General features: G+C 49.6%; 1 long non-coding RNA gene across 1 annotated transcript; it reads right to left on the reverse strand.

Annotated features, from left to right (window-relative positions):
* Nucleotides 1-1,538: 1,538 nt before the first annotated feature.
* Nucleotides 1,539-115,976, reverse strand: LOC140428818 (uncharacterized). The gene is made up of 3 exons (XR_011948902.1): nucleotides 115,867-115,976; nucleotides 78,436-78,537; nucleotides 1,539-2,226 (listed from the first exon to the last, which is right to left on the reverse strand). It is a non-coding gene; the product is annotated as an uncharacterized lncRNA (long non-coding RNA).
* Nucleotides 115,977-144,179: the final 28,203 nt, after the last annotated feature.

The raw sequence follows: 144,179 nt of genomic DNA on the forward strand, positions 1-144,179 counted from the left end.
TTGTGGGACTGGAAGAATTGGCTAATCCCTGCTGATGATTGAAATGCATGAGGTCAGTTTGACTTCAAAATGGTTGATACTGTTTTCTAAAATCAAGCTAAATGGTTTGTAATCACTGGTGAGTGATAGCTCTTTTGTTATCTTATTGTCGTACAGTTCAACAATTAATTGGCAATATAAACACGTTTTCAAATCTCGAGATAAAAATAACGATCATTTTGAGAAAATATTTCTATTTGACAAACTTTTTTTTCCTCAAAAGCTCACAGGTCAACTGCATTTCGGGAATCTCCTGTTTTAATTTAACAGTCGTTGCTTGGTGTTAAGCGATTTTCGGAAGAAACTACAGGATGTATGTTTTGTGGTCCTATAAACCTGATGCTCTTTGAGGCATGGCATAATTAAATGTTTGAGTTGTATCACATTTTTTCCATAGATTTGTTTGGGATCTGTAGGATAATCTTTATTAGTGTCACAAGTAGGCTTAAATTAACACTGCAATGAAGTTACTGTGAAAATCCCCTAGTCGGCACACTATGGCGCCTGTTCGGGTACACTGAGGGAGAATTCCAAATGTCCAATTCACCTAACAAGCACGTCTTTCGTGACTTGTGGGAGGAAATGGAGCACCCGGAGGAAACCCACGCAGACACGGGGAGAACGTGCAGACTCCACACAGACAGTGACCCAAGCCGGGAATCGAACCCGGGTCCCTGGTGCTGTGAAGCAACAGTGCTAACCACTATGCTACCGTGCCGCCTGGATATATTTTATAACCGGTTGTTAATTCCATAGACCTGAATACATAAAATGTATCCCCACTGGCAAAATGCTGACTAGTCCTGAAAACAGAAAAAACACGATTTAATAATAGTGTGCATTAGTGATGCCTGTTCTGGACAAAGGACTGATTAAATTAATATGCTATCAGAACAGTATTTTCACTTCACTTACCAGTTAAAATTTGAAAATTCAATAACAATACTTCCAGCAGAAAAAGTATTGGGTAAAATTGAGGGATCCCAATCTTAACTGGTACCTGCAGTCTATTTTGCATAACATATTGGAATGTAGTGTTCAATGTTCAATGTTCTTTGAAGCATGGCATAATTAAATACATGGGTTGTATTACATTTTTTCCAACAAGTTTGCAAGTTGTTGGAATGTCGAACCCTTGTCCTGAGAGTTATTGAATAAACCACAAAATGATTTGGAAAAGGTTACTTCATATTTCCAATTTGTACAATGTGCAAGACTTACAACAGATCCACATCCTTCAAATGCTGCACCGATGCATGTTAAAATCAGATCACTATTCTAATAAGCCAGGCTATGTTTCATCTATCAACAGAAACTGAATATGAGAAAGCATAAAAGCACTGGATCAATATCGCAAGTAGCCTGTGAAAAGCAATATCATTGCCTGGAATGATAATTCCCTTCTCCGCAGTTAAATAATCAAGTTAATTAACCAACACATTTAATATGCGATCTAATTAACAGAACTCAAAACTTACATGTTTAATACAATAATAATAATCTTTATTAGTGTCACAAGTAGGCTTACATTAACACTGCAATGAATTTACTGTGAAAATCCCCTAGTTGCCACACTCCAGCGCCTGTTCGGGTACACAGAGGGAGAATTCAGAATGTCCAATTCACCTAACAAGCGCGTCTTTCGGGATTTGTGGGAGGAAACTGGGGCACCTGGAGGAAACCCACGCAGACACGGGGAGAACGTGCAGACTCCGCAAAGACAGTGACCTGAGCTGTGAATTGAAACCGGGACCCTGCCGCTGTAAAGCAACAATGCTAACCACTGTGTTACCAAAGATGAAGTGACTCCAAACTTCTTTAATACAGTTGAGGTCTTTGTGGGTCAGATACACTGCACAAGTTACATAAATGCAACGCAATTTTAATTTTTCCATTGATCCAAACTGTGTAAACGGGAATTCACGTGTTCAGCCAAATCAAGTTTAAGTAATTGTTTGAGAACTTATCTTGCACCCCTTCGGCTTTGCACAAGCACCAACTATACCAATTTTGCATTTGGGCAGCGGTTCATGTATATCACAGCCATGGTTGGAGATGCCCATATTGGCTGTAGATGCCTATGAGCACGCAAAATGTGTTGGCCAGTAGGTGATTTAGTGGTCATAGTGGAACTGGAGCCTGATGTCCTTGTGCCACTCCAATCTCAACGGGTACCTGCAGTCTGTTCTGCAAAATAAATTAGAATGTGAGGTTCCATGTTAACACAAAGGCCATTGTTAGAATGTTTTAGTGAAAAAACATATAAGCAACATCTGTGATCATATGAAAAATGATAGCTGAGCTCACATACCATATACCAAAGTGTAATTTACTTTCCAACGGGCTTGTACATTTGTGAGTTAATCACATCAGGTAGCTTTTTGTTGCATGCGATGGAACAGCACAGTGAATGTCTTCCAGATGTACACTGAGCATGCAGATCATGATGTCTCATTCAACATGCAACACTGACTTCATGCCAGCAATGCCATTTTGGAGCACAACACTCCAGCCAGCGTCATCTCTTTTTTTTAAATTTAGAGTACCCAATTCTTTTTTTCCACTTAAGGGGCAATTTTAGCGAGGCCAATTCACCTACCCTGCACATGTTTTGGGTTGTGTGGGTGAGACCCATGCATACACGGGGAGAATGTACAAATTCGACACAGATAGTGACCCAGGGCCAGGATCGAACCAGGGTTCTCGGCACCGTGAGGCAGTAGTGCTAACCACTGCATGACCGTGCTCCGGCACCATCTCTTAATCGTAAACAGTGGAATGTCCATTGAATAGCAGAAAGGTCCCCTCACCAATGTTATTTAAAGGGATCATCAACTACTGCAGTTTAATTGCTGATTGATTCCCACTGGCCATAGTTATGATTCTACTCATATGTGGTACTCTCTTGAGCTGTTTCAAGTTACACGGTCGACAGTGAGTGGTGAGGCAGGTGCTGAAAGATATTTTGCTACTTCAAAGCTTCTGCACAAACCAATTTCCCCCGGACATGGGTGCACCAATAGATATTCTTCTGGAATACTGCACAATTTGGAGGATGCTCAGAGACCACACCAGGCATTACAAGTTGATGGAGGCAGAGGATGTGGGAGAAAATGGCCCTCAGCAAGAAGTTGTATACAACCAGGACATTCCTGGAGCAATTCCCCAAGCTGAACCTTAATGAGGAACAATGTGTGCAACGTCTTCAGTCATGATGTTCACTGTCATTTATTGCAGCCACAATTGTAGCCACAGAGAAGGGATATTACCACATTGTCAAAGGCTAGGAAGGTGAATGTGCTATTTAACTTTTATGTGTTGAGAACCTCCAAGGCTGGAACTGGGGTTAGTTGCTGCCCACTGCTACATGAAGTCACTGAAGCTCTCTATTCAAAATTGCATTTCATTCTCTCTTGTTAGAGACAATCAGGCAGAGTGAGCACTCAAACTCATTGGGGGTGGTTGTGCCCCCGTGTCCACCGACAACACGAATGGCAATGCGGGTGCAAAATCCCATGCGAATCAGGAAATGAGATGCTTGCCAACAAGATCTAATTTCCTGATTTGGTTTCCCGCTCCTCGCCAGTGACGTAACAAGGTTCACACCCACAAAGGGCGAGAACCTCATTTTAATGCTTTTACATACATTTTAGTAAAATTAGCGAGCCCCCTCACCCTCATTGAATATTCAAACCTCGCCGATGTGCGATAGAGCCCCCAGGTGCGCAAAAGTAAGTATAACACCAGGGGGAGAGGAACATGCCACTAGCACTGTCCCGTGGCACAGGTTGGCACTGCCAGGCTGGCAGTGCACATCTGGCAGTGCCTTCCTGTCCGGGGACAGTGATGTGGTGGATCCTCAGTGGGGGCCCCATTGGGGGTGGAGTTCACATTATGTTTGTTGTTAATGCTGTGGTGGGCTGGAGGCGTTGAATTTATTGATGCTGAGGTGGGGGCACGGGAGCCCCCAATGCTTGTAGTGGGTGGTCAGGATCCCCCAACTCCATGGGGAGTATTTCTTTCTGTGCTGATCAGGGTGCCCTTGTGTCCTGATGCTTGTATCAGGCCCTGCCCCACCACAGTGATGGCATAAATCATGCTTACTGATCTTGTTTTCAAAGAGATTCAAGATCTGGACTAAAAACCCCAATTGGACAGCTGGAAAGCTACATATCGGTTTTCGGTCAGAGCCTTACACTCTGAAAAAATATGGGAAAGTGCGGCCCATAGTTTGCAGGCTTCTAGATGGTAGAGGGTGACATTGGTTCCTCGCATATCACTTTTCTGGCACACATGACAACTCTCCCCTCTACCACACTCTCCCTTTTTTCTGATATTTCATGATTCATAAATTGTAAATCGTGCAGGTGAATGCCTCCTTATAAATATTGACAGCATTTACATTGAACAGCATCCAACAGGCATCATTTTCATTCATTTATGTTCAAAAGTGATCAATTAGCCATCATGTTCTATCATCTATGTTCAAAGGTGACCATTTGACATCATCTGTACTCAAAAGCAATAATTTTGCTGCCAGTTGACATCCCAATTAGCGATTAAGTGACATTGTTAGCCATCAGTTGACATCAAATGAAATCACATAGCGCTCAAGCAAAATCATTTTTAAGCATTTAGCATCATTTAATTACCTTCAATTCACCCAGAAGCATTTAATGCCATTTAAAGAAATCAAAGCTTATTCGCTACTCGGAAAATATTTAAATTCTAGCAATCAGAACAAATTTGGCCAAATTGCAGATTTCAGTTGACATCAACAAAATTGTGCCATGGGTTTTTCTATAGCCCAGATGATGCACTATGTTATGTATGCATTATGTTGATTACACTCATGCAGAACAAATGAGGTACACAGCAATGTTTGAATTTTGGTACAAGTGTGATCACTAGAAGTTGCAATACGATTACAGCCCTCAATGACGTTGAATGTTTCAGCATTTCCCTCTCTTGGGAAAGGAAAATCAATGGCCACTAACAACGATGTAGGGCAGAATCTTAGCAGGATTTAGCAAAGTGTCAGATTCAGACTGAAAACTGGTGTCTAACTTTCCTGTTGCACAGATCAGTTTTCTCTCTAGCTCTTGAGCCTCTTTAGAGAAAAAAACAATGAGCGGGCGTGGTTTACGGCATCACTCTGGCGGGGTGGGGCCTGATAGAGTCAGCAGCCGGCTCCACCGAGATCGGGGCGCCATCTTTAAAAGCACCCCAATCAGCACTGAGACCTAACAGCCCCCACCAGGGAGGAATTGGGGTCTCTCTCCCTGAAACCCAACCCAACAATGATCACCGGCAACACCCACCCCCCCATCACCACCACCACCAAGGAGGTATCGCTGGCAATTCCCCCCCTAACTCAGTGCCTGCTCCTCCGTCCCACACATAAATGAACCCCGCATGGGGCTCCCACAAGGGGCCGCCCTTGGCACTGCTTCCAGCACAGGCTGGCTCTGCCAAGTTGACACAGTGTCAACCTGTCAGTGCCAACCTGGTAGTGCCAACTAGTGCCAGGGGCAGTGCTGCCATGCCCCTCTTGCCCCCCCCTTCCCCCTGCCTGGAGATATACTTATCTCTGCACCACAGAGAGATCCCTTGACTGATTCTCATTTGGCCAAATCTATTGTAAACCTTGTCAATGTGATGTCACATTGGCGAGGTATGAATGTTTAATGAGGGGGATAATTTGGCGGAGCAGGGGCTGCTAATAATTGTCAAATGCATTTAAATCTATTCAAATTAAGTTCACGCTTTTGTGACATCGCTGATGATTCTCTCCAGATGTTCTGCCCGTTCATAGATCCCATGCGTTGCTAGCGTGAGTTCAAAACCACCCCCATAGTAACAAAACTAAGCACCCTTCCACCTCCAGGGTGGATATACCATTAACCAATAGGACTGTTTTAACGGTGGCAATAAAAGTCAGGATTAAGGGGCTGGTTTAGCACACTGGGCTAAATCGCTGGCATTTAAAGCAGACCAAGGCAGGCCAGCAGCGCGGGTTCAATTTCTGTACCAGCCTCCCCGAACAGGCGCCGGAATGTGGCGACTAGGGCTTTTCAAAGTAACTTCATTTGAAGCCTACTTGTGACAATAAGCGATTTTCATTTTCATTTCATTTCACGTACATATTTACCCTTCTAGATCCTGCAATAGGCTAAAGTGGCTGTGGCCCAGTATGCTATCCATCACAGTGTCAAAGAACTTGTAAATGCTTTACTTTCTACTCTCTTTCATGAGGATAGTTCACAGCAATATGAGAGACATACTTGAATAGAAGACAATTCATCTCCCCCAGAGGATAGGCATATTAGACAACAAAAATGTCTCAGAAACCATATGACCACATCTCAGGAACCTGCATCTGGATGCATTCATCGCTTGCAATTCTTGAGCCAAAGCCACCAGCCTTTAATTTGCTTTGTGATGGGGAGATTCAGAGGCCATGTCCCTCAGAAGCCAGTACCTCAGTAGTCACATGTAGCCAGCATAGCCATTTCCTGTGCTGGGCCATCATCTTACCACGCCCCCCAAACATCTTTCTCAGTTTGCAATGGTTGTTGTGAGAGCTTTGGGCACGTGGGTGAGTAATGGCTTTTTGATTGTTTATACAGCCAGAGGTTGACGGGGTGACCAGTTGAAAGGGGAGGGAAGGAGACCGATGAACTGATAATTGGAATCCACAGGGCCGTGGGCTAGAAATGGTCAGGAGTGGTGATATGTCGCTCTCGCAACCCTAGAACGCAGCTCAAGCACTCATCGGCACTCATCTGAGTTAACCAAAAAAAGGGAGATAAGTCGGAAAAATGATCAGAACAGATGGAACCATTCCTTTTACATCGAGACATTGTTGTCCAGAGCTAGGACCGTTGGGTTGGACTTGAGCTTAGTTCAGTGAGCTGTGCTGAGGTGGAGAAGATAAAGACGGTGGGAATGGGAAGCATCCCAGATCCTGACAGTTGACAGCTCCACGTCTGCAGGATTGACCCAATCAGACATTTCAATTGCTGCCAGGGGAGAACATGAGATCAAGGCTGGGGGTGGCAGGACTGCAGCCTTTGGTGGAATGTGAGGCTGGTGGTGGGGGGCTCTGATTTTGGGCCTGGGGATGGGGGGGGGGGGAAATGAGTGGGAATGGGGCTGTGGAGTGGAAGGGTGGGAACTCTCCCATGTCCAGGCTAGGTGGTGAAATCCCAGTAGGGGAAGGAGTGGAGAAGCAGGAGAGGATGACTGAGTGACTGGCGCGTGAGAGTGAGGAAAAGTGTGAGTGAGGGCTGAGGGCATGAAAGGAGGGCATGAGTGAGTGGAAGGGATGGTGAGTGTAAGGGGGGGCTGAGGGGAAGGGAAGGTAGGGTATGAGTGAGTGAGTGGGGCTGAGAAGGAGGGAAGGTATGAGTGAATGAGCAGTGGCGGGGGGGGGGCAACGGAAGGTGTGATTTGGGGCTGAGTGGGGTGGGAAGGTAAATGTTTTTGATGACAAAGGTCGCTTTTGATGCCAAGTGACTGCTTTTGATCGTAATTAATGTCAGAATATGGCAATCGGCGCTTTTGACTGATGGAAAACTCATTCCAAATTACATCTTTTGATGTCAAATGATTACTAATTGTTTTTGAGCACATTTGAGTGCATTTGAACACAAAGTGATGTCAAAATTTTCCAGTTGGAGTTTTGGCAGCAGTAATGGCAAACAGAATCCCATAGCGAACGCAATTCTCGGCGCTCGCAGTGCTGAAACACAATGCTATCTATCGTGACTCTAGTTAGGTACGGGACCTCAGCGGGGAACATGTGGCCATGGCAGCACTTTGTCCCGTTTCCTGCAATGAAGAGCCCTGCTCGGGGGAACGCCTCATTCAGAGAGAGAGCGGGGCGCCATTTGTCTATGGCGACGCAATCTCTCGAACCCCTGACACGATCCACAACCCTCCCCAAAGCCCCAACTCATCTATAGGGGGCCCGCTGGCACCCGTCCCTTGCACACCATCTCAAATGCAGATGGCACTCCCGATCCATGTCAGTAATATAAATGCCAGCCTGGCACCCTGGCAGTGCCCCTGCCAGCTGGCAGTGCCACCTGGGCATGTTGGCAGTGCGGCACCCGTGTAGCACAGCCAGGGTACCAGGCTGGAACCAGCAGGGCCAGGGTGCCATGCTACCAGAGGGCAAGCACGTGGGGGCCTCCGATCATGGTAGTTCATGGTGGGGTCACAGTCTCCCACCTGGGTTATTCTCTCTTCCAATCGGGCAGGAGATACAAAAGTCTGAGAACATGCACTAACTGGTTCTAAAACAGCTTCTTCCCAGCTATTACCAAACTCCTGAATGACCCTCTTGTGGACTGAATAGATCTCTCCACACATCTTCTCTGCTGAGTATTACTCTCCGTATTCTTCTTGTCTGACCCGATGACTGTGTCCATGTGTTTCCATTGTGTATTTACTACATGTCCTATGTTTTTTCATGAATGGAATGATCAGTCTGGAATGTTCGCAGAACGATACTTTTCCCTATACCTTGGTACACATGACAATAAACCGAAATCCAACTCCAAATTGGGAACACCCTTCCTGCATCTACCCTGTCTAGTCCTGTTAGAATTTTATAGTTTTCAATGAGATCCTCCCTCATTCTTCTGAATTCCAGCGAATACAACCCTAACCGACTCAACCTCTCCTCATACATCAGTCCCACCATCCAAGAATCAGTTTGGTAAACCCTTGTGGCACTCCCTCCAGAGGAAGAACATCCTTCCTCAGATAACGGCAGCAAAACTGCATGCGATATTCCAGTTGTGGTCTCACCAAGGCCCTGTATAATTGCAGCAAGACATCCCTGCTCTTGTACTCGAATCCTCTCACGTTCAAGGCAAAATTATAATTTGCCTTCTTTACCTCCTGCTGCGCCTGCATATTTACCTTCAGTGACTGGTGTACAAGGACACCCAGATGCTAGACCGCTGTGCACTTTGCAAGCCCCTTTGTAGACTGTAATCCGCAGCCAGGATAGCAACAGTTAGGGCTTGACTGGCAGCAAGCTAATCTAGCCTGACTTCAGTCTAAGCATTCACTGCAGCATTCAGAAGTTGGTCGGAAGCTGCTCTTGCTACGTTGGGAGCTGCAACCAGATGCTGGTCAATCCAAAAGTGTGCTGCAGGGGGTAGTCACCAGCTGCACTATGCCCTGTGCCATGATGGTTCAAGACTCTGCAAAGCATGTTGACAGTGACCATTGTCTTTCTAGCACTTCAACTTCATCTTCACTCTTTGATTTCTCCTACACCAAGCACTGTGTTGTGTAGACCCATCAGTGTTCCTTGTAGGCTGCCTCACTAAACCCATGGTCTGAGTCCTCTGCAGTGGAACCCGTGTACATCCTCACCTCTGGCAATTTGAAACTTGTGCTATCTTTTCCCACTGACCTGGCTGAAGATCACTCATGTTTGGTGTTTCACCACATGAATTCTTTTCCCTCTAATCTATCATCTAAGATGCACACTGTGTCAGTGTCTCACCTGGCTGTTACAAGTCTGAAATCACGGAATGTCAATGACAAATCTTCATCATCACCATCCTATTGATGCTCCCCTACTCCTTGACCAGGTTGTGCCTCTCGACTATCTGAAAGGGAAAAGGCACAAGGAGGTACAGAAGGAGAGAAAGTGGTTCAAATTTACTCCATCTGCAACCTGTAAATCAGAAGGGTGTGGGATGAGGCAAGGGTGGGATATGAGATGTGTTAAGTTTGAAGTTGGATCCCACCCTATTGCTGGCCACTGCGTCAATAAAAGGTCTCCAAAAATGGCCAGCACTGTCCCCTACATGAGGGTTAGGACATGTAGTGTTCAAGCCCCACTCGGTTAGCTCCAGCTGCCTCCATTACATGCCACTTTATCTTCCGGGAGAGAGAGAGGTGTATTAGTGAGTGTTGAGCAACCCATTTGACTGGTGTGGCTATCATGGTCGAAGAACTGGTGGTGTGTGGGTATGATTAATAGATTGCACATAATGGGGTGGTGGTTAATTGAGTAATGTCAGACATTTTATGTACATATCCACCAACAAATTTAGGAGCTAATTTTATGCCTGGGCAACAAAGCATGCACTTTCAAATGGATACTTTGGATTTGATTATTTGTGTAATATTTCATTTGAATAATTATTTGAAGCAAAAAAATTGAAAAGGTGCACCATTATGTACTTCAAAAGTTTAAAAATCAACAAAACTGATTGTCTGCATCCAATACCTGGACTTAGTGATCTATATTTTCAATGATTTCTGATGAGCCTAAAATCAAGGCTAAGAAATTGGTTCACACAATGCCTGTTGTTAGGCACTACTTTGGCTGCTTAAGGCACACTTGTGTTTCTCGCCATTATATGTTGCTTCATGACATTTGATTGTCTTAATGCAGAGTAAATCCAATAATTTATTAAACAAAAGAAAATGGACAGGAATGGGGTCTCCAACTTAAAGAGAAAAAGGTCTTGAGAGCAGAGACTTTCAGAAAAAACTGAAGTCATCAGTAACTTCAGCCCTGAGAACTTTAGAGGTCAAAAAGCTACTGAAAACAATACAAGCAACATGGCACATTGGCACAGTGGTTAGCACTGTTGCTTCACAGCTCCAGGGTCCCAGGTTCGATTCCCGGCTTGGGTCACTGTGCGGAGTTTACACGTTCTCTCCGTGTCTGCGTGGGTTTCCTCTGGGTGCTCCGGTTTCCTCCCACAGTCCAAAGATGTGCAGGCTAGGCGGATTGGCCATGCTAAATTGCCCATAGTGTCCAAGAAAAGATTAGGTGGGGTTACTGGGTAACAGGGATATGGTGGAGGTGTGGACTTAAGTGGGGTGCTATTTCCACGGGCCACTGCAGACTAGATGGGCCAAATGGCCTCCTTCTGCAGCGTAAATTCTATGATTATTAAGGAAGTGTGAATATTGAATGGGCTTTAAAGGAATTTTGCTTCTATGGCCTATACATTACAACATGAATAACCTAGCAATTGCATCAATCACTTCCTAGAAATGACTGTTCTAATGTGTTTCTCAAAATAAATAAACAGTTTGACAGTTCTAAGTTTGACTTCTCAAAGAGCACCTTTGGAAAAAATAATTTGTTTCAATATTCAAATGTATTCACAAGCAAAATTGGAGATTCTCGGCTTTGTTAGTAGAAAAATCAAGTACAAAGACTAAGACATTGCATATTGGGGAATCCTTGAAATGCTGTAGCCCCAGATTGACAGAAGTTGAATAACCTTGTAAAAATATGTGGGATCCCGAGGGTCCTCAATGCCCCATTTGAAAGTCTACGCTCACATGAGGTAAGTCTTTCATTCAACTGATCTGGATTTGACTCCAAGTTGCAACGGAAAAAGGTCAGCAGTTGGAATGCAGTGCAATATAGTGCAAACTTAGTTCAGTTATTTGGCAATTGAAGGTAGGCTTAACAATGCAATTCTTTGTGATAAGCTGACTGAATCAATAGTTGCTGATTTGATATTGAAAATGTACATTTCTTTTTAAATTAGCAATTAAATATGGTTTAAAATGATAATTTGTGACATTGTAAACTATTTCTGCATTTTGCCAATAGAATCACAATGACGTATGTTAACGCCACAGAATTCCTTTCCCAATTAAGTGCCTAAAGTAACATGCTTTAATTATTGTTTCATTTCTATTAAAAAGGTTTTCTTATTTAACTATAATAACTTTGCATATTGTTGGAATTTAGCCAAAAGGTGACTTTTCCTTTAATAACTAACTTAATTATGAGAGCAAAACCAAGCTAATTAATTGATTGAACTGTGTATCATAAATGTGTTTATTTTTCTGTATCTTTTTGCCCTCCACAGTTCTACAGGCTAAAAATACTGATAGCTTCAGTTATTTAGGGAAGTCTTCTCTCAAGATGCCCTTGTTCTCTTCTCTAAGTTGGACACCATTTCTGTCCACTGCCCTCTCTTAGAAATTAGGTCAAGCTTTGTGAAGTGGGAACACAAAGCTCCAACTCTGCAAATGATAGCTATTACTCCCCTCTGCATCATGCACCATTTTTAATTTGAGAAGGTTAGCCAGCATTCTTCCAACCTTCTGCAAATTCCACTGTCACCAGTTGCTAAGGAAACACAGAGAGCACCCTTGCTGCAGCTTGCTCGGCAACTTGTTTTTCACGTCTCACCTTTGCTATCTACCTCCCCCTTATGGTACAGCTAAGACCTGAGACTTCCTTAAAGCAGCAATAGTTGAGTTGGTAAGAGCTGTGGTTTATGGTGTAAAGAATTAAACAATAATGCTATTTCTATTTATACTATCCACAGATTGGAATGATCAGTAATAAAAGTCATTCAGGGAAGTTCTACATCATTGGCAGCTTGAAAGATAAAGATGCAGGAATATCTTTGATTGTGCGTTACTCTGTCCTCCCCTAAAGCTTTTAAGGCTCCTAGTAGGGGTCCAATCCTTAAAGCCTAGCAATTAAGCAGCTGCAGAGAGCACACTAACATGCTTCAGAAATTAGGCATGTTATAATAATATCTTTTTTTGCACGCTGATGATTGTCTGGTTTTAAAATCGATCCCTGCATTGTCTCCTCTTAATAATAGTTGCTGAACATTAAGAGTTGTAGGGAGGACAAGAGTGTACAAAGTATGCTGATTAGTATACAAACAGGAAATTGGGAAGGAAGCAAATGCTGTCAACTTCATTTCCTCTTGCCAGAAACCACTGCCAAATAAAAATCCTGTGATTTCTTAGTAGGAAATCTAATTATCAGAGGATGTAGCTGCAGGCAAACCTCATACTACATTCATGGTCAAGCAGCAAGGAGCAACTGCTGTGTACTTACTGTTAATTAATTCTCTGGAATTTACTTTCATTGGTCCTTAATTTATATTCAAGTCACAAGAATGTGAAATGTTTAGATAGCTCTACACAGGTTAAAAATGTCAAAAATGAAAGTTATTTTCCAATTTTGTATTAATTAATCTGGTGGTGGACTTTGAAAAAATAGAACATACAGTGGAGAAGGAGGCCATTTGGCCCATCGAGTCCGCACCGATCCACTTAAGCCCTCACTTCCACCCTATCCCCGTAACCCAATAACCCCTCCAAACCTTTTTGGTCACTAAGGGCAATTTATCATGGCCAATCCACCTAACCTGCACGTCTTTGGACTGTGGGAGGAAACCGAGCACCCGGAGGAAACCCACGCAGACACTGGGTGAACGTGCAGACTCCGCACAGATAGTGACCCAGCGGGGAATTGAACCTGGGACCATGGCGCTGTGAAGCCACAGTGCTAGCCACTTGTGCTACCATGCTGCCCACATTACACTTTATAAATCAATGATTTAGATATGCTGTATTCCTTTACAAAATCATAAAATCAAATGACAAGGATATTTGGCATTTATAATAGTAGCTTGAACTTATATAATGCCTATAATGTAGTGAAACAGCTCATGGTGCTTCACTATTTTAACTCGTGCCTAGTCCCATCACGCGTACTCACAGACTTGCATTGGCTCCGGTCCACCACTATCTGAAATGTAACATTCTTTTTTTATATTTAGAGTATCCAATTCCAATTAAGGAAAATTTAACACGGCCAATTCACTTACCCTGCACATCTTTTTGGGTTGTGGGGTGAGGCCCACGCAGACACGGGGAGAATGTGCAAACTCCACATGGACAGTGACCCGGGGCCGGGATCGAACCCGGGTCCTCAGAGCCTGAAATGTAAAATTCTAATCCACGTGTTCAAATCCCTCTATGGCTTCACCCCTCCTTATCTCTGTCATCTTCTCCAGCCCTAAAACGCTCCAAGCTATATGTGTTCCTCTAATTCTGAGCTCTTGTGCATACCCAACCTCCTTCACCTTACCTTTGGGAGCCACACCTTCGGCTGCCTGGGGCTTAAGATCTGGGATTGCCTCCCAAAACCTCAGTAACTCTCTCTCCTCCTGTAACCTTTCTCCTCAACCAAGCTTTTTGTCATTCGTCCTAATGCCTCCTTCTTTGGCTTGGTGTTAATATTTATCTGATTATGATTCTAATTCTATAATTGTTATGGGCCAGGGTTTAGAGAACCCCAAAGTGTATCATGGAGTTCACCTGACCCACAAATTTTAATAGATTGTGGGGAGCACACGGCCCACTCTCCAGGTGTCGTAAGCAGAAATGGAAAAGTATTTTTTAAAGCAAAACAATGTTTATTCTATGAACTCAAGTTAACCTTTTTAAAAACATACAGTGAACATCTTCGCAACCATTAATTTAAATACAACCCCCAAAGAATACAACACTAAGTAATCCTTAAGGTGTCCTTTTAACATCCATAAGACTTTAAAAAAAACTTTAAACAGAAGCAGATCAGGTTAAAGTCACTACTGAGAGCAGTTATTAGTTTTAAATCACCAAAGGATCAATTTACAGTCTTTAGATTAGAGAGAGAGACTAATACCCCTTCTGGCTGTGACTGCAAACGAAACTAAAACACACCCTGCAGCAAACATCCTAAAACAAAAGTAAAATGCTGACAGATAGCCCTGCTCCACCCACTCTCTGACACCACTGCAGTAATAAACACCCATTTTTTAAAGGTACTCTCACTACAGATATTTATTTACACACCCATTTATAAACATCCATTTCTTAAAGGTACTCCTTCATGACATAATTATTAATGAATAATATTTATCTGTTTATGGTCCTGTTAAGCACAACATCAAATAGGCAAAGGGAAATAGCGTTTGTTTGTTTAGCTAGTAAGTTTGAGGGGGAGAGCTGATTGCTGGTGATATAAACTGAGGATAATCACTCCTCAGGTGGGGGACTTGAGAAAGTTAAGAAAGCAGGCCATCATAATAAATCTCAGCCAGTACTGGGATTGTTGACCTTGTCTTGGCATCACAAACCAGCTGTCCAACCGACTGCGTTAAACCGGCCCTGGTCAGCTAGTATAGTCTATTAGGATTACACTCAGATTCTGATTCTCCCAGTATCACAATCCTATATCCACGCATGTAAATAATGAAGTGCAGACAGGCAGTGATTGACACACAGGATGACCAGTAAGCACACAGCTCAGTGCAGCCAATCACCAGACAGGGCACCACCACTATAAAGCCAGAGGGCACTAGGTTTCCCGCTCTCTCTGGACCCAGCCACTGAGACAGTCAGAGTCCACGAGCTAGCACAGTGCAAACACCATGCGGTAGCTAGTGAGTCTGGTCAGGCTAGTACAAGGTCTCCAGTCAGTTCAGTATAGTGTCAACCCACAGTTAAATATGTATGTTAGTTCTATTGTTCAATAAAACCGTGTTGGATCTTCCAGTGTTAGAGATCTGTTTCTCGCATCGCTGCATCAAGTGCAGTCCACACCGAACCGACCTGCCTAACACACCATGGTACCACGGAGTGATACTGAAAATTGACGGACCTACCTCGAGTGAATCAGCATTGACCAGCAAGCAGCCATCCGGTGACATGGAAAACATCCAGCCTCCTCCGCAGCTCCGCATCTCCGGCAACCTCGGCGCAAATTGGACGCTCTTCAAACAAACGTTCCTCTGGTACATCGAGGCCTCCCACCTCGAAGCAACATAGGATGCCAGGAAGATCGCACTATTTCTCTCCACCGTGGGGGACCACACCATCCACATCTACAACTCCCTTACGTTCGCTGACGGCGAAGACAAAACAAAATTCAAAACAGTCCTGCTGAAGTTTGACAGCCATTGAGGTGAATAAGAGCTTTGAACGGTACTTTTTCCAGCAGAGGCTTCAAGGTAAGGATGAACCTTTTCAGTCCTTCGTCACCAATCTCCGCATTCTAACGCAGTCATGTAACTATGACTCGACGGCTGATCCCATGATCCGGGATCAGATTGTTTACAGGGTCCACTCCGACTCCCTTCGGCAGCAGCTCCTGAAAGTCAAACAGTTGACCCTCTCTATCGGTGTCGAGACGTGCGCTGTCCATGAGCATGCTAAGAATCGTTGCTCCCACATCAGGGCAGCAGAAACTGCAAAGCTGGCCTCCCATGAGACGGAACGGGTGCAGGCCATTGCACAAATGCAGGGCCTGAGCATCGAGGAGAGTGGCCGTTTTGCGCGCTTTTCCCGGGTCCCTGCGCATGCGCGCCACGACCGAGTGGACGACGAGCCTGACAACCTGACTGCGCAGGTGCGTACGTTGACCGACCACATTGCGCATGCGCGATGGCGCATGGAACGCGCTGGCGTCGGCGTCATGACGTGTCCGAATTGTGGCTCCACCCATTTAAAGCGACAATGTCCGGCAAAAGGACGCCGGTGTCTACAGTGTGGCAAGCTTGGCCACTACGCAGCCCTTTGCTGATCTGCTCCACCGCTCAGCAGCCAGCGATCCCAGCTGCGGCGCAGAAGTGTCCGCTCAATACAACAATGCATGCCAGATTACAATCCCGACAGCCCAACGGACCCTGATGCTGACTGCCTCAAGTCCCCATACCGGGTGGGCATCATAACTACACATGCGCTGCCTTCCACCATACCTACGCAACGCCTCTCGATCCTCAGTGTGGATCCCGACGACGAGTGGTCTGCTGTCCTCACAGTGAATAAGGCCCGCATCCGGTTCAAACTGGACACCGGCGCATTGGCGAACCTCATCTCGAAATCTGACCTCGACACCATCCGCGCCAAACCAAGCATTCTTCCACCGGCCTGGCAGCTCCTTGACTACAATGGCAACGCCATAGCTGCCAATGGCTCGTGTCAACTGGGGGTATCCAATAAGGCAATCAAGGCAACGCTGCGGTTTGAAATCCTGAACCTTGTTCAACGCGTCCACACCATGTAATCACCACCGGCGACGGCCTCGCCCGATGGAAACTTGCAAGCTGGCATAGATGACATCATCACGCAGTACCACAGCATATTCGACGGAATGGGCACGCTCCCATACCGATACAAAATCCTGCTCAAGCCGAACTCTGTAATTCATGCACCTCGCCGGGTGCCGGCGCCCCTCAAGGATCATCTGAAGAAGTAATTACAGGACCTCCAAGACCAAGGCATCATATCAAAGGTTACGAGCTCACAGACTGGGTCAGCTCCATGGGCTGCGTCAAGACGCCGTCAGGGGAGCTTCGCATTTGCATTGACCCTAAGGATCTAAACCGCAACATCATGAGGGAGCTTTACCCGATACCAAAATGAGAAGAGTTGACCAGTGAGATGGCTCATGCCAAATTCTTTGCTAAGCTCAATGCCTACAGGGGTTTTTGGCAAATACGACTGGACGCGTCCAGTCGCAAATTGTGCACGTTCAACACCCCGTTTGGTCGTTACTGCTACAACCGGGTGCCTTTTGACATCATATCTGCCTCCGAAGTATTTCATCGCATCTTGGAACAGATGATGGAGGGCATCAAGTGTACGTTGACGATGTAATTATCTGGTCCCCAACGCCCCAGGAACTCATCGCTCACCTCAAAAAGGTATTCCAAAGAATCCATGAACATGGTCTTCAGCTCAACAGGGCCAAGTGCTCATTTGGTCAATCGGAGATCAAGTTCCTAGGTGACCACATCTCGAAGCAGGGCGTACGGCCAGACGCCGACAAGGTCTCAGCGATCAAAGCCATGAAGACCCCGGAGGACAAAAAGGCGGTCCTCCGCTTTCTCGGAATGGTCAACTTCCTCGGGAAATTCATTCCCAATATGGCATCCCACACCACGGCCCTCCGCCACCTTGTCAAAAAGCCGACGGAATTCCAGTGGCTGCCCACGCATGAAGAGGAATGGCGCGAGCTGAAAGCAAAACTCACGACAGCCCCGGTCCGAGCGTTCTTCGACCCAACCAAGGAAACAAAGATATCAACTAATGCAAGCCAGGACGGCATTGGGGCGGTGCTCCTCCAGCGGGATGACTCCACGTCCTGGGCTCCAGTGGCGTATGCCTCCAGGGCCATGACGCCCACTGAGCAACGGTATGCCCAGATTGAGAAGGAGTGTCTGGGCCTCCTAACAGGGATAGTCAAGTTCCAGGACTATGTTTATGGCCTGCCGAAATTCACGGTAGAGACGGACCACAGGCCTCCAGTCCACATAATCCAGAAGGATTTAAAGGACATGACACCTCGGTTACAGTGTATTCTTCTAAAGCTACGCTGCTATGACATCGACCTGGTCTACACGCCAGGTAAAGAGCTGATCGTTGCAGATGCCCTGTCCAGGTCCATTACCACACCGCATGAACAAAGTGACTTCATCTGTCACACAGAAGCCCAAGTGCAGTTGTGTGCCTCGAACATTCCGGCCTCCAACGAACGAGTGGTCCAAATTTGTGAGGAGACAGCCAAGGATCCTCTGCTGCAGCGTGTGATGCAGCACCTCAGCAATGGCTGGCAGAAGGGACAATGTCCCCAGTTCTATAACGTAAAAGATGACCTGACGGTGGTGGAGGGAATTCTTCTGAAACTCGACAGAATCGTAATTCCTCAGAGTATGCACGCTATGGTGCTGGGCCAACTCCATGAGGGTCACCTTGGGGTCGAGAAATGCCAATGCAGATCTTGGGAGGCGGCCTATTGGCCGGGCATCAGCCAGGACATTGTCAACACAGTCCTCAATTTCCCTACCTGTCAGAAGTTTCAGCCAGCTCAACCCAAAGGAACGTTGCAGCAGCACGAGATTGTGACGTCTCCGTGGTCCAAAGTCGGTGTAGACCTTTTCCACGCCAAGGGGCATTACTATGTACTCCTGGTCGACTACTTCTCCAGTTACCCAGAAGTAGTGAAACTGTCCGACCTCACATCGAAGGCGGTATTCAAAGCCTGCAAAGAAACATTCGCCAGGCATGGGATCCCGTTCAAGGTAATGTGCGACAACGGTCCTTGCTTTTACAGCCAGGAATGGTCTGACTTCGCACAGTCCTACAACTTCCGTCACGTTACCTCCAGTCCCCACTACCCGCAGTCAAATGGGAAGGCCAAAAAAGGGGTCCACATTGTAAAGCGGCTGCTGTGCAAAGCTGCAGATTCAGGCTCCGATTGTAACCTGGCGATGCTGGCATACAGGGCGACCCCACTGTCCACTGGATTGTCCCCAGCCCAGATGCTCATGAATCACACTCTGAGGACCACAATTCCAGCCATCCACGTTCCCGACCTTGACCACCTCACGGTCCTACAGAAAATGCAGCAGTCACAGACCCAACAGAAAGCCACGTACAATGCCCATGCCACGGATCTGCCCGAGCTGGCCCCACTGATCATGTTCGTGTACAGTTGCCTGAGGGCGGCTGGTCAGCCACAGCTGTTGTGCTCAAACAAGTGGCCCCAAGATCATTCCTTGTCCACATGGCTGATGGCTCCCTGCTACGGCGCAACAGACGGGCACTGCGAAGAGTTCCACGGCCGCTACCTGACCGGCGTGCCCCGCCGCCTACGATGTCTCCTCCGGATGTACCCTACCACGAGGTCACCGATCTACCAGCAATCCTGCCAGTCCACACGCCCAGTGGTCCCGCCTCTCCAAGCGCTGGCGGCGATCAACAAGAATTTGTCGCCCACCACAAAGACTAAATCTATAGATTTTTGTGACTTCACCAATTGGACCTCTGTAAATATTGTTTTGTATCTGCACTATCGCAACCTTCCTATATATATACGTTCGTTTACACATCTTTCTGTATGTAGTCAGGTCATATGTATATATGTATTTATAAGCATCCACACCTTAGTATTTATTTTAGAAAAAAAAGGGGGGGAGATGTCATAATATCCACGCATGTATATAATGAGATGCAGACAGGCAGTGATTGACACACAGGGTGACCAGTAAGCACACAGCACAGTGCAGCCAATCACCAGACAGGGCACCACCACTATAAAGCCAGAGGGCACTAGGTGCAGTCCACACTGAACTGACCTGCCTAACACATCACCTCCTTCACCCCCCTACAGCCATTCCTCGGGCCCCTCACCCCCCTTTCATGACATGGCCTCCTCAGACCACGCCCCTTGTCCGTTCCAACCTGACCTGGGCAACTTGGCACTACCAGAGTGTCCAGGTTGAACTGCCAGGGTGCTAGGCTGGCAGTGCCAAGGTACCTAGGTGCCAGGCGGAGAGTTAGGGTACTACCCTGCCCTATCCCCAACCACATGGGTGGCTCTAATAGCCTGCGAGACCCCCAGAGGTACCATCACACCTGGTCCACGATTGTGGAAACCAGTGCTAACTAGCACCCAGTTGAGGCCTCACTGAGGTGGCTGGTGACTCCCGGGTGCCGGGTGAATGCTGTGTAGGCATATTTAAATGAACCATAAATATCATTATCTAGATCATACCCAGTCAGGGTGTGATCTAGATCACTTCAGGCATCGCAGGTCGGATGATTTACCTTTGGCTCTGCACCTGCCGCAAAGCCTGATGAGGGCCCACGACTCACCTATTGCACCTGACTCTGTGCTTGCCACAATATGGTGGCTGAATCACACCCATTAGCTCTGCTTCTCTCCACACAGATGCTGCCAGACCTGCTGAATTTTTCCAGCATTTTCTGTTTTTATCCCAGATTTCCTGCATCCGCAGTATTTTGCTTTTCGTCTTTTTGAGGCCTTTGCAAATGAAACTGGAGTAAAAAGACTGTTCTTCTGGGGGTGGATGTTCTTGAAAATGGTATGAACTGTGGCAGTGAGGAAATAGAAATAATTCAACGCTTTTAAAATGTCATAGTTGACGTTTGACATAGTTGACAGCAGAATTGGCAACCTTCTGGTTGCCGCACTACCAGAAGGACGTGGATGCTGTGAATAAACTCGGATTGTTATTTTTGGAAAGGTGGAGGCTGAGAGGAGACCTGATTGAGGTCTACAAAATTATACAAGGTACCCACAGGGTGAATAGCCAAAAGCTTTATCCCAGGGTGGAAGACTCAATTACAAGGGGGCACAGGTTCAAGGTGAGAAGGGGAAAGTTTAGAGGAGATGTGCGGGGAAAGCTTTTCACGTAGAGGGTGCTGGATGCCTGGAATGTGTTACCAGTGGAGGTGGTGGAGGTAGCACGATAGCAACGATTAAGATGTATCTTGATAGTCACATGAACGAGTGGGGAATGGAGGGGAACAGATCGTTTGGGCAATAAGTCTGTATTAATTTTGTCTGTATAAGGAATCTGAATCGGCGCAGGCTTGGTGGGTCGAAGGCTTGTTCCTGTGCTGTAATGTTCTTTGTTCTTTGTGTATGAGTGCACACAGATTGATTTTACGGACAATGGCCAGCATTTCCAGCATATGCTAATAATTGGATAAAAACTTCTCCTACATGTGGTATGTTGCACAAAAATAGAAAATGCCGAAAACTCTCAGCAGGTCTGACAGTATCTGTGGAGAGAGAACAGAGCTAACTTTTGAGTCTGGTGACTCTTCATCAAAGCACTGGTGGATTTGATTTGAGATTCAACACATTACAAACAATTTTACAGATAATTCCAAGGGACACTAATGTCACATTCCTCACTTTTTAAGGTAGGAATTGGTATTCTGCTATTCCACAAAACATCAAATTATGTCTATTACTCAAGGAGTATATTTTCATAAGCAGCAGAGGCATATATTTTGTGATTTAAAATTGACACTGCAAATCTTTTACAGCAAGAAATCATCTACAATGATCAATCTTGTAAAATTCTTTACCAGACTTTTAAAACGCTGGAGTATCGTATCTGAAATATTCAGTTTTAAATTAAAGATTTGGGACTGCGACACTGATTTGGAAACTAATAATAAAAGGGAAAACAAAAGCATCCCAAATTAGACAAGCTCTTGACTGCTCAATCTGCTGCCAACATCGCTGTGGATCCAGGTGCAGGGTATCACATAAGTTCCAGCAATCTGCCCGGCAACTAGCTACTGGTATGGCTGGCGTGCCACCTGAGTGAGTGTCAGTGCTTCCATGGAGCATAAATGCACTATCCTTTCTCAGGAAGACAGCATTTATCCTCCTACCCCTGTAATGTCACCAGTGCTCTTGCTGTTGCCTGTCAGCCGCCCATGTTGAGATGGTACAGTCCAAGACAGTGTCTTCCAGGCCCACACAGCTCAAGGTCATCATCCAAGGCTATCTTCAGTCTTCCCAGTGAAAATCTAGCCATACTGCAGGGTTAACGTTGCACAGGAACACCAGGCTGGGCAAAATGCACAAGGAGGACAGGGACCATGGAGCTGTACAAGGGGAATTCGTTGGCAGTTCTATACGATTATGGCATGATTTTGTTTATAAATTTGGTTTGAAATGTTTATTTTATGGCAGCTTTTAATTTTGCTTTGCAGCCAAGTGGATGGCCAGTGATAGAGAGAAGGTTACATATGAGCATACGAGCATTGGAATTAGGAGCAGGAGTAGGTCATTTGACCCCTCGAGCCTGCTCTGCCATTTAATAAGATCATGGCTGACTGTGGCCATGTGCTTGTTCTACCAGCTTCTTTCTGGCAAGAAAGAATGAAATGTAGCCAGATGTCAATGAGTATAGGGTGTATGTGACCTCTCTCATGCAACAGTAAACAACTGTGAGATGTTGCAAATACCTCCAGCTCCAGCCTGCAAGAAGCCCAAGCATAAAACTTCATCAGTGACACACCCATTGACAAGGCCATCCTTCCTCTGGCTAAGGTTGTAGTTTTGGCTGCAACAGGTTGCTGATTTCAGTGAAGATCTACTTATTGAAATTCAAATATTGAACACATTGTTCCTCGCTGAGGCTCAGACCAAAAGATTGCTCCTTGAACACCCTGGGAGGATATGGCGTAATGCTAAAAGCCTTTCTGCTCCTCCTCCCGCTTTCAGCAGTGTATCCTGCTCTGCATGTTCTCTGCTAATTTTCCAAGTCATGCTGCATTCGCAAGGGTATGGTTATTAATGCAACCAAATTTAAAGGCAACAGAAGCCCTAAAGTTAACAAAAATTCCTTGAGCAGCTGGCACACTACTTCCTGTATGCTTTTGGAACTTTAAACATATATAGGATGCACCAAGCACTGACAGAATTGAAGCAACAGCTGGAGTAACTCAATCAGCAGCTAATCTGAAAGTAGTTAATGATCTCTTTAAATAGTCCTGGTAGGGAATCCTTCTTGCTGCAGAACCCATGTGATAGATGAGGTGAAGAGAGAGCCCTAGCTGGAGCATTGAGCTCCAAAATGACAGTGCTGATGTTACTTAAGAGCCCAAGATGATTGGTGTCATAACGTGCCTGCTTCACATACTTCCAGCAACCATTCACAGTGCTCCAATACCCTCACCAATACAAAGCCCAGTGTGAATTGATCCAAAAGTATGCATATGCTCTTCAGACACCATTCTGAACATCAAGTAGCAATTTTGTTACTGATCTGAGTTTCAAGCCAAAAGTATAATGGTTTGTTATTTGGATAATACCTGTTTTACTCTACTGCTGAAAGGTAAAATCCCACTTTGTCTTTAATTAGCTGTTTTCTATTTCCTCTGCCTGGAGTCTCATTCTAAATTAATCCTTAGTTTTGTAAGTATGTTCCCATCCCAAGTAAAAATATAAGGAATTGTCAAATAAAGTGGTTGGAATTCTGGAGTAATTATTAACACGTTCCAGTAAACCGAGGACTGTAATTGTACACCATCCCTCCTGAATAGCAAGGATGGGTCAGCTGAGAAATTGTTTTCATATGGATACTATTGTATTTTGGGACCAGCACTTACTCCCGGGGCAGCACGAAGGCACAGTGGTTAGCACTGCTGCCTCACACCTCCAAGGACATAGGTTCGATCCCTGCCCCGGGTCACTGTCCGTGTAGAGTTTGCACATTCTCCCCGTGAGTCTCACCCCCAAAACCCAAAGATGAGTAGGGCAGGTGGATGGGCCATGCTAAATTGCCCCAAATTGGGGGGGGGAAAAGAAAATTTAAAAGGAAAGTTTATGAATTATCAAGGACAGAATACAATTAATTACTGTGCTAAACTATTAAACTGTTAACCAGCAGGCCTGAATTTGAATCTCAGTCCATAGGTAGGTGGTCCAAATAACCAATGCCTTGTGGAATTCATGAATCGATCAATCAAAATGTTTAAAACCTTTACCCTTCAAATAAAATTATTATTTCATGCCAACATATGGTCCTACACCAGCTTGTGTTCTAATTATTTTGTTTTGGAGATTTTTGTTTAATGTGCTAAAATCAGCTTTGGTTGTGATTCAGATTATGAAGGTCATCATCTGTCTGTATTTTTCATGGAAGTGTGACTGAAATTGCTGGATGCCATGCAAATGATTTACACAAAAGCGTAGCCACCTTTAAAGTACTTTTGGGAATGGTCTCTTCTGAATCCGAAGACATTGATGGCTGTTGTTGCAAATCAGAGAATCGAGGCATCAGAGAATTGTTGCTGCAAAGACAGAGACTAAAAGGCTCATCATGTCCGTGCTGACTCTCTGAGAGCGACACAGCAGTTCCCCCTCCCCAGCCTTTTTCCTATAGCTCTAAAAATTCTAGGCAAAATTCTTCACCTCACGCCGCCGGTAGTGGAGTTCCCAGTGAGGCGATGAATCGCGCATTACTGAAGAAAACGGGGCGCAGATCTAAAACCCCCCCTCGTGCGTCGAGAGCGACGTTCACACCCCGCGCTAGCGGACCGGGCACCATATTTTCCGGGCATGCATGATTCTCTGATCCTCTAAGCTGGGAATCATGGGGCAAGAATTATTACTGCTATTGACAAGTGTGGTCCTGACGAGGTGGACCTCACGATGGGAAAATAGGCAACTCTTTAAGGGAATTGCCCCCAAGGTCCACCTGAGGGCCACCATCCCCTCACAATACAAGACCTGCCCATCCCATCCCTCCCTACCAGACCACCCCCCCACCGCCCCTCTCCCACAAGACCCATTAAATAAAGGGACCCCCTCCTGGGACTCCCTAAATGAAGGGAAACCCCACAGAGACCCCCAAAATAAAGAGACCCCTATCTGGAAGCTAGGGAGCAGACCAGACAGAGGCAATGAAAACAATTACTGCTTTAACACTCACCTGTGCAATACACATGCTGGCTCAGACACAGGAAGCACCACGTGCCAATTTCTGGAAAGAGAAAACCAGTCGGCTGTTTTTAAGCCCCCTCAGGTCTTTGTTCTGGAAGCCAGTCATTCATTTCTCTTTGATATTGATTTTACTAGGCTGTGATTTACAGCTTCCACACATACACACACAGCTGTCAGCATTGCTCCATTCATCTCCCTTCACGGTTGAGTAACTCGGAAGTGCTCTAGCTGCAATGCTTATAAAGATTAAACTTTGATTGACAGCTCCTGGACCACTTCAAACAGAATTAAGTACTGTCAATTTCCAGCTGACCACTTCAAAATCACTCAAGCGTGAAGGGACGCAGAAGATCCGAAGCTGGGGGGGGGGGGGGTTGAATTACATTGCGGGGTGCGGTGGGTGGTGTGGCCAGCCACGGAACCAGGATGAACACCCGGCCTCACCCAACGAGGAGGATGCAGGGTAGGGACAGGCTCAGCCAGTCTTTGACGGCATGCCCGGTCTGGCAGGCCCTCAAATGATAGGTGTTGCCGGTACACATGAGTCCTCAGACGGTGTCCTCCTCCCACCACCTGCTTCTCGGCACTCCATCCTCAGCGGCTGGCTGCTGTTCCTCTGGAACTGGATCTGCCACTGCAAGGGCCTCCTCGAGCAGTTCCTGCTCGTACAGCCTCAGTGCATCCCCCAGGGCTACGGCGGCCATGGTGAAGGCCGCCATCCCTGGTTGGCTTCTGAAGTTCATTGTCTGTAGGGGGTGGAAGGCGTGGCGTTAGCGTGGTGCCTACTCCCATGCCCAACCAGGTCCAATGGGCTACACGGTGGTACCAGCCTGCACTGCAGCCCCTACTCCCTCAACCATCACCACATCAAACCCTGGCCGTTCCCCCTGGTACTCAACCCTCTGCGCCACACCCCTGGCCCCGGCGGTGCCCGGCGTTGCCCGGTGGTGCGGGGACCTCTGGCCCAGCATCCATCCCTGTCAGCAGGTTTACAGGTAACTGGCCCTACCCATGCCAACGGTACGCTCTGCAGTCTCCGTCCGGCAGCCTCCTGTTGGGGCTACTGTGGGTGTTCCCCTTGGGTGGGCAGCGTGCTGCCCTGGCAGTGGGTGGTGCCCAGTAGTGGGGTGGGGGTGGGGCGTGGAGTGGCGGGGGTGGTGGGGTGGGGGCATCCAAACGGCTGGTATCACTCTTTGCAACCATGGGCCATGGTGGCCGATCAGTGGTGTGTGTAGCAAGATGGCTGCCTTGCAATCCACGGCAGTGGAGTTCATGCCTGGACACCACCCTGGTCCCGGTTTGGGGGGGGGGCGGGTCACCCTGACCCCATGGCCTAGCCCCTGATCACCGCCTGCTAATCCTGCCCAGCCCTGGCGAATGCCCCACCCCTCTCCCCCCCCCAGCCAGCCCTGCCAGCACACGGTCACGCCCCTGGGAACATGTCCCACCTCCTCCTTCTCTGTCAGCAATCACGCCGCCTGTTTCTAGATTTTTGAAACCACAAGTGAAGTTCACCGTCGATAATTCCACCCCGCGGACGCAGAGCATCATGGAAGCTCCAGAGAATACCGAATCAGGCCCGTTAATGACATGCCAATGGCGCTGACTGTGCGTGCGAAATAGAATACTTTGGCTCCGCTGTTGAGGCACGGGAGTATGGCATTCTGTTGGGTGCCCAGTGCAGGCTACAATTCTCGCCTCACACGCGACTCTCCGCACAATCGCGTTTCGAGAGTTCACTCCTCATTCATCCTGTTCGAAAATGGATAATCAGGGAAGAAAAGGTCTCCTCGGGTTCTTTTGCCAAATACTTTAAATAGTGTTATCAGCCCTTCTGCTAGTAGGAACATCTTCTCCTGATTAACACTATCCAAATGTTCCATGATTTTGAATGCCTCTATTAAATGTTCCCTTAATCTTCTCTGCACTAAGGAGGACAACCCCAGCTTCTACAGTCTCTCCACCTAACCAATGTCCCTCATCCCTGGTCACATGTGTTGACCAAAACCCTTGCTCCAGTCAATTGATAGACACAACAAGACTCTATGTTTAAAGCTATTCAGGTCTTTATTCGGATAATGTAAAAGAAACGTCAATACTTATGACTGCTACAAGACTGAGTCTCTTACACTGTATCACACTTGTGAATCCTTTTATTCCTCTCTAAGTCCACCATTACGTGTTTACAAACATAAATTTTAACAGCTAATATTTATCTAATGGACCTGTAGAGACGCCACTACCCACTTACACTGGCTGGGCAAAGAGAGGGATCAGTCTTCGTCAAGCTCAGAGCTTGAGGTCTTCTTCCTTCTACGATGTTGGTCCTCAAGGTTACACTGATGATATCTCTGTCTCTTTTTCTTATGCTGACCTCATGCTTCCAGTCACGTGCTCACACAGCAGCACTAACCAATTACTTTCTTTTTAGGTCATGAATGTTCAAAGAAGGGATTCGGCTTCCTGCGGGGGAAGAGAGCGGTCGCAGATGGAGGTGCTTCTGGGGGGGAACAAAGTTGCGTCCCGCTCCTCGCCGAGAACTTGCAGGCAAGCGTGCAAATTCACCCGTTTGGGCCCCCCGCAACAAGAGAGTGGGGGCGAAGAAAAACCCAGACTCCAAAGCTCATTAGAGTGAGAGAACTGGGCGCTCGGGAGTGATCCCCCCCCCACCCCCCCCACATGCACGGCAGCAGAGCGCAGGGCGGGACGAGTGGCGGACCAGACCAAAGCGGGGACCGAGCCAGCAGGAACGACCGACGATACTCAGGGCTATCAACAGCCCATCAACCCAGGTATTCGCAGTTGCATTCAGGACTGTTTGCAGCCCATCTATTCAGGCACCCACAGTTAAATCGGCTATCCCCGGGAACAATTGCAACATATTAGCAATTGAATACCGGGCCAGACCTGTCGGCGCCTGCAGTGGCCGAAACAAAGACAGGTGAGCGACCACCCCCCGATCGAGGAATCGCCTCACCATTGGACACATCGACCCCAGAGATTGGGGACAGATCCAATCGCTTGGGACTCAGGGTCAAGGGCCGCCCCGGGAGGCGGGAAGCCCCTGGGCCCTATAAAAGTGAGGGTCCAAGCTCAGATCTCTCTCTCTCTCCTCTTCGCCTGCTCGAGACCTTCGCAAGAACAGCAACCGGCAGCAGTAAGTTTGAATCCAGCGATCGCTATCCGGTAGAGACACCTAGCCACCGACCTGAGCCTTTTGAATCCCGCGGGCCAGATCTGATTGGACAAGCCATTCGTTTCCCTGACCTGGTGGGCTCTTCCTAAGTTAAGTATTGGCCAGTAGTGATAGGTTTATTATATAGAAAGTAGTATTAGGGTATTAATATTGCTTGTTGTATATAATAAATGACCGTTGTTTTAATCCTTACTAAGCGGTGTGCTGTATTATTAATCATAACCTGATCTTGAACCACGTGGCGGTATCATAAAGATACCTGGCGACTCATGAGCAAAGGTGACGTAATCAGAGCAAATAGACTAAGGTTAAAAAGAGCAACATAATTGGCGACATCCTGACGGGACCCGACTTAGAAGTGGAAAACCACTTCGGGAGAACCCCAAAATTTTGAATTAGAATCCAATCGGAAACAAAAAAAAAACCACAAGTGTTCAAGCAGTTCTGGTTGATAATTCACAATTCGGAAATGTGTATTTGCATGCGTAACTAACAGGGTTATAAGGCAAAACTGATAGATTTTTTGTTGCGTCAAAACTATTGGCAGTTGGTATTTCGGAAATTAGCGCACGCCGTACCCGCATCTACCACACCACCTTAGCCCCCTGTTCCAAATTCGAACGTAACGAGCAGATAAGAGAGAGCCATGCAGGCAATGCAAGCAATGCAGCGCCTCATGAACCCCGAAGATTTTGCTGTCGCACCAGTCAGCAGCGTAGGAGTGGGACAGTGTCCCGTTTGGGAAGTGGAAATCCGCAAAATTCTGCAGGGCAAAGGATAGCCCATGTGGAAGGATTTCTGCAATAACGACGACTCAGGTCCTGGAAGTATAGGGCATATTTGGTGGGAGAACTTGAGTGAGATCCACAAAAAGAGTTTAGCAAAAGCGCGCAAGCCGATGGCAATTGTGTCCTGTCTGGCACAATTGCGAGGCACAGAGGAGGTCGTCAGGACGCTCCGCAAGGAAATAGAAGGCATACATCAGATGAGTAAAACCGATGTATGCGAAATTGAGAAAGAGAACCTGGAGTTAAAAGGGAAATTAGCAGCAAAGGACGAAGAGGTAGCTGACGCCAAACGGGGTCACCAATCTTGTCTGGTGCACTTGAGTAGTTTCCAGTCACAATATGAGCAGGCTTATCAGGACCTGCAGCGTGCAGTCCTGGTAAAGAAAGAAACAGAAAACCAGGTAGAGACGCTCCAGAAACAATGCAGTGATCTCAAGGCAGCCTTGAGAGCGCTCCACGCCACAACCACAGAACAAAGGCAGAGTACTTTGGACCATGTAAAGTGCCGAAAGCAGATTGTAGACTTGAAAGCACTGCTTTCTGTCCAAAAGGGATTTCAAGAAACCTTTGGGGAAAGTTTAGACCAGGAAGACGGCCCTGATTGGGAAGAATTGCAAGAGACAGCGCAGAGATATTTTCAGGGAGCATGTGCGCAGGGAAAACCCCAAAGGAGGAAAGCACCCCCACCCCCCACACAACAGATAATACAGGCTCCCATGAACCCTGTATCAACCCACCGCACCGCCACAGCAGACAAGGCGGAGGTCTTATATTCCACCCCCCTCACAGTGACCCAATTACGGGACGCATGTGCCAAAATCAGACCGTTCCTCCCCGCTTCAGACCCACACCATTTCTTTGCCGCCGTCAAACACCAGGCGACCATGTACGGCCTGGATGAGAAAGAGCAGGTAAAGCTCACGGTCCTCAGCTTAGACCCATCGGTCGCAGCAGCCCTTCCCGACCCACAGAATGTAGGAGGAGGCACCCTTGCAGAAATGCATACCGCGATCCTGGATGCGATCAGGTACAACCGGGCGATCCCGTAGACGGTCTGAATAAATGCAGACAGATAAAGTCTGAACACCCCACAGCGTTCGCAGGACGCTTGTGGATTCATTTTGAAGCCGTTTTCGGCAATGTAGATCGTGCCCATTTGTCCCCAGACAATATGGCCAAGTGGACCCGCACCCTTATCTCCCATGCCACGGAAGCAGGACAGAATGCCTGTAGCAATTATGACCCCTCGGAGGAGGCTCATAATGAAAAGTGGGTGGTCAAAAGATTGTCCCGCGTTTGGGAACAAGCGGTTCACGGCAAATCAGCAACTAGAACCCCCGAGGAAAACCAAGCCGCCGCAGACGTGCAGGCAGTAAGAACCACTCTCCACAACCCCGCCTGGGTAAACGAGGGAAAGAACAGCCCCCCAGCCAAACTGCAAGAGTGCTACAATTGCGGACAGTTGGGACATTTTGCTAAAGAATGCAATGGCCCTAAAAAACCACAGAGTGCCCAACCGACAGGCACTCTCAATAAGAAAAAGGCAGAGCCCATAGTGACCGAGAACTGAGTTGTCCACATGATGATTTAAAGGAGACACTTGGTGAAAAGTGTTGTCCTTTCTGATGGAACCTGCAGAATGTTTTATGTTGTCTGTCTGTTTGTTAAATGTTGTTCGTTGTCTGTCTGTTTGTTAAATGTTGTTCGTCCTACAGGATAATTTTCTCACCGCCCCACACCCATTCACCTGAACCTTTTAATTTTACCCGCTGACACCCACCGCGGCCACATGCCCATTCTGCCGAAACCTCTGAGGACTTGCCTCAGAGGCCCACCGAGACCAGACACTTGTTCAGCGGTACCAACTTGTCCACAGATACGTGGTCACCAGACCAGACGCCCGATCGTAGCTACTCTTCTGATTTGATGATAGAATCAGAACAGTAACCCCACCATGATGACTACATTTTTGTCCGTTCTTTGGTCGCTCAGGCAGTGGAGAAACGGTGTGAGACCTGCCCTGCCTGGGGACCCCCCCGTTGGTCAAAACCGCTCGGGTAGGGAAGATACGGTATTGGTAGCCGTCCTACCTGGGGACTCCACCCAAATCTTACCCGTCACGGCCCATACGCACCTCATTCGACCTTTTCTTTCAAAAACAGTTTTATTTTATTTAGGCAACCTTTGGGTTGCTGCCACATGCTATTTACATCCTGGAACATTTGGATGATAAACCTAGCACTGGTCCACCATTGGGAAGTGTGCCGTGTCCAAACATTTGTTTTGGAAAAAAAATGGGGGGAGAGTCACATACTGTGACCAATTATAAGGGTTTAATTGGCCCCAAGAAGGACAGACACACTAACACACCAGATATTAAACCGAAGTATTTACACACACTACGCTTGTCTTACAGAACTCCAGAAGCTCCAAGTCCGGAGAAAACCAGTGAACACAGGAAAAGGAAGGAAAGAAGACAGCCATGAGGACTCCTTTCATCGTGCTCAACACTCTTTTGATGAACTTTTGGTTGCGTGGGAACGCGGACCCCATCACTCCAAACCCCTTTACTGTTAACACTTCACGGCCCAGGAGTACCGAGGGCCCAGTCACCAACCACGCTGCATTATCCTGGTGTGCCAAGTTCATAACTTGATACTCCCTGTCGTACATCATTGAGGCACTGTTGGCATTGGCTATACTCAGTTGTGCAGTACAGACCATGCGCCTCCGCAAGTGGAAAAGGAGAGCGTACCGCGCTCGAACCCCGGTCTATCGGATCCGATCCCCGATATTCGGCTATGACCAGACCCCCGCGACATATGAATAATAAAACATGCACTGGCGGTTTTTCCTGTAAATAAAAAGAGAATGTATGGAAATGTATGATCCTGAGCTTGACTGCCAAGCCAGGAAAGAATATATTAAATGTTGTGATTGTTATTGTATGTTTAGAGAGATAAGATTGTAAAATAAAAGGGGGGGGAAAAAACTTTTGCCGGAATGCCCGCCAGTTTTCACAGAGATCGCGTGGCACTGGAGCTGCTGCGGAACCCGGATCTCAAACATCTTGCCTGGGTATCGTTGCTGGTTGTCACTGTACGCGAGGTATGGAAACAGTTCACTGCTGGTACCATGATTTGTTATGTTGTAGGTGTAACATAAGCGGCTTCCTTGTGGTGCACTTGACAAAGGAAGGTTCAGACGTGGAGATAACTTCAACACGTTTATTAAACAATTTACACTTCTATTACTCGGGTTCGACACTACTGCTAATCCTACTATAGCTACCCAGACTGACTAACCAGCTGCTGCAATCCACGTGGTGGGTGTAATTGAATCAACCCTGTGTCTGTTCTCACTGACTGTCTCCACTGGAAAGTGGCGGATCATGTGTGTGGTGTCCTTTATATACGGGTTGGTGTAATGCCCCCCTGTGGTCGTGTCACCTTCTTGTGTATCGTGAATGTCTATTGGTCATGTCCTATCTACTTGATCTATTGGTTGAGTGTGTGTGTGCCTACATGTATTTACATTGATGCAAATCACCACAGAGTCCAGACGATCAAAATGAACGTAATGCCCAGGTACCTCTTCCTACTTAGATCCATTCTGATCTACATCCCCAAGGCCTTTTTCACAGCACTGGACAAACTAATCATGGCGTTCGTATGGCGGGGGGGAAGAATGCTAGGATCCCAAAGAAGTCCTACAAAAAACAAAACCCAGGGGGGGCTAGCCCTCCCAAACCTACAATTCTACCTCTGGGCGGCGACGGCTGAGCGAATAAGGGGATGGATCAAGGAGCCAGAAGCCGAGTGGGTGTGCGTGGAAGAGGCCTCTTGCATGGGGACCTCCCTCCAGGCCCTCGCCATGTCAGCACTCCCATCCTCACCCAAAAAACACTCCAGCAGCCTGGTGGTGATAGCCACCCTCCAGTCCTGGAACCAACTATGGCAGCAATTTGGCCTGACCAAAATGTCAGACAAAGCCCCCATCTGCAACAACCATAGGTTCACACCAGCGCTGACTGATGCCACCTTTAAAAAGTGGGGACAGGACGGAGAGACACTGACAGTCAGGGACCTATACACGGATGGCAGGATCGCAATACTGGACAAACTGACAGAGAAATTCCAGCTAGCCAGGGGGAACGAGCTAAGGTATCTACAACTCAAAAACTTTGTACGAAAGGAGACAAGGACGTACTCACAACCGCCATGACAGACATTACTGAAAGAGTTACTGGTCGCAAGCATACTAGATAAAGGAAACTGTAGCAACATGTATGACCGCTGGTAGAGAGGACCGACACCGTACTGGACGCAACAAGAAGGAAATTGGAGAAGGACCTGGGGATCGAGATAGGGTGGGGACTCTGGAGCGAAGCACTGCATAGGGTCAACTCCACCTCCACGTGCGCAAGGCTCAGCCTGATGCATCTAAAAGTGGCACATAGAGACAACTTAACAAGAACCCACATGAGTAGGTTCTTCCCGGAGGTGGAGGATAGATGTGAACGCTGCCAACCACGCCCACATGTTCTGGTCTTGCCCCAGACGTGCAGCATACTGGACTGCCTTCTTCGAGGCAATGTCCAAAGTGGTGGGGATGAGGTTGGAGCCATGCCCGAAAGTGGCGATCTTCGGAGTTTTGGACCAGCCAGATCTATTCCTGGGGAGGAGGGCAGATGCCCTTGCCTTTGCCTCCCTGATCGCCCGTCATAGAATCCTGTTCGGCTGGCGGTCAGCAGCACCACCCAAAACTGCAGACTGGCTGTCCGACCTCTCCAAATGGAGAAAATCAAATTCGCCATCCGAGGGTCAGACGACGACTTCCACAGAACGTGGGAGCCATTCACCCAATTGTTCCGAGACCTGTTTGTGGCCAACGAACAAGCAGAAGAATAGCCAAGAATCAGGGGAAAGTAGCCATAGCATGAGAGGGAGAGATAGACCGGGAGACGGGGTGGGGGGACAGCTAAACCTAAGAGGAAAGAAAGGCGATCCACAGGAGGGGGGGAGGGGGCAGGAGCGGGGGTGAGGGGGGAGAGGGAAGTGACAGGGAACAAGAGAGGAGAACCAGGGAGGTGGGGGGAGGCAGGGAAATGATAGCCGGAAGGAGGGCACGGGATACAATAACAAACTTGGCATCTCCAGGAACAGAGAACAATGAGAATACAGGCAAAAGACGGGAGGAACGGCTGAAGCGGAGGTGAGCGCAAGACGATAACGGCAGCGAGATCCGTCCTGGAGAAGCAAGTGACAACACCAACACCAAACCCATTCGAGTATTGCCCACTGTAATTGTTTCTCCGGCACCCAAATGTATATTTACCTCCCCAGGCTCCACCCCCCCTCCCTCCCCCCCACAAACAGTCGCCTACTTATGTGTTGTAAATAATTTTGCCAGTTGTACAGAGTTGCTGCTGTTGAGCTGGTGCACAATACCCTACCAGTTATTCTATTTTATTTTTTATTTTATTTTTTATTATTACTTTTTATTTTGGTATGTTTGGGGGTGCCCTTCTCTTCTACATATGTATACATATATATATTTCTTTTTCTGTGTACAGAACGGTAAATATACTTTGTTCAAAACCCCCCAAAAAAAACATTTATTAAAAAAAAAATGAATGTTCAAAGAATCGTGACTCACTCAGGGGTCATATTTCTTCTCCGGAGAACAACACACAGGGACCTGTGTTCAAATTAGTTTCATAGAACATAGAATTGACAGTGCAAAAGGAGGCCATTCGGCCCATCGATTCTTCACCGGCCCTTGTAAGGAGAACGCCACTTAAGCCCCACCCTATCCCCGTAACCAGTAACCCCACCGAAACTTTTTGGACATTAAGGGCCATTTAGCATGGCCAATCCACCCAACCTGCACATCTTTGGACTATGGGAGGAAACCGGAGCACCTGGAGGAAACCCACGCAGACACGGGAAGAATGTTCAGACTACGTACAGACAGTGACCCAAGCCGGGAATTGAACTTGGGACCCTGGAGCTGTGAAGCAACCGTGCTAACCACTGTGCTACTGTTTCATGGTCAGCCCTTCCCTTGAAGGACATTGTCCAGTATCCTGCTGATTCTTTACAGCCAGTCATAAAGTCAAAGACATTTGTTTTAAATCACATAGGTCACTTGCAGATTGTGTAAATCACATACTCACAGCCTAATGTCATTTGTTCTGCTGACCATATTCTCAAAGTGAAAATCTCTCATTTAGCCACATTTCCTATCAGGCCATAGGAATGTCCTTTCTTTGCTTGGCCATTTAGCATTAGCATACTAAACCTTGCATGGACACAGACCCATGTAATTAGGTTGTCATCGGGAAAGAGGCCCAAGCCGATATCTACAGTGCCAGTTTCCACATCTTGATGAAACTTTTTTCTGGACACAGACACCAACAAAAACAGCAAGTGCTAGAAAGCGAGTCAGAAGCAGCTGCTGCTGTGAAAAGCATAGGAAAGACTGTTATGTGTTAGGCTCCAAGCAGGACACTGATGAGAACTGGTCCTCTGTTCAAAGAAGGAAGCCTACTATGAAGCCAGGAGGGGTTTGGCATTTAATCTTCAATATATCCGCTGTGAGTGTAGTGTAATGTACAAATGGTTCATTAAAGTATTTTGGTAGTAGGGAAGTAACTTTCTTTCAGTTTGGTGTACTTGTTGTCTGTTAAGTCTGTGTTGATTTTAGTTTGTTTCTTACAGTAAAAGTCTAAAAATATTAAATCTTGTCCTGCAATTCTTTCCATCGGTCAATAAGAAATTCATCTCCTTTTAAAAGTTATCAGTCTAGTTAGGGAACATAACAATTTTTACTGGCTATTGCATCCAGACTGCTGGGTGCATGCAAGTAAAATATAATTTGAATATTTAATAATATTTGTTTGGCAACTGAACAATTACAGAAGTTGAATTAGTTAAAAGAGCAAATTCATAAGTCTTCCACTGTTGACCTAATGTTAGACACGATAATGATTTTAGCAAATGGGATTAAAATATCTTGCTTAATTATAAACAGAAAAAGATGTAATTTCTGCTACTTTTGGCATTTTACGTTTTACAGCAGTAAGGTGTCTACTTGGAGTGTCATGTTCAATATGATCTAATATTTAATGCAGCGACTCCAAGTTCCAGACTGAAACAGTTCATTATTTCCCCTGGGCAATAGTCAACTTGTTTAATTCATAATTGTAATTCTGTGCTGTGTCTCAACACTGCCAAAACAACCCACTCAAGAGGTTTAAATTAAAGAGTTGATTGTTATGACTTGGTGTTCAACTGATTAAAATTATATCATGACATATGTTAGGCATATTTACAGGTGCAACAAGAAAGCCAGTCCCCAGGTAACTAATTCTGTCAGTGCCATGGACTCAGAGCAACGATGAGAAAGTGAAAAGCTACTGTCACAATAAAATAAAGTTAATAACCTCAATGTCCTATGAAAGATGTACAGTACATATTACGAGGTTCCAGATGTTGAGGCAGGCGTTTGGATAAAGAAATTGCTTCCCCTGTCATGGCTATATACCTATGATGAAACAAAACTAGATGGCAATTTTTTTGATGGGGCGAGAAATCTGTCTAAAATTTCACTCATCTCATATTTATGTTAAGCGGATTGTTAAAAATTGAATTTCCTCGCAACATTTGCAAATGAATATGTAAAGTATTGCGATTTTATTTTTCAAAATTGCTAAATATAGCTCAAGCAGTACAATTCTTCATTTTTAATACTTCATCTCCTGGGCGAGTTAGAACAATGAACGAACAAGACAGAACACTTCAGATTTGCCACAAATGAAAATGACCCTTTTACCAATGTAACAAATCACTCTTCCTTTCCAGGAAGGCTTTGTGAAATATTTATCAGCTGTGCAGCATGATTTCATTTTGTAAAGGTCAGTAGGAATGTGGACATAGACTGACTACAAAAGAGGCATTCATAGGTTCCTTTATACTGTTATTAATAAAAAAAGACTTTGAGGTAGAAATTGTACCTTGTAATGCTTCATAATGGTTGTAAAATGGGGTCCAGTTCTGGGGACAACCAATATGAACCTTAAAGAGGCCTCAAAGACATCTGACCCAACATAGGGTCAGATATGTTTCCAGTCATCCCTGGCGGCTGCCTAAAAAAGGCATTTTGTTCCTCATTTACATACATAGGGGGCTTAAAACCTACCGGTCAGTTAACCAAAATGGATCTAACCTGCGCAATTCAGGAATTTTGCACCTGGCTTGTGCTAAATTAGCTTATCTCAACTGGGTATCTACAATGGTCCTTGACAATCTAAGGAAGAGGAAAGATCAGTCTGCTCTGAATCATTACCCAGTGACTCCTGTTTGAAACTGCATAGATCTGGTCATGGTGCAGTTAAGCGATAAAACCTGTGGATGAAACTGTGACATTTGTTTGTTGATAGACTTTTCAAGTACCATGAAGATGCAAATCTCAGTTCCTAGGCAGCCTAAAAGTATATATCCAGCCCAAAAGACTCAAAAGCCCAAACAGCCAATGATTCATGGTATGGGTTAAGCGGACAATGCATTTGTGCTCATTTGTAGTTTCAGATAACCGGTTAATGCTAATGTACAACACAATTAGCACCTGCAAGAAACTTGCGCGTTTTAATTTATTTCCAGATCGATCACCCATTTTGGTCTTATGGGCTAGCACTGGAGCCCATCGAAGAGTCACAAGGACTCGAAATGTGGCCAGGATTCTCCAGTCGTTGCGATTCACTTTCCGCCGGCAGTGCACCCCCGCCCACTGGTTTCCCAGGAGCATGGGGTGGTTACAATGGAAAATCCCATTGACAAGTGGTGGGAAGATAGAATTCCACCACCAGTGAACGGTGCTTGGCCGAGAAATGCCCGGCAGGGAACCAGAGAATCCCGCCCATTAACTCTGTTTCTTTCTCGACAGATGCTATCAGACCTGCTGAGTTTATCTAGCATTTTCTGTTTGTAGTTATCAGATTTTCACAGCTGGTGGGTGAGGGATCCCTATGACTGCCCAACCTCAGAGAATCAGCAGCCTATTTTAAGGTAATAAATTATGAGAATGGGTAAGCTTTCATTTTAACTTCAGCTATAACGAAATGGTTTGATGCAAAATGTATATACTTCCCTACTTTACTAAAATATAATTGTTCAGTGAATATTCTGTGTGGTCCCAGAGTTACTTTAACATGTATGTGTGCCCAAGTTAGCTTTATTTAATCATAATAATGGTATTAGTGTCACAAGTAGGCTTACATTAACACTGCAATGAAGTTGTGTGAAAATCCCCTAGTCACCAGACTCCGGTGCCTGTTCGGGTACACTGAGGGAGAATTCAGAATGTCTAATTCACCTAACAAACTCGTCTTTTGAGACTTGTGGGAGGAAACCGGAGCTCCCAGAAGAAACCCACGCAGTCACGGAGAGAACGTGCAGACAGTGACCCAAGCCAGGAATTGAACCAGGGTCCCCTGCGCTGTGGAGCAACTGTGCTAACCGCTGTGCTAGCGTGCCGCCCTTATGCTTTCATGGGTAGATATGTCAATTGTTTAGTTTCTAAATCTGGTGTTAGAAGTGTGGTAAAATATGGGTAATTGTTAACAATGCAAAGTTGCATTTTAACAGAAATGTAAGTCTGGAATTTACGTTTGTAATGAAATAGTCAGTGCTTACTGTCATTACTTTTGTTAAGTCCATGAACGTGTTATTACATCCCAAATCCATTCCCATCTTTCCCAGAACACCTTGTTTGAATCCTCCAATCAGGTTTTCACCCTACCAAAGTATTGGGGTGGCATGGTGTTCCTTCTTGCCCCCACCCCCCCACCCCACCCCCCCCACCAAGCCAGGCACTCCCTCCCTGCTGGGAGGTGTGCTGCGGTCCCCTTTACTGTCTGTCTTCCTGTGCTAGGTACCCCTGCTAGTGCAGTGGCCTCCCTCCTGGGGCTGATTTTACCCTTGACTTATGCCTGCTGACTGTCCACTCCCTCTGCCTGTACCTCAACCTCGCCTGCACTCCCCTGTCCTCGTCCCTCCCTGCGACCCGGTCCTTTGGATCAGAGCGAAGCACCACAGTCCTGCACAAAATTACCAAGTATCCAATAAGTCTCTTCTCTTTCGCTTTCCTTCTCTGTTCCGCCTTCATCGCTGCCTCGCCTGCCCCTTGTCCAGGCCGTTTGACCACACAGATTTGGTCGCCTCCGCCAGGATGTTAAGGTAATGCTCTTTTTTCTGGGACGTGACCTTGAGCCTGGCTGGGAACAGCATTCCGAAACATACCCCTTTCTTGTACAGGGCCGGTTTTGCCTGATTAAATTTGGCCCTGCGTTTTGTCAAGTCGGCCCCAATGTCCTGATATACCCGGATTTTGTGTCCTTCCCAAGTGTGGTGATATGCCTATGGGCTATATCATAGTTGGACGGTGTGCAACCTCCAACCAACAGATGGCAAAACAGACACACCATGCAGTCTCTTGACCAAGGTCATGTGGCCTATGACTTGGATATAAAGGGAGACACATCTGCCATCCAAAGAAGAAGATTGAGAGGATGATAAGATGTACATGTGAATGGTCAGTGCTAGGTGCAAGTTCCAGGGGAGTAGTTAGCAGACTCCATGATAATGTACTCTGTATCAGATTGCTATCTTACCACAAGAGGCTCAATAAAAAATTCTGGTTTGGACAAGTCGAAGTGTTTGGTGAGTTCCTTCGTGAAGTACAAAGGACCAAACGCAACATGGTACCACGAGTGCTGAAGATAGCGACGGCAGTGACAGCATTAGGCATTCGGCTTGAAGACCGGTCTGGTGAACTGCAACCTGAGGCAACCCAATGCATAAGAAAACGCTGAGTTGGATGGAGAACTGGCGGCTGTTCAAACAACAGTTGTGGCCATGGGCCTCTAGGCCCAGCCTGATGAAAGGCGAATCGTGTTGCTGCTAACAGCGGCAGGTCCACAAGTCCTCGAACTGCACAACTTTTTTGTGATCAATAATGAGGAGGATCACAAAAGCTTCAGTGAAGTAATGAAACACTTCGATAAGCATTGTTCGCCGAAGAAGAATGAAACGTTTGAGTGCTATATGTTCCGTCTGCATACCCAGAGACCTGGCGAATCATTTGACAGTTTTGTCACAGACCTGAGGCTGAAGGCCTAGTCATGCAACTTCAGTGAACTGAAATCTTCCCTCATCCATGACCAAATTGTCTTTGGTTTACTTGATGATAAGCTTGGAACAATATTATTGCGGGAAGAAGATTTGGTGCTGAAAAGGCAGTGACAATTTGCCAGGCGACCAAAATTCCTGCACAAAGAATAGGCACACTCTGCTCAAAGCATTTTGGCACCAACATGGAAGAAGAAGCCAGCGGCATTAGCGCTGTGACGTACATCGTGAAGAAACGTGGTCTCAATGTGGGCGGCCACTCAGAAGAAATCCGAGTGAAGGACGACAAACCAGACAAGGGGACAGAACTGCCGGTGAGCATTCTGCAATTCTCCGGTGGTCTGCAAGCAATGACGAGGTGGTCACAGGGGACGCCCGGACAGCACTGGACTCTGTGGCGAGCGGGAGTTTGGAGATGGCGCATGTAGAAATTGAGCTGCTGATAAAACCGAAAATCAGCTATTGATTGAGCCAGGTAAGCAAGAAGTCATCACAATCTTGAAAAAACTGGCCTCAGAGGTGTGTGGTGACCCATCACAAGTCTTTGAAATGACTCCGGTAACTTACACCCAAGCAATCGACAAGGCCATTGACGAATGGGAGGACATGGATGAAGATGCTGATTACAGCGATGTGGAGATTACAATAGTAGGCAACTCTGACTCTGCGGACGACCGAATGACTACCTCATTATGCAGCTCCACAGACCACTTGCACATTTGCAAGTTTGATCAAGAAGACCCAGTGCTTGGATCAGCTCAGTCAGAAACTATAATCATCTGCAGTGATGGCGAGCAAGTCACTGGTGCTCCAGCACGCCAAGAAGAAGTGAAACCACCTCCTTCAGCCGACACTAGAAACCGAGGCGATCCAGCATGTCGATGAGGCTCCAGAAGTGGGCGTGGTCATTCCACCCAGAGATGACGCGATGCCTAAACCTCTGCAAACAGCTCAACGCAGAACGACAGCCAGTGCCATGCCAGAGGCTGCTATAAAGAAAATAACCAAAACCAAGAGACACACCAAAATACATCACCGTGTCCAAAATATTAAAGGAAAAAAGAGGAGAAGACTGGACGAACTACCTCATCCCACCAACCAACCAGCAATGAAAGCAGTCGTATGTAGCAAGCAACAGCATGCAAGAAAATGGAAGAGAAAGTGACTGTTAACACAAGAATGGCAGTCCTGGACACAGGCTTTTCAAAGACACAGGGCAAAGCATAAGAGAAGCAACACACCGGCAAGCAAACCTGTCTGATGAGGTGGACAACAACTCGAAAGAATTAGATCTGCACAAAGGAAAAGGATACTTGTCCGGCATAGTATGTAAATGGACACTTTAATAAAACTTGCTCACTGTGCCAGCTACATATAATGAATGTATAAAGTGTAATGTTTAGTGTTACCGTAACAAAAAATGATCTCAATGTTTTGTGAGGAAGAGGGATGCGTTAATATGCTTATGGGTTATATCATACTTGGATTGTGTGTGACCTCCAACCAGCAGATGGTGGTACAAGCACACCATGAGGTTCATCGACCAAGGTCATGTGACCTGTGACTTGAATATAAAGGGAGACACATCAGGCTTTTGCAGAAGAAGATTGAGAGGGTGATAAGACCTAAATGTGAATGATCAGTGCTCGGTGCAAGTTCGAGAGGAGTAGTTAGCAGACTCCATGATAACGTATTCTGCATCAGATTGCAATCTTACCACAGGAGACTCAATAAAAGATTCACGTTTGGACAAGTCAAAGAGTTCCTTCGTGAAGTACAAAGGACCAAGCACAACACCAGGTACTCATCTTGGTCTGTCTCGCCCACCTCAGGATACTCTCACGATCCTGGTATCTGTGTAGCTTCACAATGACCACCCTCAGTTGCTCCCCTGCCTTGGGTTTTGGCCTGAGCGACCTGTGCACTCTGACAATCTCTGGGGGGTTGGGGAAGCTGTCTCTCCTGACTACCTTGCCCAGCATTTGGGTGACATAGCCCATCGGGTCCCTACCCCCAAATCCTTCTGGCAGGCCCACGATTCGAATGTTCTAGCATCGGGATTTGTTTTCTTGGTCCTTGACTTTCCCTTTTGAATTCCCTTAGGCCACCACTAACCTTTTAAATTCTGCCTCCAGGGCGAAGATCCTGTCGCTCTGGTCTGTCAAGGTTTTCTCTAACTTGTGGATTGTTTTTTCCTGTGCTTCAATCTTCTTCCCCAATCTGTCGATCATTTTTTGCTTTGTGACCATCGCCCCTGTCACCGCCACCTTGACTATCACCAGGATTTCGACCTTTATCGCCTCTTTCATTGCGGTCAGTTCCTTCATAAGGAATGTCTTCCATCCATCTCCAGGTGTTGGGGGGGACGCTGATGCTCGCTTCGTTGGCCTCCCTCTCCTTTGGATGGCCGGGACCCTGTCAGGCAATTTTCAGGCAAAATTCACCTAAAAGTGCCGTTTTGGTTCTGGTCTGGAGGAGATGTCCACTGAGCACATCACCGTAACCGCAAGTCCCAGGTTCTCATTTTTAAGAAGGAGTACTAATCGGCAGCAGCGTGACCGCTTGCTGGGATGCAACTGCATCACAGGAGGCTGTTGGATGTGGGGTAGCTCCCGATAATTGTATGGAAATACGGCTTAGGTAGTGATAATTGGTTTCTCGCCATGCTATGGCGGGATTCCAATCTCGCCTATGGGAATGGGCCAGTTGCATCACGAATGGTTTAGCGCCCGGCTCGGTTCTCATTTTTGTCCTCTCTCGCTATTCACCGGCCTCGTCGCATTCTTGTTCGAGTGCAATGAGGCCACTGAATCGGGCCCTTCCTTCCCTCATCTTAAATCATGAATATATATTGAGGAAAGCGGGGGTCTGAGCACTTGTGGCAATAAAGATGGTGGAACTGTCAGCATTTACCCTCATTACTTTAGTGAAGTAACGCCTGAAGTCGCACATACACAGAAATCCAGGAGTTGCTGTCTCTGATTCTACACTTCTCCAACTTGTATTCACTAGAGAATCAATTGAATTGACGAGAACGTCCACTCTAAATGCAGTTAGTCGCACTGTAAAATCTCTTGAACAAGTTTCAGCTTATTGGCTAAGGTGTAATGGGTTTTTAATAATGTACTAACTTCATAATTACCATTTAAAAATGGAAAAGGGTGACTTGCATTTATATGCCTACGGCCTTTCACAACTACCAAACATCCTAAAGTGCCTGATTGTCAATGAAGTGCCATCACTGTTGTAATCTATGAAACGCAGCACCTAATTTGCGCACAGCAAGACCCCGCAAAGTGTAATGCGATTAAGACCAGATAATATTTTTTCTGATTTTGATTGAGGGATAAATATTAGCCTGGACATTACGGATATTTCTGATCCTCTTAGAACATAGAACTGTACAGCACAGTACAGGCCCTTCGGCCCACGATGTTGTGCCGAACTAGTCTGAAACTAAGATCAAATCTTCTTTGAAATAGTTCCATGGGATCATTTACATGCAGCTTAGAAAGTAGACAGGGACATGGTTTAACATCTCATCCCAAAGACGGCAACTCTGACATTGTAGCACTCTCCTAATAACTGTACCGGAGACACAGCCTGGATTTTATCTTCAAATCACTGGAGTGAAACCTGGAATCACAATGTTGTGAGACATTGTTCTCAGAGGAGAGAATGCTTCCAACTGAGCCACGCATTAGTGGAATGTCACATACCTCCAATATGATAAAAGAAATCTTCATATTTTTGAAAATTATTTCTTCATTTCAGCTTCTATCTTAATCCAATCCCAATTGTTTACTGAAAATGTCAAAGTCAATGAAGTACTTTTGAAGTGTAGTCACTGCTATAAATTAGAAAACACAACAGCCAATTTGCATACAGCTAGCTCCTCTAATAATCACCAATCCTTTTTGCTGGTGATGTTGATTGAGGAATAAATATTGCCTTGGACACTGAGGGAAAATCCCTTGTTCTTGTTTAAAATAGTGCCATGAGTCCACTTGAGAGAGCAGACAGGGGACTGGATTCTCCGCAGCCCCGCACCAAAATCACGTTTAGGGCAGGGGCGGAGAATCGCTCGCCCGCAAATTACGCCGCGCGGCTGGGGCGCCATTGCCAGAGGCCCTCGGACCGGCCGAGTTCCCAACGGCATGGTTCTAACCACATAAATACCAGTCGGGACTCACGTGCGCCGGCTGTGGACTCAGTCCGCGGTCGCCCTGGTGGGGGGGGCGGGGGATCCATCACTGGGGGGGGAAGGCCTTATGGGTGGCCGGGGCAGCGGTCGTGCGGGTCGGGTGAAGCGGCACGGGGCCGATCAGGGGGACCTTGTTTCTTAGCTCTGGTCCGCGGTCCGAGACCGCCATGGCGCTCGGCGCGGCCGCTGGAGGCCTCCGCCGTGCGCATGCACGGACTTGGAACCGGAAGTGCGGGGGCCCGTATCCTCAGCCAAAGCCGCGTGAAGCTCCCCGGGTCCCTGCTAGCCGCCTCAAGGTAAGTGAATTGCTCTTTATTTTTTGCAGGAAACTGGGGAATGAAATGCCAGCACTTTTACGTCGGCGTGGGGACATAGCCCCATTATTGGAGAATCCAGCACAGGACCTTTCTTTAAATCTCCTCGGAAAAATGGCACCCCCATCAGCACAGCATTTCATCAGCACTGCACTGGAATATCAACCTGGACTTTTTGCTGACCCTCTGGAGCTTTAAGATCATCCAATTTATCATCTAATCTGACCAATGAAAATCTGCATTTCAAATGAAGCCTGTAGGCCAATCAGAATTGCTCCCCAACTCCAGAATAACCTAAATTTCACAATGTCCTCAGAGATGAGAATGCTACCAACTCGGCCACAGTTAGTGTAAAATTAACACAGGCTGTGATTTTCCCTTCAGTTCAGTTTTTAATTTTACTTTTGTAGCTATATCGCTTTGATCACTATAACCGGCATCGAGGGTTGTGGGATTTTTAGGACATATTATATAGATTGCAACTTGCAACCGCGATCTTCTGCGCTAGTTTTGAAATCAAATGTTAGAATGTGCTCCCCCACAAATTAGTGACATCCTGTCGTGAATTAATCACTAAATGGGAATTTCTTCCAGTTGATCTTAACTTGCAGGTCGTTGAGAGGACTCTAGAAGTTAAGCTGGGTATGGTGTGTTTTTAATGATTTTGAAAATTTACCAAGGAACTGACTACTGTACCCCAATCTAACCAGAAGACAGTTTTGTATATTTTTTTTAAAGTTCCTCCGAAGTAATTTAAAATTAGGGTACGCAAAGGTCATGGCCTTAGTATCTCTGTATATGGTTCTGTGTCAAATTAAGTTGAAAATCGTTCCTTTAAAGCTTCATGGGATGTTGTACTATGCTATATATTTTTTTTAATAAATTTAAAATACCAAATTCACTTTTTTTTCCAACTCAGGGGCAATTTAGCGTGGCCAATCCACCTGACCTGCACATCTTTGTTTGTGAGGGTGAAACCCACACAGACACGGGGAGAATGTGCAAACTCCACACGGATAGTGACCTGGGGCCAGGATTGAACCCGGGTCCTTGGCGCCGTGAAGCAGCAGTGCTAACCACTGTGCCACCGTGCCGCCCCTATACTATGTTATATAAATATAAATTGCTGTTGGATAAAATAAAATCTTTTAATATATTTCAGACCTTTAAATTTGAGTTGCTGACACTGACACTGGGACTCTGGTGATTTTAATGCTTATTTTTTGTGATGAATCTGTATCAGGCTGCATTAATTAAGCATATCCAAGTTATCACATCCAAATATATCAAGAATATATTTTATTCAGATATAAGTTTTATTTTAAAATTATATTTCTAAATACGTTTGACTGCACTGTTACACGGTTGATTTTTTGTTGAGTGATCGGCAGCTGCGTTTGAGCAGGAATTTGGAAGGTGTTGCCGGGGTGGGGGGGGTGGAAACACTTTACAAAATGAGCGTCATTTTTAGCAGAATCACTGATTGCATCCAAGTCGGAAACTTTGACCCCAGTAATTACAGTCACTACTGTGCCTGGCTTAATGGATAAAAACCACAAATTCCTCATTGTTAATCAGATTAAAATTCTTCTTAAAGTTCCGTTAGACAACCACATTCAGCTTCTTGGGCTGCTATGTTTTGCACCAAAGGCTGCAGACCTTACAAATCCTTAGGTCATTGATGCGCAATCAATTGCACAAAGACGCAGATTGGGTACAACTGTGGCTTTATTGCAGTCAGATGCGTGGCCTCCTGCTGCAGCTGGTGAAATGGCAGGGCAGTGGAGGTCACGCATATTTATACAGATCTTAGTGGGCGGAGCCAGCCGATGCTTGTAGTGCAGGTCCTACCTTACATCCCATAATACAGTGGTTCACCACATTCACCCCCTGTTAAAAATGAGTCCGGTGGGGGTGATGTGAAACTATATACACATAGTGCAATTATGTACAGTGTTAAGAATGGGGAAAACAAGGAAGAAAAAATAGAAAAGTCCATGTTGACGGTCCGGAGTCCGTCAAAGGTTCAGCCGGTCCGGTGCTTTGGTGCTTCGTTGGGAGCGGCGTAACGGTGGCGGCGAAGTCGGTGCTGGCGGTGGTGGAGGTGGCACCGTTGGCGGTGATGGCGGTGCTAATACTGGCCAGTCACCGGGGAACTCTGGGAGCGTGCCGAAATCCTCTTTGTCCTCTTGTGCGGGAAGGGGGGGGAGGGGTTGGTCTGGTGGGGTCAATGTTGGCAGCACGGTGGGAGGGGGGGTGGGCACATGAGTGGGGGTGTGTGTTAGGGTGGAATCTGACGGTGCCAGGTCCCTGAGTGAGACAGTATCTTGGCGGCCATCAGGGAACTCCACGTAGGCATATTGAGGGTTGGCGTGGAGCAGGTGAACCCTGTCCACCAAGGGGCCTGCCTTGTGGAGTCGGACGTGCCTACGGAGAAGGACCAGTCCTGGAGCAGCGAGCCAAGTCGGGAGCGACACCCGACTTCCTGGGGAAGGTAAAAACACGTTCATGGGGTGTGGTATTAGTGGCGGTGCACATTAGTAACCAGATGGAGTGTAGAGCATCAGGGAGGACATCCTGCCAGCGAGAGGCTGGGAGGTTCCTGGATCATAGGGCCAGCTGGACGGCCCTCCAAACCGTCCCATTCTCCCGTTCTATTTGCCCGTTTCCCTGGGGGTTGTAGCTGGTCGTCCTGCTGGAGGCGATACCCCTGCTGAGCAAGAACTGACACAGCTCATCACTCATGAATGAGGATCCCCTGTCACTGTGGATGTAGGCGGGGAAACCGAACAGAGCGAAGATGGTGTTGAGGGCCTTGATGACGGTGGCAGATGTCATATCGGGGCATGGGATGGCGAAGGGGAATCTGGAGTACTCATTGGCTACACTGAGAATGTACGTGTTACGGTCGGTGGAGGGGAGGGGCCCTTTGAAATCCACGCTGAGGCGTACAAAGGAGTGGGAGGCCTTCACCAAGCGCGCACGGTCCGGCCTGTAGAAGTGCAGCTTGCACTCCGCACAGACCTGGCAGTCCCTGGTGACTGTCCTTACTTCCTCGACGGAGTAGGGCAGATTGCAAGCTTTGACCAGATGGTACAATCGAGTGACCCCCGGGTGACAAAGGCTGTCGTGTAGGGCCCGGAGTTGGCCTACTTGTGCGCTGGCACATGTACCTCGGGGGAGGGCATCTGGGGGCTCGTTGAGTTTACCAGGGCGCTACAAAATCTCATAATTATAGGTGGAGAGCTCGATTCTCCACCGCAAGATTTTATCATTTTTGATCTTGCCCCGCTGCATGTTATTGAACATGAAGGCTACCGACCGTTGGTCAGTGAGGAGAGTTTAATTTCTTACCGGCAAGGTAATGCCTCCAATGCTGCACAGCTTCAACGATAGCTTGGGCCTCCTTTTTGATGGATGAGTGTCGAATTTCAGAGGCATGAAGGGTTCGGGAAAAGAATGCCACGGGTCTGCCTGCCTGGTTTAGAGAGGCGGCAAGGGCGATGTCTGAAGCGTTGCTTTCTACTTGAAAAGGCAGTGACTCATCCACCGCGCACATCCCGGCCTTGGCGATGTCTGCTCGGATGCGGGCGAAAGCATGTTGTGCCTCGGCCGCAAGGGGGAATTGGGTGGACTGAATGAGTGTGCGGGCCTTGTCCGCATAGTTTGGGACCCACTGAGCGTAGTAGGAAAAGAACCCCAGGCAGCGTTCGAGGGGCAGTGGGGGGGGGAGCTCCATGAGGGGGCACATGCGGTTGGGATCAGGCCCGAGACGTCCGTTTTGGACTACATAGCCGAGAATGGCTAACCGGGTTGTGCTGAACACACATTTCTCTTTGTTATAGGTCAGGTTGAGAAGAGTGGCAGTGCGGAGGAATTTATCGAGGTTGGCATTGTGGTCCTGCTGGTCATGGCTGCAGGTGGTGACATTATCTAAGTACGGAAAGGTGGCTCGCAAACCGTACTGGTCGACCATTCGGTCCATTTCCCTTTGGAAGACCGAGACCCCGTTTGCGACACCGAAAGGGACCATAAGGAAGTGATAGAGCCGACCGTCCGCCTCAAAGGCAGTGTATGGACGGTCCGACTTCCGGATGGGGAGCTGGTGGTAGGCTGATTTCAGGTCAATTGTTGAGAAGACCCGGTACTGCGCAATCTGATTGACCATATCAGATATGCGTGGGAGGGGGTACGTGTCGAGCTGCATCTACCGATTGATGATCTGGCTGTAGTCCACAACTATCCTGTGTTTCTCCCCAGTTTTAACCACTATCACTTGGGCTCTCCAGGGGCTGTTGCTGGCCTCGATAATACCCTCCTTAAGCAGCCGCTGGACTTCGGACCAGATGAATGTCTTGTGCTGTGTGCTGTCCTGTCTGCTCCTGGTGGCGACGGGCTTGCAATCCGCAGTTAGATTGGCAAAGAGGGCGGGGGGGGGGGTCGACCTTGAGGGCCGCGAGGCCGCAAACGTTAAGGGCGAATGGGGGCTCGCCGAATTTGAGGGTGAGGCTCTGGAGATTGCACTGGAAGTCCAGGCCCAACAAGAGGGCAGCGCAGAGATTAGAAAGGACATAGAGGCGGAAGTTACTAAATTCTACACCCTGGACAGTGAGGGTGACTGTACAGAAGCCTCAGATCGGGACGGAGTGGGATCCGGAGGATAGGGAGATCCTTTGATTGGCAGGATGGACCGCGAGGGAGCAGCGCCTTACCGTATCTGGGTGTACGAAGCTTCCGGGCTCCCGGAGTCCAGCAGGCACGAGGTCGCGTGGCCGTTGCTTTTCACCGTCGCGACACGTTGGTCAGGTTGTGCGGGCGAGATTGGTCCAGCGTCATCGAAGCGGGCTGCGGGTCATCGTCGTATGCTTCGGATGGCGAGCGTGGGCGGTTCCGATCTCGGGATGTCCGGAGACCCTGTGGGGAACAAAATGGCGGCGCCCATGGGGCGCACATGGCCGAAGGGGGACAAGATGGCGGCGCCCATTGGTCGCACATGGCCCCGGGAGGAGAAGATGGCGGCTCCCATTGTGCGCCTGGCGTGGGGGAGGGGGCGATAGCGGGCGCGATCGCAGCGTCTGCGTGGGCCTGGCACACAGCCGCGAAGTGGCCATTCTTACTGCAGGATTTACAAATGGCAGTGCGGGCCGGGCAGTGTTGGGGGGGTTCTTCTGCTGACCGCAGAAGTAGCAGCGGGGACCCCCGGGGTGCGCGGATTGGCGTGCGACGCAGGCTTATTGGGAAGGCAGGGCCCCAGCTGAGGAGGTCGTTGGCAGGGTCCAGGAGGGGTAGGAAGGGGTAGAAGGGTGGGCAGCGCGGCGGGAGGCGTCAGACTGTACATTACGGGATGCGACCGTCATGGAGAGCGCCAAGGTTTTCATCTCCGCTAGTTCGAGCATGGCCCCTTCCTGTAATCGTTCTCGGATACGGTCCGACGCAATCCCCGTCACGAAAGCATCGCGCATGAGGAGATTAGCGTGTTCAGCGGCCGTAACGGCCTGACAGTCACAGTCCCGGATCAGTGGAATTAGGTCCCGCCAGAAGTCTTCGATGTACTCACCAGGTAGTTGCGAGCGGGTGGCGAGTACATGCCTGGTGAAGAGCGTGTTTGTCTTTTGAGCATAGTGTTCTTTAAGGAGTGCCATTGCTTTTGTGTAATTCGTGGCATCTTGGATCAACGGCAACACGCTGGAGCTCAGTCTGGAGTACAGGACGTTTATCTTCTGAGCCTCCGTTGGCGCGGGGTCCGCAGCGTTGATGTAGGCCTCAAAACAGGCTAGCCAGTGAGTAAAGTCTTTTCTGCCGTCGGGCGAGTGCGGATCCAGCTGCAGGCGATCTGGTTTGATTCTGATATCCATTCTGCGGAAAAATCTGACTGCAGACCAGTACAAATCCTTAGGTCATTGTTGCGCAATCAATTGCACAAAGACGCAGATTGGGTACAACTGTGGCTTTATTACAGTCAGATGCGTGGCCTCCTGCTGCAGCTGGCGAAATGGCAGGGCAATGGAGGTCACGCATATTTATACAGATCTTAGTGGCGAAACCAGCCGATGGGGCTACCGGCGAACCTGTAGTGCAGGTCCTACCTTACATCCCATAATACAGTGGTTCACCACGGTCATTTTATCATTCATCTCACATAATGACTGCAATCAACCTGAATGGCATTGAAATTACAGTAGGTGTATTTTTACCAATGATTAAATATTTTCATATTCCGCTGCTGATCTACAGATCATCGCATTTTTTAATTTACACTTGTTATCACCTAGATGTGGAAGGAGATGATGATCTAGGTGAGCTCGAGGCTTTTAATGAGTCCAATTCTTTTGTATGTTATAGCAATGATTCTTTTTTTTGCCCTGCCTTTTTATAATGCCTAATAAGGGTAGAATTATTCATTTGATTCTATTTAAGGATAGTACTCCTGCAAATGTATCAACGGTTGAATGAGTCATAAACTGTATCTGAGATACAAAATAAATGAAAGAGTTTGCACAATGTTAAATCATTTGGAAATTAATGATAAATTAGCAGATAAATGTGCGATTAGATTTTGATCAAGAATAACAAAATAGATCCAGTTGACTCATAAACACAGTGAAGATCTCAATAAACAGGCTCATTAAATCACAGAACATTGATCATTCTGCATTCTACTGCTGCTCCCAAGTGAAGGGATTAAAAAGCAGTAAATTAAAGCACAGCACAAAGCCTGCCTCGACATTTTGGAGAGGTGCTGAGGCAACGCTGCAATGTCGAACTGCCTTTGGATGAGTTAAAATCAAGGCCGTGCTTGCCTATTAAGTGAAAGTGCTGTTTATGCACCATGTATGCCAGTGAAATGCCATGTTCACTTAATAACATCAACAGTACTTTGTATGAAGCCCTTTCAGATATGACTAGCACAATAAAGTCTCAGTCAACATCTACGCTTACCTACTTCTAGCTAACACTTGCTAAATAGCAATTAAAAATGCAGACTTGTGTTGATTTTTCCCCATATAGTATAAGCACCCCCCTAACCCCCCCCCCCCCCACCCCCACCCACATCACACCTTACGCTCTTCAAATTAAACTGAGGTAAAATCAACTAACCCAAAGAGACATACAGATTGTGGCGCACAAAGACTCCGTGAGACAAACAGAGTGAAGTCGATGAGGCTTTATTAAGCGTGTCTGTTCCCCAGCAGCCCGATAGTAAACTGGCATGCGGGGGAAGGCACCGGCTTCTTATACTTCGCCTTCAGGGCGGAGTATGAGGTCAACGGCCAACCAGGACCCGGGATCTGTCAGCCAATGACATTAGGGCTTCCAGTCCCACATGACCCCCAATACATACTACCACATTCACCCCTTGTCAAAAATGAACCCGGCGGGGTGATGCTTCGTATGGTGGTAAGGGTTTACAGTACTGGTCCTGGGAGGAGAGAACAGTTACATGGTAGGACCGTATTGGACAGTATCGTCCTGTTACAACTATTTACAGAGGATATATGAAAACAAAATGTTCATTGGACAGTCCATCTTTGTTTTACATCGACGCCACGAGTCGGTCGGGCGGTCTGGTCGTCCGTGTCGATCGCCTCGGCCCCGGCGGTGGTGGTAGTGCTTGTACCAGCGTTGTCGCCTCCGGGAACCGCACGGTTTTAGCTGTCGGTGCAAAGGGGAGGGGGGCTGATCCTCCTGGGAAGGGGGCGGTCGCGGGGTGCGGCGGTGGCAGGAAGGGGGGCGGTTGGGTTGATGGTGCCGGGGGTGTGTGCGTGGTGCCGGCGGGCGCCAGATCCCGCAGGGAGACCGTGTCCTGTCGGCCGTCGGGGTACTCCACGTAGGCGTACTGCGGGTTTGCGTGGAGGAGGTGAACCCTTTCGACCAACGGGTCCGCCTTATGTGCCCGCACGTGCTTTCGGAGCAGGATGGGTCCTGGGGCCGCCAGCCAGGTCGGCAGCGACGTTCCAGAGGAGGACCTCCTAGGGAAGACAAGGAGACGCTCGTGAGGCGTTTGATTAGTGCTCGTACATAATAACGACCGGATGGAATGGAGAGCGTCCGGGAGGACCTCCTGCCACCGTGAAACTGGGAGATCCCTGGACCGTAAAGCCAGTAGGACGGCCTTCCAGACCGTGCCGTTCTCCCTTTCTACTTGCCCGTTCCCCCGGGGGTTGTAGCTGGTCGTCCTGCTTGAAGCTATACCCTTGCTGAGCAGGAACTGGCGCAGCTCGTCACTCATGAAAGAGGACCCCCTGTCGCTGTGGACGTATGCGGGGTAACCGAACAGTGTGAATATGCTGTTCAGGGCTTTAATGACTGTGGCCGCGGTCATGTCGGAGCAGGGAATGGCAAAAGGGAAGCGGGAGTATTCGTCCACTACATTAAGGAAATACGCGTTGCGGTCGGTGGAGGGGAGGGGCCCTTTGAAATCGAGACTGAGGCGTTCAAAGGGACGGGAAGCCTTAATCAGGTGCGCTCCATCTGGCCTGAAAAAATGCGGTTTGCATTCTGCGCAGATGTGGCAGTCTCTTGTGACTGTACGGACCTCCTCTAAGGAGTAGGGGAGATTGCGGGACTTGATGAAGTGGTAAAACCGAGTGACCCCCGGGTGGCAGAGGTCCTCGTGGAGGGCTTGGAGGCGGTCAATTTGTGTGTTGGCACATGTCCCGCGGGATAGGGCATCAGACGGCTCGTTCAGCTTTCCGGGCCGGTACAAGATCTCATAGTTGAAGGTGGAGAGTTCGATCCTCCACTGCAAGATCTTGTCGTTCTTGATCTTGCCCCGCTGTGCATTATCGAACATGAAGGCAACCGACCGTTGGTCAGTGAGGAGAGTGAATCTCCTGCCGGCCAGGTAATGCCTCCAATGTCGCACAGCCTCCACTATGGCTTGGGCTTCCTTTTCCACTGAGGAGTGGCGGATTTCTGAGGCGTGGAGGGTTCGGGAGAAAAAGGCCACGGGTCTGCCCGCTTGGTTAAGGGTAGCCGCGAGAGCTACGTCAGAGGCGTCGCTCTCGACCTGGAAGGGGAGGGACTCGTCGATGGCGCGCATCGTGGCCTTTGCGATGTCCGCTTTGATGCGGCTGAAAGCCTGGCAAGCCTCTGTCGACAGCGGGAAAGCCGTGGTCTGTATTAGGGGGCGGGCCTTGTCTGCGTACTGGGGGACCCACTGGGCGTAGTATGAAAAGAACCCCAGGCAGCGTTTCAGGGCTTTTGGGCAGTGCGGGAGGGGAAATTCCATGAGTGCGCGCATACGTTCGGGGTCGGGGCCTATTATCCCATTGCGCACTATGTAGCCCAGAATGGCTAGCCGATCGGTGCTAAAAACGCACTTGTCCTCATTGTACGTGAGGTTCAAGGCTTTGGCAGTCTGGAGGAATTTTTGGAGGTTGGCGTCGTGGTCCTGCTGATCGTGGCCGCAGATGGTTACATTGTCGAGGTACGGGAACGTGGCCCGTAACCCATGTTGATCAACCATTCGGTCCATTTCCCGTTGGAAGACCGAGACGCCGTTTGTGACGCCAAAAGGGACCCTTAGGAAGTGGTATAATCGCCCGTCTGCCTCGAAGGCTGTGTACTTGCGGTCACTTGGGCGGATGGGGAGCTGATGGTAGGCGGACTTGAGGTCCACGGTGGAGAAGACTTTATACTGGGCAATCCGATTGACCATGTCGGATATGCGGGGGAGAGGGTACGCGTCTAGTTGTGTGTACCTGTTGATGGTCTGGCTATAGTCAATGACCATCCTTTGTTTCTCCCCTGTCTTCACTACTACCACCTGCGCTCTCCAGGGACTATTGCTGGCCTGGATTATGCCCTCCTTTAGTAGCCGCTGGACTTCGGAGCGAATGAAGGTCCGGTCCTGGGCGCTGTACCGTCTGCTCCTAGTGGCGACGGGTTTGCAATCCGGGGTGAGGTTCGCAAACAAGGACGGGGGTTGCACCTTGAGGGTGGCGAGGCCGCAGATAGTGAGTGGGGGTATGGGGCCGCCGAATTTAAACGTAAGGCTCTGTAGGTTACATTGAAAATCTAAGCCCAGCAAGGTGGGGGCACAGAGTTGGGGAAGGACGTTAAGTTTGTAGTTTTTGAATTCCCTCCCCTGTACCGTTAGGGTAACTATGCAGAATCCCTGGATCTGTACGGAGTGGGATCCTGCGGCTAGGCAAATCTTTTGTGCGCTGGGGTAGGTAGTTAAGGAACAGCGTCTTACCGTGTCGGGATGTATAAAACTTTCCGTGCTCCCGGAGTCGACTAGGCATGGCGTCTCGTGGCCGTTAATTAGGACCGTTGTCGTCGTCGTCTGGAGAGTCCGGGGCCGAGCCTGATCGAGCGTAACCAAAGCGAGCCGTGGTTGTAGTAGTGGGGTGGGGTCCGTTGTTGCCGTCCAAGAGGACGTCGGGGATGGATAAAATGGCCGCCCCCATACCTCGCCCGTAGATGAGGGGTCACAAGATGGCGTCGGGGGTGGACAAAATGGCCGCCCCCATGCGTCGTACAGGTCGGGGGCGGTCCAAGATGGCGGGTCCCCTCCTCCCCTCGTGGTGGTCGGGACCCAAAATGGCGGCGTCTGCGGGTCGCACATTGAGTGCTGGGGGGTCTGGGGGGCGCTAGGACCGCGCGGAGTTCCCGGGCCGCGGGCGCTAGGACCGCGCGGAGTTCCTTTGGTGCGAGCTCCAGGGCCGCGGGCGCTAGGACCGCGCGGAGCTCCCTCGCTGGGGACCGGCAGGTCAGTGCGAGCGCTGGGACAGTGAGGAGGTCCCTCGCCGGGGACGGAGGTCAGGGTCCAGGTGAGTTGTATTGCCGGCGGGTCAGGCGTGGGGCGCGGGACGGGGGTGAGGGACCAGGTCGGCGGCGTTGGCGGGTCAGGCGTGGGGCGCGGGACGGGGGCGAGGGCCCAGGTCGGCGGGTCAGGGGGGTCAGTCGTGGGGCCGCGAGCGCTGGCACCGCGCGGAGCTCCCTCGCCGGGGACAGCGGTGGTCGGGGTCAAGGTAGGTGGCGCCGGCGGGTCAGGCGTGGGGCGCGGGACGGGGGTGAGGGTGGCGTTCGGGATACGGAAAACCCCTTCCTCTCCGTGGAGAGTGTTGGCCGGGACCCAAATCGGGAGCGCCGGCGGCGGGTCATACATGGGCTGCGGGGAGGGGGTTTGGGGAGCGTAGGCGGCGTGCAGGGCTCCCAGTTCTCCCGGGGCTGCGGTGGTCGGGACCCAAAATGGCGGCCCACATGGCGTGCTGGGGGGGTTGGGAGGTATAGACTGCCTGTAGGGCTCCCTGTTCTCCCGGGACGGCGGCGACCACGCGGGACCGGCACACCACCGCATAGTGGCCCTTTTTCCCGCAGCTTTTGCAGATGGCTGCGCGGGCCGGGCAGCGTTGTCGGGGGTGCTTCGCCTGGCCGCAGAAATAACAGCGGGCGCCCCCGGTGCGACTCGGCGTTTGGACTGCGCAAGCCTGTGGGGTGTCCGGGGGGGGGGGGTAGGGGGTTTGCCGCGGCGGGTACGTACGGGGCCCAATGGCCTGCCGCGCGGTCGGGGCCGTAGGCACGGGTATTACGCGCGGCTACGTCCAGCGAGGCTGCCAGGGCCCTTGCCTCTGAGAGTCCTAGTGACTCTTTTTCTAGAAGTCTTTGGCGGATTTGGGAGGATTGTATACCTGCAACAAAAGCATCGCGCATTAACATGTCCGTGTGTTCGTTTGCATTCACCGACGGGCAGCTGCAGGCTCGTCCCAAAATCAGCAGCGCGGCGTAGAACTCGTCCATCGATTCTCCGGGAGCTTGCCGTCTCGTCGCGAGCTGGTAGCGAGCGTAGATTTGGTTAACTGGGCGAACGTAGAGACTTTTCAGTGCTGCGAACGCCGTCTGGAAATCGCGGGTGTCTTCAATGAGGGTGAAAATCTCCGTGCTCACCCTCGAGTGCAGGACCTGCAGTTTTTGTTCATCTGAGACTCGGCCTGTGGTCGATGTGATGTAGGCCTCAAAGCAAGTCTGCCAGTGTTTGAAGGCTGCTGCTGCATTCACTGCGTGGGGGCTGATCCTCAGGCATTCTGGAATGATCCTGAGCTCCATAGTCCTTTTTAGGCACGCTTAATAAATTGTGGCGCACAAAGACTCCGTGAGACAAACAGAGTGAAGTCGATGAGGCTTTATTAAGCGTGTCTGTTCCCCAGCAGCCCGATAGTAAACTGGCATGCGGGGGAAGGCACCGGCTTCTTATACTTCGCCTTCAGGGCGGAGTATGAGGTCAACGGCCAACCAGGACCCGGGATCTGTCAGCCAATGACATTAGGGCTTCCAGTCCCACATGACCCCCAATACATACTACCACACAGATGACATCTTACGGTCTATCAGTGTGCGTTTATAGCGAGCGGATATATGCTGGGGGTGCATGTGGCATCACTGTTGGGGCTAGTACATCTTTTGGGGGATCTTTGTTGTGCTCTTCTCATAGCAGATCTCCTGAATTGGACCCCACCTGACACTCAGCTCTCACCGTGGCTCCAAATAGCTGTTTGTGTGTGACAGCGGCCACACCCCGGATGGGTGGGCTAAACCAGGTGAGGGTAACCGATGGGCCTAAGCCCTTGGTGAGACAGCACTTGTCTCCCTGAGCATGTGAAGTCTATTCCTGATGGATAGAGTGGAGAAAAAAGGATATGTAGCACTGGAGGCAGTCCAAAGGACATTCACCAGGCTAATTCCTGGGATGAGAGGGTTGCTATATCAAGAGAAACTAAATAGTCTAGGTCTAGGAGTTTGGAAGAGTGCGGGGTGACCTTATTAAAACATATGAGATCTTTATGGGGCCTGAAGAAGTAGAATTCCGAATGGACAACAGAAGATACAAAATGGATGCCGCCTGATATAAAATGGACTCTGTCAATGTTCTTGACCCTATGTTATTGTCAATGTCTGCTGCTGAAGTAGTAAAGCTTTGTGCAAAACAAGTGATCCACAACCAGATGCATCCGGAGAGACAATGAGCCCTTGGCAACCGTTGCCCAATGTCTGTATTCTTAGCTATTTGTAATGACAAAGAGGCCCCAAATTAAGGACCTAGCAAGGAATGAGGAAGGACATGTTCAACGTGGATGAACTATTGACCCCATGACTTTATGTAACTGTTATCTATGTAATGAATGGATCGGGTAAGGCAAACTGCCAATTAGAGGCTATAGGAGCTAACTTGTAGCCATTTATGGCATTGAAGATGCATGTTATGAATTGTGACGCAAACAGAATTGATTGGGCATATGTAAATGCGAATGCAAACTAATTCTGCTTTCCATCTGTTTATTAACCCAGTGCTACCCCAGAGAAAAGGTGCTGCACAGATCCATGGGGGTCAAAGGCCTTTTCTCCCAGAGCTCTGAAAATTAATAAATTGCTTCTTTACTCACTCAAAGGTCTATTCGTGAATATTTTCACCTACAGGCCTGACAGGGTAGATTATGAGATCTTTTCACCAGTGGGAGAGCCTCAAAAAAGGGGACATAGCTACAGGATATAGGGTCAGTCATTTAAAACTGAGTTGCGTAGAAATTTCTTCTCACAGAAGGCGGGGACTCTCTGGAATTCTCTGCCCTGGAGGGAGGTGGAGGCTGGATCATTAGAAGTACTTACAGTGGAGGTGGATAAATATTTGATAGATCGAGGAATACAGGGCTATGGGGAAATGACATAGAAAAGGAATTGAGGCTGGCATAAATCAGGTATCTTCATATTAAATGGCGGGATAGGCTTGAAGGGTCTGGCGGCCTACTGCTGCTTCTATTTCTTATGTTCTTGTGTATACCATGGCTGCCTATGCAAGCTTCTCAATATCCAGTAGCAAAACAAAGTCCCAGACACAGAGGGCCTTGGGAGAACAGCCATGGTCAGCATCTCATGGGCCCCGTATCTAAGGAAGGGCTTTGGGGGGGGCTCCAAAGGAGATTCGCAAGAATGATGCTGGGAATGATAGTTTGGTCATATGAGGAGCAATTGAGGACTCTGTGTCTGTATTTGATGGCCATGATCTGGAGATGCCGGCGTTGGACTGGGGTGAGCACAGTAAGAAATCTTACAACACCAGGTTAAAGTCCAACAGGTTTGTTTCGATGTCACTAGCTTTCAGAGCACTGCACCTTCCTCAGGTGAATGAAGAGGTGGGTTCCAGAAACATATATATAGACAAAGTCAAAGATGCAAGACAATGCTTTGAATGTGAGCATTTGCAGGTAATTAAGTCTTTACAGATCCAGAGATAGGGGTAACCCCAGGTTAAAGAGGTGTGAATTGTCTCAAGCCAGGACAGTTGGTAGGATTTCGCAAGCCCAGGCCAGATGGTGGGGGATGAATGTAATGCGACATGAATCCAAGGTCCCGGTTGAGGCCGTACTCATGTATGCGGAACTTGGCTATAAGTTTCTGCTCGCCGATTTTGCGTTATCGCGGGTCCTGAAGGCCGCCTTGGAGAGTGCTTATCCGGAGATCAGAGGCTGAATGCCCTTGACGGCTGAAGTGTTCCCCGACTGGAAGGGAACATTCCTGCCTGGCGATTGTCGCGCGATGTCGGTTCAACCGTTGTCGCAGCGTCTGCATGGTCTCGCCAATGTACCACGCTTCGGGACATCCTTTCCTGCAGCGTATGAAGTAGACAACGTTGGCTGAGTCACACGTACCGCGTACCTGGTGGGTGGTGTTCTCACGTGTAATGGTGGTATCCAAGTCGATGATATGGCACGTCTTGCAGAGATTGCCATGGCAGGGTTGTGTGGCGTTGTGGTCGCTGTTCTGAAGGCTGGGTAGTTTGCTGTAAACAATGGTTTGTTTGAGGTTGCGCGGTTGTTTGAAGGCAAGTAGTGGGGGTGTGGGAATCACCTTGGCAAGCCGTTCATCTTCATCGATGTCGTGTTGAAGGCTGCGAAGAAGATGTCATAGTTTCTCCGCTCCGGGGAAGTACTGGACGACAAAGGGTACTCGGGACCCCGTGTGAGAACCTCTCTGACTACATCAAGGACATCTTGAAACCCATCGTACAAGGAACGCTCAGCTTCTGTAGCGACACGACGGAATTCATACAGAAACTCAGCACCCATGGACCAATTGAATCAGGAACATTCCTCATCACAATGGACGTCTTGGCACTCTATACCAGCAGCCCCCATGACGACGGCATTGCTGCAACAGCCTCAGTACTCAACACCGACAACTGCCAATCTCCAGACGCAATTCTGTAATTCAATCGCTTCATTCTGGATCACAACGTCTTCACCTTTGACAACAAGTTCTTCATCCAGACGCAAGGAACAGCCAGGGGGACCAAATTCGCACCTCAATATGCCAACATCTTCATGCACAAGTTTGAACAAGACCTCCTCACCGCACCTTCAACCGACGTTATACACCAGATACATCGATGACATTTTTTTCCTTTGCACCCACGGCAAAGAATCGCTGAAACGACTTCACGATGACATCAATAAGTTCCATCCCACCATCAGACTCACCATGGACTACTCTCCAAAATCGGTTGCATTCTTGGACACACTCATCTCCATCAAGGACAGTCACCTCAGCGCTTTGTTTTATTGCAAGCCCACGGATAACCTCACGATGCTCCACTTCTCCAGCGTCCACCCTAAACACATTAAAGAAGCCATCCCATATGGACAAGCCCTCCGTATACACAGGATCTGCTCAGACAAGGAGGAGCATAGCAGACATCTGCAGACACTGAAAGATGACCCCGCATGAACGGGATATGGTGCTCGACTCATCGATCAACAGTTGCAATGCACCACAGCAAAAAAACGCACCAACCTCCTCCGAAGACAAACACGGAACACAACCGACAGAGTACCCTTAGTCATCCAGTACTTCCCCGGAGCGGAGAAACCAAGACATCTTCTTCGCGGCCTTCAACACGTCATTGATGAAGATGCACATCTTACCAAGGTCATCCCCACACCCCCACGACTTGCCTTCAAACAATCGCGCATCCTCAAACAAACCATTACAAAGAACAAAGAAAAGTACAGCACAGGAACAGGCCCTTCGGCCCTCCAAGCCTGCGCCGACCATGCTGCCCGTCTCAACTAAAATCTTCTGCACTCCCGGGGTCCGTATCCCCCTATTCCCATCCTATTCATGTATTTGTCAAGATGCCCCTTAAATGTCACTATCGTCCCTGCTTCCACCACCTCCTACGGCAGCGAGTTCCCTCTGTGTAAAAAACTTGCCTCATACATTTCCTCTAAACCTTGCCCCTAGCACCTTAAACCTATGCCCCCTAGTAATTGACCCCTCTACCCTGGGAAAAAGCCTCTGACTATCCACTCTGTCTATGCCCCTCATAATTTTGTAGACCTCCAGCAGGTCGCCCCTCAACCTCTGTCGTTCCAGTGAGAACAAACCGAGTTTATTCAACCGCTCCTCATAGCTAATGCCCTCCATACCAGGCAACATTCTGGTAAATCTCTTCTGCACCCTCTCTAAAGCCTCCACATCCTTCTGGTAGTGTGGCGACCAGAATTGAACACTATACTCCAAGTGTGGCCTAATTAAGGCTCTATACCGCTGCAAGATGACTTGCCAATTTATATACTCAATGCCCCGACCAATGAGGGCAAGCAGGCGTTATGCTTTCTTGACTACCTTCTCCACCTGTGTTGCCCTTTTCAGTGACCTGTGGACCTGCACACCTAGATCTCACTGACTGTCAATACTCTTGATGGTTCTATCATTCACTGTATATTCCCTACCTGCATTAGACCTTCCAAAATGCATTACCTCATATTTGTCCAGATTAAACTCCATCTGCCAGATCTCCGCCCAAGTCTCCAAACAATCTAAATCATGCTGTATTCTCTGACAGTCCTCATCGCTCTCCGCAATTCCTCCAACCTTTGTGTTGTCATGTGAGAGTACCTTTAAGAAATGGGTGTTTAAGAAATGTACCTTTAAGAAATGGGTGTTTATCAGTGATGTCAGAGTGTGGGTGGAGCTGGGCTGTCTGTCAGCTTTTTACTTTCGTTTTAAGCTGTTTTGCTGCAGGGTGTGTTTTAGTTTTGTTTTCAGAGCTGTATCCACAGCCAGAAGGTGTATTCGTCCCTCTCTCGGTAATCTAAAGACTGTAAATCAATCCTTTGGTGATTTAAAACTAATAACTGCTCTCAATATTGAATTTAAATCTGATCTTTGTGTTTTAAAAGTTTTTTGTAAGTCTTATGGATGTTAAAAGGAAAACTTAAAGGATTACTTAGTATTGTATTCTTTGGAGGTTGTATTGAATTGATGGTTGCTAAGATGTTCACTGTATGTTTTGAAAAGCTAAACTTGAGGTAATAGAATAAACATTGATTTGCTTAAAATTTCCATTTCTGCTGTACCATACCTGTAGAGTGGGCCGTGTGCTCCCCATACTACAATATATTAAAAGTTGTGGGTCAGGTGAACTCCATGATACACTTTGGGGTTCTCTATACCCTGGCCCATAACAAATTGGGGGCTCATCCAGGATAAAAGTCTATCTATTGAATTGGCTTAATGAACTTAAAGACACTGAGGGGTGAGCATATTGTGGGTGCTTTTCAGGTGTGGTATTTTAGTTTAAGTAGGGAGTGTGATGTGGACAATGGCTCTTTCAGAGGCTCTGAAGTTTTTGGGGTGGGGACGGTCACACATAGTACCTTAAGGACAGAGAATAAAAACAGACTTTTGCAAAAACATTGCAGTTAACATTACCCGACAAAAAGTGAAAAGATGAGGTAATTATGGCGGTGGCTAAGCATTTAAAGTTGCCTGAGATACAGTTTGACTCATTAGAAACGGCAAAGATGAAGTTGCAGATTAAGCAACTTGAACATGAAAAAGAATTAAAGCAGCTTGAATATGCAATGAGAGAAAAAGAAAGAGAAAGGGAGCTACAGATCAGGAAAAAAGAAAAGGAGAGATAAGAAAGAAACAAAGAAAGAATAGCCCTCGCAGAACAAAAGGAAAGAGATAGAGAGGAAATGGAAAAAGAGAGAGAGTTTGACCTTCAGAAAATAGCTATGAAACATAACAGTCAGTCAAAATTGGCAGACGCAAAGGGAAACGTACAGTTGGAGGATAGTGATGAGGATAGTGAGAAAGAGCATCATAGTCGAAGACTTGGTGGGGATCTATTTAAATATTTCCAAGCATGGCCAAGGTTTGATGAGAAGGAAGTGGAAGACTTTTTCATTTCATTTGAGAAGGTGGCTAAACAAATGAAATGACCACAGGACATGTGGGTATTACTGATTCAAACAAAACTGGTAGGTATGGCTAGTGAAGTGTTTGCATCACTACTGGAGGAGGTATCTGGGACGTATGAGGAGGTGACAAAATCCATCTTAGGTGCATATGAACTAGTGCCTGAAGCCTACAGACAAAGATTTAGAAATTTAAGAAAATAATTTGGTCAAACATACATGGAGTTTGAAAGGCTCAAACAGAGTAATTTTGATTGGTGGATAAGGGCTTTGAAAATAGACCAAACGTATGAAGCTCTCGGAGAAATTATACTTTTGGAGGAGTTTAAAAATTCAATTCCTGATGTAGTGAGAACTCATGTCGAAGAGCAGAGGGTTAAAACTGCAAGGTTAGCAGCAGAAATGGCAGATGAATATGAATTAGTTCATAAATCAAGGCTTGGTTTCCGACATCAGTTTCAGCCTGTGAGGGATAGAAACTGGGGACATGAGAAATATTCAAGTGGTAAAGGCAAAGGTGATCTGATGGGGGATAATAAGGAGAGTGTACCTCAGATTAAAAAGAAATCCAGGACGGTGGAAAAGAAATGAAAAATGTCAAATGTTTTCACTGTAATAAACTAGGCCATGTAAAGTCACAGTGTTGGTGGTTGAAGAAAAGCATTGGGAAGGCTGATGTGGTAAAACAGGATAAGACAGTGGGGTTTGTTAAAGTGCTGAAGGAAAGCCCAAGTGAAGCGAATGAGGTGCAAAAGATTGTACAGCCTGATCAAGAGGTGATTGATAAGAAGGTGCCAGATCTCTTTAAAGAATTTACTTGTGTGGGTAAAGTTTACTCATGTGTATCAGGAGGAGTAGGTAAAAAAGTCACAATTTTAAGAGATACGGGAGCTAGTCAATCTTTAATGGTAAGACAATGAGGAGTTATGTAGTTTGGGAAGAATATTGCCAGAAAAGGTGGTAATATGTGGAATTCAGGGTGAGAGGAGTAGTGTTCCATTATATAAGGTAAGGTTGGAAAGTCCAGTGAGGAGTGCTGAAGTGGTAGTAGGAGTAACAGAGCAACTATCTTGTCCAGGAATACAGCTATCTTGGGTAATGATATAGCTGGATCGTAGGTGGGAGTGATGCCTACTGTGGTTGATAAGCCAGTGGAAAATCAGGCAACTGAAGTGTTGAAGGACGGATAGCCTGGGATCTTTCCGGATTGTGTAGAAACAAGGTCGCAAATTCACAGGTTAAGACAAGAGTAGAAATCAAAGAGTGAAGATGAAGTTGAAGTGCAATTATCAGAAACGATTTTTGATCAGATGGTTGAAAAAGAACAAGAACAGGTGGAGGGTGAGGCGGATATTTTTAGTTCAGGAAAATTGGCGGAGTTACAACAAAAAGATATAGAAATACAACGGATGTATCAGAAAGCATACACAGAAGAGGAATCTGCGTGTATACCAGAGTGTTATTACCGTAAAAGTAATGCCTTGGTGAGAAAATGGAGACCTTTACATATGCAGGCGGATGAAAAGTGGGCAGAAGTTCATCAAGTAGTATTGCCGGTAGGGTATAGAAAGGAGGTGTTGCGAGTTGCACATGAGGTATCAGTGGGAGGTCATTTGGGAATAAGGAAAACTCAAGCTAAAATCCAGAAACATTTTTATTGGCCTGGACTACATAAAGATGTAGTTAAATTTTGTCAATCATGTCACACATGTCAAGTGATAGGGAAACCTCAAGCAGTGATCAGACCAGCGCCCTTAATACCCATTCCAGCATTTGAGGAACCTTTTACAAGGGTCCTAATTGATTGCGTAGGACCGCTTCCTAAAATGAAAAGTGGAATCAATATCTTTTGACTATAATGGATGTGTCTACTAGGTTTCAAGAGGCCATTTCAGTGCATAATATTACAGCTAAAAAGATTGTGGAGGAGTTACTTCAATTAATTACGAGCTATGCACTGCACACAGAAATGCAATCGGATCAAGGATCAAATTTTACCTCAAGGTTTTTCAAAGACGTTATGGATAGCTTAGGAATAAAACAATTTAAATCAACTGTGCACCATCCAGAATCGCAGGGAGCGTTAGAAAGGTGGCATCAGACATTAAAGACAATGTTGAGGGCTTATTGTCACGATTATCCAGAGGATTGGGATAAAGGAATTCCATTCGTACTGTTTGCAATTAGGGATGCACCTAATGAGTCAACCAAATTCAGTCCTTTTGAACTAAGTTTTGGTCATGAGGTAAGAGGACCACTTAAATTGATTAAGGAAAAATTGTTGAGTGAGAAATCGGAAATTATATTATTGGATTACGTGTCAAATTTTAGGGAACGATTAAATAGGGCAGGTGAATTGGCTAGACAACATTTGAAAGTTGCACAAAATGTGATGGAACGGGTAGCGGACAAGAAATCCAAAGTTCGTAGTTTTGCCAGTGGAGATAAAGTTTTAGTGTTGTTACCAGTGGTAGGTGAACCTTTAAAAGCAAGGTTTTGTGGGCCTTATCAGATTGAAAGGAAATTAAGTGAGGTGAATTATGTGGTAAAAACGCCAGATAGAAGGAAAACTCACCGAGTGTGTCATGTGAATATGCTTAAAAGGTACTTTGAAAGGGAAGGAGAGAAAAAGGAGGAGGTTTTAATGATTCTAACTCAAAGTGACGAACCAAATCCAGATGACTGTGAATTTGACATGCCTCAAATTAAATTGGAAAACGAGGATGTTCTTAAAAATTGGGCTAAATTGTTGAGTTACCTTCCAGAGGAAAAACGGACTTACCTGAAAGAGTTATTGATATCACGTGGGAAAGTTTGTAGAAATAAATTGGGATGTACTAAAATGGCTATACATTATGTAGATGTGGGAAATGCTGTTCCGATCAAACAACATCTATATAGACTTAACCCTTTAAAATTGGCACAGGTTAACAAAGAGATTGAGAGTATAAGACCATAAGACCATAAGACATAGGAGCGTAAGTAAGGCCATTCGGCCCATCGAGTCCACTCCACCATTCAATCATGGCTGATTTCAACTCCATTTACCCGCTCTCTCTCCATAGCCCTTAATTCCTCGAGAAATCAAGAATTTATCAACTTCTGTCTTAAAGACACTCAAATTCCCGGCCTCCACCGCCCTCTGTGGCAATGAATTCCACAGACCCACCACTCTCTGGCTGAAGAAATTTCTCCTCATCTCTGTTCTAAAGTGACTCCCTTTTATTCTAAGGCTGTGCCCCCGGGTCCTAGTCTCCCCTGCTAATGGAAACAACTTCCCTACATCCACCCTATCTAAGCCATTCATTATCTTGTAAGTTTCTATTAGATCTCCCCTCAACCTCCTAAACTCCAATGAATATAATCCCAGGATCCTCAGACGTTCATCATATGTTAGGCCTACCATTGCTGGGATCATCCGTATGAATCTCCGCTGGACCCGCTCCAGTGCCAGTATGTCCTTCCTGAGGTGTGGGGCCCAAAATTGCTCACAGTATTCTAAATGGGGCCTAACTAATGCTTTATAAAGCTTCAGAAGTACATCCCTGCTTTTATATTCCAAACCTCTTGAGATGAATGACAACATTGCATTTGCTTTCTTAATTACGGACTCAACCTGCAAGTTTACCTTTAGAGAATCCTGGACTAGGACTCCCAAGTCCCTTTGCACTTCAGCATTATGAATTTTGTCACCGTTTAGAAAATAGTCCATGCCTCTATTCTTTTTTCCAAAGTGCAAGACCTCGCACTTGCCCACGTTGAATTTCATCAGCCATTTCTTGGACCACTCTCCTAAACTGTCTAAATCTTTCTGCAGCCTCCCCACCTCCTCCATACTACCTGCCCCTCCACCTATCTTTGTATCATCGGCAAACTAAGCCAGAATGCCCTCAGTCCCGTCATCTAGATCGTTAATAGATAAAGAGAACAGCTGTGGCCCCAACACTGAACCCTGCGGGACACCACTCGTCACCGGTTGCCATTCTGAAAAAGAACCTTTTATCCCAACTCTCTGCCTTCTGCCTGACAGCCAATCGTCAATCCATGTTAGTACCTTGCCTCGAATACCATGGGCCCTTATTTTACTCAGCAGTCTCCCGTGAGGCACCTTATCAAAGGCCTTTTGGAAGTCAAGCTAGATAATATCCATTGGCTCTCCTTGGTCTAACCTATTTGTTATCTCTTCAAAGAATGCTATGCTTAAAAATGGCACAATTGAAGTGGGTGCAGCCAATGGAGCTCACCCATAGTGAAAGTACCTAAACCAGACGGTACCCAACGGTTGTGTGTGGACTATAGCAAGGTTAATGCAGGTACAAGAACGGACTCTTATCCTATCCCACGTTTGGAGGATTGCATTGAGAAAGTGGGACAATCAGCTATTATTTCCAAACTGGACTTACTTAAATGTTCCTGGCAGGTACCTTTACGAAAAGGCAAAGGAGATTTCAGCTGTTGTGACTCCAGATGATATATACCAATTCAAAATTATGCCATTTGGCATGAAAAATGCCCCAGCCACATTTCAACGGTTAACTAACAAAATTGATTCAGGATTACCCAATTGTGCGGTATACATCGACAGCTTGGTAATTTTCAGCCAGTCATGGAAAGAACATTTGAAACATCTGATGGAGTTACTCGATCGACTTCAGGAGGCGGGTTTGGTGATAAACCTAGTCAAAAGTGAATTTGGAAAAGCCCAAGTCACTTTCCTTGAGGAGTTTCCGATCCCCTCAAGACAAAGGGAAATAATGCGATTTTGTGGCATTTGTGCAAATGTTTTGTAGCATGATTGCTCCACTGATGGACTTGCTGAAGGAACGTCGAAAATTTTAGTGGACAGCGGCATTTCAACAGGCATTTGACTGCCTGAAAGCTGTGATAACCAATGCTCCTGTGTTGGAGAATTACAAGGGACTCGGTGATCAGATTGAACTAAAGTATCTGACTTTAAAGAGACATACCGAGGCATAGAGAAATGGATGGATCGTGCAAAGACCTTCTTGTTCAAAGAGACTGTCAATCGAGAAGGATTCCAGTTGGAGGAAGAAGAACAAAAATGGACTATATTATTATACCTGTTTGCGTGTGTTGTTTTTTGAAATGAACAAGTACATTCACTGTGTGCATTTCTTAAAGGACAGTGAAAAGGTGAAAAATGAAACCACCTTGAAGTTGATGTTTTATTTTTTATTTCTTGGGGGGAGGTGTCATGTGAGAGTACCTTTAAGAAATCGGTGTTTAAGAAATGTACCTTTAAGAAATGGGTGTTTATCAGTGATGTCAGAGTGTGGGTGGAGCTGGGCTGTCTGTCAGCTTTTTACTTTTGTTTTAAGCTGTTTTGCTGCAGCGTGTGTTTTAGTTTTGTTTTCAGAGCTGGATAGCTGCAGTCACAGCCAGAAGGTGTATTAGTCTCTCTCTCTGTAATCTAAAGGCTGTAAATCGATCCTTTGGTGATTTAAAACTAATAACTGCTCTCAATAGTGAATTTAAACCTGATCTTTGTGTTTTAAACTTTTTTTTAAAGTCTTATTGATGTTAAAAGAAAATTTTAAAGGATTACTTAATGTTGTATTCTTTGGGGTTTGTATTTGAATTGATGGTTGCTAAGATGTTCACTGTAGACTTCCGGGTGCGGCGATGACCAGCTAAGTTGCACGTTTCGGCAGCTCCCGGTGGAACGGACTTTTGGGCTCTTAATAAGAGCCCCAACGGCAATTTTAACGGCTAGAAGCACTGTGCGGTAAACCAGAAGGGAATCCCCCCTGGAAACGGATGGAAAAAGGAGAGGGAAGTGGCCACATTGCAGTGGATCCTTTGGAGCAGTGGCAAGGGAGGCAAGCAAGAACCAAGATGGCGACGGAAGGTGGCAGTTTAACATGGGGCCCTGAACAACAAGAGTTTTTGAAATGTTGCGTGGAAGAACTTAAAAAGGAAATGAAGAAGGAGCTGTTGGCCCCAATATTACAGGCGATCGAAGGGCTAAAGGATGAGCAAAAGACCCAGGAGCGGGAGCTTCGGGTCGTGAAGGCAAAGGCTGCCGAGAACGAGGACGATATACAGGGCCTGGTGGTGAAGACGGAGATGCACGAGGCACACCATAAACGATGTGTGGAAAGACTGGAGGTGCTGGAGAATAACGCGAGGAGGAATAATTTAAGGATTCTTGGTCTTCCTGAAGGTGCAGAAGGAGCAGACGTCGGGGCATATGTGAGCACGATGCTGCACTCGTTAATGGGAGCGGAGGCCCTGGCGGGTCCGCTGGAGGTGGAGGGAGCATACCGAGTGATGGCGCGAGGACCGAGAGCAGGAGAAATTCCTAGAGCCATAGTGGTGAGATTCCTCCGTTTTAAGGACAAAGAGATGGTCCTTAGATGGGCAAAGAAAACTCGGAGCAGTAGGTGGGAGAACGCGGTGATCCGCGTATATCAAAACTGGAGTGCGGAGGTGGCGAGAAGGAGGGCGAGCTTTAATCGGGCCAAGGCGGTGCTTCACAAAAAGAAGATAACATTTGGAATGCTGCAACCGGCAAGACTGTGGGTCACATATCAAGGGAGGCACCACTACTTTGAGACGGCGGATGAGGCGTGGACTTTTATTGTGGAAGAAAAACTGGAATAAGCGGGTTATTAAAAAAGAACGTTTGAAACAAAGTGGTGGGGCGAGTATGGGGGGCGAAGAGGGGGGAAAAAGGGGGGGAAAGGTGAGTTTTATGTTAATTAATCCTGCGATGCGGTAACTTTTCTCTCTTCCACAGCTGGTGGCGGAGGGAGGAAGGGAGGTGGAGGAGATGGGGCGTTGGCCATGGGGGGCGGAGCCAAAAGGGAAGCGCGGGCTTTATTCCCGCGCTATGATAATCATGGCGGGAATAGGGAAGCAGGAAGGAGGGGGCGTCGCACGGTGCGAGCCGAGGTCACGGGGGGATGCCGCGGTTGGCCAGAGTTTGCTGACTTCTGGGAGCAACATGGGGGGTGTAACTATGCTAGTGGGGGATCTAGCGGGGGGGGTGGGAGGGGGGAGTTACTGGGTTGCTGCTGCTGGGGAGAAGGGGGAGCCGGAATGGGGTGGGGTGGGCGGGGGGGCACCGCCTGGGGGGGACACAGCTGCGTGGGAACCGGGTGAGGAGCTGGAAAAAGGGAATGGCTAATCGACAAGGGGGGGGGGGTAAAAAGCCCCCCAACCCGGTTGATCACGTGGAATGTGAGAGGGCTGAACGGGCCGATAAAGAGGGCACGAGTACTCGCACACCTTAAGAAACTTAAGGCAGACGTGGTTATGTTACAAGAGACGCACTTGAAACTTATAGACCAGGTTAGACTACGCAAAGGATGGGTGGGGCAGGTGTTTCATTCGGGCTGGATGCGAAAAACAGGGGGGTGGCTATACTAATGGGGAAGCGGGTTATGTTTGAGGCAAAGACCATAGTGGCGGATAGCGGGGGCAGATACGTGATGGTGAGTGGCAAATTACAGGGGGAGGCCGTGGTCTTGGTAAACGTATATGCCCCGAACTGGGATGATGCCAATTTTATGAGGCGCATGCTAGGACGCATCCCGGACCTAGAGGTGGGAAAGTTGGTAATGGGGGGAGATTTTAATACGGTGCTGGAGCCAGGGCTGGACAGGTCGAGATCCAGGACTGGAAGGAGGCCGGCTGCAGCCAAGGTGCTTAAAGATTTTATGGAGCAGATGGGATGAGTAGACCCTTGGAGATTTAGCAGACCTAGGAGTAAGGAGTTTTCGTTTTTCTCCTATGTCCACAAAGTTTATTCGCGAATAGATTTTTTTGTTTTGGGTAGGGCGTTGATCCCGAAGGTGAGGGGGACGGAGTATACGGCTATAGCCATTTCGGATCACCCTCCACATTGGGTAGACTTAGAGATAGGGGAGGAAACAGAAGGGCGTCCACCCTGGAGAATGGACATGGGACTAATGGCAGATGAAGGGGTGTGTCTAAGGGTGAGGGGGTGCATTGAAAAATACTTGGAACTCAATGATAACGGGGAGGTCCAGGTGGGAGTGGTCTGGGAGGCGCTGAAGGCAGTGGTTAGAGGGGAGCTGATATCAATAAGGGCACATAAAGGAAAGCAGGAGAGTAGGGAACGGGAGCGGTTGCTGCAAGAACTTCTGAGGGTGGACAGGCAATATGCGGAGGCACCGGAGGAGGGACTGTACATGGAAAGGCAAAGGTTACACGTAGAATTTGACTTGCTGACAACGGGTACTGCAGAAGCACAGTGGAGGAAGGCACAGGGTGTACAGTATGAGTATGGGGAGAAGGCGAGCAGGTTGCTGGCCCATCAATTGAGGAAAAAGGGAGCAGCGAGGGAAATAGGGGGAGTGAGGGATGAAGAAGGAGAGATAGAGCGGGGAGCGGAGAGAGTGAATGGAGTGTTCAAGGCATTCTATAAAAGATTATACGAAGCTCGGCCCCCGGATGGGAAGGAGAGAATGATGTGCTTCCTGGACCGGCTGGAATTTCCTAAGGTGGAGGAGCAGGAGAGGGTGGGACTGGGAGCACAGATCGAGATAGAGGAAGTAGTGAAAGGAATTAGGAGTATGCAGGCGGGGAAGGCTCCGGGACCGGATGGATTTCCAGTCGAATTTTATAGGAAATATGTGGACTTGCTTGCCCCGATACTGATAAGAACCTTTAATGAGGCGAAGGAAAGGGGACAGCTGCCCCCGACTATGTCGGAGGCAACGATATCGCTTCTCCTAAAGAAGGAAAAAGACCCGCTGCAATGTGGGTCCTATAGACCTATTTCCCTCCTATATGTAGACGCTAAGATTCTGGCCAAGGTAATGGCAATGAGGATAGAGGATTGTGTCCCGGGGGTAGTCCATGAGGACCAAACTGGGTTTGTGAAGGGGAGACAGCTGAATACGAATATACGGAGGCTGCTAGGGGTAATGATGATGCCCCCACCAGAGGGGGAAGCGGAGATAGTGGTGGCGATGGATGCCAAGAAAGCATTTGATAGAGTGGAGTGGGATTATTTGTGGGAGGTGTTGAGGAGATTTGGCTTTGGAGATGAGTATATTAGATGGGTACAGCTGCTGTATAGGGCCCCGATGGCGAGCGTGGTCACGAATGGACGGGGGTCTGCGTATTTTCGGCTCCATAGAGGGACGAGGCAGGGATGTCCTCTGTCCCCATTATTGTTTGCACTGGCGATTGAGCCCCTGGCAATAGCATTGAGGGGTTCCAGGAAGTGGAGGGGTGTACTCAGGGGAGGAGAGGAACACCGGGTATCTCTTTACGCGGACGATTTATTGGTGTATGTGGCGGACCCGGCGGAGGGGATGCCAGAGATAATGCGGATACTTGGGGAGTTTGGAGAATTTTCAGGATATAAGTTGAACATGGGGAAAAGTGAGCTGTTTGTGGTGCATCCGGGGGAGCAGAGCAGAGAAATAGAGGACTTACCGCTGAGGAAGGTAACAAGGGACTTTTGCTACTTGGGGATCCAGATAGCCAAGAATTGGGGTACATTGCATAGGTTAAACTTAACGCGGTTGGTGGAACAGATGGAGGAGGACTTCAAGAGATGGGACATGGTATCCCTGTCACTGGCAGGGAGGGTACAAGCGGTTAAAATGGTGGTCCTCCCGAGATTCCTCTTTGTGTTTCAGTGCCTCCCGGTGGTGATCGCGAAGGCTTTTTTCAAAAGGATTGAGAAGAGTATCATGAGTTTTGTGTGGGCCAGGAAGACCCCGAGAGTGAGGAAGGGATTTTTGCAGCGTAGTAGGGATAGGGGGGGGCTGGCGCTACCAAGCCTGAGTGAGTACTACTGGGCCGCCAACATCTCAATGGTATGTAAGTGGATGGGAGAAGAGGAGGGAGCGGCGTGGAAGAGATTGGAGAAGGCGTCCTGTAGGGGGACTTGCCTACAAGCCATGGTGACGGCGCCTTTGCCGTTCTCACCGAAGAAATACACCACAAGCCCGGTGGTGGTGGCTACTCTGAAAATTTGGGGGCAATGGAGACGGCATAGGGGAAAGACGGGAGCCTCGGTGTGGTCCCCGATAAGAAATAATCATAGGTTTGCTCCGGGGAGAATGGATGGGGGATTTGGAACATGGCAAAGAGCAGGAGTAACACAATTGAGAGATCTGTTTGTAGATGGGACGTTTGCAAGTCTGGGAGCGCTGACCGAAAAATATGGGTTGCCCCAAGGGAATGCATTCCGGTATATGCAACTGAGGCCTTTTACGAGGCAACAGGTGAGGGAATTCCCGCAGCTCCCGACGCAGGAGGTGCAGGACAGAGTGATCTCAAAGACATGGGTGGGGGACGGTAAGGTGTCAGACATATATAGGGAGATGAGAGACGAGGGGGAGATTATGGTAGACGAGCTGAAAGGGAAATGGGAAGAAGAGCTGGGGGAGGAGATTGAGGAGGGGCTGTGGGCTGATGCCCTAAGTAGGGTAAACCCATCGTCCTCGTGTGCCAGGCTAAGCCTGATACAATTTAAGGTGTTACACAGGGCGCATATGACTGGAACACGGCTTAGCAAATTTTTTGGAGTAGAGGATAGGTGTGCGAGATGCTCGAAAAGCCCAGCGAATCACACCCACATGTTTTGGTCATGTCCGGCACTACAGGGGTTCTGGGTGGGGGTGACAAAGGTGCTTTCGAAGGTAGTGGGGGTCCAGGTCGAACCAAGCTGGGGGTTGGCTATATTTGGGGTTGCAGAAGAGCCGGGAGTGCAGGAGGCGAGAGAGGCTGATGTTTTGGCCTTTGCGTCCCTAGTAGCCTGGCGCAGGATACTGTTGATGTGGAAGGAAGCCAAGCCCCCGGGTGTGGAGACCTGGATAAATGACATGGCAGGGTTTATAAAGCTGGAACGGATTAAGTTCGTCCTAAGGGGATCGGCTCAAGGGTTCACCAGGCGGTGGCAACCGTTCGTCGAATACCTCACAGAAAGATAGAGGGAATGGAAAAGAAGAAGACAGCAGCAGCAGCCCGGGGGGGGGGGGGGGGGGGGGGGGGGAGGAACCAGAGGGATTCTCAGGGATGTTAATATATAAGTATAATATGTATAGGTTGTTGTTATAGATAATTGTATATTGGACTGTTAAAACATATTTTTGGAGAATATTTATCTGGGACAAGGCAGTTGCCATTTAGTTTTGTTTTTGTTTTTGTTTATATATTATTTATTTCTTGTTTATAAAACTGGCCATTGTTATTTATATTGTTATATTATTGTGTAAAGGATAAACAATGTACTGTGATGGTTGGCCAAAAATTTTCAATAAAATATTTTTTTTTTTTTAAAAAGATGTTCACTGTATGTTTTAAAAAGGTTAACTTGAGTTAATAGAATAAACATTGTTTTGCTTAAAAAAATACTTTTCCATTTCTGCTGTACCACACCTGTAGAGTGGGCCGTGTGCTCCCCATATGACAATTTATTAAAAGTTGTAGGTCAGGTGAACTCCATGATACACTTTGGGGTTCTCTAAACCCTGGCCCATAACAGTGTCGTCTGCAAACTTACTAATCAGATCAGTTACATTTTCCTCCAAATCATTTATATATACTATGAACTGCAAAGGTCCCAGCACTGATCCCTGCAGAACACCACTAGTCACAGCCCTCCAATCAGAAAAGCATCCTTCCATTGCTACTCTCTGCCTTCTATGACCTACCCAGTTCTGTATCCATCTTGCCAGCTCACCCCTGATCCCGTGTGACTTCACCTTTTATACTAGTCTGCCATGAGGGTCCTTGTCAAAGGCCTTACTGAAGTCCATATAGACACCATCCGCTTCCCGACCTGCATCAATCATCTTTGTGACCTCCTCGAAAAACTCTATCAAGTTAGTGAGACACGACCTCCCCTTCACAAAACCGTGCTGCCTCGTGCTAATACTTCCATTTGCTTCCAAATGGGAATAGATCCTGTCTCGAAGAATTGTCTCCAGTAATTTCCCTACCACTGAAGTAAGGCTCACCGGCCTATAGAACATAGAAAAATACAGCACAGAACAGGCCCTTCGGCCCACGATGTTGTGCCGAATCTTTGTCCTAGATTAATCATAGATTATCATAGAATTTACAGTGCAGAAGGAGACCATTCGGCCCATTGAGTCTGCACCGGCTCTTGGAAAGAGCACCCTACGCAAGGTAGTTCCCTGGATTATCCTTGCTATCCTTCTTACACAAAGGAATAACATGGGCTATTCTCCGGTCCTCCGGGACATTACCTGAAGACAGTGACGATCCAAAGATTTCTGTCAAGGCCACAGCAATTTCCCCTCTAGCCTCCTTCAGTATTCTGGGGTAGATCCCATCAGGCCCTGGGGACTTATCTACCTTAATATTTTTCAAGCCGCCCAACATCTCGTCTTTTTGGATCTCAATGTGACCCAGGCTATCTACACACCCTTCTCCAGACTCAACATCCACCAATTCCTTCTCTTTGGTGAATACTGATGCAAAGTATTCATTAAGTACCTCGCCCATTTCCTTTGGCTCGACACATAGATGCCCTCGCCTGTCCTTCAGTGGGCCAACCCTTTTCCTGGCTACCCTCTTGCCTTTTATATACGTGTAAAAAGCCTTGGGATTTTCCTTAGCCCTATTTGCCAATGACTTTTCGTGACCCTTTTTAGCCCTCCTGACTCCTTGCTTAAGTTCCTTCCTACTTTCCTTATATTCCACACAGGCTTCGTCTGTTCCCAGCCTTCTAGCCCTGACAAATGCCTCCTTTTTCTTTTTGACGAGGCCTACAATATCTCTCGTTATCCAAGGTTCCCGAAATTTGCCGGATTTATCCTTCTTCTGCACAGGAACATGCCAGTCCTGAATTCCTTTCAACTGACATTTGAAAGTCTCCCACATGTCAGATGTTGATTTACCCTCAAACATCCGCCCCCAATCTAGGTTCTTCAGTTCCTGCCTAATATTGTTATAATTAGCCTTCCCTCAATTTAGCACATTCACCCTAGGACCACTCTTATCCTTGTCCACCAGCACTTTAACACCACCCACCAGGTACGCGGTACATACTCGTGCGACTCGGCTAACGTGTTCTACCTCATACGTTGCAGAAAAGGATGTCCCGAAGCGTGGTACATTGGCGAGGCCATGCAGACGTTGCCACAACGGATGAATGGACATCGCGCGACAATCTCCAGGCAAGAATGTTCCCTTCCAGTCGGGGAACACTTCAGCTGTCAAGGGCATTCAGCCTCTGATCTCCGGGTAAGCGTTCTCCAAGGCGGCCTTCAGGACACGCGACAACGCAAAATCGCCGAGCAGAAACTTATAGCCAAGTTCCGCACACATGAGTACGGCCTCAACCGGGACTTCGGATTTGTGTTGCGTTACATTCATCCCCCACCATCTGGCCAGGCCTTGTGAAATCCTACCAACTGCCCTGGCTTGAGACAATTTAAATCAACTGCGTACCATCCAGAATCGCAGGGAGCGTTAGAAAGGTGGCATCAGACATTAAAGACAATGTTGAGGGCTTATTGTCACGATTATCCAGAGAATTGGGATAAAGGAATTCCATTCGTACTGTTTGCAATTAGGGATGCACCTAATGAGTCAACCAAATTCAGTCCTTTTGAACTAAGTTTTGGTCATGAGGTAAGAGGACCACTTAAATTGATTAAGGAAAAATTGTTGAGTGAGAAATCGGAAATTACATTATTGGATTACGTGTCAAATTTTAGGGAACGATTAAATAGAGCAGGTGAATTGGCGAGACAACATTTGAAAGTTGCACAAAAGTTGTAACTTTGTGTCGCGTTACATTCATCCCCCACCATCTGGCCAGACCTTGTGAAATCCTACCAACTGCCCTGGCTTGAGACAATTCATTTTTTCATTTCATTTCATTTCCACCTCTTTAACCTGGGGTTACCCCTATCTCTGGATCTGTAAAGACTTAATTACCTGCAAATGCTCGCATTCAAAGCATTGTCTTGCATCTTTGACTTTGTCTATATATATGTTTCTGGGACCCACCTCTTCATTCACCTGAGGAAGGAGCAGTGCTCTGAAAGCGAGTGATTTGAAACAAACCTGTTGGATTTTAACCTGGTGTTGTAAGACTTCTTAATGTATTTGATGGCGTTTAGAGGGATGAAGGGGGATTTCATTGAAACAGAACACTGAGAGACCTAGAAAAAATGGATGTGGAGAAGATGTTTCCACTGGTAGGAGAGACTAGAACCCGAGGCACAGCCTCAGACTGAGCGACTATCCTTTAAAACAGAGATGAGGAAGAATTTCTTTAGCCAGAGGGTGATAAATCTGTGGAACTCATTGCCGCAGAAGACTGTGGAGGCCAAGTCACAGTGGTTAGCACAGTGGTTAGCACTGATGTTTCACTGCGCCAGGGTCCCGGGTTCGATTTCCGGCTTGGGTCACTGTCTGCATGAAGTCTGCACTTTCTCCCCGTGTCTGCCTGGGTTTCCTCCGAGTGTTCCGGTTTCCTCCCATAAGTCCCAAAAGACGTGCTTGTTAGGCGAATTGGACATTCTGAATTCTCCCTCAGTGTACCCGAACAGGCGCTGGAGTGTGGCGACTAGGGGATTTTCACAGTAACTTCATTGCAGTGTTAATGTAAGCCTTCTTGTGACACTAATAAAGATTATTATTATTAGATAGGCTCTTGGTTAATAAGGGCATCAGGGGTAACGGGGAGAAGGCAGGGGAATAAGGATGAGAAACATATCAGTCATGATCGAATGGCGGAGCAGCCTCGTTGGGCAAAATGGCCTAATTCTGCTCCTATATCTTATCGTCTTCACAATGAAAGAAGTCTTACAACACCAGGTTAAAGTCCAACAGGTTAGTTTGGTATCACAAGTTTTCGGAGCGCAGCTCTTTCATCAGGTGGTCTTCACAATGTTATGACAAAAACTGCTCTGATGGTCTGGATGTGGCACCAGAATGCCTGACAACCGACCCCTTAAGCACATCTTCTATGAGGGTGGCACGGTGGCGCCGTGATTAGCAGTGCTGCCTCATGGTGCCGTGGACCCGGGTTCGACCCTGGCCCCAGGCCACTCTTCGTGTGGAGTTTGCACTTTGTTCTCGTGTGTGCGTGGGTCTCACCCCCACAACCCAAAGATGTGCAGGGTGGGTGGATTGGCCACGCTAAATTGCCCCTTAATTGGAAAAAAAACTTGGGTAATCTAAATTTTAAAATAAAGCATATCTTCTATGGTAAACTGCAGAATAGAGCATGTTTCCCTGGCGGCCAGAAGAAACGCTTCAAGGATATCCTGAAAGCCCCCCTCAAGGACTTCAAGATTGGCACTGCATCATGCTCTTGCCCAGGATCGTTCAGACCAGGCAAGTACAATTGTCAACAATGCATCAGCATACAAGGGTAGTGTCAGCTCAAAACAAGCTCACGGCACCCAGAACCATGGGAACAGTGCCCCCAATTGCCTACCTGCTTCATCATCCTGTCCCCATTGCACTCGGACTTATCAGCCACCTTCGCACCCACACAGCTCAACTCCGAGGTGACAAATGAAGATGGTCTTCTTCTACACTGCAGAATGAATGACGATAGTGAGGAATCAATGTTGGGGTAACCTATAATTCTGACAGTCAGCTTGAGAGTAAAACCTGTTTATCGTTTAATTGGAAAATGTGCTATTTCACTGAAAGGAGTATGATACTTAATTATAAGCTATCAACACTGTGTTCTCCAGTCAACAGACAGGTACTCAGCTTCCTCCTAATTTGTAATTTAACCTTCTTTTCATATGTGGATGGTTCAGGGTGCCTTGGCTTCCAGTACTTTTGCTTGGCAATTTCCCTCTTTGTCCTTATTGGAATCATCACTGCAAACCACTGAATAGTAAAATATATTTCAGCAGCTCACAACATTAACATAACATTTTGCCAGCTGCCAGCTGGAAATCTCCCTGGAACAGTCCTCAGTTTGCCTGAACTCCACTGGCAGTTAAACCCATTTCTGCTTCACCGTCAGTGAACACAGAGCGGGATAATTTCCAGGAAAATTATTGGAAATGATATATTAATTGGTGGTCGCTCAGCTCAATGGCCAAGATCACTGGCATGTGGTTCAGTTTAGCACAAACAGTGTTCTGCCTGAAGTGGATTTGAGGCCTGACTCCTCACCCAGCCCCTGAGGGCATGGCAAACCACAAAAGAAATGCCAAGGTATGGTGGGCCAAATAGCCTCCCTCTGCACCGTAACGATTCTGCATGAAGCACCAGCAGATATTAAGCTGCCTTTGGAGCACACGCAAAGGAAGGAAGGTTATCTTAATTAGGGAGGTGTGGGAAGCTGTCCACAGGCATAAATTCCACAACAGCAATCTTTTTACAAAACTAAATCCGACCATGCAGCAGCTTAGGGTTTGACCTGTGCATGTCATACTCTATTTTGAGTCATTGTGTTTTCTTTAATGAGGATATTGGTAACGTTAATAACTGGGAACTGCACATCAGAAGAGAGGGTCTTGTGGCGCGTGGATAATATTCCTGCCTCTGAGTCAGAGGCTACAGGTTTAAGTTCCACCCCAGGACCCGCTGACCAAGCAAGGTGGGTTCATAATACAGTCAAACAGGTTAATTATCAACCTACAAATCCTTCCAAAACGTGCCAATGGCAGGCGGTAAGACTGGGAGAGATTCCTGGTGAGCCATGTGGTGGAAAGAACGTTGAAGCCTCTGCCATCACTGTCCATAGCTCCAGATTAGAGCATACACCTGCATATTGCCACAGCAACCCAGACTTTCTGATTGATCTGTAACACACCACCACCACACATCATGAGGCACAGAAATAAGTGGTGCAGTTCTGATGTTGCCTGTAGTTGAATCACCCGATGACGTACACCAACACGGCTAACATGTGAATAATGGTCATTGAGCGAACGTACAGGAGGATAACTTGTGCACTTAGAACTATATCCCAGCAAGAAGTCAGTATCTTTGAGAGAAGGGGAGAACAGAATTAATAGAAAAAGACGAGAATTATTAAAATAACAAAAATATTTCTCTGCCTTTGTTCTAAATACATTCTAATTTCCAAATGGAACTTTTAATTCTGAATTACAATAGTTCCTTCTGCATTTGCTTCAGAGGGATCAAAATTCTCTGTTTGGGAGACTATGTTCTCCTGCTGGAGTTCAATTGCATCTGATTTGCGCTCCCAGCAATTCCCAATCCTTCACCAGGCAAATTTATGCATGGTGAGGATTGCAAGGGATTCCCTAGCGAATCCCACTATTGAGCCACCATAATTAAGTGCTTTCCAGTCATTCCCATTCACGATTGAGTGATTTTGAAGAGGTCAGCTAGAAATTGACAGCACTTAACTCTGTTTGAAGTGGTCCAGGAGCTGTGAATCAAAGCTTTATGTTTATAAACATTGTGGTTAGAGCACTTCAGAGTTCCTCAACTGTGAAGGAAGATGAATGGAACAATGTTAACAGTAGGGAGTGTGGAAGCTGTCAATCACAGCAAAGTAAAATCAATATCAAACAGACATGAATGAATGGCTTGTAGATCAAAGCTCTGAGGGAGTTTAAATGCAGTTGACTGATTCTCTTTCCAGACACTGAGACATAGTGCTTACTGTGCCTGACTCAGCAGCTGTATTGCCCAGGTGAGTGTTAACGCAGTAATAGTTTTCACTGCATCTGTCTGAACAGCTCTCTAGCTTCTAGCAGGGGTGTCTTTATTTGGGGCTTCCTGACAGGGGTTTCTCTTTTGGGCGGTTTCCTGACAGGAGTATATTTTCTGAGGGGCTTACTGACAGGGGTCACCTTTCTGGAGGGTCTCAGTCGGTGGTCTGTTTATTTTGGTGGTCTATTGGGAGTGTTCCTTATTTAAGGGGTCTCTGTGGGAGTCTCTTTATTTAGGGGGTCTCTGGGATCTCTTTATTTAGGGGTCTCTGGGGTGTACCCTTATTTGGGGGGTCTCGAGGGGATGTCTTTATTTTGAGGATCTTTGGTGGTGGGGGGATCTGGTGGGGGGTGGGGTGGGAGATCTTGCGTTGTGGGGAGGTGGCCCTTGGATGGACTTTGGGGGCAACTCCCTTAAAGATTTACCCCCTTAGTCCACCGTGCGGTCTGCCGCGTCAGGGCAACATTTGTCAGAACCAATAGTAATTCTCGCCCAAGTGATCCCCGACCCAGAGGACCGCAGAATCATGTGGGCCCAGAGAATATGATGCCTGGCCTGCTAAATGCCTGTTGACACATGGCACGAACCTCAATCCCAACGGCAGTGGGTGGCGATCCCGTTTTCTTCAAAACTGCTGGATTCTCCGCCTTATCGGTAACTCCACTACCGGTGGCACGGATTGGAGAATTTAGCCCATGATCTAGCTGTTGTAGAATGTGTGTCAATCTAATAATAGTGCAATAGATCAATATTCTGGGAGTTGCCAATAACCAGAAACTGAACTGGACCGGCTATATAAATACTGTGGCTATAAGAGCAGGTCAATGACTAGGAGCCCTGACTCCCCAGAGTCTGCCCACCATCTATAAGACACAAGTCAGGAGTGTGGTGGCATACTCTCCATTTGCCTGGATAAGTGCAGCTGCAATAACAGTCAAAACGCTCGAGGACAAAGCAGCCTGCTTGATTGGCACCGATCCACAAACATTCACTCCCTCTCCATCACTGACGCACAGTGGCAGCAGTGTGTACCACTTACAAGATACTCAACAGGAACTCATGGAGACACCTTGGACAGCACCTACCAAACCCACCACCACTGCCATCGGGGAGAAGGGCAGCAGATGTATAGGAACACCACCACCCAGGGACTGCCCTCCATGCCACATACCATCCTTTTTAAAAAATGTTTTTGTGGTGTTGGGTGTTCTGACACACAGATGAGCCAACACGGTTGTATATGGTACAACGCTATTTTATTTAAACTTACTATGTACAGTTTTGTCTTGACACTCTGCACGTGGGGATTCCCTGTTTGTGATTTTGTAACAGCTCTTCTCCGTGTCTTTGTCCCCAGACCTACTGACCACCAGGTGTCGTGCTCGTGCTTTTTTATGTGGTTGGTGTTCTTGTGTGTGATTGGTTGTGGTGTTGTGTGCTCTGATTTGCCTGTTGGTGTGTCCATCATGATGTGTGTGTTTGAATATCATGACATCCCCCCTTTTTACAAAGATATGTGCCTACGTGGTAATAAATATGATCGTGTCGTGAGTGCATCTAAGAGTGTGTGTGTGTCGTGTACAGCATGTGCATATGACGGAACTATTTACATGGGGCGATGTCGGGTGCGTCACATGAACCAAGTTGTACCATAACATAACATGAATGCGAACGAGAGAAAAAAAAAACTTGAACAGTTGTCCAGTCAGACGATATCTGGAACGATAAACAACAACAGGTTATCATGTAAAATTGTGCAACTTGTTAGACATATGAACGGTATTATAAGTCCAGTCTAATGGGCTTGTGACGAGTTCGGGTTGACCGCCTCAAGGGTGGATCAAGAACCACCGGCTGCTGTGCAGGCATGGCCATGGGTGGCGATGGAAAGGGCGTGATGTGCGGCAGCTCCACAAAGTCATCCTCGGAAGCCTGTTGAGGATCTGGCATGTGCGTACTGTGTGGCTGTGAGCGTGGAAGTCGGCGAAGGGCGCGCGCCGATTGCGGCGACGCACTGAACCATCCGGCATGCGAACCAGGAACGAGCGGGGAGCCACTTGTCGGAGGACTTCGGCCGATGCTGACCAGCCACCATACGGTTGATGGACGCGTACTTTGTCTCCGGAGGACAGGGGGGGCAGGTCCGTCGCTCGTGTGTCGTACCGACTTTTCTGGCGATCACGCTGCATTTGCATGTTCCGAAGAACCGTCTCATGGTCTGTTGTTGGTGCCAGGATGGAAGGTACCGTCGTCCTGAGGGAGCGACCCATTAGTAGCTGCGCTGGCGAGAGACCCGTGGATAGCGGGGCCGATCGATAGGCCAGCAAGGCGAGGTTCAAGTCCAATCCGGCAGCAGCCGCCTTGCACAGGAGCCGCTTGGCGATGTGGACACCCTTTTCAGCCTTCCCATTCGATTGTGGATGTAGAGGGCTGGATGTCACATGAGTGAAACCATATGCTGCGGCAAAGGACGACCATTCACGGCTGGCGAAACAGGGTCCATTGTCTGACATGACAGTCCTTGGAATGCCATGGCGAGCAAATGTTTCCTTGCAGGCCCCAATGACTGCAGATGACGTCAGATCATGGAGAGGCATGACTTCCGGGTAGTTTGAGAAGCAGTCTATAATAACGATGTAATCTCTGCCGAGCGCGTGAAATAAGTCAACACCCACCTTCGCCCAGGGGGACGTCACCATCTCGTGTGGTAGAAGCGTCTCCGGAGGATGCGCCGGCTGAAACCTCTGACAGGTTGTGCAGTTGAGCACCATGTTGGCTATGTCTTCATTAATACCCGGCCAATATACCGCCTCTCGGGCCCTTCGTCTGCATTTTTCGACGCCCAAGTGGCCTTCGTGTAGTTTATGAAGAATCATCTGGCGCATGCTGTGCGGAATAACGATCTTGTCTAATTTCATAAGGACCCCGTCTATGTTGGTAAGGTCATCTCGCACATTATAAAACTGGGGGCACTGCCCTTTGAGCCACCCTTCCGTCATGTGGCGCATCACTCGCTGCAGAAGGGGGTCAGTCGCCGTCTCTGCGCGTATGTGGGCCAGACTAGGATCATCAGCTGGCAGATTTGCTGCTGTCAGAGTTACGTGTGCCTCAATTTGACGCACGAACCCCTCCGCATCTGGTGGTGTGCTCACTGCTCGGGAGAGAGTGTCCGCCACGATGAGATCCTTCCCCGGAGTGTAGATCAGTTCGAAATCATACCTCCTGAGTTTAAGTAAGATGCGCTGGAGGCGAGGGGTCATGTCGTTCAGGTCTTTGTTAATGATGTTGACCAGGGGGCGGTGGTCAGTTTCAACCGTAAATCGTGGCAGGCCATACACATAGTCGTGGAACTTGTCCAGTCCAGTTAACAAGCCCAGGCATTCTTTTTCTATTTGCGCGTAGCGCTGTTCGGTAGGGGTCATGGCTCGTGAAGCATATGCAACCGGGGCCCATGACGACGTGCTGTCTTTTTGCAGGAGTACCGCTCCAATACCAGATTGGCTGGCGTCTGTTGAGATCTTTGTAGGGCGAGTCGTGTCAAAGAACGCCAGCACTGGTGCCGTGACCAGTTTGTGCTTGAGCTCCTCCCATTCCCGCTGATGCGATTGGTGCCAGTTGAATTCTGTCGATTTTTTTACGAGATGGCGCATATTCGTTGTATGAGAAGCCAGGTTGGGAATGAACTTCCCAAGGAAGTTGACCATGCCCAGGAATCTTAGGACAGCCTTCTTGTCAGCCGGCCGTGGCATGGCTGTGATGGCGCTAACTTTGTCTGCATCGGGACGGACCCCTGACCGTGAGATGTGGTCCCCGAGGAATTTCAGCTCCGTCTGGCCGAAGGCACACTTCGCACGGTTGAGACGCAGGCCATTTTGTCGTATGCGGGTGAAGACACGTCGTAGACGATGCATGTGTTCCTGCGGAGTGGTGGACCAAATGATGATATCGTCCACATATACACGTACCCCTTCGATGCCTTCCATCATCTGCTCCATAATGCGGTGGAAAACTTCAGATGCTGAAATGATGCCGAATGGCATCCGGTTGTAGCAGAATCTGCCAAAAGGGGTGTTGAATGTGCATAGTCTTCGGCTGGCCGGGTCCAATTGGATCTGCCAAAATCCTTTGGACGCATCCAATTTGGTGAATATTTTGGCTTGCGCCATCTCGCTGGTGAGGTCCTCTCGTTTCGGGATGGGATAGTGTTCCCGCATGATGTTGTTATTCAGATCTTTAGGATCTATACATATGCGGAGCTCGCCAGAGGGCTTCTTTACACAGACCATGGAGCTGACCCATGGCGTGGGCTCCGTGACCCTGGATAGGACCCCTTGGTCCTGAAGATCCTGCAGTTGTAACTTGAGGCGGTCTTTGAGTGGCGCAGGAACCCTGCGAGGTGCGTGAACGACAGGGATGGCGTCCGGTTTGAGTCGAATCTTGTACGTGTATGGCAATGTCCCCATGCCTTCAAAAACCTCCTGGTTGTGAGCAAGGAGGGAATGGAGATTTGCATGGAACTCAGCATCCGGGAAGTCGGATATCTCATCTGGAGAGAGAGACATAATGCGCTGTACCAGGTGAAGGACCTTACACGCCTGTGCGCCCAGTAACGAGTCTTTTGATGAGCCGACAACTTCGAAGGGGAGTGTGGCCATGTGCATCTTGTGAGTTACCTGTAGCTGGCAAGATCCTATGGACGGGATGACGTTCCCGTTATAGTCAACCATCTTGAGCCGGGATGGCGTGATGGGTGGTTTGACCTTCATGGCCTGGACTGCAGAATATGCAATCAGGTTGGCGGATGCGCCGGTGTCCAGACGGAAGGTGACGCGCGATCGGTTGACCATCAGGGTGGCACACCACTCATCGGCTGGATTGATGGCATTGACCTTGTTGACATCGATGACGGAAACGCGGAAGGCATCCTGGTCATCTGCATCACTTAACTGGAAGTCTTGATGCGTGGGCTGGACGGTCCTGACTTGTCTGCGAGATTGTCGGGGATGTGCCGGATCCATGGGTTGAGCCGAACGACAGTGGGCAGCGTAGTGGCCCATCTTGCCACATCTGAGGCACTGTCGGTTTTTTGCAGGACATTGCCCTTTTAAATGTAGAGCTCCACAATTGCCGCACGTCATGACGTCACGGCGTTCGTTGCGCCACTGCGCATGCGCAGTGCGATCTTGCGGTGGGCGCGCCTGCGCAGTGCGTCCCTCGATGTGGCCGTTATTTTTGGCGCGAAACAGCGCGGGAGACCGCGAAAAGCGCGGGAAGCGGCCGCTGTCGTCCGGGCCGTGGGTCGGGAAGTAATCGACGGCCTGGATGCGTTCGACGTCGTGGGCGGCCTGGCTTGCCGATTCGACGGCTGGGGACCCCCTCCGTGCCAACTCGGCCGCCTGAAATCGGGCAAAACGGCAGGTAGCATTTTCGTGGAGGACACAGGCTTCCACAGCAGATGCTAAGGTGAGGCTTTTTATTTTAAGAAGCTGCTGGCGTAGGCCACTAGAGGCAACGCCAAAAACAATCTGGTCCCTGATCATGGACTCTGTGGTGGTGCCGTAACCGCAGGACTGCGCTAGAATCCGGAGGTGCGTCAAAAAGGGTTGAAAAAGCTCCTCCTTACCTTGCAGGCGTTGCTGAAAGAGGTATCTTTCAAAACTTTCATTTACTTCAACTTTAAAGTGCTGGTCCAGTTTGAGGATGACCGTGTCATATTTGGATTGGTTTTCGCCTTCTTCGAACACCAGTGAGTTGAAGACGTCGAGGGCGTGCTGACCTGCGTAGAAGAGGAGCATTGCAATCTTCGTTTCATCCGAGGCACTCTGTTTTTCGGTGGCTCGGATGTACAGGTCAAATCGCTGCCTGAAGAGCTTCCAATTGGTACCTAGGTTCCCCGCGACTTGCAACGGCTGCGGTTTGTCGGTGCGGTCCATGTCCAGAATGGCAGGTTAGTTGGCAGGTATCGATCCACTCCTGTACCATGTGGTGTTGGGTGTTCTGACACACAGATGAGCCAACACGGTTGTATATGGTACAACGCTATTTTATTTAAACTTACTATGTACAGTTTTGTCTTGACACTCTGCACGTGGGGATTCCCTGTTTGTGATTTTGTAACAGCTCTTCTCCGTGTCTTTGTCCCCAGACCTACTGACCACCAGGTGTCGTGCTCGTGCTTTTTTATGTGGTTGGTGTTCTTGTGTGTGATTGGTTGTGGTGTTGTGTGCTCTGATTTGCCTGTTGGTGTGTCCATCATGATGTGTGTGTTTGAATATCATGACAGTTTTGATTGGGTTTTATACATGATATAATTACAAATATACGCACAGAAAAACCAAAATCAAAGGACGTAAAAAACTCATAACTGGAAAGGGGGTCTTCCCCCCGCCCCCCCCCCCCCCCCTTCTCTTTTTTTACAAAACAAAACAGGGTGGAAGGGGCACCTTTATTTACATTTCTTGGTCAGTTTTTTTATCTCTGTACAGTTGCATCAGTATCGGCCTTTGGTCATTCCTTCATCCCGTTCTTTTTTTCTTCTTTTCGCCTTGCTGTGCTTGTTGTGGCCATTATCCTCCTCTGCGCTCTCCCCAAAGTTTGTGTTTCCTTCTCTTCTGGCTCCCCTCTCTTTCTCCCCCCCTCCCCTCTTCCATCTCCCCACCCCCACCCACCCCCACCCTTCTTCTCTGCTACCCTCCTTTCTTTCCTGCTCGGTTTGGCTCCTCCTCCTTGCTCCCCTCAGGTCCATCCTCACTTTTCTCTCTTCTATCTTGCCTTGGCTACTTTTACCTGGCTCCTGGCTACTTATTTATTTGTTGGTCACAAACACGTCCCGGAACAGTCGGATGAATTGCTCCGTTGTTTTGAGGAAGCCATCTTCCGACCCACTTTTGGTGAATTTGATTTTCTCCATTTGGAGAAATTCCGAGAGGTCGGACAGCCAGTTTGCAGCTTTGGGTGGTGCTGCTGACCGCCAGCCGAGCAGGATTCTATGGCGGGCGATCAGGGAGGCAAAGGCAAGGACGTCCGCCCTCCTTCCCATGAAGAAATCTGGCTGGTCTGACACCATGAAGGCCGCCACTTTCGGGCATGGCTCATCCCCACCACTTTGGACATTGCCTCGAAGAAGACTGTCCACTACCCGGAAAGTCTGGGGCAAGACCAGAACATGTGGGGGAGTCACACACCATCCTGACTTGGAAATATCGAGCGGAATTTTGAGGCCACTCTTACTATCCACGGGATCGTCAGTGAGAGCGGAAAATCTTGAGAAAATCGGGAAACGAGATCATGGGCGGGAATCTCTGTCCCGCTACACCCATTTTCTAGTCCCGGCAGCCGGCCAATGGGGTTTCCCATTGTGGGCACCCCCACACCATCGGGATATCTGAGGGCGTGAGTGCTCTGCCGGCGAAGCAGAGGATCCCACCAATGGAGATTCCAGCTGCATGTTTCCCGATTTTCCCCACCCATCGCCGGTGACATCGCTGGTGTCCGCACCCCCTCCCTGACAAATGATGCCCCCTCATCGAATATTGAAAGGAATATTTACTTTCTTAAAAAATATTTTTGTTAAGGCATTTACATGGACAGTAAATACAAACCAATACAAGAGCAAGAACAAACAGGAATCTCATAATGAATAAATAACTAACCAACACCCCAATTCCCTGCCATTCCCCTCCTCCCCTGCTGCTTTCCCCTTTTAAGCCACTTTATCCACCCATCCCTGCTGATGCCTCAATTCTCTTTGAAGAAGTCGATGAACGGCTTCTACCTCCGTGCAAACTCATCGATCCGCTTAAGACAAATTTGATTTTCTTCAACTGTAGGATTTCTACCAGGTCACTCGGCCACTAACCTGGTTTCGGTGGCACCGAGCACCTCCACTCCAGCAAAATCCGTCTCCGGGCCACCAGGGAGGCAAAGGCCAGAACATCGGCCTCTCTCGCCCCCTAGACTCTCGGGTCTTCCGACACTCCAAATATCGTCACTTCTGGACTCGGGGCCACCTTCACCCTCAGCACCCCGGACATTATGTCCACGAACCCCTTCAGTTTCGGGCGTGCCCAAAACATGTGAACATGGTTTGTGGGCCTTCCTGTGCACCGCCCACACCTGTCCTCAACCCCCTCAAAGACCCTGCTCATCCTAGCCACCATCATGTGCACCCTACGAAGTACCTTAAATGGATAAGCCTGAGCCTAGTGCATGATGAGGATGCATTCACACTCCTCACAGCCTCCTCGCACAACCCTGCCTCCATTCACCCCCTCCCCACTCTCACCCAGTTCCTCCTTCCATTTCCATTTGACTTCCCTATCGGGGCTCCCTTCCAGTCCATTAGCTCCTTATAAGTCTTGGACACCAAACCCTCATCCACTCCTTCCCTCGATAGTACTGTAATCCCAAGGGCGGCAAACCAGGAAAGGATGGCACCTGCTTCCTCACAAAGTCCCGGACCTGTAGATATCTGAACCTGTTCCCACTGGGCAGCTCGTGTTCCTCCTCCGAGTCCACTAAACTCGCAAAGCTGCCCCCACAAACCGGTCCCCAAACCACTGGGTCCATAAGACCATAAGACATAGAAGCAGATTAGGCCACTCGGCCCATCGAGTCTGCTCCGCCATTCAATCATGGCTGATTTTTTTTCTCATCCCCATTCTCCTGCCTTCGCCCCATAACCCCTGATCCCCTTATTAATCAAGAACCTATCTATCTCTGTCTTAAAGACACTCAGTGATTTGGCCTCCACAACCTTCTGTGGCAAAAAGTTCCACAGATTCACCACCCTCTGGCTGAAGAAATTCCTCCTCATCTCTGTTTTAAAGGATCGTCCCTTTAGTCTGAAATTATGTCCTCTGGTCCTAGTTTTTCCGACAAGTGGAAGCATCCTTTTCACATCCAGTCTATCCAGGCCTCGCAGTATCCTGTAAGTTTCAATAAGATCCCACCTCATGCTTCTAAACTCCAACGAGTACAGACTCAGAGTCCTCAACCATTTCTCATACGACAAGCTCTTCATTCCAGAGATCATTCTTGTGAACATCCTCTGGACCCTTTCCAAGGCCAATACATCCTTCCGTTGCCAATTTCATGGCATACTATAATAATGTTGCTCTGTAGAGTCGCCAATATGATATTGAGGCTCTTTTTATGATATGATGTTATGTCCCAACAGCGTCGACAATACTGTGGGTGTTTCTATTTCTCTTACTGAACCACAAGGCTTTCCCGTATATCGGTCAAATGACCACACAACCAGTTAGTCAGTTCAAGTTCAAAGATGGTTTATTTATACACAAGGGTTACTTCGACATGCAAGCACAATATACTACAAGTTAAACTACACCTATCAACTACAATAACCTATACTTACCTTCAGGCAACCGGCACTGTGCAAGTGGACATGGCCTTTATCTTGATCACGTGGCTGATTTGAAGAAGTGGCTCTGTCTCTGCTGTGCTCATCCATCAGGTAGCGATCATTGGTCTTGAACTTGGCTGTCTGGTCGTCATGCTGCAGTTGGGCTGGCACAGGCCGGATTCAAAAGAGGCTGATCACATGGCTGTGTCCCTTTTTATCCTACTGAGTTTTGCGCTCTTTGGGGCGGTCCTTAATCTTGGACCCAATAATTCGACAGGCTTCGATCACTGCCTTCGATTTTGTCCAATAAAGGGGCGGGTGCCTTGGTGGCTGGTGGGTCCTTAGCGGTCATTGACCTTGGCGGTTGGGCTCTCTGAGTAAAGGGAGTGGCGCCGATCAGTCTGTGGCTGTACCGGTTTCTTGAGTGCAGTCCTATTGTCCTGGGGAAATAGGCCATTAGAATGTAAACGAGCGGGGGTTTCGATCAGGTCTAGCTACCTGGGTTTCAAATACACACAAGCTCTGTATATGTCTGAGTCCTGGGTTGGCCATCATTCCCATGGTCCTTTGCAGGTGGCCATCTCAGATGGCTACACGTCCTTATATACGGGGCCTAAAACTGCTCACAATACTCCAAATGGGATCTGACCAGAGCCTTATACAGCCTCATACATCCCTGCTCTTTTATTCTAGCCCTCTCGACATGAATGCTAACATTGCATTTAGCTTCCTAACTGCCGACTGAACCGGCACGTTAACCTTAAGAGAATCGTGAACAAGGACTCTCAAGTCCCTTTGTGCTTCTGATTTCCTAAGCATTTGCCCATTTAGAAAATAGTCTATGCCTAAATTCCTCCTTACTAAGTGCATAACCTCACACTTTTCCACATTGTATTTCATCTGCCACTTCATTACCCACTCTCCTAGCTTGACCAAATCCTTCTGCAGCCCCCCTGTGAGCCTGTCCCTCTACAGATCTTTGTATCATCTGAAAACTTAGCAACAGTGCCTTCAGTTCCTTCTTCCAGATCTTTAATGTATTGTCATGTGAGAGTACCTTTAAGAAATGGATGTTTAAGCAATGTACCTTTAAGAAATGGAGCTGATCATATTACTGAAGTGATGTCAGAGGGTGGGGGGAGCTGAGCTCACTTCTGCTTTTTTGAGTTTCAGTTTGAGAAGGAAGCTGGGAGTGTCTGTGTGTTTTGCTGTGAGCTGCAGGAAGAAACACAGAGCTGGTCTGTTGATTTCTACAATCCAAAGACTATAAATATATTGAATGGAACCTGATGTGTACTTATTTTTGAAGGTTTGAAGTGTTTTGGATGTTTAAAGGAAAAGTTTGAAGGATTATTTAGCGTTGTAGTCTTTTGGGATTATCTTTGAAGTAATATCTTATGATATTCAATGTTTGTTTTTAAAAGGTTAACTTGAGTTCATAGAATAAACATTGTTTTGTTTTAAAAACCATTTGTCCATCTCTGCTGTATCACACCTGGAGAGTACACCATGTGCTTCCCACACCACAATCTATTAAAAGTTGTGAGTCGGTTGAACTCCATGAAACATTTTGGGGTTCTGTAAACCCGGACCCATAACAGTGAAAAATTGTGGTCCCAGCACAGACTCCTGAGACACCACTAGTCACCACTGCTATCCTGATAAAGACCCCTTTATCCCCACTCTCTGCCTTCTGCCAGTCAGCCAATCCTCTATCCATGCCAGGACCTTACCGTTAACACCATGGGCTCTTAATTTCTTTGACAGTCTCCTATGCGGCACCTTGTCAAAGGCCTTCTGCAAATCTAAATAAATCACGCCCCCATCCCCATTCCAACAGCCCGTGGGATTTTCCCCCGCCCACTCAAACCCCAAGAGCAAAGTATTGACTTTCTTAAAGAATGATTTTGGGACGAAAATTGGGAGGTTCTGAAAGACAAATAAGAGCCTCGGCAGCACTGTCATTTTCACTGTCTGCACCCACCCCGCCAGCAATAATGGCAGCACATCCCACCTCTTATAACTCCCCTCATCTGTTCCATCAACCCACGCCAGATTCAACTTGTGCAGCTGTTTCCATCCCTGTGCCACCTGGATACCCAAATATCTGAAGCTCGCCCCCACCATCTTGAACGGCAGCTTACCCAACCTCCTCTCTTGCCCCCTGGCCTCGATCGGGAAGACCTCACTCTTTCCCATGTTTAGCTTATATCCAGAAAACTGGCCGAACTCCTCCAGGATACTCACAATTCCACCGATGCTTCCCAGAGGGTCCGAGATATAAAGCAAAAGGTCGTCTACATATAGTGAGACCCCGTGCTCAAAAACAACCCCCCACCCCGCACAATCCCTTTCCAGCTCCTCGATGCTCTAAGCGCCACTGCCAATGGCACTATTGCCAAGGCAAAAAGCAACGGGGAAAGTGGGCACCCCTGCTTGTCCCATGATGGAGCATGAAGTACCCCAAGCACATCCGAATCTTCCGCACGCTCGCTACCGGCGCCCTATACAACAATCAGACCCAATCCACAAACCCCTGCCTGAACCCGAACCTTCCTAATACTTCCCACAAGTACCCCCATTCCACCCGATCAAAAGCCTTCACTGCATCCATTGCTACTAACACCTCCACATCCTGTCCCTCCGGGGGCATCATTACCACGTTTAGTGGTCTCCTAACATTTCCACTCCCCTTTACAAACCTAGTCTGATCTTCCCCTATCATCCTCAGCGTACAGTCCTCAATTCGCGAGGCCAGGATCTCTGCCAGCAACTTAAAACATAGAACATTACAGCGCAGTACAGGCCCTTCGGCCCTCGATGTTGCGCTGACCTGTGAAACCACTCTGAAGCCCATCTACACTATTCCCTTATCGTCCATGTGTCTATCTAATGACCATTTGAATGTGCTTAATGTTGGCGAGTCCACTACTGTTGTAGGCAGTGCATTCCACGCCCTTACTACTCTCTGAGTAAAGAACCTACTTCTGACATCTGTCCTATATCTATCCCCCCTGAATTTAAAGCTATGTCCCCTCGTGCTAGACATCACCATCCGAGGAAAAAGGCTCTCACTGTCCATCCTATCCAATCCTCTGATCATCTTGTATGCCTCAATTAAGTCACCTCTTAACCTTCTTCTCTCTAACGAAAACAGCCTCAAGTCCCTCAGCCTTTCATCATAAGATCTTCCCTCCATACCAGGCAACATTCTGGTAAATCTCCTCTGCACCCTTTCCAATGCTTCCACATCCTTCCTATAATGCGGCAACCAGAATTGCACGCAATACTCCAAATGCGGCCGCACCAGAGTTTTGTACAGCTGCAAAATGACCTCATGGCTCCGAAACTCAATCCCTCTGCCAACAAAAGCTAACACACCGTACGCCTTCTTAACAACCCTCTCAATCTGGGTGGCAACTTTCAGGGATCTATATACATGGACACCAAGATCTCTCTGCTCATCCACACTGCCAAGAATCTTATCATTAGCCCAGTACTCTGTCTTCCTGTTATTCCTTCCAAAATGAATCACCTCACACTTTTCTGCATTAAACTCCATTTGCCACCTCTCAGCCCAGCGCTGCAGCTTATCTATGTCCCTCTGTAACTTGTAACATCCTTCCGTACTGTCCACAACTCCACCGACTTTAGAGTAATCTGCAAATTTACTCACCCATCCTCCAGGTCATTTATAAAAATGACAAACAGCAGTGGCCCCAAAACAGATCCTTGTGGTACACCACAAGTAACTGGACTCCAGTCTGAACATTTCCCATCAACCACCACCCTTTGTCTTCTTCCAGCTAGCCAATTTCTGATCCAAACTGCTAAATCACCCTGAATCCCATGCCTCCGTATTTTCTGCAGTAGCCTACCGTGGGGAACCTTATCAAACGCTTTACTGAAATCCATATACACCACATCAACTGCTTTACCCTCATCCACCTGTTTGGTCACCTTCTCAAAGAACTCAATAAGGTTTGTGAGGCACGACATACCCTTCACAAAACCGTGTTGACTATCTCTAATCAAATTATTCCTTTCCAGATGATTATACATCCTATCTCTTATAAACCTGTCCAAGATTTTGCCCACAACAGAAGTAAGGCTCACTGGTGTATAGTTACCGGGGTTGTCTCTACTCCCCTTCTTGAACAAGGGGACAACATTTGCTATCCTCCAGTCTTCTGGCACTATTCCTGTTGACAAAGGTGACTTAAAGATCAAAGCCAAAGGCTCGGCAATCTCCTCCCTAGCTTCCCAGAGAATCCTAGAATAAATCCCATCCGGCCCAGGGGACTTATCTATTTTCACACTTTCCAGAATTGCTAACACCTCCTCCTGATGAACCTCGAGCCCTTCTAGTCTAATAGCCTGAATCTCAGTATTCTCCTCGACAACATTGTCTTTTTCCTGTGTGAATACTGACGAAATATATTCATTTAGCACCTCTCCAATCTCCTCGGACACCAAGCACAACTTCCCACTACTGTCCTTGCCTGGCCCTACTCTTACCCTAGTCATTCGTTTATTCCTGACATATATATAGAAAGCTTTAGGGTTATCCCTGATCCTACCTGCCAAAGACTTCTCATGTCCCCTCCTGGCTCTTCTTAGCTCTCTCTTTAGGCCCTTCCTAGCTAACTTGGAACCCTCGAGCACCCGAACTGAACCTTCATGTCTCATCTTCACACAAGCCTCCTTCTTCCTCTTGACAAGTGTTTCGACTGCTTTGGTAAACCACGGTTCCCTTGCTCGACCACTTCCTCCCTGCCTGACAGGTACATACTTATCAAGGACACGCAGTAGCTGTTCATTGAACAAGCTCCACATTTCCATTGTGCCCATCCCCTGCAGTTTTCCTCTCCATCCGATGCATCCTAAGTCTTGCCTCATCGCATCATAATTGCCTTTCCCCCAGATATAGCTCTTGGCCTGCAGTATATATCTATCCCTTTCCATCACTAAAGTAAACTTAATCGAATTGTGGTCACTATCACCAAAGTGCTCATCTACATCCAAATCTAACACCTGTCCTGGTTCATTACCCAGTACCAAATCCAATATGGCCTCGCCTCTCATTGGCCTATCTACATACTGTGTTAGGAAATCCTCCTGCACACATTGGACAAAAACAGACCCTTCTAAAGTACTCGAATGGTAGCGTTTCCAATCAATATTTGGAAAGTTAAAGTCCCCCATAACAACTACCCTGTTGCTTTCGCTCCTATCCAGAATCATCTTTGCAATCCTTTCCTCTACATCTCTGGAACTATTCGGAGGCCTATAGAAAACCCCTAACAGGGTGACCTCTCCTTTCTTGTTTCTAACCTCAGCCCATACTACCTCAGTAGACGAGTCCTCATCAAACATCCTTTCTGCCACCGTAATACTGTCCTTGACTAACAATGCCACCCCTCCCCCTCTTTTACCACCTTCCCTGAGCTTACTGAAATATCTAAATCCCGGCACCTGCAACAACCATTCCTATCCCTGCTCTATCCATGTCTCCGAAATGGCCACAACATCGAAGTCACAGGTACCAACCCAGGCCGCAAGTTCACCCACCTTATTCCGGATGCTCCTGGCATTGAAGAAGACACACTTTAAACCACCTTCCTGCCTGCCGGTACACTCCTGAAACTTTGAAACCTTACTCATGACCTCACTACTCTCAACCTCCTGTAAACTGGAGCTACAATTCAGGTTCCCAAGCCCTTGCTGAACTAGTTTAAACTCTCCCGAACAGCATTAGCAAATTTTCCCCCCAGGATATTGGTACCCCTCTGGTCCAGGTGCAGACCATCCCATTTGTAGAGGTCCCACTGACCCCAGAATGAGCCCCAATTATCCAGAAATCTGAAACCCTCCCTCCTGCACCATCCCTGTAGCCACGTGTTCAACTCCTCTTTCTCCCTATTCCTCGTCTCGCTATCACGTGGCACGGGTAACAACCCAGAGATAATAACTCTGTCCTAGATCTAAGTTAGCGTCCACGTTTAGTAGGGATATCGGGTGATAGGACCCACACTGCTGCGGGTCTTTATCCATATTTAGTATTAGGGATGCAGATGCCTGCGATAATGTAGGGGGGAGCTCCCCCTTTTCCGTTGCGTCTTTATATGCCCTGATCAACAGGGGCCCCAGGTCCCCCCCCCAAACTTCTTATAAAGTTTTATGGGAAACGCATCCGGGCCCGGCTCCTTCCCTGCCTGCATTGTCCCCATGCCCTCCATCACCTCTATGTCCAATGAGGGCCTCCAAACTCTCCATCAGGTCCTTCTCCACCTTGGGGAACTCCAACCCATCCAGGAATCCCCGCATTCCCTCCCCCACAGCTGGGGGCTCCGATCCGTAAAGCCTCCTGTAAAATCCCTCGAATATCCCATTGGCCCACACCGGGTCCAGTACCACTCTTCCCCTCTCATCCTTCACCCTTCTACCTCCCTCGCCGCCTCCTCGACTGCCTTGCCCACCTCAATATCCTCTCCTTATCCAGTAAACGGTGGAGCTGCACCATCATCGCCCTCGGCGACTCGATCACCTGTGTCTTCCTCATCAGTACCCTGTGCACCCGATTGACCTCCAGGGGCCAGTTGAAGGCCCCTTACCCCATCAGCTTCTCCAGAAACTTGACTACATACAAGTCAGTGTCCGCTCCCTCGATGCCCTCAGGCATTCCCACGATTCTTAGGTTTTATCTCCTGAAGCGATTTGTCAAATCCTCCACCTTCTCCTTTAGCCGTTTATGGGTCTCCCGCACCATTCCAATCTCAGCTGCCAATGAGGTGAGCTACTCCTCGTGCTCTCCCACCACCTCCTCCACTTTCTGAATGAACTGGCCCTGGGACTCCAGCCTCTGTTCCACACAATCAGTTCCCACTTTTAATGGTTCCACTGCATTGGCTAGGTCTTCCTGGGCTTCCCTCATCTAAAGGCTGAACTTCCCATTTAAGAAGTCCACCAGCTGCTCTATTGACCACTGGGCAGGCAGTGCTGACCCTTTACCCTCCGCCAACTTCACCTGTGGTGCATAAAGATTCTGTTGCTCCAACTGCTCCCTTCTTCTCAACCCACTGGTCCGTGGGTCCATCCACCCGCACTACCAATGGTGTTGACCATCCTTCATTCACCTCTACACCTTGGGCGGGATTCTCCCGCAATCGGCGGGGCGGGCCGTACCGCAGCCAAAGAGTGGCGTGAACCACTCCGGCGTCAGGCCACTCGGACGTTGCGGAATCCTCCACATTTCCAGGGGCTAGGCCGGCGCTGGGGCGGTTGGCGCCGCGCCAACTGGTGCCGAGGGCCTCCGCCGGCCGGCGCGAATTGACGCATGCGCAGGAGCACCAGCGTGTTCTGGTGCACGCGCAGGGGGTTTCTTCTCCGCGCCGGCCATGGCGGAGCCTTACAGAGGCTGGCGCGGAGGGAAAGAGTGCCCCCACGGCACAGGCCCATCCGCCGATCGGTGGGCCCCGATCGTGCGCCAGGCCACCGTGGGGGCCCCCCTGGGGCCGGATCTCCCCACACCCCCTCGAGGACTTCGCAAGCCACCCTCAAAGCCTGGTCCCGCCGATATGGACTTTGTCTAATCCACGCCGGCGGGACTGGCCGAAAACGGGCGGCCGCTCGGCCCATCGGGGCCCGGAGAATCGCCGGAGGGGGCCGCTGCCAACGGCCCTCAACCGGCGCGATCCCCGCCCCGCCCAAAATCCAGCGCCGGAGTCGGAGCGGCGGGGCTGCATTCACGCCGCCCCCCTGCGATTCTCCGACCTGGCGGGGGATCGGAGAATCCTGCCCCTTGTGTCACAAAAACATCCGCTCAGCTAATGGGGAAAAGGTCCAAAAAAGCCACCTCTAGCGGGAGCTGCTAAATGTGTGACCACTCACTCCATGGCCAGCACCAGAAGTCCCCTGAAGGGAATCTTTGCAACAGATTGGGCCAGGTGTGCAGCAGCCAAGGCGTCACTCCAGGGGAGCAGAGATTGTTATAGCCCTCACGGGGTAGAGGAACATGCCCTGTGCTCCTATGCCAGTGGCAACAGTGTCAGGGCGGCACCAGTGGGAGACCCATTTGAGGAGGTGCTTTTATATGTGGTTGGCTGGAGAGGGGGTGGGGAGGGTAGAGATTAAGATGGGGGTGTGCATTGCAGCATCTGTCGGCCGTCCTTTAATGATGGCGCCCCAATTTTGTGTGCAGCCAGTTCTAAGAGTCACCCCCAGAATGATTGCAGTGGTATAAGAAGGCAGCTCACCACCACCAGAAAGATGCAAGACCTTTTTATTTACCTGTCAAATGTTTCCAAAATCCAGACTTTGATTCATAACTCCTCTAAGAAATCATGAACTACAAGTCTTCAAGACACTGGCTGGACTGCACAATTGTGGGGTGGTATGAGACGCCTCCATCCACAATGGAGCCAGCCAGCTCACAACCCAGAACTTTCTTCCAATCCGGGAAAAATTGTCACAAATGGGAATGGGGATGGGAATTCCTGCATTCGGTTCCACCTGCCATTGTTGCCTCTGGAGTTGGCACGACTCCCTAAAAGTCAAGGCCAAAGAGTCTTCATTTACTTTATAGGAGGCCTCACTTTTGGATTCTCCGTCCCCCCAGCCGGCCAATGGGGTTTACCATTGTGGGCAGCCTCACGCCGTCAGGAAATCCCTGGGCGTGGGTGCGTTGCCGGCGCCACGGAGATTCCTGACAGCAGAGAATCCAACCCCGTCTCTCATAGAATCATAGAATCTCTTCATAAGAACATAAGAACTAGGAACAGGAGTAGGCCATCTAGCCCCTCGAGCCTGCTCTGCCATTTAATGAGATCATGCCTGATCTTTGTGGACTCAGCTCCACTCTCCGGCCCGTACACCATGTCCCCGAATCCCTTTATTCTTTAGAAAGGCATCTATCTTTTTCTTAAAAACGTTTGAAGAAGGAGCCTCAACTGCTTCACGGGGCAAGGAATTCCAGAGATTCACAACCCTTTGGGTGAAGAAGTTCCTCCTACACTCCGTCCTAAATCTACCTCCCCTTATTTTGAGGCTATGCCCCCTAGTTCTGCTTTCCCCGACCAGTGGAAACAACCTGCCCGCATCTATCCTATCTATTCCCTTCATAATTTTATATGTTTCAATAAGATCCCCCCGCATCCTTCTAAACTCCAATGAGTACAGTCCCAGTCTATTCAACCTCTCATCATAATCTAATCCCCTCAACTCTGGGATCAACCTAGTGAATCTCCTCTGCACTCTCTCCAGTGCCAATATGTCCTTTCTCAGGAAAGGAGACCAAAACTGAACACAATACTCTAGATGCGGCCTCACCAACACCCTATACAATTGCAGCATAACCTCACTAGTCTTGAACTCCATCCCTCTAGCAATGAAAGACAAAACTCGATTAGCCTTCTTAATCACGTTGCACCTGCACACCAACCTTTTGCGACTCGTGCACCAGCACACCCAGGTCCCTCTGCACAGCAGCATGTTTTAACATCTTACCATTTAAATAATAATCCATTCTGCTGTTATTCCTCCTAAAATGGATAGCCTCACACTTGGCAACATTGAATTCCATCTGCCAGACCCTAGTCCATTCACCTAACCTATCCAAATCCTTCTGCAGACTTCCGGTATCCTCTGCACTTTTTGCTTTACCACTCATCTTAGTGTCGTCTGCAAAAGGATAGCCATTTCAGTGCAGGAGGAGGCCATTTGGCCCATCGAGTCTGCACCTGGGGGTTACCATTGATCAGAAACTGAACTGGACCAGCCACATTAATACTGTGACTACCAGGGCAGGACAAAGGCTACGAGTCCTACGATGAGTAACTCACCTCCTGACCTCCCAAAGCCTGTCAACCATCTACAAGGCACAAGTCAGGAGTGTGATGGAATTCTCTCCACTTGCCTGGATGAGTGCAGCTCCAACAACACTCAAGAAGCTCGGCACCATACAGGACAAAGCAGCCCGCTTGATTGCTCTTCCTTCCACAACATTCAAACCCTCCACCACCGACGAACGGTAGCAGCCTTCTGTACCATCTACAAGATGCACTGCAGTAACTCACCAAGATTCCTTAGGCAACACCTTCCAAACCCACAATCATCTAGAAGGACAAGTGCAGCAGATACCTGGGAACCCCACCACCTGGAGGTTCCTCTCCAAGTCACTCACCACCCTGACTTGGAAATATATCGCCGTTCCTTCGCTGTCACTGGGACAAAATCCCGGAACACCCTCCCTAACAGCATAGTGGGTGTACCTACACCTGAAGGACTGCAGTGGTTCAAGAAGGCAACTCACCACCACCTTCTGAAGGGCAAGTAGGGATGGGCACTAAATGCTGGCCTAACCAACGATGCCCAGGTGAATTTTTAAAATGTTTTTAAAACCTGCCCTTGCAAAGACCACCCTACTGAAGCCCATGCCTCCACCCTAGCCCCGTAACCCAGTCTAACCTTTTGGACATTAAGGGGCAATTTAGTATGGCCAATCCACCTAACCTGCACATCTTTGGACTGTGGGAGGAAAACGGAGCATCCGGAGAAAACCCACGCAGATTAAGGCAGAAAATGCAGGCTCCGCACGGACAGTCACCCAGGGCCAGAATAGAACCCAGGTCCCTAGAGCTGTGTGGCAGCAGTGCTAACCACCGTGCCACCATGCCACCCTATCTACCCCATCTACCTCATTTCTCATACCTGCTCCCACAGCATTGCTTACCTCAGATCTCCTAAGTCCAGGTAAAGCTACAGTCTGCCCGGTAGTATCCTCCACTTTTATTCCTTTTCAGAATCCTCCATATGAATCCGCACAAGCCACATGGGCTTTCCATGCAACTTCCAACACGCTGAACGAACATGTCGCATATAATCTTTATAATCTTTATTATTGTCACAAGTAGGCTTACATTAACACTGCAATGAAGTTACCGTGAAAAGTGCCTCGTCGCCACATTCCGGCACCTGTTCGGGTACTCGGAGGGAGGAACTTTCGGGACTTGTGGGAGGAAACCAGTGCACCCGGAGGAAACCCACGCAGACACGGGGAGAACATGCAGACTCCACACAGACAGTCACCCAAACCGGAATCGAACCTGGGACCCTGGTGCTGTGAAGCAACAGTGCTACCCAATGTGCTATTGTGATGCTAACCGCAGTGCTAACCACTGTGCTACATTGTTACTCCACGTCTCACCTGCACCCGCATTACCTTTCTTCCTGGCCTTCGGAGAAGATCTCTGAGCGTTTCCAACTACCCATTCCTTACCTTGTCTACCTGCCTTCCTTTCACTCTCCCACTTCCTATCCTTTTCAAAATTGTGGGGTGATGGAGCAAAGCTTTAAATTTATGGATGAGCTCATAATCATCAACCATAATTTCTGCCTGCCTTGCACTTTTCACCCTCTGGTCTCCAACAGCTGCTCTTATAATAGGAGGTAGGGGGTGTGATTCTCTGTCTCGCCGCACCGGTTTTCTGGTGCGGCGCGTCCCCGCCAGCAGCGGGATTCTCCATCCCGTCAGCCAGCCAATGGGGTTTCGTATTGTGGGTCACCGCACGTCATCGGGAAATCCCTGGGCGTGGGTGCACTGTCGATGCAATGCAGAAACCCGCCAGAGGAGAATCCAGCCCAGGGTATTCTTAAACTCTAAGAGAATGATCTCTCTTAGAGCCTCATAGGTAGTTTCAACTCCCAATGCTATATCCGCCTATCAAAATTGTTCTTCTTAACCATTTCAAATTCTGCATAAGTATGCCCCGACTGCCCCATTAAATTCTGAAACTTTTAACTATATGCTTCGGGAACCAATTCATATGCATCCAGAATAGCCCTTCTTTTTAAAAAAATAAATTTAGAGCGCCCAATTCATTTTTACCAATTAAGGGACAACTTAGCACAGCCAATCCACCTACCCTGCACATCTTTGGGTTGTGGGAGCGTAACCCACGCAAACATGGGGAGAATGTACAAACTCCACAAGGACAGTGACCCAGAGCCGGGATCGAACCTGGGGCCTCGGTGCCATGAGGCGGCAGTGCTAACCACTGTGCCACCGTGCTGCTCTTAGAATAGCCCTTCTTACCTTTTGCTGCATCGCCATTTCTATATTTTTTAATTCCCTTTCATGCTCTAACTGCAACAGAACTCTCTCCAGCTCAATTTCCCCACCAGAAACCTTTCCTGATGCTACACTACTTGTGAGCTCCCCTGTGGGTCAAGCATCTCCATCAAATTTAAATGAACATAGAACATACAGTGAGAAGGAGGCCATTTGGCCCATCGAGTCCGCACCGATCCACTTAAGCCCTCACTTCCACCCTATCCCCGTAACCCAATAACCCCTCCAAACCTTTTTGGTCACTAAGGGCAATTTAGCATGGCCAATCCACCTACCCTGCACGTCTTTGGACTGTGGGAGGAAACCGGAGCACCCGGAGGAAACCCACGCAGACACGGGGAGAATGTGCAGACTCCGCACAGACAGTGACCCAGCAGGGAATCAAACCTGGGACCCTGGCGCTGTGAAGCCACAGTGCTATCCACTGTGCTACCGTGCTGCCCTGTTTTTGAGCAAACGCTTCAATTAACTCCACCTCCTTGACTCTAGCCATTACCTCTAGTTTTAATTCATCTACCAATTCGACAAGCGTCGCCTATCGGTTGAAAGGCGGTCAATTTAAAACTGAGATGAGGAGGCACTGCTTCTCGCAGACGGTGATGAATTTGTGGAACTAGCTGCCCCATAGTGCGGTGGAGTCCGAATCATTAAATGGTTTCAAGAGGGAGATAGATATATTTCTGATTTTAAAAAATGGCTCAAAGGGATATGGGGAACAGATAGGGAATTGGCTTTGAGACCAGGAAGAGATCAGCCATGATCTGATTGAATGGCAGAGCAGAGTCGAATTGCCTTCTTCTGCTCCTAATTCCTATATTCCGATGTTCCCAACCTACCAGATTTCTATTCCATTCATTAGGCAGGTTCAAGTGGAAGGTGGAAATTACCCCCTATCAAATTTTAACCTCTCAAAATCATTGTTCAAAATTGTAGGATCATTTTGAACCATTGCAAGTCCCAATGCTAGCGAACAAGGTAAATTCCTTTCCCTCCCCTCAGTTACTTCAACCTTCCTTTTGAGACTGCCCATCATGTATCTTCTCAAAAAAAAAATCACCTTTGCCTCCATTAAGTTTGACACCAACTTTAGACTCCCTCTCTTCTCCATGTCCTTGAATGTGTTGTTGCCTCCAGACTCTATGCCCACCTTTCCAACATACATGTTTTATCTCTAAGTACTGCCACAACCCTCAAATGACATTAACCAAATTCTCAAATGATATCCTCTGTGACAGAGCATGGTGCATCCCTTCTCTAATTCATTCTTGGGATGTGAGCATCACATGCAAGGTTAACATTTATTCCCATCCTTAATTGCACTTGACAAGGTGGTAGTGAGCCATTTTCTTGAACTGTGGCCGTCCATATGGCATAGGTATATCCACAGTCCTTTTCTCTGCAGTGGTTTGATATAAATGAGCAGCTCGCTGCACCATTTTGGAGGATATTAAGAATCAATCACATTTCTGTGAATCGAGAGTCACATGTAGGCCTGACCAATTAAGGATGGCACTTTCCTCCCCTGAAGGACATTGTTAATCATATGGGCTTTTAGGACAATCCAGCGGTTTCATGGTCATTACCGAGTCTGGTATTTTATTCCAGATTTATTTAATTAACTAAATTCAAATTTCTCCAGCTGCCATTGTGGGATTTGACATCAAGCCTCTGGGCATTAATGCAGGTCAATGAATTACTGGTCCTGTAACATTACCACAATGCTATTGTCCCTGTTCAATCTCTCGAGAGTGTTACAAATGATTGACTATACCACCGTCCTTCAGCTCCTCTGCCTCTTTGTTCAGCTCAGTGGGATTCCTCGCACTTAGATCCAACCTTAACCTTTCCAATAGTAACAGAAGTATTGCTAGCAGTAACCTCTCCCCATACCCTGCAGCGTTGCCTCCTGGAGTCTCCCAAACATCTATCCGCGGCCCCCTCCCCTTCCTCATTGACATGCTGCAGTGTGGCAGCACACAATCTAGGGAGAATAGCAATTTCCTTCAGTTAAATATCGGAAAAACCATTGTATTCAGCCCCTGGCACATTTACATTTCCTCTCCCTTGCCATTGTTTCAAGCAGACTGCAAGTGAACTAAGCATCCAATTCAACTCCATTTCTTCCCAAATGCAAAAAAACTCTACCCTCGCTTCCATAACATCACGTGGCTCTGACTCTGCCGCAGCCAGTCTAACGTCGCACCCTCATCCAAGCAATAGTCACCTATTCAGATATTTTCCTGCACAGCCTCCCTCCTGCACCCTCCAAAAACATGAGCCCATTCAAAACATTGCTGCCTATATCCTGTCTCACACTGCTAATCTATTACCTGAGTTGTTGATACCTATCCTTGCCCACCCCACCCCCCATATCCCTCCATTCCCCACCCCAACCACACCCCCACCCCCATGCCTCTAATTTAAAATTCTCATCCTCCTGTATAAATGCCTTCATGGCTTTGCCCATGCCTATCTCTCTGTGGTGGTATGTATTAGGAGTCATGTGGGACTGTGAAGCCGTGATGCTATTGGCTGACAGATCCCGGGTCCTGGTTGGCTGTTGACTCCTGGCTCCGCCCTGAAGGCGGAGTATAAGAACCCGAGCTTCTACCCGCTGCTTCATTCTGTTGCTGAACTGCTGGGGACAAGTCTCGCTTAATAAAGCCTCATCGACTTCATCACTACTCATCTCTCTCGTAAGTCATTGTGCGCTACACTCTCAAACCTCCTCCAAGTCTAATCGCCCCTCCAGAACTCTTCAGTCCTCCTAAACTGGGTACTTCAATATCTCCCCCCCCCCCCCCACCCCACACACACACACACGCACGCACACACCCATCCCACCTTTGTCCACCAGTGATTGTCTTCCCTTTGAAAATTTAGGGCCTATGCTCTGCAATGCCCTCCCCAAGTGTTTCTGCCTCACCAGTTCCCTCTCCTCCTTTCAAAACCTGCAATAAAACCACCATTTTGTCCCAAGATGTTACTCATCCAAGGCAAAGGGGTGCAATGGTAGTGCCCCGACCGCTCTGGGTTCAGAACTTGTTGGCCATGGAATGAATGTTTATAAGGTGGTTCAATGGGCTGATAATCAGCTCAGGAATTCCACCCCCAATAGTGTTCCAAAGGAGTAAATAAAAGTATGGGTGGGAAGATACACTTTAAAAATAATCCCCCATAAGGGCGACATGGTGGCTCAGTGGTTAGCACTGCTGCCTCACAGCGCCGAGGACGCAGGTTCAATCCCGGCCCTGGGTCACTGTCTGTATGGAGTTTCCACATTCTCCCTGTGTCGGCGTGGGTCTCACCCCCAACCCAAAAAGACGTGCAGGGCAGGTCAATTGGCCATGCTAAATTGCCCTAATTGGAAAAAAAATTGAATTGGATACTCTGAATTTATTTTTTTTAAATCCCATGTAAAATATTTTCTTCGACTGGGTATTCTGATTACGATTCTTTGTTGGTGTTTTGGCAGATTTACTGCATTAAAGATCGGTATTAATGCAGGTTGTAGTTTTTTTTTGTCTGAGATGTCATGATCCCCTTGACCTTTATAATTATTATATTACAGTTCTGAAATCCTGGGCGAAATTCTCCCGAAATGGCGCGGTGTCCGCCGACTGGCGCCCAAAACGGCGCCAATCAGACGGGCATCGCACCGCCCCAAAGGTGCGGAATGCTCCGCATCTTTGGGGGCCGAGCCCCAACATTGAGGGGTAGGCCGACGCTGGAGGAATTTCCGCCCCGCCAGCTGGCGGAAACGGCCTTTGTTGCCCCGCCAGCTGGCGCGGAAATGACATCCCGGGCGGCACATGCGCGGGAGCGTCAGCTGCTGCTGACAGTTTCCCACGCATGCGCAGTGGAGGGAGTCTCTTCCGCCTCTGCCATGGTGGAGACCGTGGCGGAGGCGGAAGGGAAAGAGTGCCCCCACGGCACAGGCCCACCCGGGGATCGGTGGGCCTGATCGCGGGCCAGGCCACCGTGGGGGCACCCCCCCAGGACCCCGGAGCCCGCCCGTGCCGCCTTGTCCCGCCGTTCAAAGGGTGGTTTAATCCACGCCGGCGGGACAGGCAATTTATCGGCGGGACTTCGGCCCATCCGGGCCGGAGAATCGAGCTGGGGGGCCCGCCAACCGGCGCGGCCCGATTCCCGCCCCCGCCGAATATCCGGTACCGGAGACTTCGGCAGCCGGCGGGGGCGGGATTCACGGCAGCCCCCGGCGATTCTCCAACCCGAAGGGGGGTCGGAGAATGACGCCCACCTGTTCTGAACCAGATATTAAGGATCTTGAAGGAATCAATTGGGACACCTTCAGCTTTTTTTTTAAGGTACTTGGAATGTGATACTTTGTGCATTCTGAGACCTGTCTGAAATCTCTATTTTCATCATTTATTTGGTTAGAAAATTATTTTGCGCTTGTTGGTAATGATGCTGCTGAGGGTTGATGGTGGTGACACGGTGGCACAGTGGTTATCTCTGCTGCCTTACAGAGCCAGGGACCTGGGTTCAATTCTGACCTCGGGTGGTTGTGTGGAGTTTGCACATTCTGCCCATGTCTGCGTGGGTTTTCTCCGGGTTCTCCGGTTTCCTCCCACAATCCAAAGATGTGCAGGTTAGGTGGATTGGCGGTGCTAAATTGCCTCTAAGTATCCAAAAGTTAGGGCAGCACGGTGGTGCAGTGGTTAGCACTGCAACCTCACGTCGCCGAAGTCTCAGGTTCGATCCCGGCTCTGGGTCACTGTCCGTGTGGAGTTTGCACATTCTCCCCGTGTTTGCGTAGGTTTCGCCCCGACAACCCAAAAGATGTGCAGGGTAGGTGGATTGGCCACGCTAAATTGCCCCTTAATTGGAAAAAAATTTATTGGATATTCCAAATTTATAAAAATTAAAATAAAAGTGCCCAAAAGTTAAGTGGGGTTACGGGAATAGGGCAGGGGATTGGGCCTCGGTAGGGTGGTCTTTCAGAGGGTCGTGAAAAGTCAATGGGCCAAACGGCCTCCTTCTGCAATGCAGGGAGCCTATGATGCTGTTTGGTGGATATTCTACACATCATATGGGGAAATGTAAACTAACTGGAAACATTTTTAAAAATAAATTTAGAGTACCCAATTATTTTTTTTCCAATTAAGGGGTAATTTAGCGTGGCCAATCCACCTAGCCTACACATCTATTTGGGTTGTGGGGGTGAGACCCACGTAGACACAGGCAAAATGTGCAAACTCCACATGCATGAACCCAGTGTCATGATATTCATATAAACATAACATGGTGCAAACACACACACACTAATGGACAGATCAACGGACCAATCAACACACACGCAACATCACAACCAATCACCAGTGAGAGCACACGCACTATAAAACGGGGAACACCACAGTCCCCGCTCATTCCAGCAGGAGATAGCTCAGAGCACAGAGCTCACAGCGTGCCACTCAGACATACACCATGTGCTGAGTGCCTCTCTAAGATAGTGCTAGGGCTGGGTCCACAGGTTAACTGGTAAAGTACAAACCACAGCCAGAAGTATACAGTAGATGTTATCAAGAATAATAAAACAGAGTTGTACCATCTACAACCGTGTTGGTTCGTTTGTATAGCGGAACACCCAACACGACATAGTACCAGGATTGGAACCCAGCAACTGTGAGGCCTACCTGCACATCTTCAGCGATCTGCCATCCTGCGCCATGGACACCATCAGCCCGCCGCAGCCGCTCCAAATCGCTGGAAACCTCGGCGTCAACTGGAAGCTGTTTAAACAGCGCTTCCAGCTCTTCCTAGAAGCCACAGACAGGGAGAATGCTTCGGACACCAGGAAGATCGCCCTCCTCCTCTCCACGGCAGGGCAACACGCCATCCACATCTACAACTCCCTGGCATTCGCAGACGGCGAGGACAAGACGAAGTACAAGACGGTCCTTCTCAAACTTGAGCAACACTTCAACATCGAAGTGAATGAGAGCTTCGAGAGGTACCTCTTCCAGCAGCGCCTGCAGGGTACGGATGAGCCGTTTCAATCCTTTTCGACACACCTCCGTATCCTCGCGCAGTTCCTGCGGCTATGAGGCCACCACCGATTCCATGATTCGGGACCAGATAGTTTTTGGGGTCACCTACACCTGCAGCTCCTCAAAATAAAGAGCCTCAACCTAGCCACCGCCATTGAAACCTGCGTCCTCCACGAAAACGCGACCAGCTGGTACTCCCAATTCCAGGCGGCCGAATCGGCACGGCACGGATCCCACGAGGCCGAGCGGGTCCACTCCATCGAGTTCCTCCCGGCCCATGGCCCGGACGAGGACGGCCATTTTGCGCGCTTTCTGCGGCCTCCCGCGCTTGTACGCGCCAAAAGAGACGTCGACGCAGAGGGACGTGACGCGCAGGTCGCTCTAGGCAGGACCAAACTGCGCATGCGCGGTGGCGCAACGAACGCCATGACGTCACGACATGCGGAAACTGTGGATCCGCACATTTAAAGCGGCAATGTCCAGCGAAAAATCGACAATGCCTCCGCTGTGGCAGGATGGGCCACTACGCCGCCTGCTGTCGCGCAGCTCAACCTGCCAGCGCTCCCCAATTCCGCCAGCCTCGCAGGGACGTGCTGGCCATTCAGCCTCCATACACCGAGTCATACCCTGACGACGTACAGACCGGTGATACCGACGACCGGGAAGCCTTCCGCGTTGCGGTAATTGACAGAAATCGGATGTCCCTAAGTAGAACCCACCAGCCGATGCCAGTGCACAGCGTCAATCCGGGTGATGAATGGTGTGCCACCCTAACGGTCAACCGATCACCAATCACATTCCGTTTAGACACTGGTGCCTCCACCAATCTCATTGCATGGTCAGCCTTCTACGCCTTGAAGGTCAAACCACCGATTCGGCCATCCCGCTGTCAGTTGGTCGATTACAACGGTAATGTTATGCCGGCCATGGGATCCTGCCAGCTCGAGGTTGCACACAATTCACACGCAGCCACACTGTCTTTTGAGATAGTTGGATCCTCGAAGGACTCTCTGTTAGGCGCACAGGCGGGCAAGGTTCTCCACCTCGTTCAGCGGGTACACACTCTGTCTCCAGACGGCACGTCTGATTTCCTGGATGCAGACTTTAGAGCACAGCTCCACTCGCTCCTCGCCCACAACCAGGAGGCTTTCGAGGGCATGAGCACACTGCTCTACACTTACAGAATACGGCTCAAACCGGACGCCAGCCCGGTCATTCAAGCACCTCGCAGAGTCCCAGCACCACTCAAGGACCGCCTCAAGCAGCAAATGCAGGATCTCCAGGACCAAGGAGTGCTTTCCCGGGTCACGGAGCCCACGCCATGGGTCAGCTCCATGGTGTGCGTAAAAAAAGCCCTCTGGCGAACTCCGGATCTGCATCGACCCGAAAGACCTGAACAATAACATCATGAGGGAACACTACCCCATACCCAAACGGGAAGAGATCACGAGCGAAATGGCCCAGGCTAGAATTTTTACAAAGCTTGATGCCTCAAAGGGTTTTTGGCAGATTCAGCTGGATCAGTCCAGCAGGAAGCTGTGCACCTTCAACACTGCCTTTGGCAGGTACTGCTACAATAGGATGCCGTTTGGCATCATCTCGATATCCAAGGTGTTTCATCGAATCATGGAACAGATGATGGAGGGTATCGAAGGGGTGCGTGTCTATGTTGACGACGTCATCATCTGGTCCACCACACCACAGGAGCATATCAGTCATCTCCAGCGCGTCTTTGCTCGGATAAGAGAACACGGCCTGCGCCTCAACCGAGCCAAGTGCTCTTTTGGCCAAACTGAGCTAAAGTTTCTGGGGGACCACATATCCCGGTCAGGGGTGCGTCCGGATGCAGACAAAGTGACAGCTATTACAGCCATGCCGCAGCCAGCAGACAAGAAGGCAGTGCTACGCTTTCTCGGGATGGTCAACTTCCTGGGGAAGTTCATTCCCAACCTTGCCTCCCACACAACAGCTCTTCGCCACCTAGTGAAGAAGACTACGGAGTTCCAGTGGCTGCCCGCACACCAGAAGGAATGGGAGGAGCTCAAGATCAAGCTCACCACAGCCCCGGTATTGGCGTTCTTTGACACTACTCGAGATACAAAGATCTCGACTGATGCCAGCCAGTCCGGCATTGGGGCGGTACTCCTGCAACGGGACGACACTGCATCATGGGCCCCGGTCGCCTATGCCTCGCTGGCCATGACCCCCACAGAACAACGCTATGCGCAGATTGAGAAGGAGTGCCTGGGCTTGTTAACCGGCATAGATAAATTCCACGACTACGTGTATGGTCTCCCTCAGTTCACCGTGGAAACCGACCATCGCCCCCTGGTCAGCATCATACAAAAGGACCTTAATGAGTTGACCCCCTCGCCTCCAGCGCATTCTGCTAAAGCTCCGGAGGTACGACTTCCAACTGGTCTACACCCCGGAAAGGACCTCATCATCGCGGATCCCCTGTCCGGAGCAGTGAGCACACTGCCCGAATCGGGGTGGGGGGGTCGTTTGTCAGGTCGAAGCGCATGTGGCCTTCACATCAGCCAATCTGCCAGCTAATGATGCAGGTCTGGCCCGTATTCGCCGGGAGACTGCGGCTGACCCCCTTCTACAATGTGTGATGCGCCACATGACGGAAGGGTGGCTCAAAGGACAGTGCCCACAATTCTCCAATGTCCGGGACGACTTGGCCGTCATTGACGGTGTCCTCCTAAAGTTGGACCGGATTGTGATTCCACACAGCATGCACAGGCTGGTCCTCGAACAATTACACGAAGGCCATCTCGGGGTTGAGAAGTGCAGGCGGAGGGCCCGAGAAGCTGTGTACTGGCCGGGCATCAGCGACGACATCACCAACATGGTGCTCAACTGCCCCACCTGCCAAAGGTTTCAGCCGGCGCCATCCCCTGAGATGCTTCAGCCCCATGAGTTGGTAATGTCCCCCTGGGTGAAGGTGGGTGTGGACCTTTTTCATGCGCTCGGCAAGGACTACCTCATCATAATTGATTATTTTTCAAATTATCCGGAGGTCATACGCCTGCACGATTTGACATCATCAGCTGTAATCAGAGCATGCAAGGAAACCTTCGCTCGCCATGGCATTCCGCTCACCGTCATGTCGGACAATGGGCCCTGTTTTGCGAGCCAAGAATGGTCTTCTTTTGCCGCTTCGTATGGCTTCACACACGTGACGTCCAGCCCTCTGCATCCCCAGTCAAATGGCAAGGCGGAAAAGGGCGCCCATATCGTGAAGCGGCTCCTCTGCAAGGCTGCTGATGCCGGATCTGATTTCTATTTAGCCCTGCTGGCCTATCGCTCGGCCCCACTGTCCACAGGCCTCTCACCAACCCAGCTATTGATGGGTCCTGCCCTCAGTGCCACTGTACCGTCCATTCATGTTCCTAAACCCGACCATGCTCCAGTACTGCAAAGGATGCGACAGCAGCATGCTCAGCAGAAGGTGGCACATGACACTCGGGCAACTGCTCTTCCTGCCTTGGCGCCTGGAGACAACGTCCGCATCCACCTACCGGAGGGTGGCTGGTCGGCAACCGCCAAGGTTCTCCGCCGCGTGGCTCCCCGCTCGTTCCTGGTTCGCATGCCTGATGGCTCCATTCACCGGCGTAATCGACGGGCCCTTCGGCTGCTTCCGCGCTCGCTACGTGATCATGCACCGGTGCCACGCCCTCCTGATGTCGACTTCGTGGAGCTTCCTGCCACTCTGCCTATTCCTCTATCGCCTGTGGCCAGGCGCATTCCTCAGCCGGTGGATCCTGACCCACCCTTGAGGCGGTCAACCCGAATTCGTCGCCCACCTACTAGGCTGGACTTATGAACCTGTTTGCACATTGGACTCACTGAATTGTTATGCAACAATGTTAATGTGTTTCTCTTTTTGTCGTTCCAGGAATTCCCTTTCGATGTTTGATGATTGCACTTGTTTTGTTTGTGGTACAACCTCGTTGCTATGTTGCACCTGACACCTTCCGATGTATATAGTTTGGCCTCATGTACATGTTGTAGATATTGCACACACATATTCAGCTGCACTCAGTACACACCAATATTTATTACCAAATAGGCACATATTCTTGTGAATAGGGGGGATGTCATGATATTCATATAAACATATCATGGTGCAAACACACACACACACTGATGGACAGATCAACGGACCAATCAACACACACGCAACATCACAGCCAATCACCAGTGAGAGCACACGCACTATAAAACGGGGAACACCACAGTTCCCGCTCATTCCAGCAGGCGATAGCTCAGAGCACAGAGCTCACAGCGTGCCACTCAGACATACACCATGTGCTGAGTGCCTCACCAAGATAGTGCAAGGGCTGGGTCCACAGGTTAACTGGTAAAGTACGAACCACAGCCAGAAGTATACAGTAGATGTTATCAAGAATAATAAAACAGAGTTGTACCATCTACAACCGCGTTGGTTCGTTTGTATAGCGGAACACCCAACACGACACCCAGGTCCTGAGCGCCGTAGGCGGCAATGCTAACCACTGAGCCACCATGCTGCCCAACTAACTGGAAACATAAACAAGCATAAGAATTTGAGGAAACAAATGTTTTTTGGCGAGAGTAAACGATCCAATTCTTTTTCCTCCCTAGGTCGTATACCTACTGACAAGAGTAAGGCACTCGCAGACCTTTCTAAGTATCACTCTAAGTCAAGCGTTAGGACGTTTTTGAAGAACAATTTGTCCCTTTTGTTCAACACATCCCCTCTTCCCCAATCCCCTGCTTCGTAACAATGTCACTGGGGCTGCGTACTTGGCAGACTGAAAATGAGCCTGGGCCCATTGTGACTCAAGGTTATCATCTCACTGTGTGCTATTTTTAGTGTGCTGCTGTGGAATGTGGATTAATAACTAAATGAAAATAATGACGACAGCAACTTGTCAAACAGTGCATGAAAAAGAGTGAACAGGAGGAATTCAATTTGTTTCTTTGATTTCTTTCAAATCTGAAGAAAAACAATTCCATGGATTGCAAATTTCTGCTGACCCATGTCACCATGAAAATGGCAAAACAATTGTTTTAAGGTGCCAACAATACATTCTGTATTGAATTGAAAACTCCTGGTAGCCTTCCTTTGGGAGGCGGTGGCGGAGTGGATTAGTAATCCAAAGACCAGGGATAACACTCCGGGGCCCCAGGTTCAAATCCCACCAGGGGAGGTTGCCAAATTTGAATTCAATAAAAATCTGGAATTAAAAGTCGAATGATGACCAGGAAATGATGTCGTAAAAACCAATCTGGTTAATTAATGTCCTTCAAAGAAGGAAATCTGCTGTCCTTACCCGTTCTCGCCTACATGTGACTCCAGACCCACACAGTGATGTGCTTGACTCTTAACTGCGCCTCCACCCCTCCCTCCCCCCACTGAAATGCCTCTCAGTTCAAGGGCAATTAGGTTTGCGAAACAAATGCTGGCCCAGCCAGCGACGCCCACATCCCAAGAACGAATATTAGAAAAAACAGTAAACTTGCCCAAGACCAAAAATTGGTTAAGATGGATTTAAGCAAACTCTGAGCAGTTAGAAACTCTGAGCAACAGCGATTCCTTCCAGATGCAATCTGTCCCACTGGACCTTATTTAAGGCTACTAAATATCATCTATTATTGAAGAAATCAATATGTCAAAGGCTTGTATTAGTGTCAACAAGCATTCATGCTTGACAGTAAGGAAAATCTGTTAGGTCAAAGTTGCTCACATTTATTTTCACATTTCATCTGCCCACTAAGGACTTAAAGAGCATTTCAGCATCCAGCTGCTACAATGATCAGCGTGACCTTTTCCTTGTGGTGTACAAAGTACAGTCAAAACTAATGGTATGAAATCTGTCAATCCTTACAACCTCTATGTATGCAGTGTCTTAGGAGGCAAGGTGAGTGCACACCCTTGACGCGTGGACTGCTTTTAACTGGCAAAATAAAATGATAGCAATATTACAAACGATGTTTGTGTTTTTTTACTCTACTTAATTCACATTTCTTCACAGGGATCCAGAATAAGTACTTTGGCTGGAATTCTCTGGCTGTTGCAACTCTCTTTTCCCGCTGGCAGCACACCCCCGCATGTGGGTTTCATGGCGGCATGGGGTGGCTTCAATGGGAAACCCCATTGGCAAGTGGCGGGAAGATAGAATCCCGCTGCCAGTGAATGGCGAGCCGCCAAGTAACACCCGGATGGGGGACAGGAGAATTCCGCCCTTTTCTCTTTGCTTGTGGTTTGTTCACACAAACTGGCAACCAATGTGGCCAAGCAATAATTGACTCTAGACGTGCATTCCCCTCATTGTTACCCCATGTGATTCTTCTTAACACATCTACCACCTATTTAAATATTTACCATCTTTGAATATTACAAGATAGGTTACCCATGGTAACACTTGGACATCAGGTTATCTTGACTTTTGGTGCAGGAAGAAAAGAGATAAATTATTGCAGGAAAGGTGGTGAAGTTCGTGCCACTGGCTGTCCTCAGAGGGCATGACTGTGTTCACAGTATGAAAGGCTACGGGATCATTTTCAACTTGCTGATCAAGTGTGTGTTACATTATTGGTTTAGTAATATATTGTGTTACTAGTTGCTGTTCATCCAGAAGGGTCTGGTGGTGTGATCCTGAATAAACCACGAGTCTTCAACTTAAAGCAAACTAATTTATTAAGTAACGATTAATTATAATTGAGTTCGACAGTCGTCAGAACTATCACTAGTAATCAAGTAATTAAATATTAATGTCTTAACTGATTCAAAACCACACGTGCTAACTATGCTGTGATCTATCTCTCATACACTACTGCTGTCTAGTCACTCCTGGGTGGAAAGAGACCAAGATCCTCTGGGAGCTGATACTTATAGTGGATCTAGTGATGCCCTCAAGTGGTAGTGTTACAGTTAGATGTTATCATTAACGCTTTAGTTATCTACATTTATACATATCATTACAGTGTGCAACAGGCACTGCCGATCCACCAGCAGCTCAAGAACCTTATCCTTCCACTGGAATCTGATCTGCGAAACCAGTTTTGTGGCTGGGTGGCAATTACGCCATGCGTTAAGTCATGGCACATCCTCTTGTATAATATTAAAAAAATCAGAGAATCTGGATATTTTGTTGTTTTCATTATTTTCTCCTAAGCTGGATTTTCCCTCTGGAGCAGGAAGCAGAGGGACTTATTAATGAAGGTGATGGGTGTCTGGGTCAATAAGGAACAGGGTTGGGGGTAGGGGGTGTCATCAGCAGGAACGGCGGATGGCTTTAAGCAGGCCATCCTCTTCCCAATCCAGTGCCTCTTGATCAGGCACCACCGCCAGTCATCCTCCCTCCCCGGAATCCAGCAAGCTTCCCAGATGGTGAGTCTGTCACCCGCCACTGGGTTAATATCAATGGCGGCAAGAAAAGATGCTTAAGTGGACATGAATCCCCACTTAATGACCTCAAGTAGGGGAGGAAATCCATCCACAAGCTTCCTGCTCCAGACTGAATCAGGTTGGGGTGGGAAGGCATTGGGGGGATGTCCACCCTGGGGGAGGTGGGGGATCACCACCTACCACCCCCCCTTCCCCCCCCCACCCAGATAATTGTTCCCACCACCAAACCTGCCTTGTGGAGGCAGTAAATTCCACCCAGAGGTTGGAACTGTTCCTGAGTCATGAACCTGTTCCTGGGGGAAACAGTCACTTACCTGTGATTTGACAGAGGGCACGATTACCATCCAATTATGACGAATGTGATATAAAATAGTTACTTTAGAGATATTAGTTACTGTAATGTAGAGATAGGCCAGTCTCATTCTGGTGAGTTCACAGACAAAGGATTTCAGACCGCATGGCAAAGCAAGAAGGAGGTGTGTCCAGCAAAGGAGGAGAAAAGGATGCTGGGTAATAAGGGGGCCAGAGGAAGGGATGAGAAGTGAGCCAATCAGGATGCATGGCCAGGTCAGGAGGAGTATAGGATGACCTATGGGAATCGTGTGTGTGAAACATGATACCATTTGAATGTATTTGCAGAAATCCCTTCGTCTCCTTGTTCATTCGTTTCCCGGGGTCTAGGAGATGAGTCCTGTGTCCTGTGCCTCTGTGAAATTAATCAGGCTTGCGAGTCAAATAAAACAACTAATGCTGTACCTGCAAATCCATCTCGACTTTTATTGAGGCCAGACTGACAGGTAAAGAAATTTATACTTGTCAATTAAAGATGGCAGGTGGTCTCTCAAGGCTATAGAGCCAATCAGATGCCTGCCACCTTGAAAGATACCTCAGCTTACAAGTAAGAGAGAAAGCACATCAAGAATGAGCATTCTCCAATGTTTTAAAATCTTCTATTAAAAAAGATGCAGCAGCCAAGCTACCACTGTGGGGGTGGTGGAGAACCGCTACAGTGTAACCTGTGGTTGCTCCTGCACCCAGGCCCACGGCAGGGGTGGGGGGGCTCCATATCTGTCCGGAGCCCTGGCGTCTAAGACATGCTGCTCCGTGCCTGCCTCCTCCAGGCACCTAAACTGGCCACCCACCTTGCGAAAACATGGAGGCCGACTGCAAAAATATTCTTGTTCCAGTCCCTGCCCCAGCAGGGGACAAGAATCCAGCCTCATATTTCTGCACTACCATAGTTTCACTTCACCTCATTAACTTATTAACTTGAACCAGCAAAGGAAGTTTCTCTATTTCAACTCTTGCTAAAGTGACAGAAACAATCAGCGGGGTTCTCTGTTTCTGAGACTAAGGATGGGATTCTCCGCTTGCCGATGGCAAAATCATATTCAGCGATCGGGCAGAGAATCCCTTTTGACGCTGAAATTGGGGGCAGCGCCTGTTTTTGGATGCTCTGCCTCTTCCAAAACGGTGTCACCAGTAAGTACGCCACATGCCGTTTGGACGGCCTCAGGGCGTCACCTGAAGGCCCTCCCCCGATACTCTGCCCCGGAAGGGATGAATTCCCGACGGCATGGGACATGTGTGCTCTGAGTTTTCCTCAACCTCGCGTGGTGGCTGCGGACTGTGTCCAGCGCCGCCACAGTCGGGGGGTGGGGGGAGCCGTTCCGCTGGCCGGGGGGTCTTCGGCAGGGGCTGGGTGGACTGGTAGAGGATGGTCCAGTGGTGGCGAGGGAGGTTTCAGAGGAGCACTATCTGGCAGGCCGGGTCCGTGTGCGGTTGGCACCATGTTGTACGGCACGACTGCTGCAGGTTGTAGCTGTGCGCATGCGCGGCCATGGACCCGGCAATTTTCAATCCGCTTCTGTCGGGAATGCGAGGGTTTTACGTGGCGCAGCTGCTAGTCCCCCACCGGGTGGAGCATCGGTGCGGGGATACCGCCCACTTTTTCATTGTCACACTTATCACTTCTGTCGTGTTGGGTGTTCTGATCTACAAACAGGTCAACACGGGTGGAGATGGTGTAACCCTATTTTCATAGAATTTACAGTGCAGAAGGAGGCCATTCGGCCCATCGAGTCTGCGCCGGCTCTTGGAAAGAGCACCCTATCCGAGGTCCACACCTCTACCCTATCCCCATAACCCCACCCAACACTAATGGCAATTTTGGACATTAAGGGCAATTTATCATGGCCAATCCACCTAACCTGCACATCTTTGGACTGTGGGAGGAAACCGGAGCACCCGGAGGAAACCCACGCACACACGGGGAGGATGTGCAGACTCCGCACAGACAGTGACCCAAGCCGGAATCGAACCTGGGACCCTGGAGCTGTGAAGCAATTGTGTTATCCACAAGGCTACCGTGCTGCCCTAAAATTAGACTTCTAATTCCAGATATTTTTATTGAATCCCATGGTGGGATTCGAACCTGGGTCACTAGATCATTATCCTAGGTCACTGGATTATTAGTCCAGCGACAATACCACTACACCACCACCTCCCCACTTAATTTTATTAACAACTCAACTGTAATAACATACTGTAAGTTTGGGTGCATGCATTACCAGCTTATCTGTGGACCCTGTCCTATAACTATCTAGGTGAGGCACTCAGGACATGGTGAATGTCTGTGTTGCAGGCTGCGAGCTCTGTGCTCTGAGCTGGCTGCTGCTAGGATGAGCAGGAACTCTGGTGTCCCCTGTCTTTATAGTGCGTGTGCTCTCACTGGTGATTGGCTGCGATGTTGTGTATGCTGGTTGGTCCTGCTGTATGTCCATCAGTGTGTCAGTGTGTGTGTGATTGCACCATGATATGCTGATGTATATCACAACATCCCCCCTTTTCGCAAAGAATATGTGCCTACATGAGAATACATAAAGTGTAGTGAGTGTGTCTGATCATGTGTGTGCATTATTTACATCAATATGTACATGTGGCTATGCTATATACACGGGAAGGTGCCAGGTGCAGAGGAAAACTATGCTACACCAAGAACGAAACAAATGCTATTAACAAACGATGAAAAACTCTTAAACAGTACGGCAGAACAAGTCAGTGAGTCCAATAGTGCAAGGTTTATAAATCAAGTCTTTGTGGTGGGCGACGAATTCGGGTTGACCGCCTCAAGGGTGGTTCAGAATCCACCGGCTGAGGAATGGGTCGGGCCACGGTCGAGTGAGGAGGAGGCAGGGTATCCGGAAGCTCAACAAAGTCCATGTCAGGGACAACAGGAGGGCGTGGCACCGGTGCAGAACTTTGTAGCGAGCGTGGAACCAGACGAAGGGCACGCCGATTGCGGCGGCGAATGGAGCCATCAGGCAAACAAACCAGGAACGAGCGGGGAGCCACCTGTCTAAGAACCTCAGCGGTTGCCGACCGGCCACCCTCCGGAAGATGTATGCGGACATGATCTCCAGGTACCAGGGCAGGAAGATCAGTCGCCCGAGCATCATGAGCCGCCTTGTGTTGCTCACGCTCTTGTTGCATCCGCCAAAGTACTGGAGCATGGTCGAGGTCTGGGACGTGAATGGACGGCACAGTGGTCCTGAGGGTGCGACCCATAAGCAGTTGGGCCGGCGATAGGCCCGTGGACAGTGGGGCTGAGCGATAGGCCAGCAAGGCGAGGCAGAAGTCAGATCCTGCATCAGCAGCCTTGCAGAGGAGTCTTTTTACAATGTGGACGCCCTTCTCTGCTTTGCCATTTGACTGAGGGTGCAGGGGACTGGACGTCATGTATGCACTAGCGAAGGAAGACCATTCCTGACTCGTGAAGCAGGGGCCATTGTCTGACATTACGGTGAGCGGAATGCCGTGGGGAGCAAAGGCCCGGATAAGAGCCGATGACGTGGTGTCGTGCAGGCGTATGACCTCAGGATAGCTGGAAAAGTAATCGATGATGATGATGTAGTCCCTGCCAAGCGCCATGCAACAGGTCCACGCCCACCTTCGACCAGGGGGACGTGACCAACTCATGGGGCTGAAGGGTCTCACGTGGTTGTGCCGGCTGGAACTGCTGACAGGTGGGGCAATTGAGCACAGTGTTGGCAATGTCCTCATTTATTCCCGGCCAGTATACAGCCTCTCGGGCCCTCCGTCAGCACTTCTTAATGCCGAGATGGCCTTCGTGCAGCTGTTCTAAGACAAGCCGGTGCATGCTGTGTGGGATCACAATGCGGTCCAACTTCAGGAGGACACCATCCACGACTGCCAAGTCATCCCGAATGTTGTAAAACTGTTGGCATTGTCCCTTGAGCCACACGTCCGTCATGTGGCGCATCACACGTTGCAGAAGGGGGTCAGCCGCAGTCTCACGGCGAATGTGGGCAAGGCGTTCGTCAGTGGCCGGCAGATTGGCAGAAGTGAAGTCTACATGTGCGTCGACTTGGACAACGAACCCCTCTGGGTCGGACGGAGTGTTGACTGCCCCGGACAGAGCGTCTGCTATGATCAGGTCCTTACCCGGGGTGTATACAAGTTGGAAGTCGTACCTCCAGAGTTTGAGCAGAATGCGCTGGAGGCGAGGGGTCATGTCATTACGGTCCTTTTGGATGATGCCAGCGGGCGATGGTCAGTCTCCACAGTGAACTGGGGAAGGCCATACACATAGTCGTGGAACTTGTCAATGCCAGAGAACAGGCCTAGGCACTCCTTCTCAATTTGTGCATAGCGCTGCTCTGTGGGGGTCATGGCCCGTGACGCAAAGGCGAAGGGGCCCATGATGAGGCATCACCTCGTTGCAGGAGGACCGCCCCAATGCCAGATTGGCTGGCGCCAGTCGAGATCTTCGCCTCCCTTGCAGGATCGAAGAACGCCAGTACCGGGGCGGTGGTGAGTTTGACCTTGAGCTCCTCCCATTCACGCTGGTGAGTAGGAAGCCACTGGAATTCAGTTGTCTTCCTGACAAGGTGCCGAAGAGCTGTGGTGTGGGAAGCGAGGTTAGGGATGAATTTTCCCAGGAAGTTGACCATTCCTAGGAAGCGTAGCACTGCCTTCTTGTCTGTCGGCTTCTGCATAGCCGTGATGGCTGCCACCTTGTCGGCATCCGGCCGCACACCCAACCGGGAAATGAGGTCCCCCAAGAACTTGAGCTCGGTTTGGCCAAAAGAACATTTGGCTCTGTTAAGGCGCAGGCCCTGGCCCCGTATCCGTTGAAAGACACGTTTGAGGCGACTGATATGCTCCTGCGGTGTGGTAGACTAAATAATGATATCGTCCACATAGACGCGCACGCCTTCGATGCCCTCCATCATCTGTTCCATGATGCGATGGAAAACTTTAGAGGCCGATATGATTCCAAATGGCATCCTATTGTAGCAGTATCTGCCAAATGGAGTGTTGAAGGTACACAGCTTCCTGCTGGACTGATCCAATTGAATCTGCCAGAAGCTCTTTGAGGCATCAAGCTTGGTGAATATTTTTGCCCGAGCCATCTCGCACGTGATCTCCTCACGTTTGGGTATAGTATAATGTTCCCTCATTATATTGCGATTTAAGTCTTTCGGGTCAACACAGATCCGGAGCTCGCCGGAAGGCTTCTTGACGCACACCATGGAGCTGACACATGCAGTTGGCTCCACCACCCGGGAAAGCACTCCTTGGTCCTGAAGGTCCTGCAGCTGCTGCTTGAGGCGGTCCTTGAGGACTGCTGGGACTCTGCGAGGTGCATGAACTACCGGGGTGGCATCCTGTTTGAGCAGGATTTTGTATGTGTAGGGCAGTGTACCCAAGCCCTCGAAAGCATCCTGGTTGTGAGAGAGGATTGAATTTAGTTGCGCCCTGAATTCCGCATCTTGGAAGCGAGACGTGCCTTCTGGAGAGAGAGAGTGTATTCGCTGAACGAGGTGGAGGAGTTTGCACGCCTGTGCACCTAGCAGAGAGCCCTTTGAAGTGCCACGATCTCAAAGGGTAGGATGGCTTTACGCGAGTTGTGCGTCACTTCGAGTTGGCACGACCCCGTGGCGGGGATGACGTTGCCATTATAGTCAACCAGTTGACAGATGGATGGAAGAATTGCTGGCTTTACCCTCAGGGTTTGAAGTGCTGACCATGTGAGGAGATTTGCGGAAGCACCCATGTCCAGGCGGAATGTGAGCTGGGATCGGTTGACCGTCAGGGTGGCACACCACTCGTCGTACGGATCAATGCTGTGCACCGACAGCGGCTGGTGCGTTCGACTCGGGGACAGCTTGTTCTTGTTGATGACAGCAATGCGAAAGGCTCCCTGTCCTCAGTGTCACTGGTCTGTATGATGTCAGGATCGGACTCGGTGAACGTGGGTAGAATTGCCCGAACATTTCTGCGAGGCTGGTTAAACTGTTGCGAGTTGGTAGGGTGAGGTGCTCGACAGCAGGCAGCATTGTGGCCAAGCCTGCCACAGCGTAGGCATTGTCGTGCTTTGGCCGGACATTGCCGCTTTAAATGGGCGGAGCCACAGTTGCCGCACGTCAGGATGTTAATGCGTTCGTTGCGCCACCGCGCATGCACGGTGCGGACTTGCAAAGTGCGCGCCTGCCCATCGCGTACCTCCACGTCAACGTCCCCTCTTTTGGCGCGAACATGTGCGGGAGGCCTCGGAAAGCGCGCGAAACGGCCGCCCTCCTCCGGGCCGTGGGCCAGGAGGTACTCGATCGTCTGGACCCGCTCCGCCTCATGGGGCCCCTGCCGCGCCGTTTCAGCCACCTGGATGTGTGAGTACCGGCTGGTGGCGTTCTCATGCAGGACGCAGGTCTCGATGGCCGTCGCTAGGGTGAGTTGCTTGATTTTAAGGAGCTGCTGGAGCAGGGTGTCTGACATGACCCCGAAAACTATCTGGTCGCGTATCATGGAGTCAGAGGTAGGCCCATAGCTGCAGGACTGCGCGAGGATGTGGAGGTGCGTTAAATAAGACTGGAAAGACTCGTCCTTACCCTGCAGGCGCTGCTGGAACTGGTACCTTTCGAAGCTTTCGTTAACTTCAACGCTGAAGTGTTCATCAAATTTTAGGAGCACCGTCTTGTATTTGGTTTTGTCCTCGCCGTCTGCGTATGTAAGGGAGTTAAAGATGTGGATGGCGTGTTGCCCTGCCGTGGAGAGAAGAAGGGCTATCTTTCTGGTGTCCGATGCATTCTCCCTGTCTCTGACCTCTAGGAAGAGCTGGAAGCGCTGTTTAGAAAGCTTCCAATTCACCCCGAGATTGCCAGCGATGCATAGCCGCGGCGGCGGGTTGATGTTCTCCATGCAGCAACAGATGGCGGATTGCTGATAAGTTGCAGGTAGGTCTCACAGGGGCTAGTGTGCGTCGACTCCTGGAACCATGTCGTGTTGTGTGTTCTGGTCTACAAACAGGTCAACACGGCTGGAGATGGTGTAACTCTATTTTATTAACAACTCAACTGTAATAACATACTGTGAGCTTGGGTACGTGCATTACCAGCTTATCTGTGGACCCTGTCCTATCACTATCTAGGTGAGGCACTCAGCACATGGCGAATGTCTGTGATGCAGGCTGTGAGCTCTGTGCTCTGAGCTGGCTGCTGCTAGAATGAGCAGGAACTCTGGTGTCCCCTGTCCTTATAGTGCGTGTGCTCTCATTGGTGATTGGCTGCGATGTTGTGTATGCTGGTTGGTCCTACTGTATATCCATCAGTGTGTCAGTGTGTGTGTGATTGCACCATGATATGCTGATGTATATCATGACAACTTCCTCCATACATAGCCTCAAAATTAGAGAATGCATCCCTAAGTGTTGACGCTGTCGCAGAATCCTTCGACTTTCTTGACAGCAAAATTGGCGCCACACCTGAACCGATTCTGTTACTGTTGAGGGGCCAGCACCGACGCCACATGGAACACAATCGATTCCAATGAGAAGCAGTGCCGGATTCACCGCTTTCGCGATTGACACTCGGGAGGCTGACAAGCTGCAGCCGCATATACACATTTCAATCCCCACACACACTTATCCCAGCCCATAAGATGGCACTGGTTGTACTGGAGCGTGCCCATACCGCTGATGGGTCGGCTGGGGCCAGATGGCTGCAAGGAGAGAGCACAGTTCACAGACGCCAAGCTGGAGACCCATTTGGACACCGTGGAGGAGAGGAGGATGACTTGTATCCCGGCCCGGGAAGGAGGTTGCAAGCCACCACCGTTCATTGTGCCTGGTTCCAAGTGCCAGAGGCTATAAGGGCCGTGGGCAATGGAGTCCAGATCGGACAGCAGTGCCAGAAAAACCTGCACGACCTCCTCAGGGCGGCCAGTGTGAGTAGGCAGCACCATACCCCTGGCACCAACCCATAACCCTAGCCCCCTAACCCGGAGGGCAGCCAAATCCCCACCCTACCCCACATGCCGGTACCCCTACTGGCTGGCCGAGCTGGGAGCCCTGGCCACTTAGGCCACCAGCTACCTACTTATTCGCTTAACGGCCACCAGGAGTGGGTGTCCTCCACCATAACCCCAGCAGTGCCAGGTGTACCATTGCAGATATGTTGCAATGTCTCTCTGCTCAGTCTTCGACGGCATGCCCAGTCCGACAGGTCCTCGAATGGCAGGCGCTGCAGGTACACACGAGGCCTCATGTGGCACCTCCTTGGCACCTCCTCCTCCTTCGCCTGTTGGGCGGCTGGCTCTCCATCCTGGGAAGCTGCCATCTGTCCCCCTGTGGCATGCCCCGTTGCTGCAGCTTCCTCCTCCTCCTCGAGCAGTGTCCTCTCATACAAGGCATCCCCCAAGGTTGCGGTGACCAGCAGGAAGGCCACCATTGCTGGTTGCATTCCAATATCCATTGTCTGCAGGAGGTTAGCATGGTACACACCCTGTGCCCAACCAGATTCAATAGGCTACAGGGTGGTACCAGTTGGCACTGTGGGCTCTGCCACCGAATGTCACTCTTCCTCCCCGATCCCACTCTCTTGACCCCGTCGGTAGCCGGCACCGTGCCTCTGGCCCTGGTGCCTGTCCCTGATGCCAAGTGTGCCACCGGCTGGTGCTGCCAAGGGTATGCACCACGCCCCTCCTAGGGGCTACTATGGGTGTTGTCCTGGGTGGGCCACTGGCGAATGGTGGCCGGGTTGGGGGGGGTGGCAGAAGTTCAGGGATGTGGACTCCATTGCCCACGGTGCTGATTCTCCGATTTTGTGGCTAGGGGGACATGGGGAAAGATATTTTTACCCAGAATGTGGTGGGTGTCAACTCATTTTAAAGGTACCTAGATCTGCATCTGAAGTGCTGTAACCTGCAAGGCCAAAGAACAAGGACGGGATTCTCCCGCAATCAGCGGGATGGCCCGACGCCAGCGCCAAGAACGGCGCGAACCACTCTGGCGTCGGGGCAACCAGAACTTCAGGAAACCTACGACCAGGAAGGGGCTTGTAGCGGCGTAACGCCAATCGCGACGGCACACCCATCACAGACGCGCGCGCTGTCATTGACGCCGCGCGGCGTCGCAGCATAAAAGACGCCACCGCTGGAGACTCGGCAAAATGGCCACCCGCCACGCAGCGCCGAGGTTCCAGGAGCGGGACATCGAGGCCGTCCTGGACACAGTGGACCAGAGGAGGGAGGCCCTGTACCCTGGACACGGCCGCAGGGTCGCTCCACACCTCAGCCGGTGCCTGTGGAGGGAGGTGGCAGAGGCCGTCAGTGCCGTGGCCGTAACAGCAAGGACAGGTGCCCAGGGCCACAAGAAGGTCAATGACCTAGTCAGGGCAGCCAGGGTGAGTATCACCCCCCATTCCTCCCCCCCCCTCCCTCAGTACCCCTCCCCCCGCAATGATGGGCGGCATAGCCCGAGTTAAAACCGACCCACCCATGCAGGCTACATTGGCAGGATGGGCTGTGAACCGATGCCAACTTACACACAACCGCTGGTCTGCAAGTATATGTCCGCCTAATACTGTTGCCCTTTATCTCTGTCACCCCCCCCCCCCCCACCCCGCACAGGAGGAGCGCACTCATAACAACTGGGAGCGTGAGAGGACAGGAGGGGGTCCACCTGAATTGCGCCCCCTCACCGTTCATGAAGAGAGGGCCCTGGACCTTGCAGGCGGACCCGAGGACCGGTAGGTTGCAGATGCAGAGTTCGGGGGCGCAGCACCAAGTGAGACCCCCCCTGCCTGCCCCCTTCCCCCCATCCAACTTCCCCCCTTCCCCCAATCTCCATCTCCCCTTCCCCCCATCCCCGCCTCCCCCATCCCCCTTCCCCCATCCCCATCTGCGTGTCTAACCATGCATGCTACATTCTGTATTGCAGGATCAAACGTCGACCCACCAGTCCCTGCGGATGCCAACCGCCCCCAGGACGTGCCAGGGCGCCACAGGACATGGAACAACCCAGGCCGTCAGGCATACGACACCCCCACCCAGTGCCAGGGCACACAGGAGCCAGGGATAGACCCGGAACACGGGGCCTCATCGGGCGCCTCCGTCGCCGTGGCAACACCACCACCTCCTCCTGATCCTCCTCTTCCTCCTCGTCCTGTTGGGTGTGCGTTCCTCGGCCTGGGCGACTGCCACCTGCCCCTCTGCGGCAAGCTCCTCAGCGGCAGCCTCCGCCGCCTCACTGGCACGCTCCTGCTCCTGCTCCAGCTCCCATAGGGCAACATGTAGAAGGGCGGCTCCCACCACGGTGACCAACATCGCTGGGTGATGCCCAAACATCACGGACTGCAGGGGGTGGGGGTTGGGTGCAGACGACATGTCATCATTGCCCAAACCCCCTCCGCAGCCAGGTGCCATGGGCTGCATGGTTGCCACTGTTGCCAGCTAGCACCTGGCCAGGCAAACCCCAACACCCCCATTCCCGGCACTCCCATCCCTGGCACTCCCATCCCCAGCACCGGCATCCCCGGCACCAATCCCCAGCACTACTATCACCGGCAACACCATCCCTGGCACACCCAACCCCGGCACTCCTCAGCCACGGCACCCACCATCCCTGGAATCCTCCATCCCCGGCCCTCCCAGCCCCGGCACTCCCGAGCCACGGAACCCCCATCCCCGGCGCTTCCGTTCCCGGCACCCCATCCCCGGCACTCCCAGCCCCGTCACCCCCATCCCCGGCACCAATCCCCGGCACTACCATCCCCGGCAACACCATCCCCGGCACACCCATCCCCGGCACCAATCCCCGGCACTACCATCCCAGGCAACCCATCCCTGGCACAACCATTCCCGGCACCCTCAATTCCCGGCACTTCCATCCCCGGCACTCGCGAGCTATGGCACCCCCATCTCCGGCAATCCCATCCACGGCACCCCCATCCCTGGCACCAATCCCCGGCATTACCATCCCCCGCAACCAGATCCCCGGCACTACCATCCCCGGCAACCCCATCCCCGGCACACCCGTTCCCAGCACTCCTGAGCCATGGCACCCACCATCCCCGGAATCCCCCATCCCTGGCCCTCCCAGCCCCGGAACTCCCGAGCCACGGAACCCCCATCCCCGGCGCTTCCATTCCCGGCACCCCCATCCCCGGCACTCCCACCCCCGTCACCCCCATCCCCGGCACCAATCCCCGGCACTACCATCCCCGGCAACCCCATCCCCGGCACACCCGTTCCCGGCACTCCTGAGCCATGGCACCCACCATCCCCGGAATCCCCCATCCCTGGCACAACCATTCCCGGCACCCACAATTCTCGGCACTTCCATCCCCGGCACTCACGAGCTATGGCACCCCCATCTCCGGCACTCCCATCCACGGCACCCCCATCCCCGGCACCAATCCCCGGCATTACCATCCCCGGCAACCAGATCCCCGGCACTACCATCCCCGGCAACCCCATCCCCGGCACACCCGTTCCCAGCACTCCTGAGCCATGGCACCCACCATCCCCGGAATCCCCCATCCCTGGCCCTCCCAGCCCCGGCACACCCGAGCCACGGAACCCCCATCCCCGGCGCTTCCATTCCCGGCACCCCCATCCCCGGCACTCCCACCCCCGTCACCCCCATCTCCGGCACCAATCCCCGGCACTACCATCCCCGGCAACCCCATCCCCGGCACACCCGTTCCCGGCACTCCTGAGCCATGGCACCCACCATCCCCGGAATCCCCCATCCCTGACACAACCATTCCCGGCACCCACAATTCCCGGCACTTCCATCCCCGGCACTCACGAGCTATGGCACCCCCATCTCCGGCACTCCCATCCACGGCACCCCATCCCCGGCACCAATCCCCGGCATTACCATCCCCGGCAACCAGATCCCCGGCACTACCATCCCCGGCAACACCATCCCCGGCACAACCGTTCCCGGCACTCCTGAGCCATGGCACCCACCATCCCCGGAATCCCCCATCCCCGGCACTCCCATCCCCGATATTCCCGAGCCACGGAACCCCCATCGCCGGCGCTTCCATCCCCGGCACTCCCGAGCCTCGGCACCCCCATCCCTGGCACTCCCATCCCTGGCACCTCGATCCCCGGCACCCCCAATCCCTGGCACTCCCATCCCTGGCACTCTGATCCCTGGCACCTCCATCCCCGGCACCCCCAATCCCTGGCACTCCCATCCCTGGCACCTCCATCCCCGGCAACCCCAACCCCTGGCACTCCCATCCCTGGCACCTCCATCCCCGGCAACCCCAATCCCTGGCACTCCCATCCCTGGTACTCGCGAACGATGGCACACCCATCTCCGGCACTCCCATCCCCACCCCCGATCCACTCCCCGGCATCCCCATCCCCGGCACTCCCATGACCGGCACTCCCATTCCCGGCACCCCTGAACCCTCCCCGGTACTCCCATCCCTGGCACTCCCATCATTGGCACCCCTGTCCACAGCACCCCCAGCCCCAGCACCCCCATCTCCAGCACCCCCATCCCCAGCACTCCCATCCCCGGCACCCCCATCCCCGGCACCCCCATCCCGGCACCCCTGGCCCCGGTACCCTCCATTCCCGGCCCTCCTGAGCCACGTCACCCACCATCCCGGTACCCCCCATCCCCGGCACTCCCGTCCCCGGCACCCCCATCCCCGGCACCCCCATCCCCGGCACTCCCAACCCGGCACTCCCATCCCCGGCTCTCCCAACCCCGGCACTCCCATCACCGGCACTCCCATCCCCGGCACCCCCAAACCCGGCACTCCCAATCCTGGCACTCCCATCCCTTGACACTCCCATCCCCAGCACTCCCGAGCCACAACACCCCCCATCCCTGGCACTCCCATCCCCGGCACCCCCATCCCCGGCACTCCCAACCCTGGCACCCCCATCCCTTGACACCCCCATTCCTGGCACTCCCATCCCCGGTACCCCCGTCCCGGCACCCCCATCCCCGGCACTCCCGTGCCACGTCATCCCCCATCCCTGGCACTCCCCATCACCGGCACTCCCATCCCCAGCACCCCTATCCCCATCCGTCGCACCCCCTTCCCCGGCACTCCTATCCCCGGCACTCCCATCCCCGGCACCCCCGTCCCCGGCACTCCCGAGCCACGGCACCCTCCATCCCTGGCACCCTCCATCCCCGGCACTCCCATCCCCGGCACCCCCCATCCCCGACACCCCCCATTCCCGGCACTCCCGAGCCACGGCAATCCCGAGCCACGGCACCCCCCATCTCCTCTCCAACCTAAAACCCCACCTCCGGCACCGGCCCCGATCAGTGGCACGCACCCTCGGCCCTAGGGTGCACCCTCCAACGGCACCCGCGGCCCCCCCTCCCAGCTACGGCCATGCCGTCTCCTCTCCGGCGGCCGCCCCCGCTGACCCCTACCTCCTCCCTCGCCGTCATCAGCCAGCATGACTGGTTAACGCCATTAAAAAGCATGTTTAATTTACGCCGGCGTGACCTGGGGTCACGTCAGAGGGACTTCGGCCCATCCGGGCCGAAGATTTGAAGCAGCCCCGGAGCCCACTGCGTCGCGCTGATTCCCGTCGGCGCGATCTTTCACCGGCTGGGGAATACGGCGGCCGGCAGCAGAGCAGTGGGGCAGGATTCACTCCGCCCCCCCCGGGGATTCTCCGATCCGGCGCGGTGGTCGGAGAATTCCACCCCAAGTGCTGGAAAATGAGATTAAAGTGAACAGCTAGTTTATTTTTCTCCCTTTTAAGCCGGTGCAGACACGTTGGGCTGAATGGCCTCTTTCTGTGCCATAACCTTTCTGTGCCTTTATTGTTACTTCATTGACTTGACGTTGCTTCAGTGTAGTCAGTTTTCTGTCCCTTTTGCAAAAGCTAGATTTCACAAGAAAAGTAACATCTGAATTATGGAGTGGGACGATAGCAACTAATTTGATTGATAAATTGATATTTAATGCACAAGGAGTTTAAGGCACTTCGAAAATAGGACCAATAAACATCAGGGGCGAAATTCTCCCCCAACGGTGGGATGTCCGCCGACTGGTGCCAAAGACGGCGCCAATCAGGCGGGCATCGCGCGGCCCAAAGGTGCGGAATGCTCCGCATCTTTGGCAGCCTAGCCCCAACATTGAGGGGCTAGGCCGACGCCGGCGGGGGGTCGGAGAATGACGCCCCAGTTCTCAGCTGGGAAGACAGCAAGAGGCAAAATTTAGGTTTGCAAACTGGAGTCGATGGACTTGCACGGAGCCCAAGAATCCAATTATGTCATATGATTTATTCCTTCTTGGAGTTGGCTGCACCATGTACCACCAATACAGTGCATCGAGAATTTGTCTGTGTTTTTCTGCAACGTATTGGGGAAAGTTTTTATTTAACACTGTGTTGGGAGCATTGTTGGGGGCAGCTGGAGTAGCTCGTAACATGTGGGAATCCTGGGGGTTTAGGTGGATGTACTGTGGAGTTTTAATTCCTCAACATGGGTCTTTATGCCTTGAAAAGCTCCCTGCCTAGAAGTCAGCCTGACTCTCAAACTTGACTTCCAGTGGGCGGTTCAATCCCTGACCTGAGGAGTCCAATTTCCAGGGAGCAGGACGTCCAATCTCTGACCCCATGAAACGGTCTAGTCCCAGGAGTTCTGACAGAGTTTATATATGGTGAGGCGGGGGGGGGGGGGGGGGGGGGGGGGCGGGGAGGAATGGAGAGATGTCTGCTGATGGGCATGTTGGAGGAGTAGAAGATAGCACTCCTACTCCTCCTGACCTCAAGGGGTGCTCTGAAAGCTCCAGGCACCTGCCTTCTCCCTGAGGCTGTTGTCGCTTCACTATCAGTACTTGGTTTCTGAAGCCTCAGTGTAGCGCACAAAGACTCCGAGAGACGAATAGAGTGAAGTCGATGAGGCTTTATTAAGCGTGTCTGTTCCCCCGCAGCTCGAAAGTAGACTGGCCTGCGGGGGAGGACTCCGGCTTCTTATACTCCGCCTTCAGGGCGGTGCTAGAGGTCAACGGCCAACCAGGACCCGGGATCTGTCAGCCAATGACATTAGGGCTTCCAGTCCCACATGACCCCTAATACATACTACCACATTCACCCCTTGTCAAAAATGAACCCGGCGGGGTGATGCTTCGCATGGTGGTAAGGGTTTACAGGGCTGGTCCTGGGAGGAAAACATTCATATGGCAATACAGTATGTACAATTTTGTCCTGTTTCAACTATTTACAGAAGGTATCGGGAGAAAAAGGAAAATGTTCTTGTGAAAAGTCCATATATTGATTTAGATCGACGCCACGAGTCGGTCGGGGCGGTCTGGTCGTCCGTGTCGATCGCCTCGGCCCCGGTGGTGGTGGTGGTGCTTGTACCGGTGTTGTCGTCTCCGGGAGCCTTACGGTTTCAGCTTGGGCTTTATTCTTGGTCGGGCCTGAGGGGAGGGGAACCGATCCTCCTGGGAAGGGGGCGGTCGCGGGGTGCGGTGGTGGCAGGAAGCGGGGGGGTTGGGTGAATGGTGTCGGGGGGGGGTGTGTGTGTTGCCGGCAGGTGCCAGATCCCGCAGGGAGACCGTGTCCTGTCGGCCGTCGGGGTACTCCACGTAAGCGTACTGCGGGTTCGCGTGGAGGAGGTGAACCCTTTCGACCAACGGGTCCGCCTTGTGTGCCCGCACATGCTTTCGGAGCAAGATGGGTCCTGGGGCCGCCAGCCAGGTCGGCAGCGACGTTCCAGAGGAGGACTTCCTAGGGAAGACAAGGAGACGCTCATGAGGCGTTTGATTAGTGCTCGTACACAATAGCGACCAGATGGAGTGGAGAGCGTCCGGGAGGACCTCCTGCCACCGTGAAACTTGGAGGTCCCTGGACTGTAGGGCCAGTAGGACGGTCTTCCAGATCGTGCCGTTCTCCCTCTCTACTTGCCCGTTCCCCCGGGGGTTGTAGCTGGTCGTCCTGCTTGAGGCTATGCCCTTGCTGAGCAGGAACTGGCGCAGCTCGTCACTCATGAAAGAGGACCCCCTGTCGCTGTGGACGTATGCGGGGCAACCGAACAGTGTGAAGATGGTGTTCAGGGGTTTAATGACTGTGGCCGCGGTCATGTCAGAGCAGGGGATGGCGAATGGGAAGCGAGAGTACTCGTCCACCACATTAAGAAAGTATGTGTTGCGGTCGGTGGAGGGGAGGGGCCCTTTGAAATCCAGACTAAGGCGTTCAAAGGGGCGGGAAGCCTTAATCAGGTGCGCACCATCCGGCCTGAAAAAATGCGGTTTGCATTCTTCGCAGATGTGGCAGTTCCTTGTGACTGTATGGACCTCCTCTAAAGAGTATGGGAGGTTGCGGGACTTGATAAAGTGGAAAAACCGAGTGACCCCCGGGTGGCAGAGGTCCTCGTGGAGGGTTTGGAGGCGGTTAATTTGTGCTTTGGCACATGTGCCGCGGGATAGGGCATCGGACGGCTCGTTCAGCTTTCCGGGACGATACAAGATCTCGTAGTTGAAGGTGGAGAGCTCGATCCTCCACCTTAAGATCTTGTCGTTTTTGATTTTGCCCCGCAGTGCATTATCGAACATGAAGGCTACCGACCGTTGGTCGGTGAGGAGAGTGAATCTCCTGCCGGCCAGGTAATGCCTCCAATGTCGCACAGCTTCCACTATGGCTTGGGCTTCCTTTTCCACTGAGGAGTGGCGGATTTCTGAAGCGTGGAGGGTTCGGGAGAAAAAGGCCACGGGTCTGCCCGCTTGGTTAAGGGTGGCCGCTAGAGCTACGTCGGAGGCGTCGCTCTCGACCTGGAAGGGGAGGGACTCGTCGATGGCGCGCATCGTGGCCTTTGCGATATCCGCTTTGATGCGGCTGAAGGCCTGGCAAGCCTCTGTCGACAGAGGGAAGGTCGTGGTCTGTATTAGGGGGCGGGCCTTGTCTGCGTACTGGGGGACCCACTGGGCGTAGTATGAAAAAAACCCCAGGCAGCGTTTCAGGGCTTTTGAGCAGTGCGGGAGGGGAAATTCCATGAGGGCGCGCATACGTTCGGGGTCGGGGCCTATTATCCCATTGCGCACTACGTAGCCCAGGATGGCTAGCCGGTTGGTGCTAAAAACGCACTTGTCCTCGTTGTACGTGAGGTTCAAGGCTTTGGCGGTCTGGAGGAATTTTTGGAGGTTGGCGTCGTGGTCCTGCTGGTCGTGGCCGCAGATGGTTACATTGTCGAGATACGGGAACGTGGCCCGCAACCCATGTTGATCAACCATTCGGTCCATCTCCCGTTGGAAGGCCGAGACCCCGTTTGTGACGCCAAATGGGACCCTTAGGAAATGGTATAATCGCCCGTCTGCCTCGAAGGCTGTGTACTTGCGGTCACTTGAGCGGATGGGGAGCTGATGGTAGGCGGACTTGAGGTCCACGGTGGAGAAGACTTTATATTGGGCAGTCCGATTGACCATGTCGGATATGCGGGGGAGAGGGTACGCGTCTAGTTGTGTGTACCTGTAATGGTCTGGCTATAGTCTATGACCATCCTTTGTTTCTCCCCTGTCTTCACTACTACCACCTGTGCTCTCCAGGGACTATTGCTGGCCTGGATTATGCCTTCCTTTAGTAGCCGCTGGACTTCGGACCGAATGAAGGTCCGGTCCTGGGCGCTGTACCGTCTGCTCCTAGTGGCGACGGGTTTGCAATCCGGGGTGAGGTTCGCAAACAAGGACGGGGGTTCCACCTTGAGGGTTGCGAGGCCGCAGATAGTGAGTGGGGGTATTGGGCCGCCGAATTTGAAGGTAAGGCTCTGTAGATTGCACTGGAAATCTAATCCCAGTAAGGTGGGGGCGCAGAGTTGGGGAAGGAAGTGTAGTTTGTAGTTTTTGAACTCCCTCCCCTGCACCGTTAGGGTAACTATGCAGAAAACTTTGATCTGTACAGAGTGGGATCCTGCAGCTAGGGAGATCTTTTGTGCGCTGGGATAGGTGGTCAAGGAACAGCGTCTTACCGTGTCGGGGTGGATAAAGCTCTCCGTGCTCCCGGAGTCGACTAGGCATGGTGTCTCGTGCCCGTTTATTAGCACCGTTGTCGTCGTCGTCTGGAGTGTCCGGGGCCGAGCTTGGTCGAGCGTTATTGAAGCGAGACGTGGTTGTAGTAGTGGAGCGTCTTCCTCGAACCCCGTGGAGCCGTCGGCACTGGGGTCCGTTGTTGCCGTCCAAGGTGGCGTCGGGGATGAACAAAATGGCTGCCCCCATACATCGCACATGGCTGGGGGGTCACAAGATGGCGGCGGGGGTGGACAAAATGGCCGCCCCATGCGTCGTACAGGTCTGGGGTGGTCCAAGATGGCGGCGCCCTTCCTCCCCTCGTGGTGGCCGGGACCCAAAATGGCGGCGTCTGCGGGTCGCACATGGGGCGCTGGGGGGGTTGGGGAGTGTTAGGAACGCGCGGGGCTCCCTCATGTCTGGGGACAGCGGTGGTCGGGACCCAAATTGGTAGCGCCGGCGGGTCATACATGGGGCGCGGGGGGGGGGGGTTGGGGAGCGTAAGCGGCGTGCAGGGCTCCCTGTTCTCCCGGGACCGCGGTGGTCGGGACCCAGAGTGGCTGCGCCTGCGGGTCGTACATGGGGCGCTGGGGGGGTTGGGGAGCGTAAGCGGCGTGCAGGGCTCCCTGTTCTCCCGGGACAGCGGCGACCTCGCGGGACCGGCACACAACCGCAAAATGGCCCTTTTTCCCGCAGCTCTTGCAGATTGCTGCGCGGGCCGGGCAGCGCTGCCGGGGGTGTTTCGCCTGGCCGCAGAAATAGCAGCGGGCGCCCCCGGTGCGACTTGGCGTTTGGACCGTGCAAGCCTGTGGGGTGTCCGGGGGGGGGGGTTTGTCGCGACGGGTACGTACGGAGCCCAATGGGCTGCCGCGCGGTCGGGGCCGTAGGCGCGGGTATTACGTGCGGCCACGTCGAGGGAGGCTGCTTGGGCCCGTGCCTCTGAGAGTCCTAGCGACTCTTTTTCTAGAAGTCTTTGGCGGATTTGGGAGGAGTTCATACCTGCCACAAAAGCATCGCGTATTAACATGTCCGTGTGTTCATTTGCGTTCACCGAAGGGCAGCTGCAGGCTCGTCCCAAAATCAGCAGCGCGGCGTAGAATTCGTCAATCGATTCTCCAGGACTTTGCCGTCTCGTCGCGAGCTGGTAGCGAGCGTAGATTTGGTTAACTGGGCGGACATAGAGACTTTTCAGTGCTGCGAACGCCGTCTGGAAATCCTCCGTGTCTTCGATGAGGGAGAAAATCTCCGTGCTTAACCTCGAGTGCAGGACCTGTAGTTTTTGGTCTTCTGTGACCCGGCCGGTGGCCGTTCTGAGGTAGGCCTCGAAACAAGTCTGCCAGTGCTTGAAGGCTGCTGCCGCGTTCACTGCGTGGGGGCTGATCCTCAGGCATTCCGGGATGATCCTGAGCTCCATAGTCCTTTTTAGGCACGCTTAATAAATTGTAGCGCACAAAGACTCGGAGAGACGAATAGAGTGAAGTCGATGAGGCTTTATTAAGCGTGTCTGTTCCCCCGCAGCTCGATAGTAAACTGGCCTGCGGGGGAGGACTCCGGCTTCTTATACTCCGCCTTCAGGGCGGAGCTAGAGGTCAACGGCCAACCAGGACCCGGGATCTGTCAGCCAATGACATTAGGGCTTCCAGTCCCACATGACCCCTAATACATACTACCACAATCAGGAAACCAGGTTTAATCTCCTCCCGCTTCAATAAAACCTGGAAGTCAGCGAGATGGAGCTTGCTTTCCAACCTACATAGAATCTTTTGCCTGTTTAACCCTGCCAATTGCAACCAACCCAACTCACACACCAATGTTAAAATTCACTGTTGTTTCAGTTGATGTGTACTAATTTAAAAAATAAACCTCCATTATTTTTATCAAGTTAAGACGGTGAAGCACATCAATATATGTAGGTCGGTCCCACAGGGAAAATGTTTCAATTCATTAGTTTAAAGGACAATCCTTCCCCTGTTCCATTCTCTCTCTTCGTCCACTAGCTTTCGCTCCGGGCAGCATGGTGGCAGAGTGGTCAGTACTGCTGCCTCACAGCGCCAGGGACCCAGGTCCAATTCTGGCCTTGGGTAACTGTCTGTGTGGAGTTTGCACATTCTCCCCATGTCTACGTGGGTTTTCTCTGGGTGCTCCGGTTTCCCCCCATAGTCCAAAGATGTGCAGTTGTGGTGGATTGTCCATGATTAATGTGCAGGGTTGTGGGGGGTGGGGCAGGGGAGTGGGCCTCGGTAGAGTGCTCTTATGGAGGGTCGGTATAGACTCGATGCACTGTGGGGATTCTATGGATTCTTTCCTCTGTTACCCTTGTTCTCCAGCCTCCCCTCCCCTCCATGTGCACCCCCACCTCTTCCCCCCCGACCTGTAACCTCCCTCTTCCTTCGTTCACTGCTTCCCTCAATGATCCTCTTTCCCTCCTCTCTTCTATCTTCTTCCCTTCCCTCTCCTCTCACTTCCTTCATTTCCCTTCCTTCGCAAATCCTCTGTTGCCCCAGTTCTCTGCCTTTCCCCCTCACATTCACCCTCATCTTCCCTTCCCATTGTCTCCCCAACTTCTCCTCCTCTGCACCCCTCCTCACATCCCCACTCCCCTCTGCCTCATCTCCTTGCCTCCTTTACTCCCCACTTTTCTCTTTCACTCCCTTTTCCCCGCCCCTCTTCCTCAGTCCATCCCCTCCCCCTCTCTTCATATTTCACCCTCTAAACATTCATCCATACCATCCCCGCCCCCTTTTATCCTCCCACCTATCCTCCCATTTGCCCACCCTTAATCCCTTTCTCCTCCATTTTTCCCAACTCTTTCCCTTCAATTGTTCCCTCCTTTTACCTGTATCTCCCCTAATAAGCAAGCTGTGATTAGGAGCTCAATGTCTGGTGGATCAAACAAGGATAAAAGTGACGCATTGACAACCAACCCAAATAACATCTTTCCAATCACAGAATGTACTCTTGCGATAAATTCATGTCAGCAGACTGTGTATTGTGACTTCTGGCAGCATCATTGAATTGAACGTTAAGTAATCTGTAATAATGCTAAATATTCTCATTTATACTTCCTTTTTTTCGAGATAAGCTTTTAAATTCTATTCATTTTCCCTTTCTACTCCCTGAAAAATGTTTCTAAACTTTTAACAATCTTTGATATTTAATGCAAAAGAGATTTTATTTTTCAATCCAATATAATTAATTTACAGATCCAGTAATTTTCATTGAATAATAGGCCTGGGGATTCGTAATTTCACTGGGTTCCTTTTAATTATTAACTGAAAGTATGTATCAGAACAAAACATCTGGTCCTCTTTAGGTCATATATTCCCTGGCGTGAGGTAATGTATTTGTTGTGCTCTGTTCTGCTTTTCAATCAAAAGCAAAGGTTTCCTTCGATTTAAGGATGGCATCTACTCAGAGTCACTGCTTTCTGGGCCTTCGTGTTACAGTGTGGGACAATTTTCAATCGCAGATCTTTGGACACTAACAATAGAATGTTAAACTAATTTGCTCACCTTCAGTCTGTCATATCTAACTCCACGTTCTGTGTTTCTAGCTGAGCGTGTACTCAGAAGTATAAGATGTAAAACCTCATTTTATTCTCATTGTGCTTTAGTTTCTCCGTCAACATCCCCCACTGGGCCCGAATTCTCCGGCCGTTCACCGGCGGCGGAATTCTCTGGTCCCGTCGGCAGCGCACCCCCGCCTGTGGGTTTCCCAGTGGTGTGGGGTGGTGTCAATGGTAATTCCCATTCTGCCAGCATTCGGCGCGCCGCATTCTTTCGCTGAGAAACACGGCTGGGAGGCCAGAGAATCCCACTCTGATCTCAACAGGAAATCTGGCAGATGGTTCAATTTTTGGGGACGTTCAGATAATAAATTCATGTTTTTGAAAATTGGTTTATTCAAGGTCGCTGTCGCAACAAAGGACTAGAGTGGCTGCATCATCTGCCAATGGGGAATGGACATCTCGAGGGGTGAATGGTATTGGCAGTTTTGTCTTATCTTGAGGTGAAACATGAATCATTCGGAGTTTGGTAGAATGGGCCATTTCAACATTCATTTCTGTGATGTTGCTTGTTCACTGACTCAATCTATCTGGACTAATTCAGCTTCCCTGCACCTTCCCTTTACCCATTTGATACTATTTGATTAGGCCATATCCGAGCAGTCTTTCACTTGATGACCCAGGTAAGGCTTGGCTGATTCAAGTACACATGTCTGAATCACACATGAGGGGCGTCATTCTCCGACCCTCCGCCGGGTCGGAGAATCGCCGGGGGCTGGCGTGAATCCCGCCCCCGCCGGTTGTCGAAGTCTCCGGCACCGGAGATTCGGCGGGGGCGGGAATCGCGCCGCGCCGGTTGGCGGGCCCCCCCGCTCGATTCTCCGGCCCGGATGGGCCGAAGTCCCGCCGATAAATTGCCTGTCCCGCCGGCGTGGATTAAACCACCTTTTGAACGGCGGGACAAGGCGGTGTGGGAGGGCTCTGGGGTCCTGGGGGGGGCACGGAGCGATCTGGCCCCGGGGGGTGCCTCCACGGTGGCCTGGCCCGCGATCGGGGCCCACCGATCCGCGGGCGGGCCTGTGCCGTGGGGGCACTCTTTCCCTTCCGCCTCCGCCACGGTCTCCACCATGGCGGAGGCGGAAGAGACTCCCTCCACTGCGCATGCGTGGGAAACTGTCAGCGGCCGCTGATGCTCCCGCGCATGCGCCGCCCGGGGATGTCATTTCCGCGCCAGCTGGCGGGGCAACAAAGGCCGTTTCGGCCAGCTGGCGGGGCAGAAATTCCTCCGGCGCCGGCCTAGCCCCTCAATGTTGGGGCTCGGCCCCCAAAGATGCGGAGCATTCCGCACCTTTGGGGCGGCGCGATGCCCGTCTGTTTGGCGCCGTTTTGGGCGCCAGTCGGCGGACATCGCGCCGTTTCGGGAGAATTTCGCCCGAGATTCTCACATTTTAGAGCTTAGAATTAGACTTCAAGAGCTCCTGAATGAGGCCAGTAATTTAAGTATTTTCTGTTTTGAAACATTATTCAGTTCAAGAATATTTTGATCCATATTTCAAATGAATTTAATCAAAGAAAAATCAATAGCCCTGCTAATTCTATATCTGGGCACCTGATTTGTTATCTTGTAGGTGTAACATAAGCGGCTTCCTTGTGGTGCACTTGACAAAGGAAGGTTCAGACATGGAGATAACTTCAACACATTTATTAAACTATTTACACTTCTATTACTCGGGTTCGACACTACTGCTAATCCTACTATAGCTACCCAGACTGACTAACCAGTTGCTGCAATCCACGTGGTGGGTGTAATATTGAATCAATCCTGTGTCTGTACTCACTGACTGTCTCCACTGGAAAGAGGCAGATCATGTGTGTGGTGTCCTTTATATATGGGTTGGTGTAATGCCCTCCTGTGGTCGTGTCACCTCTGTGTGTATCGTGAATGTCCATTGCCCATGTCCTATCTACCTTATCTATTGGTTGAGTGTGTGTGTGTGATGTTTTTGGTGCTCCCTCTAGTGTCCAGCTAGCCTACATGCATTTACATTGATGCACATCACCACAGCACCGGCATCTGGTACTTTATAGAATCATATACTGAAACCATACAGAAGACCATTCAGCCCCTCGTGCTATGCCAGTTCTTTGGTTCTCTTGGCATTTCTCGCGGATGTAGACTTTCAGGAAGGTTGTATTTTTCTTTCATCGGTTGCAGGTGGCTAGTCAGGCCAAGTTATGACTGGCAGATTCTCCCACAGTGGGTGCAAGTGAAGGTTTAGTCGCTGCTGGAGACAATTGGATCTATCCTTCTCCTTTTCTCTTTCATGCTGGTGCTTCAGTCAGTCTTAAAGGTGTTTGTCGAATTCCTGTTGTGGCATCTCCAGTCACCACGATCTAGGGGTTGTGCTTCCCACTAGCAATGGTCGATGTGGCAAACAGAGCAACTTGTTCAAGAAGTCCTTGAAATATTTGCATGATGCCCCTCTTTCCTGTTTGCCTGTGGTCAACTCTCTGTACAACATGATCTTGGACAGATGACTGTCGTCCATCTGGGTAACATGACCCACCCAACGCAGTTGACTTGGCAGAAAGATGGCCTCGATACTGGTGATGTTGGCTGCTTCCAAGACTACATTGTTTGTGATGCGATTCTTGAAGATGTTGTGGAGACAATGCTGATGGAGCGATTTACAAGGCGACAGTATGGGACGCACGACCCGATGAAGATGGCCACATAATGCTGAAGAAGATGGTGAATAAGATTGAGGCCTACACATTCCTGCTTCACACCATGGAAGATATAAAGGGAACTCGAGCACCGCTGTTGTGCTTGCCTTGTCCGTACTGCTTTACATGAAACTGCTTCACCGGGGCCAGGAATCTGGGTAGACATCCAAGATTTTCAAGCATTTTCCCAATCCACTTCAGCTCAGTGTCAAATGACTTGGTGAGGTTCTACAAAAATGAGGTGCATGTCTTTGTTTTCCTCGCGACACTTTTCTTCTACTTGTCGAGTACTATGTTTGTGGTACCTCTGTTCGCTTTGAAGCTCCACTGGCTCTCTCGGATGTTTCCTACCACAATGGCAGGTACGAGCCTATTTGGAAGTATTCTGGCCAGCATCTTCCCAGTAATAGAAAGTTGGGTGATCCCAGAGTACTTGGAGCAGTCTGACATTTCTCCCTTGTTTTTGTACAAGGTGATTATAGAATTATAGAATTTACAGTGCAGAAGGTGGCCATTCGGCCCATTGAGTCTGCACCAGCTCTTGGAAAGAGCACCCTGCCCAAGCCCACACCCCCACCCTATAACCCAGTAACCCCACCCAACACTAAGGGCAATTTTGGACACTAAGGGCAATTTATCATGGCCAATCCACCTAACCTGCACATCTTTGGACTGTGGGAGGAAACCGGAGCACCCGGAGGAAACCCACGCACACACGGGGAGGATGTGTAGACTCCGCACAGACAGTGACCCAAGCCGGGAATCGAACCTGGGACCCTGGAGCTGTGAAGCAATTGTGATAACCACTATGCTACCATGCTGCCCAATGATGATAATGACATCATGAATATCCTGCGAAATCCTGCCCTGTTCCTAGGAAGTCATGGAAAACCCATGGAATTTGGTATATAGGGTAGGGCCACCATGCTTCAGGGCTTTGGATATAATTCCATTGACTCCAGGGGCCTGGTTGCTCTTCATCTGGTCAATTGCAGCTGCAGTTTCCACCAGAATTGGGCTCTCATCCAGTCCTTCTTTGACTGGCTGTTGCTGGGCGTGGTTGATGGCAGTATCAAGCTCAGTGCATGGCACAGCTATTAGCTAGAGCTACCAAATTAGTCCCACTCCCTTCCTCTTTCCACATAGCCATGTATTTTATCTCTCAAATGTTTATCCAATTCTCTTTTGTGATATTCTATTGAATCTGCTTCCACCCCCAATTCAGACAATGCATTCCAAATCAGAATTACAAAAGGAAAAATGTTACATCGCGTTATGTTACTTTTACCAAACACCTTAAATCTGTGTTCTCAAGTTGCAGACCTTCTGCAACTGGAAACAGTTTCTCCTTATTGACTTTATTAAAACCATAATTGAAAACAGAATGCTGGAAATTTGAAACAAAAACAGAAAAATCTGGGAATACTCAGCAGGTGAGGCAGCATCTGTGGATAGAGATGTTCCATTTTGAGGAAAGGTGTGGTGTTCAATGGTTTGATTGATCTATGTTTGAGTATGTTAGTTGGCTGTCTGATCTATGTAACTATACGTGATTGTTTAAGCCTGTGGGTAGAACAAGAGAGTTAGGAAAAACAGAAAGCTCCAGTAAGACCTGGGCTCTGTCTGACACCATGTGTATGTATAGAAAATCTTCTAAATTCTAAGATATTTAATGTAATATAAATAAACCTATTGTAACCTTGGAACTAGTATCGTATCTGTATTTTTCTGAAATAAACCAGAAATACAGCAACCCAGTGAATATATAGTAAAAGGTCATTGATCTGATTAACTCTGTTTTTCTCTCTCCATCGATGTGGCATGACCTACTGGGCATTTTGAGAATTTTCTGTTTTTAATAAAATGATTCATGTTTTGAACATCTCTATCAAATCTCCTTTTACCCTCCATTGTTCGAAGTGAACAACCCCAGTCTCTTTAATCTCTTCACTTAACTGAAGTGGTAATATCCTAGAAAGTCTCTCCTGCATCCTTTGCAAGGCCAGGATCTCCTTCCGAAGGTTTAGTGCCCAGACTTGAACATACTATTCCAGCTGACGCCCAACCATGTTTTAGTAAGGTTTAGCATAACTTTCTTGTTTCCTGCATTCTCGTTCTCTATTAATAAAGCCATACATTCCATATGTCTTTTTTCGAGCTTCTTCAACCTGATCTGCCACCTTCAAAGATTGGCGTACGTACAATTTCAGTTCTCTGTGTTCTCACACTCATTTTAAAATTGCACTATTTAGCTTAGAGTGCCTCACACCATTGTTCAAAACAAAATGAACTAATTCACACTTTTCTATGTTAAATATCATCTGCCACGTGTCTGCCCATTTCACCAGTTTGTCTATTTCCTTCTGTGTCAGTTACACTACTCTTCATTGTTTAGTGCAGTTCCATATTTTATGTAATTTGCCAATTTTACAATAATGCCTGGATGCCCAAGTGCAGGTTATCTATGCGTATCAAAAAGAGTAGTAATTCTAATACTTTTTTTTAAGAGTACCCAATTATCTTTTCTCCAATTAAGGGGCTATTTAGCGTGCCCAATCCACCTAACTTGCACATCTTTGGGTTGTGGGGGTGAAACCCATGCAGACAGGGGGAGAATGTGCAAACTCCACATGGGTGATTCTAATACTGATGGTTTGGGACCACCGTTGCATTCTCCAGTCTGAGAAACAACAGTTTGCTGCATTTACCTGCTTTCTATCACTTAGCCAATTTTGTATCCGTGATGCCACTGTCCCTTTAATCCCATGGACTGTAATTTGGCAGTCCGCCTGAGCATGCCCCAGTCCCATGGGCGGTCACCCCCCCCCCCCCCCCCCCCCCGCCCCCCCCCCCCCCAGCCAGCATGGCAGCCCACGGTCGCCTGTTTCTTGATTTTTAAAAGCACAAGTGAACCTCTCTGTCGGGAATTTCCCCCGGTGGAGGCGGAGCATCGCTTGGCCCTGGAGAATACCGGGTCAGGCCTGCTAATGATATGCAAACCGAGTTTACTATACGTGCAGAGTGAAACGCATTGATGCTGCTGTCGCGGCAGCGGAGAATTAGGATTTGGCGTGAACCCAGCGCCTGCTACGATTTCAGAATCAAAACCGATTCTCTGCCCAATCGCCTTTCCAATATCGCCGTTTTCTAGAAGGAATTAGATAGAGCCTGTGGAGCTAAAGGGATCAAAGGATATAGGGAGGAAGTGGGAACAGGATAGTGAGATCAATGATCAGCTACGATCGTAATGAATGGTGGAGCAGATTCGAAGGGCCGAATGGCCTACTCCTGCTTCTATTTTCTACATTTCTATGAATGAGAGCATTGTAATCTGAATGGCTGACTACCCTTTCCACCTTACATTTTTATTAATTGAATGTATCTCAGAGGAGACACAGGGTTGGGAGGGGTCCAGATGCCCCATGCTTCTCTGATCAGGACCTTCACGATTTGGAGGAAGAGGTCCAGAAGAGGAGAACAGTTGTCTACCCTGCTGGCCACCTTAATTCCCCTGCAGAAACCAAGGTGGCTTAGATTCAAATAATGACTGCTGTGGGCCAAACAAGAGGCTCTCAGCGCTTATGGATTCAATGCAGGAAAAGATTCAATGATCTGCTGTGTCCCAGTAAGGTGAGTAACTTGGCTCATCCACACAAAACCCCAAGGGAAGGGTAATTTCTGTCTGGCTGTAGTTAAATGTGAGACATGATACATACCTCTGCCTCAGCACTGAGGTCAGTATGTCTACGCAGCTCCCCTAGGTGTGCACAAGAGCACATATGAATGAGTGCCATGATGCACGCTGTGAAGAGCAATATCGCTCCACGCACTATATTTCAGGCTAACTTAAATTCATGTTGGTGTGGTAGTTGAAAAGGTCAAAGAATACTACAAGGATGGCCTGGCTGTTCCCGAGGACCAAATAGGTAGAGATTGCCAGGGCTGCGAACAGCTGTCGGGTGGTGATGGTGAATCACCGTTAGTAGGTGATAAAGGCGGCATTGAAATCACTTTGGTTCAACAAACAAAGAACAAAGAAATGTACAGCACAGGAACAGGCCCTTCGGCCCTCCAAGCCCGTGCCGACCATGCTGCCCGACTA

This window comes from Scyliorhinus torazame, chromosome 8 (assembly GCF_047496885.1).
Source record: "Scyliorhinus torazame isolate Kashiwa2021f chromosome 8, sScyTor2.1, whole genome shotgun sequence".
NCBI classification, from domain to species: Eukaryota; Metazoa; Chordata; class Chondrichthyes; order Carcharhiniformes; family Scyliorhinidae; genus Scyliorhinus; species Scyliorhinus torazame.